Below are 144,179 nucleotides of genomic sequence, written 5' to 3'. Positions count from 1 at the left end.
TGGATTTTGAACCTCTGTACCTTTGGCACTCTGGCACTTTAGCACTTTAGCACTTTGGAAGCAAGGAACATGCAAACTGGTGGACAGCTTAGTTTTTCCAACCTGATGCAACAATTAAGCATTTTCTGCCTTGTTTCTCCACAGAAATCCAACAAAATGAACCTGATCATCCTTTCCCTCTTCTGCTGCTGCCTGCTGATCACTATCACCCCCAGTGTGAACAGTGCAAAATTCAACCTCAGCCAAGTTTTGAAAAGAAGGTGAGTTGAGTACAATAAAAATGTCTTGGCCTTTGCCACAAATTGCAGTATATTTTTCATATTTTGCTTTGGGCTTGTTTCTAATAAGTTTTCTCTCTTCTCTTTTCTTGTTGATCAGTGTCTGGCTCCAGAGAACGAAAAGGGATCTGAGTAGCCTGTCTGCTCTGAGGGAAACACAGTCTGGACCTCAGTTTGTCAGACCAGAAGATGTCAAAGATTCCCTGCTTCCACATTCCAGGTGAGAACATTTTCCTTAAGTAACGTTACACACAGTTCTATTACAGATCACATATTGAGTTTATTCGACTTGTCAAACAAGAAGTAGTAAAGTAAACCATGTCTAGGAGTTGAGATTTGTCCAAGTGGCTCTTTTCAAAATGTTCCCACTTCTAGATGATCCCACTTGTCAAACAAAGAAGTAGAATTAGGCTTATTTTTCAGTTGTTATTATCCTACCTACGTATCTTACTAATTGATCACTACTGTAAGAGTAAGGAATGCTTGATATGTAAGGTATGCAGTTACGCGTAGTAAAGCGAACTACGCATGTCAGGATCTTAACATCAGGCTCTCAGCTAAAGTTTTGATTCCCAAGACAATTAAATCAGTGAATGAGTTTGTAAGAACACAGGAATGAATTTCTTATCGTCTACTTTCTTATCTTTACTCCATCAGTGCCAGCCACACTGGCATGAGGACGAAGCGCTCCAAGAGCTCAGTTATCAACCAGTCCAAGAGGTCCGGCTGCGCCCTGGGCACCTGCACCATGCACGATCTGGCACACCGCCTGCAACAGCTCAACAACAAGCTCAAGGTCGCACCCATCGAGAAGATCGGCGCACTGGGCTACGGGCGGAGACGCAGGTCCGTCCCGGAGAGAAGGATGACCCTGGAGAAAGGGGAGCAAGCTGGGGGTCGACTGCGGCCTGTGTGGAGACTACACAAGCTGGAGGCGCTGCTCCGGCGGACCTGAGCTGCGAGGGCATCCGCGGAACGGGACAGAGGCGGAGGAAGCCCCCCTCACTGGGCTTTACAGGCCAACTCAGAAATTCTACGCATGCCTCAGACTCCTGCCAAGAGTTTCTCTGGCGCGTACTTATCCCGAGCTGAGCGGCTGAGAGGGAAAAAGTCGGGCCTGCCCTGCGCATGGCCAAAGCTCAAGCTCAAGCAAAAACAACAGCTGTTCCATTAAGCACTGTGAAAGAAAGAGAGAGAGAGAGACAGACACAAAGAGAAAGAAAGACAGAGAGAGAGAGATCAAGAGAGGAAGTGGGAGAATTAAGCTGTGGTCAAGCACTGGAGCCGTGGCGGAGCACTGGGTGTGAGTTCAAAGATCAACGGCACTGATCCCCAGCACCATGGACTGACCACACAGGCACTGAGAACCAACAGTCAAGTCCTCGTCCTCTGGGAAAGAATACTTCAATGCCCTCTCGCTGCTCCTCAAATGGACTATTTGGCGGGATGGACTATTATGTTTATGGGACTCTCTCTCACAAGATAACACCTCTGGACTTAAAGCCATCTAAGCAAGAAAAACATCATCTGAGCAAGATATATAAACGAGATATACAAGATGATGCGATGACTCTGAGGAGATGGACTTTAAGTATTTTAAGGCAACAAAGCTGTTTTTTTTTCTCTGTTGTCTCAAACCACCAACCTTTTCGGACACTGTATGAGGGATGAATACCTTATAGGTTATAGGAAAGAATGCCATAATTCCTTAAGTCCTTAAGGATTGTACACTACTTGAACCTTATTATTGTTTTATATAGAGATACGTGCAATCTATATGTAATGTTGTTTTGTTTTTTTATATAAATATATATATATTTTTGCCAGTATATGTATATACATGCCAAAAATTGATATTGTTAGATATTGTTATTTAATAGTTTTTATATTACTTTTTACTACTTTAAAAAGAGAGCTATTTTTGTACAGGATTAAAGAAGTTTAAAGGGCATTGTATGTTGTTGTATGTTTATTATTCATGTCTTATTGTCTCAAGCTGTGGTTATAGAATAATATTGTGTTTTGTAATAATATATTTGTAAATGTGATTTATTTTGCCATGTCAGAGTAACGTTGAAATTCCAATAAACCCTGTTTTGCATAAATCAAAGTTGCAGTCGTCAGTGTCTGGTTCATATTATCTGGTTTGCTGGGAGTTATGGGTGATAAAACAGGAGTGTGCTATCTTCTCCATTTTCCATTGATTTAATTTAATCAAATGAAATAAAATCAATTCAGAGGTCAAAGTGCCACATATCTGTTTTTGGAAAATTTTCGTGCCACTTTTCACTTTCAGCATCACTTTCCAAGATCTGAATCACATTCATGAACATAGATCACATCACTTCACATGACGTCACATTTAAAGCACATGCAGGCTTGTCGCAGGTATGACAGATATGGTTCACTTACAATCACAAATATAAATGTGAAGTGAACCAAAAAGACACATGAAAGATTGGATCAGAAAATATGTCAGAACAGAACAACACAGCTTGAACATATGTAGGTGAACATGATCATCATACAGCCCTAGTTGCCTATTTAAGGCCTACTGTAGGCTGGAGTCTTTTCTTCTCTTACATAGTAAGATATGACATGATATGTGTGGAGTATCAGAGCAGGACGTCTTAAATAACAGGATGGCCAGATCGTGGCTTTGGCCCAGAGATCAAACTGAGACTAAAAAACAAGGCAGTCTGTCCAGAAGGATGCTGGCTGCTTTCTGAGGGAGGCATCGGGACGGACTGTGCAGCATTCCTCCGAGCTCTGCACTACTGAGAGAGGCTCACCGCCGTAGGACGTTCCTATTAAACACCCCATTTCCATTCCTCTCCTAATGAGATGGAACTTCAGCTATGCACTTTTACTGGGTTGCCCATGCTGTTTTAATGAAGTCCTCCACAACCAATCACTGGTTTGTGGAAGAAGAGCGAGGTAGTTTAGAAAAGCCTTGTTTTGCTGGGCTGCAAATGACTGTATAAAATCATCAATGGCATCTTTTTTAGCTTTTTTACCTGCCTTGTACAGAATGTAGGCCTTGGTCTTTTAAGATGTAAACAATATACTGTATTTACTAGTGTTCAGAATTGAGGGGCCTTGATAGCTCTTTGATAGCCTTCTATCTGTGACCATTTGTTTTATTCAGGTCACTCCAATGGACATACCAAGCAGACACAACTTCCTAGATGCCTCATTTTTAGTATTTTACCCTATTCTGCACTGCTAGTTTTTTTTTTATTATATATTTTAAAGCAGACAAAATTAAAATATTGGTCTAAATACTTCTAAAGTATTTTTTATTTAATAAATAGTATTCTAGTCAAGTTAATATTCAGGCTCTTGGTTGCTTTTGAATAATACAATCTATTTTATGGTGATTTCTCAGGCCAAACATCTTGAGCTGGAACCTTACAATCTCAGTCTTAGTCTCAGTCTTATCTCGTGTTTTCCACATTTTCCAAATCAAATGATGTATTCGATTAGACAGTGTGGTAAAATCCACCCATAAAGTCTGAAGCAGTTATTGCGGTGCAAATCTTTGCCCAGTTTTAACCATTAAAAGTCGTGCCCTGGAGGAAATCTTCAGCTTGTTCTCTATAAAGTTTCCTCATCCACAGGCAGTTTAAAAAGTAAACACACATGTCCAGCCAAGAAGCACTAAAGGCCGTCTGTGCTGGAGTTCACCCCGTCTGGCAAAGTAAAGGTCAAAAGGTCTGAGAGACATACGTTAAAGGATGTACAGAACACGGCCATTGAACTTCCTCTCTGACTCCTAACAGTGGACACTGTGGTGACCTCCCTGCAGGCCGAGGATGAGCCCTGCAGGGTCAGTTTTGTGGTAATGAACTGCATGGAGATGTCCTACAACTCACTGTCACAATGCAGACATGCCTACACGTGTTATATATAGGAAGCAGGACTGAGGATTTGTGGAATTTGTTAGATTACAGCTCCACCTAGTGGTGACTGTTGTTGGTAACAGTGGTATGTTACTGGACTAGGCTGAGAACATACTGTACAGAACTTGGCCCTATTTTAACCCACATACAGTATACTGTAACCATGGGTGTAAATCCCAGATGTGCCATTACTGTCTGACCTTTCAACACAATTTCATGTATTAATGCTTTACTGTGGATGAACATTCTTTCCACTTTCAGATGTTAGAATAGTAATATATTGACAATAAAAATAAGTCATTTATGAGACCAGAGGTACGTCTAGACCTTTTTTTTTACGGGTGCTCTAACAACATTACCACTAAATTAAGTCCTAGCAGCCCTAAAATAAAAGTTGTTTATTTTATTTTATTTTTTTTATAAACGAGAGTCTGTAATTTATTAGAACTCTGTAATTCCTAGATTTCCCAAAGTTAACACTTGGAGAAGCCCAAAAGGACACTTGGAGATGCCCAAATGGACACTTGGAGATGCAAAATGGACACTCGGAGATGCCCAAAAGTACACGTGGAGATGCCTGAAAGGACACTTGAAGATACCTAAAAGGACACTTTGAGATACCCAAAAGGTGCCCAAATGGACAGTTGGAGATGCCCAAATTAAAACTTGGAGATGCCGAAAAGGACACTTTGAGATGCCAAAATTAACACTTGGAGATACTCAAAAGGACACTTGGAGATGCCCAATAGAACCCTTGGAGATGCCCAAATAGACACTTGTAGATGCAAAAAGGACACTCGGAGATGCCCAAAAGTGCACTTGGAGATGCCGAAAAGGACACTTGGAGATGCCCAAAAGGACACTTGGAGATGCCCAATAGAACCCTTGGAGATGCCCAAGTGGACACTTGTAGATGCAAAAAGGACACTCGGAGATGCCCAAAAGTGCACTTGGAGATGCCGAAAAGGACACTTGGAGATGCCCAAATTAAAACTTGGAGATGCCGAAAAGGACACTTGGAGATGCCAAAATTAACACTTGGAGAATCCCAAAAGTACCCTTGGAGATGCTCAAATGGACACTTGGAGAAGCCCAAGAGAACACTTGGAGATGCCCAAATAGACACTTGGAGATGCCCAAAATGACACTTGGAGATGCCCAAAAGTACCCTTGGAGATGCACAAATGGACACTTGGAGAAGCCCAAGAGGAAATGCCCAAAAGCACACATCGAGATGCCCAAAAGTACACTTGGAGATGCCCAAAAGTACACTTGGAGATGCCCGAAAGGACACCTGGAGATGCCCAAATGAACACTTGGAGATGGCCAAAAGGACACTTGGAGATGCCCAAAAGGACACTTGGAGATGCACAAAAGGACACTTGGAGATGCCCAAAAGGACACTTGGAGATGCCCAAAAAGGACACTTGAGGATGCCCAAAAGGACACTTGGAGATGCCCAAATAGACATTTGGAGATGCCCAAAATGACACTTGGGGATGCCCAAAAGTACACTTTGAGATTCCCAAATGGACACTCGGAGATGCAAAAAAGGACACTTGGAGATACCAAATGGACACTTGGAGATGTCCAAAAGGACACTTGGAGATGCCAAAAGGACAATAATAGATGTCCAAAAGTACACTTGCAGATGCCTAAAATGACATTTGGAGATGCCCAAAAGGACAGTCCGAGATGCCCAAAAGTACACTTGGAGATGGCGAAAAAGACACTTGGAGATACCCAAAATGACACTTGGAGATGCACAAAAGTACACTTGAAGATGCCCGAAAACACACTTGGAGATGGCCAAAAGGACACTTGGAGATGATCAAAGGAACACTTGGAGATGCCCAAATGAAAACTTGGAGATGCCCAAATTGACACTTGGAAAAGCCCAAATAGATAATTGAAGATGACCAAGAGGACACTTGGAGATACCCAAATAGACACTTGGAGATGCCCGAAAGGAGACCTGGAGATACCCAAAAGGACACTTGGAGATGCCCAAATAGACACTTGGAGATGCCCGAAAGGAGACCTGGAGATGCCCAAAAGGACACTTGGAGATGCCCAAATAGACACTTGGAGATGCCCGAAAGGAGACCTGGAGATACCCAAAAGGACACTTGGAGATGCCCAAAAGGACACTTGGAGATGCCCAAAAGTACCCTTGGAGATGCCCAAAAAGGCACTTGGAGATGCCCAAACAGACACTTTAAGAGGCCCAAAGGGACACTTGGAGTTAGCCAAATGGACACTTGGAGATGTCCAAAAGGACACCTGGAGATGGCCAAAAGGACACTTGGAGGTGCCAAAATGGACACTTGGAGATGCCCAAATGGACACTTGGAGATGTCCAAAATGACACTTGGAGATGCCCAAAAGGACACTTGGAGATGCCCAAATAGACACTTGGAGATGCCCAAAAAGGACACTTGGAGATGCCCAAAAGGACACTTGGAGATGCCCAAAAGGACACTTGGAGATGCCCAAAAGGACACTTGGAGATGCTCAAATGGACACTTGGAGATGCCCAAAAGGACACTTGGAGATGCCCAAAAGTACACATCGAGATGCCCAAAAGTACACTTGGAGATGCCCAAAATGACACTTGGAGATGCCCAAAAGGACACTCGGAGATGCCCAAAAGGAACACTTGGAGTTAGCCAAATGGACACTTGGAGGTGCCCAAAAGTACACATCGAGATGCCCAAAAGTACACTTGGAGATGCACAAAAGTAAAGGACACTTGGAGATGGCCAAAAGGACACTTGGAGATGCCCAAATAGACACTTGGAGATGCCCGAAAGGAGACCTGGAGATGCCCAAAAGGACACTTGGAGATGCCCAAATAGACACTTGGAGATGCCCGAAAGGAGACCTGGAGATACCCAAAAGGACACTTGGAGATGCCCAAAAGGACACTTGGAGATGCCCAAAAGTACCCTTGGAGATGCCCAAAAAGGCACTTGGAGATGCCCAAACAGACACTTTAAGAGGCCCAAAGGGACACTTGGAGTTAGCCAAATGGACACTTGGAGATGTCCAAAAGGACACCTGGAGATGGCCAAAAGGACACTTGGAGGTGCCAAAATGGACACTTGGAGATGCCCAAATGGACACTTGGAGATGTCCAAAATGACACTTGGAGATGCCCAAAAGGACACTTGGAGATGCCCAAATAGACACTTGGAGATGCCCAAAAAGGACACTTGGAGATACCCAAAAGGACACTTGGAGATGCCCAAAAGGACACTTGGAGATGCCCAAAAGGACACTTGGAGATGCTCAAATGGACACTTGGAGATGCCCAAAAGGACACTTGGAGATGCCCAAAAGTACACATCGAGATGCCCAAAAGTACACTTGGAGATGCCCAAAATGACACTTGGAGATGCCCAAAAGGACACTTGGAGATGCCCAAAAGGAACACTTGGAGTTAGCCAAATGGACACTTGGAGGTGCCCAAAAGTACACATCGAGATGCCCAAAAGTACACTTGGAGATGCACAAAAGTAAAGGACACTTGGAGATGGCCAAAAGGACACTTGGAGATGCCCAAACGGACACTTGGAGATGCCCAAAGGGACACTTGGAGATGCCCAAATAGACACTTGGAGATGCCCAAAATGACACTTGGAGATGCCCAAAAGGACACTTGGAGATGTCCAAAAGGACACTTGGGGACCCAAAAAAGGACACTTGGAGATGCTCAAAAATAACACTTAGAGATGCCCATAAGTACACTTGGAGACCTAGAAAATGACACTTGGAGATACTCAAAAGGACACTTGGAGATGCCCAAAAGGACACTTGGAGATGCCCAAACGGACACTTGGAGATGCCCAAACGGACACTTGGAGATGCCCAAAGGGACACTTGGAGATGCCCAAATAGACACTTGGAGATGCCCAAAATGACACTTGGAGATGCCCAAAAGGACACTTGGAGATGTCCAAAAGGACACTTGGGGACCCAAAAAAGGACACTTGGAGATGTCCAAAAGGACACTTGGAGATGCCCAAAAGGACACTTGGAGATGCCCAAAATGACACTTGGAGATGCCCAAAAGGACACTTGGAGATGCCCAAATAGACACTTGGAGATGCCCAAAATGACACTTGGAGATGCCCAAAAGGACACTTGGAGATGTCCAAAAGGACACTTGGGGACCCAAAAAAGGACACTTGGAGATGTCCAAAAGGACACTTGGAGATGCTCAAAAATAACACTTAGAGATGCCCATAAGTACACTTGGAGACCTAGAAAATGACACTTGGAGATACCCAAAAGCACACTTGGAGACCCAAAAAAAGGACAGTTGGAGATGCTCAATTCATTACATTAGCTTCAGTGAATGACTATTGGAGAACTTAGAGATGCCCCAAGGAACAGTTGGAGCACCTTCTAACTATCAAAATTTCACACTTTAACGTAATCAGTATGTAATTATTTTATTATTTGCATACTGTTATTTTAAAATAAAAACCAAATTGTCTATTGCAATAATTCATTGAACAATATTTAGAAAAATAAACTTATCGTGACATGTAAAATTTGAAAACCTCTGGAATATAATCAAGAGAAAGATTGATGAAGATTTTTGCACTAGGAGTAGCATAAAGTTGCACAGAAGCAGTGTGTAAGACTGGTGGAGGAGAACATGCCAAGATGCTTGAAAACTGTGATATCTTTTTGTCTGAAAATAAATGCTGTAAATGATTATATTTTTATTTGGAATTTGGAAGAAATGTTGTCAGTAGTTTATAGAATAAAACAACAATATTCATTTTACTCAAACATAAACCTACAAATAGCAAAATCAGAGAAACTGATTCAGAAACTGAAGTGACTGTAGAGACTCTCCACACGGCGGCGCTTCAGCCTGTGGTGAGGGTTGGAGTTGAGAGGATCCTGCTCACATTCAGCAGACCTTCAGCTCCTGGAGATGATACCACTGTGGGCTGTGTGCACGCGCCCCGTCTGTGTTTCTAAACTGCGGCCTGGAGTCTGAGGGAGTCTGTGTGTGAAGAGAGAGGATTGGAGGAGGCGCGGAGGCTGTGATCCACTGTGAGTCCCGCTGTTAGAAATTATACCGCGGTGATGATGCTCAGCTCTGCCTACCTGAGACAGCCTGAGCGCGGCTAACGTTACTGCTAGTACCCGGGCAGAGTTCAGCACAGCCGGGGGTGGCGAAGGCGGTTAGAGGGGCTTCTGTGTGTGAATAGCTGGGTGTTTTAAGGGGCACCTGCTGGTCAGTGAGTTTCTCTCTGTTGTTATTCAGGTGGAGTGTGTGTGTGTGTGTGTGTGTGTGTGTGTGTGTGTTGGAGGGGTTGTTTGTTCCCTCTCCTCTTCTCCTTAGGGAATAACACTCAGCAGGTGAGGCTGAGCTCAGGCAGGTGCAATTGTAAGTCTAGGTGATACAAGCTAGTGTCCTAACATAGTGTTTACCAGCAAAATCTCTAATTACAAACATCAGCTATAAATCATAATATAAATAATTAACAAATATACAGCTCTACCTATGAAAACATTTAGAATAGTCATATTACCAGGGCTGCAAATCCTTAATATAATTCTTACTAGTCACATATCACCATTAATATACATGTAGACTTATATTATCTCTCATCATGTTATTAAAAACTTTGTTTAATGATAAAAAAAATATTGCTAACATGATTCATCACTCAAGATTAGGGGTGGGAGAAAATATAGATATTGCAATATATTGTATTTCTTTGTTTGTTTGTGATACAGTATTGATTTGTGATGTCAAATATCAGTATTTTTTTTAAACTCTGGCTCTCTAAACTCACTAAGACTTGCCCCTGATATCACCATATCTGCACAAGTATCGTCTCAAGGATTGTATAGAGTTGTATCGAATATTGCAATACATGATATATCACAAGTAGGGCTGGATTATAGTATTAAAAAAAAAAATCTCAATAATCTTCAAATATATGAGCAATTCTCTATTGCGATTTAGATTTTTATTTTTTTTCATAACGACAGCATCATTTAAAAGGATGTGCAAGCCATTGTTTTCTTTACTCCAATATTTTTTTCAAAATTGTTTCCAAATAGCTTAGTTTAATATAAAAGTGCAAACAGAACCTCCTTGTATTTCAGTTAAATATGGCAGAAATAATCACTGCCACATAAAAAAAAAGTTCTTTACAAGTTTCTGACAGGGACAAATGTTTACCTACCTGAGATTCACAAGGGGGAGTCCAGGAAATCTTGGCTTGCTTGGTTTTTCTTGTTTGAATATTATTTTGCTTTGAGATAAAACAAATCTCTCATTTGTTCCAATTATGTTTTCTGCAGTTCTGACAGATCACAGAATGAGGAGAGCAGACAGCCGCCTGGTGAAGCAGCTATCTAGTCCCTGTTTAGGAAATGGTGAGTACATTCAAAAATGGAGAAATACTCTATATCTAAATGTTTGTGGACACCCCTTCTGATAAATCTACTGTCTTAGGTTGCACACATTACAGACACACATAAGCAAATTCACATTCATAACTTGTCTAGTGCCTATAGAGATAAACATATTTCCAGTATAATAGGACTCTCTGGAGCAGATAAATAAACATTAATCTATTGATATGATGCTTAATGCCAGGTGTGGGTTAGGTAGTGGGGTATAAATCCACAGCATTAATCTGTTGAGCAGTGGAATCAACTGTGTTTTCTGGAATAAAGGTCCATTTATTACTTTTGGATGGGATGAGTTGGGCATGAAATGAGTTGATTATCATCTAGGCTATATTCAGACTGCCAATCTGAGTTAATTTTTTGGCATATTAAGATTGCTTTCAAATTTCCAAATATTTTAATTTTTATTGTATTTTAGATACAATCATTTGTAACGTCTGTGTACTATGTATAGCTGCTACTGGATGTCCAGAATTTCCCCTTGGCTCAATAAAGTATCCATCCATCCATCCATCTATCCATTCTCTCTAACTCTCTATCTATTCATCATACATGTATCTATCTATTCATCAATACATCCATATATCAGTGTATCCATCCATCCACCTACTGTCCATCAATCCATCCATCCACTTATTCTTCCACCCATCCATCTATCTATTTATCAATCCATTCTTCTATCATTTTATCCATTTATTCATCCATCCACCCTCTCTATCTATCATCCATCCATGTATCCATTTATCTATTCATCAATCCATTCATCTCAGTTTATTCATCAATCCATCAATCCATCCACAGCCATGCACAGCCATAGAGGATAAGCTCTGTCACTTAATGACAGATCATACATACAAAAGTATATGCTATGTTTTAATTTTACATGCTGTATTTACGATATATCCACACAATTATTACAATTATTATGCACAACTATTTTACTCCAGTTATTAATAAACAGTTATTAGTATTAATATCATATGTTCAACTTACTTTTGGAAAAACCTTGTGGAGAAATCTTTCTTGTTTAATACTGATTTGATTGACCCTATTCTGGACACTCTGGACGATCAAATCTGATTCTTAGCCATGTCTTTTGCATCACTTGCAGCTCTGTCTCTGCTGCTGTCTATTTTTCTTTCTCCTTAGTGAAGGAGATGGTTGGATTGATGTAAAAGTTGCCTGAAATGCAGTCAATTAAATTAGATTGCTGCTTATTAGGTATTTGAAAGATTTCAACACCACATATGGATGTGGCTTAAATTGGAATTGAAAAAGGCATTAAAGATTGAATTTGGGCGTTTTTTAGCTGCTATGTATCCAGAGCGACATGGGTTCAAATTCCAGCTTCCCAATGTACCAAAATCTTCCTCTGGTGGTGCTGCTTTGTTGGCAGCACTGTGCTGCTCTCAGACTGAGGGTATAATTGTGCAGCTAAATGACCAACTTCTGCTGTAAGTGGATCAGTAATTAATCACTTAAATGAAGCATCCTGAGAATCAGATCAGAAAATAAGAGACTTGCCTTGTGTCTCCTAATGGGAAGAATAGAAGAACGCTCATTACATTTTAAGCACCCAATTAATTACCGTGTTTAGAGGCTCAGAAATACTGTGATGAGGATAAAATGGCCTTTGTTTGTCTGCGTCTTTAAGAAGGGTAAGTTGTGTCCATTCGGGCATTATCACAAACTGATTGCAAGCTGTTCTGCTGTTCCAGAGCTGTGGGCTTTTCTCTTCCCCCCACTGACCTGCACTATAGCTCTCAGCCTGAGCTATTAAAACCCAGCCAACAGCCCATTAATCTCTCATATAGCTCAAATCCCTCAGCCAGCCATCCGATCCACACCTCTTACTGATCAATGAGATGGAGAGAATGAGAACAACAGAGGCACTGCCTGGAGCTTAATTCATCTGATTCAAACAGAAATACATCATTCAGAAGTACTTGTTCCTGCAACAGAAAATAAAAACTTTTTGTGTGATGCACGCACCTCCTCCCGATCCACACACCTCCTTCCGATTCACACACCTCCTCCTCTCGATCCACACACCTCCTTCCGATTCACACACCTCCTCCTCCCGATCTACAAATTTTCTCTCGATCCACTCACCTCCTCCCGATCCACACACCTCTTTCCGATTCACACACCTCCTCCTCTCGATCTACGCACCTCCTCCCGATTTACAAACCTCCTCCTCCCGATCCAAACACCTCCTCCTTCCGATCCACACACCTCCTCCTTCCGATCCACACACCTCCTCCTTCCGATCCACACACCTCCTCCTCCCGATCCAAACACCTCCTCCTCTCCATCCACGCACCTCCTCCTCTTGATCCACGCACCTCCTCCTCTCCATCCATGCACCTCCTCCTCTCGATCCACGCACCTCTCCATTCACTTCCAGGAGTGGCATAAAGTTATCAGAAAGCAGTGTGTAAGACTGGTGGAGGAGATCATGCAAAGATGCATGAAAACTGTGATTAAAAAACAGGGTTATTTCAACAAATATTGATTTATTATCTCTTAAAACTTTATAATATGCCCTTGTTTTCTTTGCATTATTTGAGGTCTGAAAGCTCTGCATATTTTTTGATATTTCAGCCATTTCTCATTTTCTGCAAATAAATGCTCTAAATGACAGTATTTTTATTCTGGAATTTGAGAGAACTGTTGTTGGTAGTTTATAGATGCTCATTTTACTCAAACGTATACCTATAAATAGCAAAATTCAGAAACTGAAGTGGTAAACTTTTGCCCAGAGCTGTATATGGTTATGTTTGCATTGTGTTCAATGAAAAAAAAAACTGCTTGGTATCCTTAAAAAATAGCAGCTGCTGTGTAGGAAATTGTAATCAAGGATTGCTTGTTTATTTGAAGGAAATTATTTAACAATATTGCCCAGCCCTTACAATACTGAAACCCTACTGTTGATATGGCTCTGGTTGTTGAGGGTTTAGGGTGACAGCGGTCGGGCTGGTTGCTCTGTAGGGTTAGAGTAAGTTCGGAGCCTCTCTGAGATTACAGACAAAAACAGCTGTTCCAGCTGATCCTGCTGGCGGCGAATGGGACGCTTGTAAATAACAAAAAGCAGAGGTGGGACAAAGCCCCACGAGAGCTTGCTGAACAACAGGCGGATCAGGTAAGCCTCACCCCCTCTACCCTTTATCTCACAGGCTGTGTTCACAGCCAGCGCAGGATCATCCCGTGCTGCTTGCTGTAAACAGGCTGGTGGTCTACAGTTTCAAATTGTCTGGAGTCTACAGTGTAAAGTGACTGGAGGTGCATGGAGTGCTGTGTCATCAGCCCAGCCAGCGTCAAAGCCAGGCTTTGGAGATGAAGCGGGGTTTGGAGATTCAGGGGGGGTCTGCACAGGCCTTGTTACCTGTTCGCCGATTGACAGTTCCACTAATGACCGACAGGATTAATTATTTTGAGCTTCAGTGTCCTGATCCCACTGCAAGGTCATAGTGGGGGATTAATGATCCGTTTGGAGGTGGGGGTGGTAGCATTGCTTGGAGCTGTCAGTCAGACCACTAGTAATGTTTGGGGCTCTGCTGCAACATTTACGGAAGGGGTCAAGGGCTCTGCAGTGATCCCACCAAGAACAGTAGGGGTCTATAAGAGAAGGCGTACAGGAGATACGTGTGTTGAATGCGTGTAGGAGGGTGTGGTAGAACATGGGGCTTAGAACATAGAGCGACTGTCCATATGCAGTGGGCTCCCGCTCTGTTGACAGGCGGTTGCGACATGCTCACAGGATTAGTGGCTCAGTGGACGTGATGCCGCTGGCCTCTTAAAATAGAGAGAGAAATGGAGACGGTCAAGAAAACAAAAGCACACCGGCCACAAAGCAGCAGCAGCAGATTCAGAGCAGTACTGGACCTGGCGCACATCACAGGCTCAGACTCTCATAGGCTCAGACACACTCGCTTGGACCAGAATCAGAGCAGGAATGGCAGTTGCTGGAGCTGAAGGTAAGGTTGTGGTTGTGGAGGGAGTTTGTTTGTCGAGATTGATTTACTGTAAGAGTGAGGATCACGTTAATGTCAGGGAAGTCAGGGAAGCTTGGGTTTCTTACTGTATTGACTAGAGAGCATTATGTCCAGCTCTTGTCCAGTTAGTCCAGCAGAGTTTGTCGACTTCCTTGATCAAATTCCCTTAAAAAACTGTACAAAACTTCAGAGTGGAATCTGGTGTATCTCAGCTCTGGGAAATTTGAAATACCATGCTGGTTTAAACCAGAACATCTATACTTGACATCAAAACTGTCACTTTCATTGTTTTAGCTACATATATTATTGTTTTCGCCGCTTCAGAATTTTAAGAAACATTGTGAAATAGCAATGGTTTTGAAATAGACATTTATTGGTTCTCCCTGTCAGCATTCTGTAGCTATAGCAGAGCACTAATACACACCGCTAAACAAATGTTGATCATCTGTGGGCCTGTCACCTCTACTTAAAAGCAGAGGAAACACTGTATTTTTTTTAAAGCAACTAAACTTAAAAGGTTGGCTTCCCAGACAAAGAATAAGCCTAGTCGCAAAAATCATACTTTGGTGGATGCAAAGATAAACCTGATTATTGAGTGTCTGTGCTTTAGTTAAAATGTAGTCTACACTTTTAAGTCTGTTTTGGTCAATTTAGGTGTGGACATATGGGTGATTGGTAAAGGACTAAGACTGCACTAGTACAGCCCTGGACTACAGGCTTCTAAGAGTCCATTTGTAGAAATGTCGAAGAGCAAAGACCACTGTTGTTTGGGAAACCAATATGTAACAGACGAAAAATGGCAGGGTTTGGTGGACACAAAGAGTAGCGTTATTAACTGGCAACTGTGTTTTGGTCAGAATGTAGAGCATAGTTTGGCCAGTTTAAGTGTGGACATACATGTACTTGGGCATATGGTTCAATGGGTCCAGGACTGGAGGTAGCAACTCTGGGCTACCATTTGTATAGATGCTGAACAGCTAGGAACATTACTCTTTTTAGAGTCTTTTTAGAGCAGGGTTCTTTATTTCTAGTTCTGGAGGGAAAGTGTCCAGGTCTGTTATGTTCCTTTTAAGCCAGGGTTCTTTAGTTCTAGTTCTGGTGGGACCATGTCCAGCTCTGCTCTGGTCCTTTCAGAGCAGGGTTCTTCAGTTCTAGTCCTGGAGGGGCCGTGTCCAACTCTGCTCTGGTCCTTTTAGACCAGGGTTATTTAATTTTAGTCCTGAAGGGACAGTATTCAGCCTTGCTGTGGTCCTTTTAGAGCAGGGTTATTTAGTTCTAGTCCTGGAGGGACAGTTTCCAGCTCTGCTCTGGTTCTTTTAGACCAGGGTCCTTCAGTTCTGGCTCTGGAGGAACAGTGTCCAGCTCTGCTCTGGTCCTTTTAGAGTAATGGTCTTTAGTTCTAGTCCTGCAAGGACTGTGTCCAACCTTGCTCTGGTCCTTTTAGAGCAGGATTCAGCACTTGTATCTATGAACATTTTGCGTGAGTTGGGCATATGGGTCAATGGTTCCAGGACTGGAGGTAGCAGCTCTGGGCTACAGGCTTTTTACCATCCATTTGTAGAGATGCTGAAGAGAGTTTAGAACATTGCTCTAGTTGTTTTTGAGAGCTGGATTCTGCACTTGTAGTTCTGGAGGGACAGCACTGTTGTGGTCTTTTAAGAGCAGGGTTATTTAGTTTTAGTCCAGCATTGTGTCCAGCATTGTGTCCAGCATTGCTCTTGTCCTTTTAGACCAGTGTTCTTTAGTTCTAGTCCTGGAGGGACAGTGTCCATCTCTGCTGTGGTCATTTTAGTGCAGGGTGTTTTAGTTCGAGCCCTGAAGGGACAGTATCCAGCTCTGCTCTGGTCTTTCTAGAGCAGGGTTCTGTAGTTTTAGTACAAAAGGATCAGTGTCCAGTTCTGCTTTGGTCCTTTTAGATTGTGGTTCTGTAGTTTTAGTACAGGAGGAATAGTGTCCAGCACAGTTCTGGTCCTTTTAGAGCAGGATTTTTTAGTTCTAGTCCTAGAGGGACCATGTCCAACTCTGCTCTGGTCCTTTTAGAGCAAGGTTCTAAACTTGAGACCAAACTTTGGGTCTCAGCAGTTTTTTTGTGCTGTAATTGCTTCTGGGATTTGATTGCATTTAGCAACAAGAGCTTTAGTAAGGCAAGGATTATGGTTGATCACTTCCTCATTCCACTTCATCTCCAACTTCTCAGTTTACCTCATTTAGAAATAGACAGTAAGATGGAACTCAATCATTCAAGAGAACACTGTTCCACTCAATACTCAATACTGTCTCAATACCCCTCTAGCCCCTACCTGACCTTAGATAAAGCATTGTGCCATTGGGTTCATGTTTATTATCTGCTCCAGAGAATCCTATTCTATTGGCTGTCTATTGACTCTAACTCTACTGCCACTACACAAACTATCTGTGTGTGTTAATTTGCACATCAGTGGTGTCAGCAATGGGAGCAACTGATAGTAGATGAATGCATTAATTCAAAAGGTTTCCACAAACATTTAGACCCTGGAGAATTTTCAAAATGTTCAAGATGCATAGAGCCTTGTTCTGCGTTGTTTCAGCTTTGTGGAACCCTGTTGGATTCCAAAAGTGTTAGGACTGCTTTAGGTCCTCGCAGCTGTTGGGTCACAGCGAGAGAGCGAGTGCACAGACGTGTCTGGAATGTGAGCGTCTTAAAAGTCTTGAAAGGAATAGAAACCTTGACATTTCTTCCCCACAAAGGACAACCAAGTGTGTCGCCTGCTTTCAGACATAAAGCTTGGCTGAGCTCCTGTTTATTGAGCAGCAGACGTGCAGTTATTGCCAGGATTCCAACACTGGTTCTGTCCACACCGAGACACAAGCGTCTTTATAAAACAGTGTATATGCGTCCCGCTGTGCCTTGGCCCACTGACAGCTCTGTAAACAATTTGGCCTAGAAACACACCTGGTACTGTGGGGTTATTTCCAGCTATGATGATAGCGGCTATGATATATATGACAGAGGTGATTACGAGCGTGACTGTGATCTGAGCAGCTATGTTACCACGGGTTTGGAGCAGCTGATTTTATTTCACAGTAATGTTTTAAAAGCCAGAAAAATGCTCGCTTACATTGTTTAATCTGAATGAGTACAGATCTTACTTCAAAGATTTGGAGATGTAAAGTAATCTAAATCAAGAAAAATGTGCTTACACCACTGGCAATGTTTTTTTGCTTATTTTAAGCATATACAGCTCTGGACTCTCTGAAATCTCTGATTTTGCTATTTATAGGTATATGATTGAGCAAAATTAACATTATTGTTTTATTCTATAAACCACATTTCTTCCAAATTCCTAATAAAAATATTGTCATTTAGAGCATTTATTTTCAGAAAATTAGAAATGGCTGAAATAACAAAAAAGATGCAGAGCTTTCAGACTTCAAATAATGCAAAGAAAACAAATTCTTATTCACAAAGTTTTAAGAGTTTAGAAATCAATATTTGTTGGAACAACCCTGTTTTTTTCACAGTTTTTATGCATCTTGGCATGTTCTCCTCCACCAGTCTTGCACACTGCTTTTGGATTACTTTATGGCACTCCTGGTGCAATAGCAAAATATCGGCATATATATGGATCATGGTTACTGTCTCTGTCCAGAGCTGCCGCGGCAGTTCCCGAAGATCACCCTGAGTGATGTGGATGAGGAGGTGCGTCTGCTAGCGGAGAAAGTGTACGCCTCTGCGCTGAAGGAGGAGGAGAATAAAGATGCTCTCTCCATGTACACGGTACCCGAGGACTGCCCCATCGGCCTGCAGCAGGCCAAGAACCGAGAGCTGCTGCGCGAACTGGCTGAGCAGCAGTCTGAGGAAACCGCCAAGAGGTTAGTTTGGGAACTCAGCACTGGTGCTGAAACACACCACTGTCCATCAAAAAGAAATGTTTCTACTTCAGCTATAATCATGAGATAATGACTAATCTAATAAAAACTTTCTTTAGTTTAGCATGTCCTGTTTGAAGCTTAAAAAAAGCGTGCATTTAAAAATCTAAAAGTACATCCAGTGATCCTAACAATAGAACAATAATCAATTATACCTTGATTACATTTCACAATCACAATTACATTTGTAACAGAATTCAAGACTTCAAGATCCAGAATGTCATGATACCAATAATACACCTCAAATATCTCCATATATCCAGGATTAAAGTGAAATAAATGATACTGGACAGATAAAATCTGTCTCTAGTAGATATATAATGGGAAATGAGAATAGTGTTTTTTTTTTTTTTTTTTACTAAAAACAGTAAAAAGTAGTACCTTGATGTGATAATTAGGGGTGGGTGATACGGCACAATATTTCAGGGTATAAAATTGCTCACAATATAAAAAAATGTTGGCGATATTATTGAGTGCGATACGATATGGCACACCCCTAGTCTCAACTAATGATTAATTGACACTAGTTAAAATAATATTAAATAACTCCTAAAACTTTTCAGATTTAGAAATGTTGTAAATAAAAATTAATTGAGACGTTACTTAAAAGAATTATGAATAATGTCTTAAATAGTGTCAGTTAATTAGTTAAGACATTCTGTCGTAAGTACAGTCATGTACTCTTATTTTAAAGTGTTAACCATGTTTGTGTGCAGAGACCGATTTAATGAGACTTATTAATATGATTTATGACTGTAAATCATATAAATTATACCAGATGACTCTCACTTAGACAATCAACACAGCTGCTTTTAGTGTAATTTAGTACATTAATAAGCATGTCTGTGAACAACCTGTATTTTGTATATATTGAGTGTATCATTTTGTATGCTTATGTTTGTAAATATTCAGGAAGAAGAGTTTTAAGATGATCCGGTCTCAGTCTATGTCCCTTCAGATCCCAGTGGTTGTGGACTGGGCTCGGACCGCAGCCACTCCACTCATGTCCCCCGCCTCCACCTGCCCCTCTGTTCCAGACAACTTCCCCGAGTACCAGAGAGTCACCATCAGTGGAGATTACTGTGCTGGGGTAACCACACCATTATCTATCTATTATATAAGGGCTTATTTGAAAAGGGAACATATTTTTTTCAGAATTAAATTATTATAGGTGATCAATAATTTAATCATCTTTACAGAGGATTTAAAATACATTGAAAAATGACATATTAAATCATTACTAGGCCAAAAAAACAAACTGCCACAGGTTGCCAATAGATATTGATCAATTCATTGTAAATGTCACTTTTAATGTGTGATTAAATTATTTACACATCTATTTAATAAGGGCTTATTTAAAAAGGCAACATATTTTTTTTTTATTAAATTATTTTAGGTGATCAATAATTTAATCATCTTTACAGAGGATTTTATTATTTTATTAAAACATTACTAGGCCAAAAAAAAACTGCCACAGGTTGCCAATAGATATTGATCAATTCATTGTAAATGTCAGTTTTAATGTGTAATTAAATTATTTTTTAAGTAAAACTTTTATAATTAATATAATGTTTATGTGACTTTGTATTTTTGTATTATTTTCTAAATATTTTGTTTACTAAATAACTCTATATATTTTTCTTCATAATTTGGATGATTTTACTATTAATTTACAATGCAGAACATTTTAAAACAATGAATAAACACTGAATTTAAGGTGTGTCCAAACTTTTGACTGTAAAAGCTTTCTTATATATAAAATCCCAAAAAGTTTAAATGGGTTGGGTTGGGTAGTCAAGTTTAACGCCACATCAGCTCGTCGGCTATTTCGCGGCAGGAAAGGTACTGTCTAATCACAAGGTTCTACGATCTAAGCCATCGCAAGGCAGACAGACACAGACAGACACACAGACACATTCACTCACACACTCACACCTAAGGGGCAATTTCAATCAAGTTCCAATTAGCCTGAACGTGCCGTCTTTGGACTGTGGGAGGAAACCGGAGAACCCGGAGGAAACCCACGCAGACACGGGGAGAACGTGCAAACTCCACACAGAAAGACCCGGGTCGCCCCAGCCGGGAATCGAACCCAGGCCGTCTTGCTGTGAGGCGGAAGTGCTACCCACCGCGCCACCGTGCCGCCCGGCAAAAAGTTTAAATAGAAATGAAAAATATACACTTTAATATATGCTAATGTAATAAAAAAATATATATAAATATTTTTTGTGTTGGTGACTTTAAAATATATAATATTAAAATAATTGTAAATGTCAGTAAAGCTGATATATAGGGTATACAGTGTCTACAGTGACATTTAAATTGCAATGTATGTAAAGAAGACACAGCGTAATCTTTTTTACAGACACAACATATAAGTAAAATACTGACAAATAAAAAGTGCAATAACATATTAATCTTACCTTTAGCCAGTCAGAGACATGACAGAGTGATAAGAGAGACCCTGGCCTGTGAGAAAGTAGTTCTCTTTTGTGTAAACAGTCTAGTTTACCTATTCCTTGAGAGGGTTTCCACAGCATCCTCTGAAAAGCATTGGAACATCTTGATAATGTTGAGAGAAGTGTGGCTGTCATCTGTGATGATAAATAATACAATAAAAATATGAGCAATTATAATTTCATCAAGTTTAACTTTTTACAAAGTGAAGTATAGAATACACATTTTACTCTGCCGCATATTTAGTGTATTATTTAACATAGTATTTTTACTTTTTACACTTGACCTATGCATAACAATTACCACCGGATAGCTTCTATGATTTAGCTGGTTCCAAATAATAATGTTAAACTGTTTATTTTACAATAACACCCAATATTACTCCAGAGAATCCTGATTTTTCCATGTACTTTGAATGTACTTAAGCCTTTAACTCTTAGGCCTTTAAAGGAGTTGATCCCAAAAAATAAAACTGCCAAAGGTTGACAGCTAGTCCTGCTCAGTTCATTGTAAATAAATAATCTGTGATTAAATCAATCTTTTAAGCAACGTTTTACAATTAAAATAAGGATACATAAATAGTTCATGTGACTATTCATACTAACCACAATTTATCCTGTAATTTAGTTTTTTTTTTTTTTTATAATATTCTATATACGTTTTGCTTATTAATAAAACACAATGTCGTCCACTTCTACCTAATTTACTGTTGTTTCACTTAGAAATGTGATGTGGTATGAAAGATTAACATTAATGTGTTAACTCATACGATTCATTTTTTAAAATTATTTTTATCCCGATTTTCACCTCTAATTGTAGCTATGTCAGTTATCTCTCCCAATAAGCTGTATAGGAATGATTGCCAGTTCCAGTTGTCATAAATATCAATTATTTGAACGTGCAGTCAACTATTTATTTAAAATAAAAAGTTTCTTGAGATAAAATTAAAGGAATTAGTGGACTTGATTTTAAACATGCTTTGTAAATGTCACATGAGTTTTGTAACCATGTTCAGCCTCAGAAACATTGTAAAAAAATAAGTAAAGCTTCCTGAGTTTGATCAGTAACGTTACATGTTTGAATAGTTAAATACATGTGTTATTAGATTCAGAGTTGATAAAAAAAAATGAAAAATATGTTTAATTTGGAAGAATTGCAACAAGCAAATGGCACCCTTTTGGTGGAATGGCCCAATTAGCTAGCATTAGCTAATTTACCTCAGGTTAGCTTTACTCCGCTTACTAAAGAAACAGCAGCTGGAGGAACTCGACACAAACTCAAACTGCTTTTACTGAAACTCTAAAGCAATAACTTTAAATAACTTTAAATAACTGTAAATAACTACTGTTTAAATAAGTACTGTTAAATAACTAAATAATTATCAAACGCAATCAAACAATTAAACCGTCAACAATTGCAATATTCCCACTGTTAAATACATCGTTAGCATTTATATTAGCTACAATATGTGCTTGTCTCAAAAATATGACATTACTAGGTTTCATAAAAGGATGGTTTAATTGTTTGGTTATGTTTGGAGATTATTTAGTTATTCAACTAAATTTTGTTAGCTGAGTAAAGCTAAGCTGAGGTAATAAAGTAGCTAATGCTAGCTAGTACTGAGCTACTGGAAGCTCCAGAGAGCAGAACACTAACTAGCATATTAGCTTCACTGCTCTTTACTAAAGCAGGTGGAATTAAATTAAATTAAATTCAGAAGTGGGAAAGGATTAAAAAATGTTTAATTTGGAAGAATTACAACAAGCAAATGGCACCCATTCAGTGGAATGGCCCAATTAGCTAGCATTAGCTCATTTACCTCAGGTTATAACTATAGCTATAGCTTTACTCAGCTAACTAAAGAAATGGCAGCTGGAGGAACTCGACACAAACTCACTGATTGTACTGAAACTCTAAAGCAATAACTTATCTGTGTTAATTATCAAATTATCAAATAATTATCAAACGCAATCAAACAATTAAACCGTCAACAATTGCAATGTCCCCACTATTAAATAATCAGAAAGCAGAACACTAACTAGCATATTAGCTTCACTGCTCTTTACTAAAGCAGTGAGATGGATTTACTCACTAATCTGCTGAAGCTGAGGAGGGTTCAGGTCTGTGTCTTTTAGCTCTGTGTAGAAAAGGTTTTGGGGTTATTGTGTTTCTGGACTGAAGTCTTTTAAGTTTTAACTGCTTTACTGCCTAACCAGCTACATGGACAGAAGCTTTAACAGCTCCACAGCAGCAAAATTCAAATTGCTGCCCAGAGCAGTGCCCGAACTCATTTGTTAAATATCGGCCTTGTGTGTGCAGATATTTTTATAGCAATTTTCTTAAAAAAAATATATATATATAATAATGAAAAGCCTTTAATCTGCCCAATTAATTGCCCAATCACTAAGTAAAAACACTAATTGGCAAGAAAAATATAGAAATGGGCTGAAATTGACCGAGAAGTACCGTTACAGAGAAAAGCCTGTCTAAAGATAAACCTTTACCAATGTAAAGGTTGTGGGACATATATATATATATATATATATATATATATATCGGCTACGATCATGACAAGTTTCTCATGTGGCGCAAAGTTGTGAGTGTCTGTTGTAAGTGTGTTTGTGGCTTTTTGCACTGTCACACTTTGGCGTTTTTCCTAATATCCTAATTTCATCCATGCTTAATTTTTCTCTTAACTTTTACATGTTTTAAATTTAAATTTGACTTCTCTTTGTTTTAATCATGTTTGAATAATTCATGCTTTATTCTTATTTTATTTTTATTTCCATTTTTATTGTTATTCTTTTACATGCTTTTTAATTTGACTTATTTTTGTATTTTCAAATTTGTAAAGCACTTTGAATAACCATTGTGTATGAAAGGTGCTATATAAATAAACTTGCCTCGCCTTGTCTTGTGCAGCAGAAATAAAAGTTACTAGCCTACTACTAATTTTCCAATACTTTTTGAAGTACTTTAGAAGTGTTTGATACTACACAAAATCACAGAATATTAATAATATAATATAATTTGTGAATGGAATTGCTTTGTTGTTAGCGTTTCCCTTTCATTTGAATGAGCACATAATAAATCTACTGTCTCTCTGCTTTCAGATCACAGTTGAAGATTATGAACAAGCAGCTAAAAGTCTACTGAAAGCTTTATTTATTCGGGAGAAATATTCAAAACTAGCCTACCACTGCTTCCCTCGGACCACCGCCCTGTTTCTGCGCAGTGCTGAGAACACTCAGTGGAGGGAGGAAGATGAAGTCTTGCCAGGTACTGCAAACTAGTATGTGTACACACTCAATTCAATTCAGCTTTATTGTCATTATACTGATACTGAGCACAGTATAACAAAACACTGTTAGGCTACATCTCTGGTGCAGAAACAGGATATTAGAAGGACATTATTGCATCCAAACTTTTGACTGGTACTGTTCATTGCAGAACAATGCAGAAAATTGCGATGATAGTTTTGTTCAACAGATATAATTAATTTTTTTCTATTTTGTTCCACTTCCTTGCTGGAAATTTGGGATTTAAGTTGTTGAAATTGTGCAGAGTGAATTTAGCCCACTGTCTAACATTCTTTTGGCTCAATCGTCCACTCTGCAGATCTCTGCCCTTGTCCTGAAGAGGGGCAGGACCCCTACAGCATGGAGAACATTCCAGAGAACCTGAGCTACGAACTGAAAATGAGGGATGGGATTATATATGTTTATGACAATGCTGAGGCTCTCCGTCTGAACCGCCCCCGCTGCCTACCTTACCCAGACCTGGAGACATTCGCCCTGGACATGAGCCACGTGCTGGCCATGATTGCTGATGGTCCTACGTGAGTGTTTGTGGTAGCATTACAACAAACTTGTGCATCTCCAAAAATTAGAATATTATCAAAAGGGTTCTTTATTTTTAGTAATTCAGTTCAAAATGTGAAACTCATTTATTGTATAGATGTATTAAACACAGAGTGATCTATTTTAAGTGTTTATTTCTTTTATAGTTGATGCTTATGGCTTACAGCCAATAAAAAACTAAAAATCAGTGTCTCAGAAAATTAGAATATTCTATAAGAACAATTGGTACTTTTGTTAGTGTGGGCAGTGTGCCAAGTCCTGCTGGAAAATGAAATCTGCATCTCCATAAAAGTTGTCAGTAGCAGAGGGAAGCATGAAGTGCTGTAAAATTTTGTGGGAAAACAAAACTGCACTGACTTTAGACTTGATAATAAAACACAGTGGACCAACACCAGCAGATGACATGTCTCTCCAAACCATCACTGATCATCAGTAAATTTTACATTTCATTTGTAAATCAAGGGAGCAGAGTCTGGAGGAAGAGTGGAGAGACACACAGTCCAAACTTCTTGAGATCTAGTGTAAAGCAAAACTACAATCAGTGATGGTTAGAGAAAATCTTACAGCACTTCATGCTTCCCTCTGCTGACATCTTTTATGGAGATGTGGATTTCATTTTCCAGCAGGACTTGGCATGGGCGTGGTAGTGGGGGGAAAAGTGGACCTGACTACCCAGGGCCCGAGTAGGGAGAGGGGCCCATGAAAATCCAGATTTTTATTTTTTCGCTCACGTTCCTTGTGTACTGGCATGGATAGAGGCCCACTGACTTTGAGAGTGTAGCGGGCCCTGAATTTGTTGCTACACCCCTGGGACTTGGCACACTGCCCACACTGACAAAAGCACCAATTGGTCTTATATAATATTCTAATTTTCTGAGAAACTGTTTTAGGGTTTTATTGGCTGTAAGCCATAATCATTAAAATCAAAGAAATAAACGCTTAAAATAGATCACTCTGTGTGTAATACATATATATAATATGAGTTTCACATTTTGAACTGAAATACTTTAATAAAGTAACTTTACGATCCCTTTTGAATGTGTCTGTTTTTTTTAGATGCATTAGTATAAGACTTGAATGTGCATCATAAATCACCTTCACATGTTCAGACCTGGATCTTTTTTGTACGTAGAAAAACATACTGCCACAGACGACTGAACTTCCTCGGGTCGAAGTTCTACCTGCATGAGATGCTCAATGAAATGGCTGAACTTAAAGAGCTCAAGGGCGTCCCACACAGAGATTTCTATAACGTGAGGAAGGTATGACTCTGGTAGTGTGTTTAAATCCCACACATCTAAAACCCAAATGATAAATCATTTAATTGTCTGTATAATCAGGTTTAGGTCTATATATTTTTATGTTCCGTAACTATCACATTTAGACCCGTCACAATTACCATTTTTGAGCAATGTACTGTATTGTCCCACAAGTAACTGTGACATATAATAATAATGTAATTTAAAACCATTGCCATTGATTAAAAATAATAAAAAATAATAATAATGCAATTATACCCTTAAAAGAGCAGATAATTATTTAGTTTAATTATTCAGAATATGTAGAAATGGGAATTGAGAAATACAGTTATTTAAATAACTTAAATAACTTATAAACATTTTAAACATACTAGCTCATTCAAGATATTGGGCTCTTCTTGTGAAGTAAATGCAACAGACATCAATGGGGGCTGCAAAAATTGCCATTGGATTTGAGATTTTGATTCGATAAAGGAATTATTGTGACAAGCTTAATCGTATTTTATAGGAAACACAGATATTGTTGACTTATAATGCTTATTAAAGTTTTTATATAATATTTTTGTTGTTGTTGGTTGTGGACAGGTAGATACGCACATCCATGCAGCCGCCTGCATGAACCAGAAACATCTGCTCAACTTCATCCAGACCACCTATAAAACAGATGCAGAGCGTGTGGTGCTGGAGAAGACTGGACAGAGACTGACCCTCAAACAGGTTTTTAATAACCTCAGTATGGACCCGTATGACCTCACCGTGGACTCACTGGATGTCCATGCTGTAAGAAAATGTTGATTTATCAAAGTATTCCGATGTTTTGTTTTGCAGTAATGTATCGATTTTCAAAAACAGGATATCTGTGTTTAATTATTACATTTTTTTTACATTTTAAAGATTGGTGTCAGACAGTGGTTCATCTAGATTGCAGTGTCATTAGATGTTAGGATTACATGAAAAAGTAAAAAGCAATAGTTTTTTTATGTTATGACATTTTTAGATTATCTTGGACACATCTTAATTTCTGTGTTTTTCATTATTAAAAAATAAATCTGCAGTGTAGATTAATACTAAAGTCATCCTAACTATGACAAAAAAACGTATGGAATTATTTATTTTAACAAAAAAGTGTTAAACAAACCAGAATATGATTTATATTTTACATTCCTCAAAGTAGCACATCTTGGCTGGATTTTCTCAGTCAGCTTTATGAGGTAGAGGAACCTGGAATTCAGGCTTTCAGTTAACAGCTGAGCTGAACTCTTCTCTTCTTTCTTTTCTTCTTCTTCTTCTTCTTCTGTTAAGAGGTAGAGTTGGTATACAGTGAATAGCTCTATTTGAGTTATGTTGTAATCCTTATTATGGCAAGAACTACTTAACTAAGTAAAGACAAAAATACTTTAAAAAAGGAAGGTCAGTCAATCAGAAACATTTCAAGAACTTTGAAAGTATCCTCAAGTGCAGTCACAAAGACCATTAAAACATTATGATGAAACTGGCTCTCATCAGGACCGCCCCAGGAAAGGAAAAGCAAGAGTTGCCTCTGTTGCACAGGATAAGTTCATAAGAGTTACTAGTAGGGGTGGGCAATATTATATCGTATAAAATATATCGTGACAGAAATAGCATGATATTAAAAATCCATATCGTTATAGAGATGTTCTGTCTTAAAAGTAGTCTATTATTTACTGTGAAGCTTTAAGTGTATTTATTGTATAATTGTTTTAGTTTGCAGTTTATATGCATGCACTAAATATTCTGCAATATTATTTGCTGCATTATATTATTTTATGCTATATTATTTATTTATTTTGCCACATTATGATTATACTGTTATACTATTATACTATATTCCTGAAATTAATTAATTATTTTTCTGTTTTCCTATATCTCCAAGTATATCGTTATCGCAAAAATACCCTGAAATATTGTGAAATTATTTTTGAGCCATATCGCACACCCCTAGTTACCAGCCTCAGAAATCACAAGTCATCAGCTCCCCAGATAAGAGCAGCTTAATGCTTCTTCACAGAGTATTTTGTTTTGTTTAAACACTTTTAAGTCTGGATCGCTTTAGTATTCATTTACAATGTAGGAAAAAGTAAATATCAACATTGAATGAGAAGGTGTGTCCAAATGTTTTGGTACTATATATTGTGATCAGAGAGTTCTTGCCAATACAGTGTTTCTTCTAATACTTTTGCGTAAACATTGCATCATGTTGCAAAGTTCTTTTGAAGTGCAAAATCTGTCCAACTTAACACTAGCTGGTGTAATGTACCTTATTGATATTTAATACAATTCTGAAGAAGATACACTGATTAATTTTGCAGTGGTGGGTTTCTACTGCAAAATGAATGTAGTGGAAACACTGTAGTAGGTTTTTCTCTTACTTATTTGTTTTTTACATTGATTTGGTTTGACTCATCCTCTCGTAGGGCAGGCAAACCTTTCACCGCTTCGACAAATTCAACTCCAAATACAATCCAGTGGGAGCCAGCGAGTTACGGGAAATCTACCTGAAAACTGATAACCACATCAAAGGGGAATACTTTGCTCGTCTTATCAAGGTACAAAATGATTTATGCTTACTATCTATACATAGTGTTCATATATTTTATACAGCTCTGGAAAAAAATAAGAGACCACTTCCGTTTCTGAATCAGTTTCTCTGATTTTGCTATTTATAGGTTTATGTTTGAGTAAAATGAACATTGTTGTTTTATTCTATAAACTACAGACATTTCTCCCAATTTCCAAATAAAAATATAGTAATTTAGAGCATTTATTTGCAGAAAATGAGAAATGGCTGAAATAACAAAAAAGATGCAGAGCTTTCAGACTTCAAATAATGCAAATAACACAAGTTCATATTCATAAAGTTTAGAGTTCAGAAATCAATGTTTGGTTGAATAACCCTGGTTTTAATCACAGTTTTCATTCATCTTGGCATGTTCTCCTCCACCAGTCTTACACACTGCTTTTGGAAAACTTTGTGCCTTTACTCCTGGAGCAAAAATTCAAGCAGTTCAGCTTGGTTTGATGGCTTGTGATAATCCATCTTTCTCTTGATTATATTCCAGAGGTTTTTAATTTGGTAAAATCAAAGAAACTCATCATTTTTAAGTGGTCTCTTATTTTTTTCCAGACCTGTATATAGTGTTCACATATTATGTTTCATATTCTCCATTACTTCACCAACACTCTTCTTCTACTGATGAATATTTTATCTGCAGGAAGTGGCTCATGATCTGGAGGAGAGTAAATACCAGCATGCTGAGCCCCGCCTTTCCATCTACGGTCGCTGCCCTGAGGAGTGGGAGAGCCTTTCTCATTGGTTTATTCAGCACAAAGTCCACTCCCCCAACATGCGTTGGGTCATCCAAGTGCCCAGAATATAGTAAGTCATGTACATCCCTCAGGTGGTCACATTTATTTGCTACAGTCACATTACATTCTTATTGATGAATTCTAAATTCATTCTCAGATCAGATTTGGTTATATTGACAGTTTACATCAATGAATGTAAGTGAGCTGAATCTGTCTGTTTAATATCGATGAATCAGTCCAAGAAGTCTCACACATATACATGTTGATACTGTACATTTAAGCAGGTCGATGCAACGATATAGATTATATAAATGCGATAGCTCAACGTCAAGTTTATATATGGATAAAGTCCCACTTCAGCTGTGATATGACTGGCCAGGGAACAGTTTCTCAAATTAGAACTGGCCTCCGTGACCAACAGCACTGAGTAAATGAAAGACTTCATCACATTCATGTTTCATGCCTACAAATTGAAATTGTCAACAGACTTTATTATAAAAAACTTTGGATTCCATCATCTAACAGCATCCAAATGCATTTAGGACCACATATAGGATTTAGGATCAGATCAGGACATAGCCTTTGAGCCTCAGGGTTTCAGCTGTTTTAACTGCATTTAACACCATTTAATGCCTTTTCTTTGCAGTGATATTTTCAAGTCACGGAAGCTGGTTCCTAACTTTGCCAAGATGCTAGAGAACATCTTCCTTCCCCTGTTTGAGGCCACGGTGAATCCTCAGAAGCACAAAGAACTTCACATCTTTCTAAAATATGTGAGTTACGTTCACAGCTCAATTTCTCCACACAAAAACAACTTGTCAAGCAATGCTTAAAATATGTGTTTATTTACCGGTTTGCTCCTCAAAAAATGTAAATGTCAAAGTAAATGTCTATAGCAACCAATATTTATTTTATGTAGCTTCTGGTGATTATTTTGCAGCACTTTATTATATCCCAAATCCACCTGTTTCCTGCATATACAGCTCTGGAACAAATTAAAAGACCACTTCAGTTTCTGAATCAGTTTCTCTGATTTTGCTGTTTATAGGTTTATGTTTGAGGAAAATGAACATTGTTTTATTCTATAAACTACGGACACCATTTCTCCCAAATTAAAAAAAAAAAAATGTCATTTAGAGCATTTATTTGCAGGAATGGCTGAAAAAAAAACAAAAAAGATGCAGAGCTTTCAGACCTCAAATAATGCCAAGACAACCAGTTCATATTCATAAAGTTTTAAGGGTTCAGAAATCAATATTTGGTGGAATAACCCTGATTTTAATTACAGTTTTCATGCAACTTGGTATGTTCTCCTCCACCAGTCTTACACACTGCTTTTGAATAACTTTATGCCACTTCTGGTGCAAACATTTAAGCAATTCAGCTTGCTTTGATGGCTTGTGGTCATCCATCTTCCTCTTGATTATATTCCAGAGGTTTTCAATTTGGTAAAATCAAGACGTAAGTGGTCTCTTATTTTTTCCAGAGCTGTAGATGCCTATGAAAACAACAGACTTTTTAAAAATGCACAAAATTACTACGACTTTAAAATGAAAAATTAAATGTTTGTTGGAACTGGAAATACACTATAGGGAAAAAAGTATTGGACACCTGCTTATTCATTGTTTCTTTCAACATCAAAGGTATTAAATAGAATTTATTCTACTTTTGGTAGATTAACTGTTCAGGAAGGCTTAATTAATACTAGATTTTAGAAAATTTGGATTTGATTGTATTTAGCGACAAGAGTAGTAGTTTTATAAGTTCATATTGCTGGATGATCTCCACTCCATCTCATCCCCAATTCCCCAACTCATCCCATCCAAAAATATTAGATGGAGCTCCATCATTCTAGAAAACCCTGCTCTACTAGACAAATGCTTTTTTTTGGACATTTTATCAGCACTGCTTCTCCTCCTTCAGGTGACCGGCTTTGACAGTGTGGATGACGAGTCCAAGCACAGCGATCACATGTTCTCTTACAAGAGCCCCAAACCTGAGCAGTGGACCACAGACGACAACCCGCCATACAGCTACTACCTCTTCCACATGTACGCCAACATCATGGTGCTCAACAACCTGAGGAAGTAAGTGGCTTGGAACCAGTCCAGACTGGAAATCTCTATTATCTATTAAATGGTACAGAAGCATCACCTGTCAGAACAGGGAACTGACTGCGCTGCTCACACCACTAATGGCCTTACTGGGTTTGCCTTAATTGTTCCAGTAAAGCGAGGTGGTTTTACTGCAGGGCTTATGGGTACTTTGAATAATCTCTGGAGGACGCACACAGAGAATGGGTTTCCAGTTTCCAGCACGGAGGAGAATGAGGCAGAGAGTCCTGCAGTGCAGCCGGCTGTCTATAAATACCCCGTATCAGTAGCACTTCTGTGTGTTGGGTTTCAGCTGGAAGTTCTTGGAAAGAATGCGGGACTGTGAGGGGGAAGAATAGGTGCTCAGTGTTCCTCTTATTGGACAAACGCAGAGGTATCAGTCACTGTCCACCACTGAACATAACATAGCACAAAAAGTAAGAAGATTTGTTAGATTTGGTGAATTATTTTTTGTTGTAACAATGCTTCTTGGTAATAAATCATTTTTAGTACTTAGCACAGTGGCCGTGTGTGATTGAATGCTCAGCGTGAACATGGTCACTGAGTTTCTGCGTGTGCTCACCAGTTGTGTGTGCCAGGGCGTCGTGGTTGTTTTTACCTCGCTGAGCGCGCTCTCTGCATTTCATGAAAAGTATCAAAAGAGACTCGTTTATCCCTCAAAGTTATGAGGTTTATCTTGTGAGTGTAGTTGTACACTTACCAGTGTGCTCATAGTAAAGTTTGCTAATATTGGCACCCACAGTGTACAGTAACTCATTGGTGGTAATGATCATGACCGGCGACGTCTGGCTAGAATTGTCCACTTGAACAGAGAAGCAACTCAGGCAGAACTCACACCATCCACATTCACAGAAGAAGACCTCATAAACATTGTGAGCGGCACGGTGGCTTAGTGGTTGGCACGTTTGCCTCCCAGCACCCAGGGTTTTGGGTTCAAGCCCCTATCTAGGTGGAGTTTCCATGTTCTCCTTGTGTCAGTGTGGGTTTCCTCCAGTGACTTCGGTTTCCACTCATAGTCCAAAAACATGGAGATCAGGTAAATTGGATACTCTAAACAGCCCATAAAAATGTAAACTCTAAATTGATTAGTATCTGTATGTATAAGTATGTGTATTGTATAGGGTTGTGCATGACTGTGCCCATATATGGAGTGGCACTCTGTCCTGGGTAAAATGCTGTAGTGCCAGATGCAGTCCTCCAGGTGGACGGTTGTTTCCGGTTGAGAGTACGCTGTGTGCTATTGGCTGCCGCTTCTCTACGTTGTGTGGATGAGTACTGAGTATGAATTGTGTGTTAAACGCGTAAATTGTAAAGCGCCCTTGGTTTTCATTCATTCATTCATATCCCACAGATCATTACGGCATTCTATAGCTTCCATGGAACATGGGACAGTACTAGTCCAGTGTCCCATGACTTATGGTATATCAGTATATAGTGTATGCCTAGAAGGCTAGCACCATGGTGCATTCTGGTCACCCTTCTTTGAGAGTGTGTTTGTATATATGTATGTATATATTTTGTCTATAGGGAACGTGGCCTGAGCACCTTCCAGTTCCGACCTCACTGCGGCGAGGCCGGCTCCATCACCCACCTGGTCTCAGCGTTCCTCACAGCAGACAACATCTCTCACGGCCTGAACCTCAAGAAGGTACAGTCGGGCACGTCGCCCGCAACTTTCAGCTTCAGCTTATCCAAAACACTTATCCTCCGCCTGGCAACCCTGCCTGTCCTTATCAGTCTGCTGCATTACTGCTGGAGTGTTACTGTGCTTTTACTGCCTCTGACTGCAGGAGTGATGAGTGCAGGATCAAAGGAGCAAGCCTCAGTGATGCAGTGCAGACACATGCTAATGCACACGCCTGCTAAAAATGGCCTGCTGTCTGCAAATGTCTGTAACCTAAATATATACCTGTGCTTAGGACTGTCACAATAATAAAATTATGATTTATCGTACAGTATAGGACATGAACTCAATAGCTATTGATGACCTCAGTATTACTTATTGTGTTCACTTAGTGTGGAGAACCCATGGCAGTGAATTAGCTGGGACGCTGAGGTTTTAAATTTTATTTATATTTTCTTTATTTAAGATAATCAGACATTTAAAAAAATAAATTCAATATGTATTTTTTAAAATAAAAATAATGTTTATTGCTCTTCAAAATGGTGCAGTTCCTTTTTTTATGTTAGTAAATTGTCAATTATTAAAGTGACAGTCTGCACATTTTGGAGAATTAGGGAGTTAGAGACCTCTCTGATCTAAAGTAGTGCTTTTATTATTTATATTTTGTTTATTTAGAATAATCAGTCATTTGTTTAAGTATCAATATGTCTAACTATTGTTTTTTTTTCCTTTTTTGTATGATATTAAATTGTCAATGGGGAGTTAGAGACCTCTCTGATCTAAAAATCGTGCTTTTATTTATTTATATTTTGTTTATTTCAGATAATCAGTCATTTTTTAAGTTCCAATATGTCTAACTATTCTTTATAATAATGTTAATTGCATTGTCATTTATTAAAGTAACAGCAAACCACTGCACTCAGATAGACTGAGGAATGTGAGATGCCAAATGTGCTTAAAACTGCAGCACCTGGAAAAATGATAATTTTTTTTACTTTTTTAAATATAAAACATCTTTTATAATTATTTTTGTATATATATATATATATATATATATTTTAATGACACAGTTTGAAGACTTGACTTAAGTACCGCCGTAAAAATGACCCTTGTGTGTCGGCACGGCGTTAAAAACCTACTCAATCAATCAATCAATATTAAAGTAACAGTCTGTAAGTTTTGGAGATTGAGGATTGAAGGATTTAGCAACCTCTCTGGTGAGAACATGTTTAAGGGTGCTTTTAATGCAGGTTAATATAAATAAATAGTTTTGTAAAATTCTACGTTTTTCAAGTATATATTTTTTGTTTGATTATGAAATACTGTCAAAACAGACCACTTTGTTTTTAAGATTAATACATGTATGTTAGGGGATGCAGGGATGGTCATGCCAGGACACTGATACTATTACTTAGTATATATTTTTTCCTTTTCATTTAAGTGCTGTAAATGGTCATATATTAATAATATTATTTTATTTGGACAATATATTGTTTCACAAATAAACAGGTTACCATAAGAGGCTTAATCTGTATCCTGTGTGTGTGTGTGTGTGTTTTATAGAGTCCTGTCCTGCAGTACCTGTATTATTTAGCCCAGGTGCCGATTGCCATGTCCCCCCTCAGCAACAACAGCCTGTTTCTGGAGTACTCCAAGAACCCGCTGAGAGAGTTCCTGCACAAGGGCCTCTGCGTCTCTCTTTCCACTGATGATCCCATGCAGTTCCACTATACAAAGGTCAGACAGAACTCCACCTCCACACAGCTCCTATTCTTTAAAAACCTTTAGAAAAATATATGAATTAAATATATATGAGGTAGGCTAAGCTTTATTGAGGATGCTGTTCCATGTGTTGTTCTTTAGGAAGCTCTGATGGAAGAGTACGCTATAGCAGCTCAGCTGTGGAAGCTCAGCACGTGTGATCTGTGTGAGATTGCCAGGAACAGTGTGCTGCAGAGCGGACTGTCCCATCAGGTAATCCTTTTTTTTTTTTTTTTACCAAAAAATTAGCTATTTTTGATTTTATAAACTCTATAGAGTGATAATTAAGATATAGCAAAGTAACAAATCCCACTGTGACAAGTTATAATGTTATAATCAATTAGCACTGGCCTACACAGTGCACATGCCAGTTATAGAATTGTAGACAAGATAAGATGAGCTCTAACTCTTCTACTTAGTAAAAAACTGTCAGGTTTAAATCAGGCTCAGGCTCATAATGACAGTTTATGTGGAACAGAAGGAATGTGGATTTTTTTGGGTGATGATCTAAGCTCTAAATATAGTCTTAGGAGTATAGAGCAGATATTATTCTAATAAATTATCCATATTTGATGACGCTTATCGATATGATATGAATGATACAATATCAGTGGTCTAGGCCTGTATTGAAGCCCTGTCCACTAGGGGTGGGCGATATGGCCCTAAAATAATATGACGATTTTTCATGATATTTTCGCGATATTTAACAAAAATATTTCAGGAATTCACTACTGCAACAACATTAAATAAAATTTTATTATTGCATATGATATGATATGGAACATTCCTATCTGAGAAATAAAAAAAATACAAGAATTTTATCAGATTTGTAACAGAAGTCAATGATCCAGAATGTCATGATACTAATAATGCACTTCAAATACATGGGTTGGACAATGAAACTGAAACACCTGTCATTTTAGTGTGGGGGGGTTTCATGGCTAAATTGGAGCAGCCTGGTGGCCAATCTTCATTAATTGCACATTACACCAGTAAGAGCAGAGTGTGAAGGTTCAATCAGCAGGGTAAGAGCACAGTTCTGCTAAAAATATTGCAATGCACACAACATTATGGGTGACATACCAGAGTTCAAAAGAGGACAAATTGTTGGTGCACGTCTTGCTGGAGCATCTGTGCCCAAGACAGCAAGTCTTTATAATGTATCAAGAGCCACGGTATCCAGGGTAATGTCAGCATACCACCAAGGAGGACGAACCACATCCAACAGGATTAACTGTGGACGCTGTAAGAGGAAGCTGTCTGAAAGGGATGTTCGGGTGCTAACCCGGATTGTATCCAAAAAACATAAAACCACGACTGATCAAATCACACAGAATTTGATATCTCCATGTATCCAGGATTAAAGTGAAATAAGTGATACTGGGCAGATATAATCTGTCTCTAGTAGATATATAATGGGAAATGAGAACAGTGTGATTTTTTTCTTTTGATAAAAACAGCAAAAAAGTAGAACCCTAATGTGATACCCCTACTGCCCACCTTTATTCTTCCTACAGGAGAAGAAGCACTTCGTGGGTGCCAACTATCTAAAAGACGGGCCTGAGGGGAACGACATCCGGAGAACCAACGTGGCTCAGATCCGCATGGCCTACAGACACGAGACACTGTGCAACGAGCTCAGCTTCCTGGTGGACGCCGTGAAGTCTGAGGTTCTGGGCTCACAACCAGAGTGACCAATCTGCACAACATCATCATCATCATCTCACAAAAGACTGTGTCCAATCATACTCGTGCTCCCCCCCGTACCCATGCATGCTCCCTTTAGATGAGACCGCATGCACCCGAGCTGCCAGCAGCGTGCTGGGAATGACCTACTGCTGCTCAGGTTAATGACACAGCACACAGCGTCTTCCAGTCTTCCGTGTTAAAGCAGGTATACGAATGTTTGTGTGTGTGTGTGTGTGTGTGTGTGTGTGTGTGTGTGTGGGCTGTTGCATGTGAGTTTTGCACTGGAAGTCACGAGAACTTGACTGGCAGTAGAAAGGAAGGGGAATGCCTCCCCCTTGTGGAAATGTGGGGAAGGGGATTTTGTGGAAAGTGAGGTAAACTGTGCCCTTTATAGTGAGCCATACATGCTGTATAAGCTGTTCAGGCTGTTGAGACTGCTTGTAATTAGGTAACACTGTGAGTTAATATTAATAAATATATTAATACAGCTCTGGAAAAGAAATGAAGAGACCACTTCCGTTTCTGAATCAGTTTCTCTGATTTTACTATTTATAGGTTTATGTTTGAGTAAAATAAACATTGTTGTTTTATTCTATAAACTACAGACAACATATATAAATATTGTCATTTAGAGCATTTATTTGAGGAAAATGAGAAATGGCTGAAAAAAATTTAATAGTTCAGAAATCAATATTTGTTGGAATAACCCTGTTTTTTAATCCCAGCTTTCATGCATCTTGGCATGTTTTCCTCCACCAGTCTTACACACTGCTTTTGGATAAATTCAAGCAGTTTAGTTTGGTTTGATGGCTTGTGATCATCCATCTTCCTCTTGATTATATTCCAGAGGTTTTCAGTTTGGTAAAATGAAAGAAACTCATTATTTTTAAGTGGTCTCTAATTTTTTTTTCCAGAGCTGTAAATCTTTGCTGTCCAATAAAAAAAATATCTAAAAAAAGGAACTTTACAAGAAAAAGATAAAACCTTCTTAAGTTTCAATGGAAGTCAGTGTAAAAGGAGTTTATTTCAGGTCATTTTGGAGAAATTTTGACACAGTTTAAGGTTTTGTTCAAATTATGTAGTAAACTAAAAATGTGCTTTATTTATTGTTTTTCATTGGACAAGAACGATATACTGTAAAGGGTGAATTAAGGGTGATTGGGACAGTTTTTTTTTTGCTATTACTAGAACAGAAAAGCCAAACAATTATCCATTTCTGTAGTACTGATAATTAGAATGTTATTTAAGACCAAATGATACATTTGGCAGTGTGGGCAGTGTGCCAAGTCCTGCTGAAAAATAAAATCTGTATCTCGATAAAAGTTGTCAGTAGCAGAGGGAAGCATGAAGTGCTGTAAGATTTTGCGGGAAAACAAAACTGCACTGACTTTAGACTTGATAATAAAACACAGTGGATCAACACCAGCAGATGACATGTCTCTACAAACCATCACTGATTGTGGAAACTTCACACTAGACCTCAAGCAGCTTCTATAACAAGAAAATAAACCTTGTATAGCTTAACTGTCTGTATTGACATTCTGCCCCAATCACCCATAATTCACTTCAGATAAATATCTGTATATATATATATATATATATATATATATATATATATATATATATATATATATATTGCTCAATGAACAGTTTGAGCTATATATGTGTCGGATATACAGTACCAAGCAAAAGTGTGGATCCACCTTTTCTTATTCATTATTTTCCTTTATTTCTTTATTTAATGTATTTTCTACATTGTAGATTAATATTAAAGACATGAAAACGATTAAGTATTAAAGAACACATAAAATTATGTAGTAAACAGTAAAAAAAGTTTGTCCTCCACATTAATCACCTGATCTAAATCTGATGAACTGAGATGGTGATTTGAGGTGATTTAGGAAAAGCAGCAGCTATTGTTCAGCACCTCCAGAAACTCCTTCCTTCAAGACGCTGAGAAAACTATTCCAGGTGACTCTCCCTCATGAAGATACTGAGATTAAAATACCAAGAGTGTGCAGATCTGTCCTCAAAATAAATGTGATACTTAGAAGAATCTAAAGTATAAAACATATTCAGTTTTTGTTTTATATTAGTTCAATATTATATTTACAATGTAAAAAAATCATAAAAAGAAAGGAAACACATTAATGAGGTGTGTCCAAACTTTTGACTGGTACTGTATGTAAAATGTTTATTGTTCATAAAGCTTGTTTAATAAATACACTGGACTCTTTAACCCAAAATCATGTAAAACATCATAGATCATATATCTGTTAACAGAAATCCTTCATGCTGTATTGTATGTATTTTGCCTGCTGCCTCCGGTGGCCTTTTCATCCCACGTGATTTAGGAGCTGGTCAAAATCATTGCACACACTGTATATAAAGATATATAATAATGTATACTCTTCAACTGTACTTAAATATATAGAAAAAGCTCTATATTGTTTCTCTATATTGTAGTAGTGAATAATAAATTGTTCTATAAGAGGATGAAAAAGGGAATTTCTTTTCAAGCCAAAGAGATTGTGAAGCCAAAATGATTTTTTTTTTTATTAAAGTTGAGCAAAAGGTCACTGGTGTTTTCTGCTGTGACAGAATGGGCTTTGTTGTGTGTAAATGGAAAATTATTAATTTATTATGTTTGCGTTCCCTCACAGCCCCTCCAAACGATTAATTTAAACACACTCTGTTCGGCTTATACAGATAGAATTGATTGAATAGAGAGGGTAAAAAATACAAAGTAATTTAAAGGATATTTTTCCTTTTCAATATTAAGACATGATGTGATATACCATTATTCTAAATCATTATTCTTTCAAAATGTTTAGCATGTTTACTAATGTTTAAAATGATAGGGGACACATTATGCAAAACAGCTCTCGCACCACCCCTCACCCTCACGCCATTTTGGTCTGCTGGTTGAGAACCTCAGACAGTACACAGCAGCAGAATTATCCAGCAGACTTCGTCTGAGGGAGGGATCTGTACCTGATGTCTGTGGCAAATCAGTAGATGGGGAAATGTAAGAACTTTAAAATAAAAAGTATGAACTAGCTGTTTGTGTTTTACCGTTTAGCACAAGCTAACACTAGCGTGTGGTAAATGCTCTGAGTAAACATGCTGTGGTCAGCAACAGTTTATTTGCATTAGGGCTGCAATTTTTTTTGGTAGTCGACTAGTCTGACGATATTGTTTTCTAACTTTAAAAATGATAAAAACAGCTGAACCTGAGGGTTATAAGGCATTTAAATGTCTGGATATTGTTTAAATGTGGGAAGTACTGATATTTAGTGATGAGAAATGTTGTGTTTGGGCACTTTGGAGACACAAACTGAGTTGAGTGTATGAGTGAGTGAGCCATTTACGTATCTCCCACTGCGCTTCTGTCCCCAGCACTTTAACGATTAATTAATTTAATCGTTAACAAATTAATGATTGGTCGACAATAAAACTTGTAGTTGACAAATTTAAATAATCGGCATTGGTCGATTGTATCGACTAATCGTTGCAGCCCGTGACAGAGCCCTTAAATGGCTCATCTGAAAGGGACTGAAACTGGAAAGAATAGCGGTGGTGAGATTTCTTTCTATGAGAGTGATTGTGTGCAAAGAACTTCATGAACATGTTTGTTTATTTATTTATTTATTTATTTTTCTAGCTCTTAGACCAGGGGTCGGCAATTAAGTTTGGCCGTGGACCAGATATTTTCCAAGCCATTATGTGGCCACAAAAAAAACATAAAAATAAAGTGTAATGGGATGGAGTGCTGCAGACTAGTAGCTCTCCAGCCCAGACGATTGTTGAACCCAATTGCAGAACAGTTGATCTCAAAGCAGGTAAACCCAAGAAAAAAGAAAAAAAGAAATAAATAAACACACCGCTCCTCACGCGGGATCAAACCCGTGTCGTCAGGGTCATGGTCCAATATACTACCTCTGCCCTGGCTAGTGAACTGGGACAGGGCCAGGGAAAAAACGCCCTTATAAGGACATAGATGGCCCAAGAGCGGGTAGAAAAACAAGAACGAGTGGAAACTAAAGTCATTCCACGCAACAGAGAGACAGGGAGGGAAATTAAACATAAGCTCACCAGAGATAGTTCATTATAGTTCCAACAACCTCATGGGCCAGATGTTTCAAGCCTATTGCCGACCCCTGCACTAGACCTATTCTAACTTGTGTAAAAAGGTGATATAATGTGTCCCCTTTAATTGTGGCAAAGATCGTGGATTATGGAAGAAAATTGTCTAAAAACATTATTTTGGATGGATATATTGAACAGAATGGTGACATTCAATCAGAAAAAGCCAGATTCATTAAAAACTTTACATTTTATTCAAAAACATTACTATACACATACACTTTATAAAAAATACAAGCATTAAACGCTAATAAAAAAGCAAAACATTGGTTTGGCATAAAAAATAAATAGCTACATTTGCTCAGACATTTTTAGCGGCTGAAAGACGGCTGAAGGTTGTGTGGGTTTATAGTGTGTGTAGAAGTTTATTCAGCTTCTCTGCTTTCTGTATCGCTCTCGTTCTCGCAGTCCACGCTCACACTGACGTCATCAGCGCTCTCAGCCTGCTGCTTTTCCTCTTCAGCTTCAGGCTGCTTTGTGTCCCACTCCTCAGTCTCTATACACTCCTGCTGCTGCTCCCCGTCGTCCCACTCGCCCGGAGGAGATCTGCCCCTACAGCAGCAAAGAGCAGCAGATTATCAGGCTTCAAGAACCAGTAATATATTTATGGGCCATTCCACTAAATACCTATAAATTCATTTGTAATTCTTCCATATTAAACTTAATTTTTTATCTTTTTTCAACTCTGAATCTAATAACACATATTTAACTTTTCAAAACATTTACTGGTCAATCTCAGGCAGCTTTACTTACTCATTTTTACAAGATATAAGTTGAAGATGGTTACAAAAATCATGTGACATTTAAAAAGCATGTTCAAAAGCAAGTCCACTAATTCCTTTGATTTTTTCTCAAGAAAAAAAAAATCACTCCTGTTAATGGCACTCCCTCCTGTTACTGGCACAAATTCATGTTACTTATACTCTAGAAGTTCTGAGTTTTTGCTTAAATTTTATTTCTAAACAATATTATGAAAATCTTTAGTGTTTATTTTGGGATTCTTTGAGCTGTGTGCTGACTGTATTACAATGAAAGCCCTGTCACGCAATGCAATCAAATCCTCACAAACATTTAACTTAATCTCAATTCATTATTATTAGCAACAATTCTTAAGCATTAAAGTAATGTTTAATAATGTCTTAACTAGTGTTAATTAATAATTATTCGAGACATTACTTAACCATTTATTAATGTTTATTACTGTCATAAGATAATATAATAATGTTAAATAATAAAGTTAAATAATACAGCGTGAACAAGCAGCTCAGTTTCCTCTGCTAAGAAGCGTTGGACACGTCCAGGAAGCTGCGCAGTTAATATAGCAATCCACCAAAGTCAGAGCTCACCTGGCTTTTAAAGGGAATTGCAGGCGATGCACTGATTGGTTTATTTCACGTTAATTAATCACATCCATGATTAATTAAGAGAATAAGTACATGCCTTTTAAGTGTTTCGAGCCGCGTAATGTGTACTTTTCCCATCTTTACGATAGCAAAGACACTGACATGCCTAAAGATTGCTAAAATGGGGCCCTTGAATGGGGACTGCACAGAATTTTAAATTGAGTTTTTCCAGTGAAGGAAAGTATAGTCTAACACTTGGTTTAATCCCTGTCTGAGAAACTTCCCCACAGTATCAGAGATGATAATGCACATTTATCTAATTCAAGTCTGATTCAAAGCTCATCACTTACGTTTTGAAGTACCAAACAGCTACGATGGCAGCCATTAGGAAGGTGAAGATGGTGGAGATGAGCAGAGCGGTCGGGACGGCTGAAACATTAAAGAGGTGAGGTAAGATGACTGTGTACAATCTGGGTGAATTCATTAATATACACTCATCATCAAAAAAAATAGTTACACCCAAAAGGAATCAACTGACAGGAGTGAAGCTTGGTAGGTAGTTTTGCTTTTGTCTTGTGTTATTTTATTAAGATTACCTTTGGTCTTTATTACGGGCACTTTAACAGCCCAATGCTACGTTAATGAGGTCCTGTAAACAGCAGCCCTATGTTTTTTACATTTTCTACACTATTCCAGCAGGACAATGCTCTTTCACATATTTCTGCTGTCTCAAAATCTTGCCTTGAAGACACAGATACTATACCATGACCAGCTGCATCTCCAGACCTATCCCTGACTGAAAATGTGTGGGATGCTATTGGACACACATCAACACTCCTAATCACCCCTACTGCAACATTTGCAGGACCTGCTTGGGAATATTCAAGCTGCATGGGATGGATTATCACAGGACCCCATTAAGAACCTCTACTGTTCCATACCTCAGAGCTCCATACCTCAGTGTCTGGCATGTTACACGTATTACACATCCTTTATTCTCTACTCCTGTAAATGTAGCTAAATGAATATGGCTAAAAACCATGGTGACTGCTAGGGGTGGGCAATATTATATTGTATACAATATATCGTGACACAGAAATATCATGATATTACAAATCCATATCGTGATAATAGGGCTGTTCTGTCTTAAAAGTAGTCCATTATTTACTGTGAAGCTTTAAGTGTGTTTATTGTATAATTGTTTTAGTTTGCAGTTTATATACTATATATATATATACAGTTGTGGTCAAAAGTTTACATACACTTGTAAAAAAACATAATGTTATGGCTGTCTTGAATTTTCAATAAGTTCTACAACTCTTATTTTTCTGTGATAGAGTGATCGGAACACATACATGTTTGTCACAAAAAAACAGTCATAAAATTTGGTTCTTTCATAAATTTATTATGGGTCTGCTGAAAATGTCACCAAATCTGCTGGGTCAAAAATATACATACAGCAACATTAGTATTTGGTTACATGTCCCTTGGCCATTTTCACGGCAACTAGGCGCTTTTGGTAGCCATCCACAAGCTCCTGGCAAGCTTCAGGTCGAATGTTTGACCACTCTTCTTGACAGAATTGGTGCAGTTCAGCTAAATGTGATGGTTTTCTTGCATGAACCCGTTTCTTTAGCACTGTCCACATGTTCTCAATGGGGTTTAAGTCAGGACTTTGGGAAGGCCATTCTAAAACCTTAATTCTAGCCTGGTTTAGCCATTCCTTTACCACTTTTGATGTGTGTTTTGGGTCATTGTCTTGTTGGAACACCCAACTGCGCCCAAGACCCAACCTTCGGGCTGATGGTTTTAAGTTTTCCTGCAGAATTTGGAGGTAATCCTCGTTCTTCATTATCCCATTTACTTTCTGCAAAGAACCAGTTCCACTGGCAGCAAAACATCCCCAGAGCATAATACTACCACCACCATGCTTGACAGTAGGCATGGTGTTCCTGGGATTAAAGGCCTCACCTTTTCTCCTCCAAACATATTGCTGGGTGTTGTGGCCAAACAGCTCAATTTTTGTTTCGTCTGACCAGAGAACTTTCCTCCAGAAGGTTTTATCTTTGTCCATGTGATCAGCAGCAAACTTCAGCCGAGTCTTAAGGTGCCTTTTCTGTAGCAAGGGCTTCTTTCTTGCACGGCAGCCTCTCAGTCCATGGCGATGTAAAACACGCTTGACTGTGGAGACTGACACCTGTGTTCCATCAGCTTCCAAATCCTTGCAGACCTGCTTCTTGGTGATTCTTGGTTGACTCTTGACCATCCTGACCAATCTCCTCTCGGCAGCATGTGATAGCTTGCGTTTTCTTCCTGATCGTGGCAGTGACACAACTGTTCCATGCACTTTATACTTGCGTATAATTGTCTGCACAGTTGCTCTTGGGACCTGTAGCTGCTTTGAAATGGCTCCAAGTGACTTCCCTGACTTGTTCAAGTCAATAATTCGCTTTTTCAGATCCACACTGAGTTCCTTTGACTTTCCCATTGTAGCTTTTGTAGCTGAGTCTAATCACTGGGTCAAATGAGCCCTATTTAAATGGGCTCATGAGAAGTCAACAGCTGTAGTCAATCAGAATCACTTACAAGAAGTGAAGAGGCCATGACATGAAGCTAATTTGATTGACACAACTCGCTACATCACCAAAATTGACAAATTTTGTTGCTGTATGTATATTTTTGACCCAGCAGATTTGGTGACATTTTCAGCAGACCCATAATAAATTTATGAAAGAACCAAATTTTATGACTGTTTTTTTTGTGACAAACATGTATGTGTTCCGATCACTCTATCACAGAAAAATAAGAGTTGTAGAACTTATTGAAAATTCAAGACAGCCATAACATTATGTTTTTTTACAAGTGTATGTAAACTTTTGACCACAACTGTATATATATATATATATATATATATATATATATATATATATATATATACTATATTCCTGAAATGAATTAATTATTTTAGTTTTCCTATATCGCCAAGTATATCGTTATCGCAAAAATAGCCTGAAATATCGTGATATTATTTTAGAGCCATATCGCCCACCCCTAGTGACTGCTATTCTTTTTTTTTAACAGCATCACAATTCAACACTTTCTTGTGGGTGAATCTATGTTTATAACCTATTGATTTCCTTATGATGAGTGTATGTACAGTATCAGTTAAACGTTTGAACACATCTTCTCATTCAATGTTTTAATTATCCAGACTATGAAGGAACACATAAGGAATCATGTAGTAACTTAAAAGTGTTAAACAAACCAAAATACTCTGTGAAGCATTTAGATGCTCTTATCTGAGGATCTGTTAATTTCTGAGGCTGGTAACTCTGATTAACTTATCCTGTGCAACAGAGGAAACTCTTGCTCTTTTTTTCTGGGAAGGTCCTGATGAGAGCCAGTTTCATCACAAAATTCTTGATGGTATTGTAATGTTTCTGATTGACTGACCTTCATTTCTTAAAGTATTTTTTTTTATCTTTACTAAGTTGAGTAGTTCTTGCTTCTCATAATATGGATTAAAACATATATTCACCATTCACAGTATACCTGTAACTCTACCTCTTTACTACTTTACAACTGATGCTCTCAAACACTAAGAGACAAGAAATTCAATTAATTAACTCTTGATGAGTTCAGCACAGCTGTTAACTGAAAGCCTGAATTCCAGGTGACTCTACCTCATAAATCTGACTGAGAAAATCCAGCCGAGATGTGCAAAACTGTCGTCTAATCTAAAATATGAAAAATATTCTAGGTTATTTAACTTTTTTTTTGTTTACTAAATAATTTCATATGTTTTTCTTCGTAGTTTGAATGACTTTAGTATTAACCCTTGTGTGGTGTTCGGGTCTGTGGGATTTTCTTTTTAACTCAAACTCATTGGCATTGGCTCATTTTTTGTGAAAAACATATATCAAAACACATTTTCGATAAACACACACTGTACATCCCCCCCCCCCCCTACACATTTATATTAACCATGTAAGCTGTTTATATTGCTTGCAATTTAGGTGAAGCGAGCATGTGTAAAGCATTTTAATGTAGAATTGCTTAATTTTGCTGAATTAAACACAAGTAACAAAGTAAACGAGTAACAAAAATATGAACACCACACAAGGGTTAAAAACACTGAATTAAAGGTGTGTCCAAATCGTTTGACTGATACTGTGCATAAGTAAGAGTGGTGTAAATAATGTACCAACCTCCAATGGTAGATTTGGTGCTGCTTAAGGCTAAGGCTTGTTCCCTGTCCTCTGGATAGTTCAGAACAGGACTATGAGCGTGAGATCTTCCAGAGAACGTAGCACGAAGATCAGGCCAAAAGTCGTCTGGCTCTGACGCAGTGGTTTTAACCAGTTTCACATCTCCACTGGTGGATGACTGGGATGTGTTTGGTGCCACTGTAACAGTTGGTGTCTTGTGTGGCTCTTTGGTTGTAGCTGCTTGGGCATGAACTTCAAAATCTGCAGGTGGAAGGAGAGATCATTGTTATATAAGACCGATACTTGGCACAGCCCATCACAGCTGGATAGTTCTGAAGTTTGGTAACATTGGGAAGCTGCCAGCGTATCCCACTTGTTTCCTTCCGTATCATTACGTCCAAACACTTCAGAGGAAATCGGGACAATTTCGTAGGCAGAGTTTCCCATTTCCTCCAGATGAACTACACCCTGTTCTGTTTCACTGCCAAGAAAGACACAAATTTGGCGAAGTGGAAGAGGAAATCTTTTGTTTTTCATTACAGCACACAATATGCAGTTTCAGCTAATTTCAGCTGCTCATATTGCTGACACAGCTTGTCTACCCTGGTGAAAACAAATATTGAGAAATGTCTAAGTATGCTGTATATATATTAACAGATTTAAGTACTTACCTAAAATTCTTAAAAGTACATTAATATTATGCTTTCATCAAATGTTTGAAAGTAAACTTTGATCATAGTTATTCAATATATATGAAGTAATTCAATATATTTCTAAAATATAATTTCCAAATATACTTTTGTAAATTTTTAGAAAAGTGTGTTAAAAACAACTGTTACAGTATTTCACTTAACATACATTGTATCATGTAACTTTATAGAAAGTAAATTAAATTACTACATTTATACATTTTAAAGTAAATTTGTAATATGCTAAAAATTGTAGAACAGTACATTAAAATATGTTTTTATACCCAACTAAGTATACTAAAAGTGTGCTACTTACAAAAGACAGGAACAAGAAGCATATTTGTACTGTAATGTAAATATATTTAATATCAATTCTTATGACATTCCTATTTTACCTGGTGTATAATAAATAGTGATACAGTTGTAATACTCATTAAATGTATTATATTTTTACTGTTAGCATATTTAAATGTTGTGGGGTTACATACATAAAGTAGTTTAAATGTTTAAATGTTACTTGAGTATATTTAAATTAGTTCCATTTTAGTACAGTTAAAAACACTTAGCCCAATTTAAGTAAGACTTTTGTACTATTTTTAAACAATTAAAGTATAATAAAGCACTCTTTAAATATACTGATTAATAATAAAGTGGCTACAAGAACACTTTAGTGCACTATAGCATAATAATGCTTAGTATACTTTAATCTACTTTTTTCACTAGGGTAGTCCATGAAGGGAAGTAATACTGCCAACAGAATAGGACCTCAACACAAACCAATTGGCACCATGCATAATGCCAGGTGTGAGCTATAGCTACAAGGATATAAAGTGGGGTGAGTTTGGGATGAGTTGAGCATTTTTGGATAAGGAGGTGTTAGGTTAAATTTATTTTTAAAAAGATCAATTTTACACTGACCCGAGATGTCTGGATAATTACATTTATGCATTACACACTACTTCAGTCAGGGTGCAACTATTTTTTGATGATGATGATGATGATGGTGATGAGTATATTGTCACTGTCCAATTAAAACAGGTATCTTCCAAGCAGCAACTTTACAGGAGAGAGATTTCACTTCATAAATATCATTAAATATCAGTGAAAGTCAGTGTAATAAGATTTTATTTTTAGGTTACTTGGAGAAATTCTATTGGTCCATTCAATAAGAAATTTGGACACAGTGTAAAGGTCAGTTTGAGTGTTCAAATTATGTAGTAAACTAAAAATCCATGTTTTTCTTTGGAAAGCAACACCACATACACATATATATATATTTGTATATATATATATATATATTAAATTTGTATCTTAAAGTAAATGACAAATTGGGTTTTGTTCATTTTTTTCATTTTTTTGTGTTACGAAAACAGAATTTCAGGAAGAAAAAAAATTAAAACTTGGTTTTCTGACAGTGTAATCAAACGTACTTTTAGATATATATAAAACAGTGGTCCTACCTGTTGAATTGAAACAGTAGACATCAAATTTTCCAGTGAGTTGAACTCGCCACACTATGACTCCCACTTTTCCTTGACCGCAGGCTGGATTGGCTTGAATTCGTGGAATAACAGCAATTTGTTCATCTATCCACCCAAACCTGAACAAGAAAAGATGGTAAATTTTCAATCGTTAAATCAATCAGTTAATCAAACAATCAGTCAATCAGTCAATCAGACCTTTATTTAAACTTAGAATACACAGTCACCCTCATCATCATTTTTCATGATCCAAAATATAGCACAAACACAAAATAAGGCTATAAAACAGTCAAAATAATACCAAATTAAATCAGCAAAATCAATAATAATTAAATCGTAAGAGTGAATACAAATATCTAAAAAGCATGCTTAAACATTAGAGAAAGTAAATGGCAATAAAAATGATGAATCATAGTAAAAATCTGAGTGGAGGTGGTCTTCAGTCTCCTCGGGCTGTACCTGCACGTTTGGAAGCCCTGTGTAGAAGCACGGATCACCTGTGCTTTATCTGCGATGGCCACGCCCAGATGTTCACACAGCTCTCTGGCGCTGGAGGCGTTGAAGGCGTAGCCGGCTGAGAGGGAGGCGTGGAACACGCCCGAGATGCTGCCATGCTTCGGGTAAACTGTTCATTACCAAAAAAGAGCAGAGTGATTTCAGAGACCAGGAGAGAAACCTCAATACCCTATACTAATAATGTCTAAAAGAACTGTAGACCACATATTCTTATTCTAATTTTAATTTAGCTACTTTATGTTGCACCAATTGATACAGATATAGATGTGAATCTGCATATACAGCTTTGGAAAAAAAAAGAGAGCACTTAAAAATGATGAATTTCTTTGATTTTACCAAATTAAAAACCTCTGGAATTTAATCAAGAGGAAGATGGATGATCACAAGCCATCAAACCAAACTGACCTGCTTGAAGTTTTGCACCAGGAGTTAAGGCATAAAGTTATCCAAAAGCAGTGTGTAAGACTGGTGGAGGAGAACATGATGCCAAGATGCATGAAAACTGTGATTAAAAAACAGGGTTATTCCACCAAATATTGATTTCTGAACTCTTAAAACTTTGCATTATTGTAGGGCTGAAAACTCCGCCCTAAAATAGCAAAATCCGATAAACTGATATAAAAACTTAATTTTGGTCTCTCAATTTTTTTTCCAGAGCTGTATATCTATTAGAACGTTTTCCCTGGTCAGTAGAGACAGTTACTCCAACAAAAGCAGGATAAACTATAATTTCAAACTTTTTGATTCAAAAGAAACAATGAGCAGTAGTTTTGTTCATATAGGGCCTTATTCAAGGTAATCATGAATGTTTAGTCACATGTTTAATTACAGCCAATCACATCAATCAGTTTACAATATTGTATAATCAGTTTCTAAAAGGTACACTACATGGACAAAAGTGTTGGGACACCTGCTTTGCTCATTGTCCAAGGTTTCTTCTAAATTTAAGAGTACTGAAATGAGTTTACTCTGATTTTGTTGTAGTAACTGTCTCTACTCTCCAGGCTAAAAGAATGTCTACCAGATTTTGGAGAATTGCTGTGAGGATTTGATTGCATTCAGCAGGAAAAAAAAGTATTAGTTATTGATGTCAGGATGTCCCCTTCTTCAATCAATCAATTAATTAAACAACCTTTACACATTGAGGGCAACCCTCATTTTCAATGTAGCCGAACATTTACAAAAACAGGGAGTGACATGACAAAGAAAATAATAGCTACATTTAATTATTTAAAAATAACAGTAAATAAAATTTAAATAATAATAACTGGTTTAATTGATAAGAAATTAAGATCAAAATAAGATAAGATTAATACAATAGCAAGTTAGTTAAAATTAAGCTAAAACTAACTTTTACATAATACAATAAAAGTACAAATAAATAAATGAACAAAAAAGTAATAATAAAAATAATAATAGTAATAATAATAATCAAAATCTAAATAAGTTAAAAAAACAAAAACACAAAACCATAGTAATAAAAATAACAATAATAATAATAAAATATGAAAGGAAAGAAAGGAAAAGAAAGGAAAGAAATAGAAAGAAATTAAAGAACTTCTTCCTAACTTATCCCATTAAAAAGTACTGAATGGAGCTCCATTATTCCTTATAATAGCTTCATAACCCAATATCTTTATGTTGAGGTTATCTGCTCTACCTAGTCCTATTTTTTGGCAGTACTTTTCTAAAGGGACTAGAAATGCTTAAAGTAACTGAATGCATTTATTCTATATCTTTAATCAATATTTCAATTAAAATTAAAATTACAATAGAAATCTAATTTTAAGTCACATGTCCATCATTCAGAATGATATTTTGTCATTTTTAATATTAAAATAGTGAATATTTAATTGATAATGATAATAGTAATCTGATAGTAATCTGATAATTTAAATGTTCATAAACTGATGCAGATGAGCTAAATTTGCCCCATAATTAAAAGGATCTTACCTTTGATCTGGCTGAGATCAGTAAGCAGAGCAGATGTGATGAGATTCACCCACAGCAGCAGCAGCAGCAGCAGCAGCAGCAGGGTCCCGCTTCTGGTCATGGTGATGATGTCCTGTCGCTCTGGGATGAAGTGATGTGAGTGTCCGAGTGCCAGGAGGAGAGGTTATAGTGAGGCTACCCCCCCAGGGGTGCAGTGAGAGTGGGGGGGGGGTTATTTCATAAATGCCCCGTGTGAGGAGTCATCACAGGGCCACGGCTCAGGGGAAGAGGAAACAGGAGGTGCGCTGGCATCTCTGGCGAGGTCAGGCGGGGAGCGGGGGCTGCAGTACTCCGGTCCAGGCAGAGGAGAGACGTCCTGATGATAATGAACGCTGGTGACGGAGGCCGTGCTGACAGCCTCTACTTTCAGAAATATGCTATCTTAGCAAAGTGTAAGTTTTTCTCAAAAAAATTAAATATCATTAAAAAAAGTTACTTTATTTCAGTAATTCAGTTCAAAAAGTGAAACTCATATTATATAGATGTATCAAACACAGAGTGATCTATTTTAAGTGTTTGATATCTTTTATTATTGTTGATGATGATTATGGCTAACAATCAATAAAAACCCCAAAATCAGTGTCTCAGAAAATTAGAATATTATATAAAACCAATTGGTACTTCTGTCAGTGTGGGCAGTTCTGCTGGTCAAGTCCTGCTGGAAAATGAAATCTGCATCTACATAAAAGTTGTCAGCAGAGTGAAGAAGCATGAAGTGCTGTAAGATTTTGTGGGAAAACAAAACTGCACTGACTTTAGACTTGATAATAAAACACAGTGGATCAACACCAGCAGATGATCAGTTTAAAGATTATTAATAACATTTTCTGACTGTTTTAGGCTAAATGCAAAAATAGAAAATTAGATGCAAAAACTCATTATTTTATTTTTTTATGTAGTGCAGTGTACAAGAAATAAGTTTTAATCAATTTTTCCAATATTTTCTTTATTTTCTGATTTTTAAATTTTTGCATTTTGCAAGTTGGATTATACTACCGGACTTGTGTCACAAGATACAAAAATGGACAAATCTGAAAATCAAGAGAAGATTCAACTTTTGATTTTTCTTAAAATACTGTTTGTGAAAGGCCGAAACGAAAGCCTAGATCACTGAAAAAAATGGATAAAAACACATTTCTTCTTCACTATACTGAAGGAAAAAAAGGTAATAATTAAGTTTTATACCCAATTTTATATTTTTGAACTTAGCTTGATACGGTCAGAAAATTAAACTGCTAAACGTTACACTGGCCGCAGATGACATGTCTCTCCAAACCATCACTGATTGGTGGTAAATTTACATTAGACCTCAAGCAGTTTGGACTGTGTGTCTCTACACTCTTTCTCCAGACTCTGCTCCCTTTATTTCCTTTAAATTAAATGTAAAATTTACTGATGATCAGTGATGGTTTTTCGAGAGACAACTTTGACAACTTTTATGGAGATGCGGATTTCATTTTCCAGCAGGACTTTGTGTTTTCATTGGCTGTAAGCCATAATCATTTACAATGAAAGAAATAAACAAAAAAAAAAATACAAACTTTCACATTTTGAACTGAATTACTGAAATAAAGTAACTTTTTTTTAGATGCACTAGTATTTTGGTTTGTTTAACACTTTTAAGTTACTACTTAAGTTACTAAGTGTTCCTTCATAGTCTAGGATGACTTCAATATTCATTTACAGTGTAGGACAAACTAAAAAAATCATTCGGTATAAGTTGATAAATAATATTGAGCGTTATTATATAATACAGACTCTGAGCAGTAGAGTGGTGACACTGTGAGGGACTCTATGGGAAAATTGGTGATAACAGGGCTGTAGATAGGACAGTTTTGGAGTGAGTGTAAACAGAGTGTCTTTGAAGTGGTTTCCAAGAGAAGATGAGCTCTGCTGGGAGACGGGCGATGAGCGGAGATCTTGTTTGTTTAGCTTTGGCACCATTGGAGAACAATTATTTCCTGTTCTCCATCGCTCAGCCATTAATGAGCCCATGTTCCTCTCACTTCCTGTGATCTTACTGACACGCGGCTCAGCCCTACTTCCAGCAAAACATCTCCAGTCCATACACACACACACACACACACACACACACACTGTTCTTCACTGCAGCGCTGGGGGAAATGACGCAGGAGCACAGGAAAAATGAGCCAGTCATTTCTCTGCCAACATCAGCCGGTCAGCAGCTCCTCCATCACAGCGGCTTTAGCTGGTTTACCCCCTGCTGATGTTTGCATAATATTACCTCACACTGACATCACCTGAGTCACTCTGCTGCTGCACACTACAATATGTAGAGCAAGTCTCAATTATTAAACCAAATATACGACATAAGCCTGGATAAGCTGAATTTACTTCAATAATTTGAGTATTGTTTATCGAAAACTTGATTTTTTTTTACTTACAATTTAGGCAATAATAACCAGGAGCGATTTCTAGGATCTGAGGTTTAGGAGTGCTGGACACCCAACAAACCCAACCACACTGTCCTCCTTTAAAAACAAAAACGCTGTAAATCTCATATCAAAAGAACTAGGATCATTTTGGCTACGTTCACATTACAAGCCACATAGCTCAAATCCGATTTTTTGCTCAGATCATATTTGTCTGTCTTGATGGTTCACATTCACAAATGTAAATGATGTGTACCTTTGTGTAAGGTGCAGTGTTGGGCACGTTACTTTGAAAAAGTAATTAGTTATAGTTACCAGAGTTACTAACTGAGTTACTCCGCTATAAAAGTAACTAGTTACCAGTTAAAGTAACGACTGCATTACTTTTGTGTTACTTGCCCCCGTAACCCCCCGTAACATCCGCCCACCTATTTTTTCTGATTGGCTGAAGGCATCGTCTTACTATACCTTAGCCAATCATTTCTTAGGCGGTTATCTCATCCTCCCCTCTCTTGTGACTCACACACACAACTCACACACACACACACACTTTGTCTGTATGCGCGAAGTAAAAAAAAAATAATAATTGAGCGGCTAAAGTAACGTGCAGTAACAGGGTGTCAGAAATGGTAACGGTGTTGTAGTTACAGTCAGAGTAATTAGTTAGATTACTCCTTATTGAAAAAGTAACAGTGTTAGTAATGCCGTTTATTTCAGCGCCTTTACTCCCATCACTGGTAATGTGAACGAATCTGCCTCTGAAACGCCGCACATGCTGCACATTGATACATGTCTAAACATCACCTTCTTCACCAAAAACAAACCACCTTTTTTGAGGTGAGAGACGACTCGTATGTGGAGCATCTTTTGCTGGAGTGGAGAGTAAACAGCTGCTCTGAAGTTCATGTTCAGGTCGAGGAGGTGAAAAAAGGACAGGTGGTTTGCTTTTGCTGTTTTTGCAGCAACAGCTGCACAGCTGCACCAAGAGATGCAGTGTGGGTACGAGAGAAAAGCAGACCAGCTGTTTGCTCTCCACTTATATGTGGAGCAATGGTGCTCCACATATAAGCTGCTAACACATTAATTTCCCTTTATAAAGCTACGTGTCGTCTCTCAAATATGACGTTTTTATTTGTTGGTGAATGATTAATGTTAAGGTTATGATTAGTTACAGACCTCTCTCATCTTTCTAAGTGGAGCACAAGCATTGGCTGACTAAATACTTTTTTGCACCACTGTACCTCCCACAGCTGCATGCTCCATTATCTAGTCTAATTTAAATAGCTATGAGCTGAAAGCTACTCAAAACTCAGAATGGATAACATTAATTATCTGATACACATATAGAAATTACTAGTCTTTGAACTGCTGCTGATGCAGAATTGTCGAGTAACATCACGGCGCACTCGAAGGAAAGAGCAGCGACTCGGTTCTGATACATCAGCTCACAGACGCAGCCTTGTGCTGATCAACATCACACTTTGGAGTGATGAGGGGATAGAGCACCATCTATCCACCCAGACAGAGCAAAGCCAAATGTGCTCTCTCAGGGCTCCGGCAGCTGATGGCAAGCTGCATGACCGGGATTCAAAGCAGCAATTCCCTGATCATAGTGGCAGCGCTGACCACTTGGTGCCCCTAGCACCTCACATTTAATATACAGTGGCTTATCAGAGACAAACTTATTTTTAAAAAGCAACAAAAACACCACTTTTTGCTTTCACTTTTAGCTGTGCTGGGACTACTTTTAGGGAAGTTTGAGCCGCCCTAAAAGCGACTATAAATGCCCTGATAATAACAAAAATTTAGAGTTACATTAATTGTTGTTTTTGTGTTATATCAATGTGTTTTGCACAATAGTTCTACTTTGAATTGTATGGTCAGATGAATAAAATAGATTTGAATTTAGTCTTCTTTTAGATTTAATTTATGTAAAATATAGAGTTGAAATTCTAAAGAAAATTAAATGGAGAGAACATTATAGGAAAACACAGTGAACACAGAGCTAGTAGCTCAGTCAACAATGCTTGCTCTTACAGCCTACAACATAGAGGCCAAGCAGTTAATCATACTGCATGATCTACAAGGTTTTCTGGGGGAACAACTACACACTGATGGTGATTGTCAGAAACTGAGAGGCACATAGATTGTGCCAAAAGCCAATAGAAAAAAGCTGACACTGGCAACAAACTAAACTCTGCTCTATACAGTTATTTTAAGTTGATTCAACTGATACATGTGATGCTTTTAAGTTCTGCCAATTGGTTTGCACAATAATTATACTTAAGTAAAATACAGAATTTAAATTATACAGAAAATTAAATAGAGAAAAAAATGCTATAGAGAAAACAGTACAGAAAACACGGCCGGCACAGAGTTAGTGACTCAGAAAATGATGCTTGCTCTTACAGCCTACAATATAATGCATGCCACATGCCAAGTCATGGGACATGATACTAGTTCTTATATTATTAAAATGTGGCATGTTGGTGCATCTGAAACAGTAGTAACAGTATAACAACTTTCAGTACTGTATAGTGCATTGTGAACACCACTGTTCAAAAATGATGAGCATGTTTTTTTAAGGCACCTTTATTAAAAGGTGAAGTGGCACAACCATTAACACACATGTGCAAATATCTAAAAGGAAATCTCTCATGCTAATTAAAAAGTGCTCTCTAAAAAATGTCTGGGAAATTGTTCACACCCTTGTGCTGTAAAGACACCATCCAACACATCAAATCAAATCTCAAAAAAAATCCAAAAATCATGTGTTGCAGGAATATTGCACTTCAGGAGCTACCTTGGAATGTCAAATAAAACTATGCATACATTATCAAAGATTTTAAAAACCATACCAAAGTCTACAGGTCTTTTAAATATTGTACTAAATTTCATCTCATAAAAACCTGAGAAGTAGAATAGTAAAGTTTGACTAATAAGAAATACAGTTTGTCAAATGTCAGATGGTGCTTATTTCAAGGTTAGCTTAGAAAAATGTTGGTAGTTAATGATAGTTGAAAAGGAAAAAATCAAACAAAACTAATAAATCTACAATCACTGACAAAAAATAACGCACCCTGGGTTGCTGCAGAACTCTGTATGCAGTTACAGTATGTTTACCTAATGTAAAACCTCTGGAATATAATCAAGAGGAAGATGGATGATCACAAGCCATCAAACCAAACTGAACTGCTTGAATTTTTGCACCAGGAGTGGCATCATAAAGATATCCAAAAGCAGTGTGTAAGACTGGTGGAGGAGAACATGATGCCAAGATGCATGAAAACTGTGATAAAAAAGCAGGGTTATTCCACCAAATATTGATTTCTGAACTCTTAAAACTTTATGAACTTTATTATTTGAGGTCTGAAAGCTCTGCATCTTTTTTTATTTCAGCCATTTCTCATTTTCTGCAAATCATTTATTTGGAATTAAATGGAAGAAATGTTGTCCGTAGTTTATAGAATAAAACAACAATGTATATTATACTCAAACATAAACCTATAAATAGCTAAATCAGAGAAACTGATTCAGAAACTGAAGTGGTCTGCATTCACACATATAAAAAATAAACTATAAAAAAAATCCATTCCAACAGCTCCAGCTTGGTGCGTTGTTTTTTGCCAATAAGTGTATATTTAATATTTTACTGTACACTATAAGCTTTATTGGTCCCTAAAGAAGAATGAATGGTGATTTAGTCCATTACAAATCAAAGGCTTCTCTAAAACAGTTCTGAACTGAATTAATCAGTGATCTGAAGATCCTCATCAGCAGTGAGTTGTAAGTAAGTCCTCGGACTGTATCTGGAAGGTGGGCGTGTGTAGGATCGGATCTACTCGGGCGTGGGACTCTTAGATCCTACGTGCAGTCCTAAAAACTTCTTCTTGCCTGGAATAGCAGACTTCTCCGCCGATGTGTCTCCTTGGACGCTGTAATGGTAGCTGAAGAGGTTTACGAGATTCACCAGCAGGAACGTAACTAAGAATAAAGTTAAGATAATCCACAGAGTCCGATTCCGTTTGAATATTTTTGGGCAAATCCGGTCCAGGACTTCCAGTGCCTCCTCATACCTGCTGGAATGTAAAATATATAAAAATAATTATCACAGGTAATATATAATGCAAAAAGTTAAATACACTGTGTGCACTTCATAATCTGATTTCTGCTGTTTGTCTGTAATCTGATCAACATCTTCACATTAACTTAAGGTAAGGTAATCAGATAATAGAAAAGATCCAGTCAATAGATCATTTTTTTCAATTTCTTCTTTGCAATCAGCCAATAATTATGTAAAAACCTGAACTTCATACTGCAGCTTTTTTTAACACATTAAGCTCATTTAATATGATCATGCATCAGATGGAAATTTAAGAATATCTAAATTCTTCACAAATCTGTAGCAGCTCCCAGAACACGGCTCAGGTGTGCTGCCTGGAACCTATAAAAAGGGCAAAAGTGGGCGTGCAGAGTGGTGCAGCAGTCTAAAGGGCTGCCACTATGATTGGAAGATCACTGGTTCGAATCCCAGTCATGCAGCTTGCCATCAGCTGCCAAATGGCCTTGCTCTCTCTGGGTGGGTACAGTAGATGGCGCTCTTTCCCCTCATCACTCCTAGGGTGATGTCGATCAGCACAAGGTGTCTGTGAGCTGATGTAGCAGAACCGAGTCTCTGTGCTTTCCTCCGAGTGTTAGCTCTGTGATGCTACTCAACAAGGTGGCATGTGCTAGTCTTCACTCTCCTGGTGTTGTGGAATCACTAGTGATAGTGGATATACAGCTAAGTAGCAGCTGAACTGATGGGACAATGAGCCTAACTAAATTGGAAGAACATTTTGAAAAAAAGAGAAATAAATAAAAAAGGGCAAAAGTGGCTGACAAACACTGAGTGCATTTGCTTGTACTCAATAATCCAATCATAATCGGATTTTCACAGTTGATTTTACAAGGGGTTAAGTACACAGCATTCTCCAATTTCATAGACTGAATTAAGGCCTAGCAATTTCATTAAGAAATCCAAGTTGGTTTTTAGTTTAGTAATCAGATTTCTCAGCACATATATTATATACTTACTTTGATTATTTTAGTTTTTTTCAGTCTGTAATTGGAAGAAACAATGGCGAAGAAAGAATGTTGTAAGAACATGAGTGTTTTTTGTACTATTTGAAGATTTGTATTTGCTGCTGGAGCAGATCCATTTTTACAAGTGTCACGTCTGGTGCTGAAAACGCTCCTGTCTCTCCCTCAGCTCTCAGCTCTGCCTGCGATCTTCAGTCTACGGACCACAATGCACGGAATGCACCACATACTGACATCACACCCCTTTACGATCACATGACACTGCACACAGCACTACCTGGAAGCCAATCACCTGAATATTGATTACACCTGTTCGTGTATGACTCTTGGGAAGTTTCTCGTGCATGGTATGTGTACGCTCTCTTGCTGGTGTTTACCGGTGTTGACCTTGCCTGTTTTTACTACCCAATTATCTAGTACTTTATTAAATAAAGTATATTTTAATTTGCATTTGTGCAAATTACAATATGACACAAGAGGCCAAAGAAGGTTGAAGACAAATGCCTCTGTGAGATTATTTCCTGACTTATGTAAGCCTGGAGTTTACTCCACCAATTATCTGATAAATAATAATAAATTGTCTCATAAACAGCATACTCTGATTTCACATTTATGCCTAGAGTCCTAAATCCAGATCAGTATTTGCTAGTAAAGTGGACCAATGGTTTAAAAAGCTGCAGCAGGAACATTGGAATTTACATCACATGCTTCTGCAAGATTATTGGCAGGCTGCAAAGTAGAAATCTGATTATTGTAGAGTATTCCCATTATCTTATTATCCAAACACATTGATTACATTACTAACAACATCTGATTTTCTGCAGTTATTGGATTATTAAATTCAATTCAATTCACCTGTTTGGCTTCTTTTCTTTTTCAAAATCTTCTCCAGTTATCTCCTCAGACTCAATCAGCTTTTCTTCTGCTTTCTCTTCCTCCTCCTTCACTTCCTGAAGCTCTTTGAGTCTCTTCAGTCCTTCCTGATACCTACAGATATAAATACACACTGTTCAAGAATACTGTTCGACTGTATGTGACTAGATTGTAAATATATTAATGAAGGCCAGGGCCGTTTTAGGGCATTTTTGGGGACCCAAGCAAAATGGACCCAGAGCTTTAGCCGTTCTAGTGTTAAACAGCTGGTGTGCATAAATACTGCTGAAAATGTTCCAGTCTGGTTATATGCTACTGTCAGAAACAAGTGTGAATCCTTGAGAGAGATTCTGATAATAGTGTTGTCATAGCATTCAATTCATGTCCAGTCATCTCTAAGACATCTCTAACCCCTCCTTTTTCTCCACCATTAGAGAGCTATTGTTCAACGTTTGTCGTAAAGTAAATGCAGAACTCTGTTACTGGTGCTTTTGGCTGTGATGTAAAATTGACAAAGGCATTCTAATAGGGGTGTGTCTACCAAAAGAGTAGACACATGAGTCTGCGCTTCTACTTAAAAGGCTCTGGTTGCAATTCAACAACTCAGTGGACATCAATGGCTTAATTTCTATTAAAGGGAATGGAACCACAGCATGCATGCCTAATGCAAAAACACAACCAAATCCTCACAGCAATGCCCCAAAATCTAGTAGCTCAAAAAGCCATTTTTTTTTTTACTTTCACAAAAGCAGAATAAACTCTTTTTTAAATAGCAGAGAATTTATGTTTTTATAAGATGTACTCATTAGTGCATTAGGTCTTGCTCTACATGCCTTTATATCAGCCAATATAATAAATTAGTTCAGCTTTCAATGAAAATAATACTAACAGATGCAGCTTAATTGTATGGTAGTATCTTGTGCAATGTTTGTCCAAAGCAGCCACATGATGGATGCAGCTTCAGATCAGATGTTTCTAGGTGTTTGTTTGTGTGTGTGTGTGTGTGTGTGTGTGTTTGGGATGAGTGGAAACGATGGTATTGAGGTGTCACCCTTTATTGTAGGCTTCCTCTTCAATCTTGGCCTTGATCTCTGCTCTGATCTCCTCCAGGCTGCAGGAAGCTTTGGCCGGTGCGGCTGCCTCGCCTTCCTGCTCAGGCTGAACTTTTCCACTGCATTGTTTGGGAAGAGCAGAAGAGGAGTTAGCGCTGGAGCTATAAACCCATGCCATTACGCAGACCACTGCGCACAGTGACGCTAAACCGTTCTGGCCCTCGCTTTAATGAATTGGCTGGATGCTCCTTAAAGTGGCACCCACTTGAGAGGCTTCATGCCCTGCCCGAATAACAATGTTAAAGTCGTAATAAGCTGAATGCTGGGAGTATTTAACCCTTGTGTGGTGTTCGGGTCTGTGGGACCCGTTTTCATTTTTCATCAAATGATACTAAAAAAAGATATTTTTTAACTCAAACTCATTGGCATAGGCTCATATCAAAACACGTTTTCGATAAACACACACTGTACACCCATCCCCCCCCACACCCTACACATTTGTATTACATACAGTATGTTTGGTCAAGGGCTAATAAACATTGCTTTATTTGTAAATTTGAATCTAAACAAATTTTCTACTCATATCTTTTCTTTTACATTTTATTAAAAAACTAATAGAAAAAGAGTAGCACTTTTTGAAAGAAATGTAACATAAGAAAGGTAAAGAGCAAATATTAACCATGTAAGCTGTTTATATTGCTTGCAATTTAGGTGAAGCGAGCATGTGTAAAGCATTTTAATGTAAAATTGCTTAATTTTGCTGAATTAAACACAAGTAACAAAGTAAACGAGTAACAAAAATATGAACACCACACAAGGGTTAAAATACGTCCCGTCTCTAAGAAGACACGCGAAGTGAAGTGGTTGTTATTCTTTCACTTATAACTGCAGGCTGGCAGTTGAAGCTGTGGGCATGAGAGAGAGAGAGAGAGCACATGGCATAAGAGTCCTTTTAGTCTCACCTTATTAACAAGAGCCAGCGCCAAGCCCCAAGCCTGGTCTTCGTCAAGCGTTCTAACCCAAATGTTTGGATTAAGCCTCAGAATAGCAAGCAAAAGCAGCCGCAGCCGGGGCTTTCACCGAATGCTCCAGCACTATTTTCAACCTGCTGGAAGTTTCTAGAACACTAAAAGTTTCAGGCCGTTTCAAGACCCACGCTTCCTGTTCTCAATGATTTACTGACCTACTCCTTCAGATAAGCTTCCTGAGGGCCAGACAAACAAACAAAATGTCTTGCAGCAGAGCAAGATGTCTCGATAACAGGACTCCATGTACAAGCTGACCAAGATTTCAGCTCATCCATTGTTGTTTTAAAAGAACAGTACATGACCTTGGTCGTGTCATGAAAAGCACTACTGCAGAGCTAGAGCTTGAGAATTCTCTATAATAAAACCAATTCTCTATACAACACCAAATCTAAAATGCAGTTTCTGATATAATATTTGACATTTTATTTGATTACAGTGTATGACAGTATGATCTATTTTTCATCTGGTCATCTTTATTTTGTTTGTTAACCCTTGTGTGGTGTTCATATTTTTGTTACTCGTTTACTTTGTTACTTGTATTTAATTCAGCAAAATTAAGCAATTCTACATTAAAATGCTTTACACATGCTTGCTTCACCTAAATTGCAAGCAATATAAACAGCTTACATGGTTAATATTTGCCCTTTACCTTTCTTATGTTACATTTCTTTCAAAAAGTGCTACTCTTTTTTTTATTAGTTTTTTAATAAAATGTAAAATAAAATGAATTTAACTCAAGATATGAGTAGAAAATTTGTTTAGTTTCAAATTTACAAATGAAGCAATGTTTATTAGCCCTTGGCCAAACATACTGTATGTAATATAAATGTGTAGGGGGGGGGGGGATGGGTGTACAGTGTGTGTTTATCGAAAATGTGTTTTGATATATGTTTCTCACTAAAAATGAGCCAATGCCAATGAGTTTGAGTTAGAAAAAATATTTTTTTAGTATCATTTGATGAAAAATGAAAACGGGTCCCACAGACCCGAACACCACACAAGGGTTAATATACATCCACTCCTGGAATTCAGCCATTCTACACATTCCAGAAAAAAAGTTGGTAGCCGTACCCTCTTCTTCTGCAACCTTTGTAACTGTTTTGTTTAAAAGATCATGGACATCCTTGGAAAAAGACATCTTGGGCCCTATCTTAGACCCTGGGCGAGATGCATTGTGATGCTCATCGCTATCTAACACGGCGCAAACAGTCTATTTTCACGCCTTGCACCTGCGTCATTTACATAGCAACAGTGCTTCTGAATATATCTGTTTAGATAAATTTCTGGCTTGCTATAAATTGCTATCTTGGCAACAGAAAACACAGGTGTGCCACTGACTGAATACAACCTAGACAGATGCCAAAATTCAGACATTCATTGCTACCTTTACATCAACAATAAACAGAATACTACATAAAACTACAAAAGTGCATTTCCTAAATGAAACACAGGAGGTTGCGCAGCTAAAATTGCTCCCACTGTTCGTTATGGTGGTTTCTATGGTGTTGCTAAGTGGCTGTTAGGTGGTTGCTAAGGTGTCTGTGGTGGTTGCTAAGCTGTTGCAAAGCGGTTGTTGGTGGGTTGCTAAGGTGTTGCTATGGTGTCCGTGGTGGTTGCTATGGTACTGCAAAGCAGTTGCTAGGTGGTTGCTAAGGGGTTGCTATGGTGTCCGTGGTGGTTGCTATGGTGTTGCAAAGCAGTTGTTAGGTGGTTGCTAAGGTGTTGCTGGGTGGTTGCTAAGTTGTTGCTATAGTGTTTTTGTACTTCTGGTCCATTCTATTCTGGTCTGTTCTCATAATGGTCTGATATGGCAGTGATGGTACATGAACTTAATTAATTTACTCACTTTTCTCCCGTAGCTGGTTGCGCTGGATCTGAAGGTGTTTCGATCTTCACACTGTTTGCCTCACACTAGTGAAGGGATATCAGAAAAATCAACAAAAACAGAATATGTAAAAGATTCTGAAATAACAGCTTAAAAAATTCATTTATTTAAAAAAATATATAGTTGTGGTCTTAATATGAACGAATGCCATGTGAGCAGTTTTTTGTAAAAAAGTGCTCTGGTGTTTCTGTATAATCCTGCTTTAGTTCACTGGATTAGTGGTCTGTTCTCTGAAGAATGACAGGTTTTAGGCTCTTACTCGTGAATATTCATACATGCAAACATATCGCCTCTGATTGGCTAACAGCACTGCAGCACCCCACATTTTGTTTTGACCACACAGTCAAAACCAATTTTTTTCAGATATTCAGCCTTAGTTATAAAGATATAGCAAGTGCTACATAAAGTTAACCCTTAAACTTCACTTAACGCTAGACTCTCAGCGTCGCCCGGCAGCTGCTCTCTCCGCAGCATTGATAAAATGTATTTCAGCTAATCTAACGCTACTAAACTCTTACCACAGACTTGGTGATTCAGTGCTTGGGCAGTGTCACCATGTTGAAGCTCCAGAGTCGCTCTATATCATAAAATCTTTTTATTTATTTATTTATTTATTTTTATAATTTTATTTCTGATTTTTCCCCATTTTCTCCCAATTTGGATATCCAATTGTCCCCCCCCTTTGTGCGTCCCCATCACCGGTGGCGCCTGTGACCTTCGGAGGATGCGGACGAGCACACGCCTCCTCCGACACGTGTGAAGTCAATCACCTCTTTTTTCGAGTTGCTGCTGATGAATCATTGCCTGAGCAGCTAGCGCGCTCGGAGGAAAGCACAGCGGCCAGGTTCCGATTCATCCGCTCACAGACGCCTCGTGCCGCCCAGCGCCACCTTAAGTGTGATGGGGAAAGAGCGCCATCTACCCACCCCAGAGGGAGCAGAGCCAATTTTGCTCCCTCTGAGCACCGGCAGCTTGATGGCAAAGCTGCATGAGCGGGGGTTCGAACCTGCGACCTCCCGCTCATAGTGGCAGCGCATTAGACCGCTGGACCACTCGGCGCCCCACTATATCATAAAATCCGACGTGAACGCCACCCACTTTGACTGGTGTTCTGTCGAAGTGTGCTAACTTGTCAAAACGTGCTTCCCTAGTGTATATGTAAGGTCTCGGTAAAAAGCAGAATCAACTGGAGATCCGATTTATACCTACAGTTACTACTTACACAAGATGAGTAATGATGAATACTAATTCACAAATTGACGTAGACACGGGTGCTTTTCTGGATCGACTCATTTTTCTGAACATTTCCTTTTACTAGCTACTGCAGACAATGGAGGTTTAAAGAACAGTTTCATATACAACTCAGAGAGACCTATTGTATATTTCAAAAACAACAGGAAAAAGTGAATTTTAGCGGAAGGAGACCTTTAAGCTGCCAGGTCTTGACAAATGACTAGAGCTGCTAATCGTCATGCTGACGAATTTAGTGAGAGCAACTTCGATAAGGCATCATCAATCACCTGATAAGGACAGGAAGAAGCACTAGAAAATTGAGCTCACCAGTACAGGAAGGGCACCTGGGCCAGTGCTGGAGCCACCAGAGGCAAGGCCAGGGCCGGGGGCAGCTCCGGGGAGAGCTCCGGGGCCGGCACCTGCAGTGGCTGGAGTTTGGCCAGGGATGTTCAGGAGGTTAAACTTTGGAACTACAGCCACACTGACCCTCCGTCTGGGTAAAGCCTGGATGGATAAAGTTCAGGTTTTGGTTATTAGAATGTACAGATACCATATAACCACTGTAGATACTTAAATAGCAAAAGTCATGGGACAGCAGTTTGTAAATTGATCATTAAGTGTATTCTAAGGGGACAACTTGAGAACACCCACACCTGTGTACGTTGTGAGGTCTTATCTTGTGAGTGAGGTTAAATCCTGTCCAGTGTTCATTTGCTAAAGAATCTGAGTATATCTTAGCCCTGGACAAAATTGAGAGACCACTTCAGTTTCTGAATCAGTTTCTCTGATTTTGCTATTTATATTTATATGTTTGAATAAAATGAACATTGTTGTTTTATTGTATAAACTAAGGACAAAATTTCTTCCAAATTTCAAATAAAAATATTGTAATTTACAGCATTCATTTGCTCTACATGAAATGAGAAACGGCTGAAATAACAAAAAGAAGCAGAGCTTTCAGACCTTAAATAATGCAAAGAAAACAAGTTCATATTCATAAAGTTTTAAGAATTCAGAAATCAGTATTTGGTGGAATAACATTTTTTTAAATCTCGGTTTTCATGCATCTTGTTGTTACACCTTAGCCCATGTCTGTCTTCTGTTTCTCCCTCGTTTGGTCTCTTGTGCTCCTGCCCCTCTGTTTTCCTGTCAAGTGTTCCCAGCCATGTGCTTGTGTTGTTGTTTTTGTACCTGTCTCCACCATAGCTCCGCCCCAGCCCTGCCCTAGCTATTAGTGTTCTCACCTGTGTCCTGTCTGTAACCCCGCCCCCTCGTCATCCAAGCCCAGGTGTTTCTCACTCTCCTCATGTATTTAAGCCCCTCTGTTTGAATGTTCAGTGTCGAGTCTTTTGTATCCTTTGTATCTTTGTATCCTTTGTATCCGTTGTATCTTTGTATCCTTGCCGATCGTTGTATCCTTGCCGTTCGTTTGAATCCTCGTCTTCCGTGCACTCTGGTTTTGTGTTCCTAGTTCTAGTTTATCCTTGCCTTGTTTTCTTTGTAGTTTTGTGCGTTACCCGAGTTTTGTTTACTGTTTTATTTTATCTTGTTTGTTTAATAAATAATATATATTGCACTTACGTCCATCCCTCCACTTTTGTAACACTTGTCATGTTCTCCTCCACCAGTCTTACACACTGCTTTTGGATAACTTTATGCTGCTTTACTCCTGGTTCAAAAATGTAAGCAGTTCAGCTTGGTTTGATGGCTTGTGATCATCCATCTTCCTCTTGATTATATTCCAGAGATTTTCAATTTGGTAAAATCAAAGAAATTCATTATTTTTAAGTGGTCTTTCATTTTTTCCCAGAGCTGTATTTCCAGACCTAAACACTATTGAGTATCTGTGGGGCATCCTCAAACAAAAGGTGCAGGAGCACAAGGTTTCTAACATTCACCAGCTCTGTGATATTATCATGGAGGAGTGGAAGAGGATTCCAGTAGCAACCTGTGAAATTCTAATGAACTCCATGCCCAATAGAGTTTAGGCAGTGCTGGTAAATAATGGTGGCCACACAAATGTTTGGACAGTTCGGGCACAATTTGGCTATTTTCAATTTCGTTGGCAGCAGTTACACATTAATATGTTATAAGTTTGACTTACACTGTTATACAAGCTGTCCACTGACTACTTTACACTGTATCAAAGTGTAAAAAAGGATGCTGAACTCTCTTCCTGCTCTACCCCCCCATCCCAATCTTGCCCCCAGCACACACTCACTCAGCATCCTGACACCCCACTAATACAGTACTGAAACTCTGCACTACAATGCACAATGTACTGGTCCCTTCCAAACGGACTTGCACTACACACCCAACACCTGCACTACTGCTATACTTGCACTGTCAATACGCACTTTAATTCCACTTTAATTAAACTGTGAACTTTAAGAACTTACGCACCCATTCACTTTACCAGCCTTAAGCTATATACCATATACCCTATCTGCACTACTGTTATATACTATTTATCCTGTCATTCCATCTCAATCACCATCAATATTGCACTATTGTCTTACGTATGTTTATTGTGTCTTGTTGTTTTGTACATACAGTGTCTCCCACTCCTTTATATTATATATCTATTTCTTTTTACTTATATTTATATATCTATTTCTCCCCCACCACTACTGCACCTTGTTTTTGTCTCATGTATGTCTATTTGTGTCCCTGCTGTATTGTACACATAGTGTCTCCCATTCTCCTTTATTATATCTATTATCTGTACCTGCTGTAAAATTGGGAAGGAGAGTAACGTAATTTAAATTCTCTGTATGTCCTGTACATATGCAGTATTGACAATAAAACTACTTGACTTGACTACTTGACTTGACTAAAATCTTCAGTGTTTTCCCATGAAAAGGAATAAACTATTTACAAAAACATAGCGGGGAGAACACATCTAAACAGAGCTGATTACCTTTCCCATAGTCAGAGACATGGACCTTGATGCACGTGGAACTCCATCATCTAGACCACAAAAGGAAAAAATAACATTTTTGATACTCAGCGTAGCTTAGAACAGCATCTTGGCTATTTTCATTTTCTAAAAACAAGTTAAAGCCAAGAAGATGTACGTGCGTGCTCCCGAGAGGGGGTGCTTTTCCTGGCAGGGGTGTTGAATTCGGCACAACACCGAGAGTAGCTGAATGGACACTGTGGACACTCACCTCCAGTTTCTATGGAGCTGCAGCGGTTGGAGTTCTGATTGGCCAGCTTTTTAAACTCCATCAGTTCTGCATGATCCTTCTCATAGGTTCTCTTCAGGTTCTCCACGTACTGCAGCATCACCTCTGTAGCCTTGTTCATTCGTTTCTCCTGAAACAACAAAGCAATGGATCAGAAACTGTAGGTATAACATTACTAGTCTCACTGATGACTATTGAAGGACTGGAATCTTGTCACATGACAGACAAATGGTCACAAGTAAGAATCTGGGCCACAATGACCAGAAACAGTGAATAAACTGTGATTGCAGATACCATAGAACACTTATCAGATGTCCCGTGGAGTTCATGCCTTAAATGCTCAGATTAGATCTGGTGGCACAAGGTGGACCTACGTAATGTTAGACAGGTGGTGTTAATGTTATGGCTGAGTCTTAATTGTTACATTATTTCCTAGCTTTTTGTAGGAAAAGGTCATAAAGTTCTCATTGCATCATTTTTTTACTCATTTTAAAATGTCTAGGTGTGGTTTCAAGTATGAATAAATGCCATGTGAGCTGTTTTTTTGTGAGAAAAAATGCTCCAGTTATCCATTATAACACTACCTTAGTCCTGTGGAGGAGTGGGTGAGGAAAAACTATAGGATTTAGGCTATTGCTTATTAATATTCATACATGAAAACATATCGCCTCTAATTGGCTAACAGCACTGCGAGGCAGTGGGACGGACAACAGTTAGAAAAGTTTTAAAATAAAGACATTTTACACTAAGATCACTAATAAGTCTTTGTAATGTCATGTGTTACTTTACAACATATGTAACATCCTAGTCTTAGATGACCTTAATTTCTTAGAGTCTCTGTAAAACGTCAAATAACCATTTGTTCCTTAGGTCTAAATTACTGGGCAAAGCATATAAACACTGATGTGTTATTTGCACAAATAACACAGGAACAAACTGCTATGCTGTTCCTAGCTTTGTTTGCTCCTATCTGACGAAAAGGCGTCGCTGCCTGTCTTCAGTGCTACCTGTGGGTGATCGTGAATCAAGGTGGGCGGGTCCATGAATACTAATTCACAGGTTGACGTAGACACCGTGCTTTTTCTGATCGATTCGTTTTTCTAAATATTTTCTTTTACTAACTACTGCAGACAATGCATGTTGGGGAACGGTTTCATGTGCAGCATAAATATACAACTCAGAGAGACCTACTGTATTTCACAAAGAACAAGAAAAATGGATTTTAGCGGAAGAGAACCTTTAAGGAAAGGTCATGTTGCTTTATCAGACATCAGGTTACACTGTTAACCTGCTGTTCTCAGTGAGGATTTCCTGATTCCTGTTGTTTTACATTATTGACAATGATGAATGATTACTTTGTATAGAAGGGAGTCTCTAAAATAAGTAACTTTACAGTAGAAAGATAAAAAAAAATCTTTTGGGGCATTTCTATTGGTCCATTCATCATGAAACTATGATATAATGTTGATATAAGAACAGCTGTCAGATTGAAAATATGCAGAAACTGTTAAAAATGGCAAACATGCAGATACAGTACAAGCTTCCTGCACGACAGCACTAATAACTTACTATAACGTGAGATAATGGAGGTAAAGACTCTCCAAGCCAGGCCTTAAGGTATTCAGAGTCTAACATTAAGAGCGTTGCCCCTGGCGACAGACATACCACGGAGGGTTCCTCCATTCACATGGTTTACTTTGGCCTTCACATTAACCTAATGACAAGCATAACACTGAGCCCAATCTCTCACAAACAGACCTGCTGGAGATCGACGCGTTCCTGTGCCCCTTAAACCCCTCGCCTTCCCTCAGTCAAAACAAATCCAGGAACACTCAGAGACTCAGAGACCAGTTCCTCACTGAGGTTTACAGTAGAGTCCAGCAACCAGCCCACCCATCCCTCAGCACAGGGCCCGTCTCACCTGCCGCACTGCCCCCACCATCTCCGCCCGGCTGGACAGGCGGTTGGCGAGGCGGTGCAGAACTGCCAGGGTCTCGATGAGCCGCTGGTAGGACTCCCTCTGCTCTGCATTCTGCCACAGTGACACAATGCCCTGCGATAGAAAAACAAGACATATAGAGGGATATTTTTTAATCCTGAAAAAAAAGCCCAGTCATACAAAAAGTGCAAGAATACACACATATACCTCAAAAAATAGAACATCATTAAAAAGTTACTTTATTTCAGTGATTCAGTTAAAAATGTAAAACTCATATATTAAATATATGTAGTACACACAGAATGATCTATTTTAAGCATTTATTGGTACCACTTTAAAAAACTACCTTTATAAATGGTTTGTAAATGGTTTATAAACTAGATATTTAAGTGTTATTGATTAGGTTGTAAATGCCTTAAAAACATTGATAAGCAGTTACAACACATCAACTAAAAAGCAACAGTGATCTGTTGTTTGCTTAGTCATTTAATTCAACTGATTCATTTAATTCAACTGAGTCATTTAATTTATAGTTAAGATTTAAACATTCTTACAAATATATTTATATGACAAGTTTAATGCTGATTGAATTGATGGAAAACAAAAAGTAAGATCAGTATCTAGAAAGATCTAAGTGTGGAATCACTACTTTGCCATTCTTTTAACTCACTGTTGTCATTTCTTTCCATGTTGTTATTTATTTAATAACTGCTTATTAATGAGTTTTAAAGTATTTGCAGCCTAATCAATAATCATTAATAATCCCCTTTATAGACCATTCATAAATCCCTTTATAAAGGTAGGCTTATTTTAAAGTGGTACCCATTTATTTCTTTTATTGTTGATGATGATTATGGCTTACAGCAAATAAAACCCCAAAAATCAGTATCTCAGAAAATTTGAATATATAAATATAAGACCAATTGGTACTTTTGGCAGTACTGTGGGCAGTGTGCCAAGTCCTGCTGGAAAATGAAATCCGCATCTCCATAAAGGTTGTCAGCAGAGGGAAGCATGAAGTGCTGTAAGATTTTACAGGAAATTAAAACTGCACTGACTTTCGACTTGATAATAAAACACAGTGGATCAACACCAGCAGATGACATGTCTCTCCAAACCATCACTGATCATCAGTAAATTTTACATTTCATTTGTAAATCGAGGGAGCAGAGTCTGGAGGAAGAGTAGAGAGACACACAGTCCAAACTGCTTGAGGTCTAGAGTGAAATTTCTACAATCAGTGGTTTCAATCTGGGTGGTTTTCTCACAATGTTCTATAAAGCGAAGTACTCCTAAACTCCTGACCTTCAGCGAGTTCTTAAACTCTTCCAGTTCCTTCTCCGTGTTGTCCTCTGTGAGGTTGCGTTCCCTCTCGGCCTGCTTCAGCCGGGTCTCCAGCGTGTAGTTATCATTACGGAACGCCAGAGACAACTGAACAAAGGCGTTCTGCAGAGGAAAATAAACACAGGGCAGTTTTTATGCTTTTTTGATAAAGGCATTATAAAGCCAAAGACATATACAGCTCTGGAAAAAAATAAGAGACGGAAGATTTATTTTTTTTATTTTACCAAATTGAAATCCTCTGGAATATACGTAATCAAGAGGAAGAAAGATGATCACAAGCCATCAAACCAAACTGAACTGCTTGAATTTGTGCACCTGGAGTGAAGGCATAAAGTTATCCAAAAGCAGTGTGTAAGACTGGTGGAGGAGAACATGCCAAGATTATTGGTTATTCCACCAAATATTGATTTCTGAACTCTAAAACTAAAAATGTATTAAAATAAACTTGTTTTCTTTGAATTATTTAAGGTCTGAAAGCTCTGCTTTTTTTTTTTTTGTTATTTCAGCCATTTCTCATTTTCTGCAAATTAATGCTCTAAATGACAATATTTTTATTTGGAATTTGGGAGAAATGTTGTCTGTAGTTTATAGAATAAAACAACAATGTTCATTTTACTCAAACATAAACCTACAAATAGCAAAATCAGAGAAACTGATTCGGAAACTGAAGTGCTCTCTTCATTTTTTTTCCAGAGCTGTATATGCATATAAGGTTTATTATAAATAGTATAAAAAAAGGAACAAAATTCACAATTATTAAGCAGTTCCTATTTTTACATTAAGTTTTACATTTACTTTTATATGTGTTTCAGGTATTTAATTAGATTTAATTTCTAATAGATATTTGTCCATTTACTTCAATATTTACATTTTAAATAATTTATTTTATTTACTGGGCAAGTAAAAAGGAGAAGCTTAAGCCAAAGATACACTAAATGGACCAAAAGATTTCTTTAAATACCTTGAGGAGTTTCTCCACAGTTCTGAAAACTGAAATACCTTGAATATTTCCTCAAGAAACTTATCGTTTCAATAGATTTCATTGACAAAACTTCTATCTATGCCACCAACTAATCTAATTTGATGCATTCATTATAAGGTATGTTCACATACATTCTACACATGCAAGCATCACTGCAAGCTCACGATGCTTCAAAACAACTGGAAAGCAACATAAACCCATAAACAAGGTCAATCCTACTGACACGTCTGAAATGCCCATGTGAGGAAGCCAAGATAAAATATGCTTTTTTTGCAAACCTCCCAACCCGTCCAGCATTACAGCAACATCAGTGAATTCCACTGCTCACAGCTCAATGCTAGGGGGCTTTATAATCCTTGCATTACTTTATAAAACTGGAATTAAGCATGTTGCAAATAGGTTCATATTTATCTGTTCCAGAGATTCCAGAGACTTTTAAAGTCCTACATACACTGTTTCTTTAGTTTGGAACTGTGGAAAAAACCCTTTAAGAAAGCTTAAGACCCTTCAAGGAACATTTTCCTCTAAAAAAATCTTAAGCGGTTTCTCCACAGTTCTGAAAAAAAACTGAACTACACTCAAAATTTCGTCAAGGAACTTATACTTTTAGTGGATTTCATTGGAAATATTTCTATTTATGCTGAATGCATACATTATAAGGTGTTTTCACAAACATTTGGACATACAGTACAGCCCAAAAGTTTGGACACACCTTCTCTTTTTCAATGCGTTTTCTTTATTTTCATGACTATTTACATTGTAGATTCTCACTGAAGCATCAACACTATGAATGAACACATGTGGAGTTTTATGTACTTAACAAAAAATGAGCTGAACCTCCACAGTCACTGGACCTGAACCCAATCCAGATGGTTTGGGGTGAGCTGGAGCACAGAGTGAAGAAGGCAAAGGAGCAACAAGTGCTAATAAACACCTCTGGGAACTCCTTCCTTCTAGACTGTTGGAAAACGTTTCATTTCAGGTGGCCACCTCTTAAAGCTCATTGAGAGAATGATGCCAAGAGTGTGCAAAGCAGTAATCAGAGCAAAGGGTGGTTATTTTGAGAAACTAGTACTTTTTAGTTATTTCACTTTTTTTTGTTAAGTAAATAAAACTCCACATGTGTTCATTCATAGTTTTGATGCTTCAGTGAGAATCTACAATGTAAATAGTCATGACAATAAAGGAAACGCATTAAAAAGAGAAGGTGTGTCCACAAACCTTTGCACCTATACTGTACCTCATGCAAGCTCTACTGGAAGCTTACAATCCTTGAAAACAACTGGAAAGCAATATAAACTCATAAACAAGGTCAATCCCATTGACACGTTTGGAATGCCCATATGAGGAAGCCAAGACAAAAGATGTTTTGCATCCGATAAACCCTGTACCCTCCATAAACCCCACACAAACTGTCCAGGATTACAGCAACGCCTGTCTTTTATGCCCTCGCTGTAGAGTATTCTGCCCATTAGGAACAAGATCAAAGCAGGGCTGGAGATGGAGAGGAATCCAGAGGTGACCTGTAAGCCCCTGGTGCTCCACTGTGACGTTCAGAGCCCAGGCTGGAGAACAGAGGGGAAGACACAGAGAGCAGAAGGCCGGGCCTTGACCCTGTCCAGCTCGCTAGCGTCATCCTGGGAGCAGATCATATCCACAGAGGCATGTTTGCGCTTCCTCACAGGGGACAGGAAACCACTAAGGCCCAGAGAAATTGCCTGGTCCTAAGCCGGGCTTGGGAGCGCAGACGGAATGCCATGGACTTTCCATACATCAGTGCCTTCAAAACAGCCTCAGTCAGGGACACGGCGTACCGCCCGCTCGCTCGCCCGCCCGCCCGCTGCAGCTGCTGGTTACGCAGCACACAGTAACTGGCAGCCAGTTCTGCTGAGGTCTCTGTGACTCAGGGCTGTCTAATAAAGTATTATCCTCCTGATCATCCTCATAATCCTCTCTCTATCAGAGAATGTGTAATGAACTCCCCTGCTCTCTCCCTGGTGGGTCGACATGTTCACCCCTGCTGCTCTGATCTGCTGCTGCAGAGAGGCTGAACAGAGAACACACACTGATAGAACAGCTAGAATGTGTTAAAAGTGTTTGAAATAAACGAATTAAACATAAAACGTACCTCCACTTCTTTCTCTGTGAGAGGAGGCGCACTGAAATGAAGGAAAAACAAAAGAAAAAGGATCAGTCACTGCAGTTTCATAATTCACTTTCATTTTATATTAAAGTAACAAGCAAACATTTGCAGCCACCGGTACCACTTTAAAATAAGACTACCTTTATAAAGGGTTTATAAATAGTTTACGATTAGTTTATTAATGGTTACTAATTAGGTTGTAAAGGCCTTAAAAATCATTATATCAGTTATAACATACGTCGAAAGGGCAACAATATAGATGGCTGTGGGTTCACCATTTAACAAACAACAGGTCATTGTAGCCCTTTCTAAGTATGTGTTATAACTGATTAATAATGATTTTTAAGGCATTTACAACCTAATTAGTAACCATTAATAAACTAATTGTAAACCATTTATAAACCCTTTATAAAGGTAGTCTTATTTTAAAGTGGAACCCAGCCACCTCTTCTCATACAACTCATTATTATCTTTACTGTAGATTTGAAGACATAAAACTATAAAGGAACACCGAAAAGTGTTAAACAAACTAAAAAGTATGTACAGTATCATGAAAAAAAGCTTGAACACTCCTTAAATTCAGTGTTATTTCATTATTTAAAAATGTGCTGGATTGTAGATTAATACTTAACTTATTCAAACTATGAAGAAAAACATAACACAAAAAACAAATTAGTATATGTTTCATTTTTTTGATTCTTCAAAGCAGCACCTCTTGCTTAGATTAGACAGTTTTGCACATCTTGGATGGATTTTCTCAGTCAGCTTTAAATAGAATAGAGTCACCTTGAATTCAGGCTTTCAGTTAACAGCTGTGCTGAGCTAGCTGTCAAGAGTTAATTTCTTGAATTTCTTGTCTCTTAATGTGTTTGAGAGCATCAGTTGTAAAGTAGTGAAGAGGTAGAGTTACAGGTATACAGTGAATAGTGAATATTTGAGTAATGTTCTAATCCAGACTATGAAAAGCAATAATTACTCAACTAAGATAAGAAAGAAATATTTTAAGAAATGAAGGTCAGTCAATGCGAAACATTTCAACAACTATAACAAAAACATTATGATGGAACTGGCTCTCATCAGGACCGCCCAAGGAAAGGAAGAGCGAAAGTTACCTCTGTTGTACAGGATAAGTTTATCAGAGTTACCAGCTTTAGAAACCGCAAGTCTATATATATAACTGTTAACACTTCACAGGTCAAAAGACTTTAGAATTAATCTACAATGCAGGCAATTTTTAAATAATAAGAAAAAACACTGAATTTAAGGTCACTAGTCAGTTTCTGGCACTAATACAGTGATTTCAGCATGGGGGTGCAATGTGTGCTGACCAGCCAGGTAAGCCTCTGTGTAGTTTGAGTTTGCGCAGCATGACGTCTGATATGTTGGGCATGGCATCTGCTTTCTCCTTCGACTCCTCATCTGTTGACAAGACCGCTGTAGGAGAGGCAGGACCTGCGAGTGACAGATCAAGGTGTGACATTAGTCTTCCGTAGTATTCTATAGTACTTTTTTCTAGACAGAACTACAGTCTGTAGTTATTATAGAACTACAAAATGTCCTATGTGATCAGTGGAGCTAAAGAAAAGAGGGAAAAATGAAGAGAGTCAGTTTCTGAATCAGTTTCTCTGATTTTGCTATTTATAGGTATATATTTGAGTAAAAGGAACATTGCTGTTTTATTCTATAAACTATGACCAACCATTCTCCCAAATTCCAAATAAAAATATTGTCATTTAGAGCATTTATTGCATAAATAGATTCAGAGCTTTCAGACCTCAAATAATGCAAAGAAAACAAGTTCATATTCATAAAGTTTTAAGAATTCAGAAATCTATATTTGGTGGAATAACCCTGTTATTAATCAAAGTTTTCTTGCATCTTGACATGTTTCTCCTCCACGTCCTCTCCTCTCCGTCTTACACACTGCTTTTGGATAACTTTATGCTGCATTACTCCTGGTGCAAGAATCCAAGCAGTTCAGTTTGGTTTGATGGCTTGTGATCATCCATCTTCCTCTTGATTATATTCTAGAGGTTTTCAATTTGGCAAAATCAAAGAAACTCATCATTTTTAAGTGGTCTCTTATTTTTTTTCCAGGGCTGTGTATATATATGTATATACACACCCTTCCTGACATTCTCTGATGTGATGTATAACAGTATAATGGTTGGTCTGTGTACTAATAATCACATGTTCATTGCCATCTTCTGGTGTCTGTGTGCAACAGCATGTTTGGACAGTTCCCTTGGATTAGGAGGTCATCAGGTTCAGGTACTGACTGCGTGCTACTCTATATAATAACAGGCTAATGTTTTGAGTCAAAATACTGGGCCGTACCTCGCTCCTGTTCGGCCATCTCGCTCAGATCCGGCAGCTTTGACCCTGAGATGCTCTGGTTTCTTATCAGTTTATGTTCCTAAAAGAGGAGAGAAAATGTAGGTCAGATTCCTGTCTGTAATAATCAGATTGTATTGCATCATCACAGGAAAAAAGGCCTAAAAATCATCACAGTCCTAAAATCATACTTTGCTGTAAGGTCTCTAAAAGCTTTAAGAAAGCTAATAAAAGTCATGCCAGCTGTAAAGTGAAATTACACTGACATGCCACAAGTCATTGGCAGTTTGTGAAGTAAGGTAATTATTAAGTGTACTAGACAGTGTGCTCATACAGCAGGGGTGTCCAAACTATGTCCCGCGGGCCATTTGCGGCCTGTTTCCTTTTTTTGGAGGTATTTTAGAAATAGAATGAAAGTTGGCCCGCTGTTACGGGCCAAAGAGCCTAAAAGCGGCGAGAGTGAAGGTGTAGCGCAGAAAAGCGGGCCAAAGAGTCTAAAAGCAGAGAGAGTGCGCAGTTCTAGGGCAGAAAACGGGCCAAAGAGTCTAAAAGCGGCGAGACTGAAGTTTTAGCACAGTAAAAAGGGGCAAAAAGTCTAAAAGCTGAGAGGGTGCGCATTTCTAGCGCAGAAAAAACGGCCAAAAAGTCTAAAGCGGAGAGAGTGCGCATTTCTAGCACAAAAAAACAGGCCAAAGAGTCTAAAAGCAGAGAGAGTGCGCGTTTCTAGCGCAGAAAACGGGCCAAAGAGTCTAAAAGTTGCCGTAATTAAGGAGTTTAATATTAAGAGACATCATGAAATGAAACATCAATTTGAAAAATCTTAGTTTACACAACACTGTCAAAGACAAAGATAGTAAGTCAAGTAAAATGGTGTGTAAATGAAAGTAATCAGGAAAATTTATTATTTAAAAGGTATATATTTTATTATTTGTTTTTTTACAGAGTCGTTGGCCTGTGACTTCAAATATATTTCTCCTTCTGGCCCCCAACAAAAACGTTTGGACACCCCTGTTATACAGTGTGCTCATGGCAAGGTGACATGAATTATGGGATGATGGGTGCCAGATTTTGGATTATACATTACATCTAGGAATGTATTGTGAGTTCATTTAACATTCATTGACCCACAGTGTCGTGTATACCAGGAATAAAATATAGAAAGACAGTGTCCATGTGACTGGCAGAAATCTCACCCGTTCTCACCTGAAATATTCCACCATGAACCCCCCCCCCCCCCCCCCCCCCAATTCCCCCCACCCCCCGGGTTGTCTTTGAGCACCTGCCCCTCTGTATGTCTCTGCACGGCCCTGCTGTACAGGACATAATACTTGCTGCTGTCCCATCACACGTAACATCAATATAATTACAGCATCTTCCTGGGATTCCAGGAGTTCTTGATTACCATAATCATACTATAGACAAAACCATTTAGAACAGTCTTTTTGATAGATCTCTACCGTGAGACATTAGATTTGTTGAAACACAAAAGCTTGAAAAGTTTAATAACTACTAAAAGTTCTTTTCACATGTAAGCCATATGTTCATTTGTTCACATAACTTAGACTTATCTTGTTTTATTTTTGCCTTAACCTCTTAAAACCATGCGTCCTCATATGGATGAACTACATTTCTGCTTATCTGCACCAAGATACTTCTTTTTTTTTTTTCTTTGGCCTCATATGGAAACACAACCTGTACCATCTAGTGGCCACATAACAACGTTAATGACTTAGCAACCTTGGACTCATCAGGGTACTAGATGGGACATGAACTGATCTGAAGTGATTACCTCTCTCAGTTTGGAGAGTTTCTGGATGGGCGGTGCAGGGAAGTCCTTGTAGCCAGTAGACTTCAGCTTGTCTGTGAAGGAGAGATCTTCGTCTCCTTTGGGTGCACCGTTCCTCATGTTCATGGAGCCCACTGTGTCCCAGGAGACCGCCCTCATGAGGGGCGGGAAGGCTCCAATGGTTTTGATCTCGGCGGTGCACGGTGCTTGCTGAGTAGGTGGGCGTGGTACAGGTTTGGCCACTCCGGTTGCTGGGGTCTGGTTGTCCGGTTTTTGGGCCGTTGCACTCGAGCCCGGCATCTTCCCCCTGTCCACGGGTCCAAACGGCTCTGTACTGTCCTTCTGAGCTACAGACGGCTCTCTGACGGTGGCAGCAGCGGCGTGGCGAGGAGTCAGAGTGCCAGAGGAAACCTTACGCTTCTCTGGAGGCTTCCAGTCCACCAGCCGCTTCAGACTCTGGAAAAAGAGACAGAGGTCAAGGAGAGAGCATGAGTTAAACTTACATAATAATAGTTTCATATACATTATATCAGTGGTTGCCATATATTTGTGGTTGGGAAAATGTATAAAAAATATATATGTCTGGAAAAAAAGTAAGAGAACACTTAAAAATTATGAGTTTTTTTGATTTTACCTAATCGAAAACCTCTGGAATATAATAAGGAGGAAGATGGATGATCACAAGCCATCAAACCAAGCTGAACTGCTTGAATTTTTGCACCAGGAGTAAAGCAGCATAAAGTTATCAAAAAGCAGTGTGTAAGACTGGTGGAGGAGAACATGATGCCAAGATGCATAAAAACTGTGATTAAAAACCAGGGTTATTCCACCATTTCTCATTTTCTGGAAATAAATGCTTTTTATTGACAATATTTGTAATTGTAATTTGTGAGAAATGTTGTTAGTAGTTTATTGAATAAAACAACAATGTTTATTTTACTCAAACAAACCAATAAATAGCAAAATCAGACAAACTGATTCAGAAACGGAAGTGGTCTCTCAATTTTCTTTCCAGAGTTGTATATAATAATCATTTACATCACAAACCCTGGAGTATGTATCCTGCAGAAGGGTTGCTATGTGATCACTAGACTAAGTGGTTGTAGTGGTGCTATTATGTAATTCACATGGCTGTTCAACAGTACAGTACACTGTAAAAAAACAAAAGTTAAAATAATTCTCCTTAATGTAATTTTTAAGTCAGCTGAATAGGAAATATTGAATTACACCATAAACTATATGAAATTAGTTGCCTCTACTACCTTTCTTAAGTTTCTTGTTAAAAGTTGGTCTAATTAAATCATTTGTTTTGGCAAAATTTACAAACTCTAGTTGAACCCTAGTTGAGGCCAAGCCAACTAATCTGCACTACTAACTGCACATGCTCAGTTTGACTCTTTAGTTAAACAGGGTCAACTGAGCAATTCTGCAGGGGTTTTCACCTGATGTTGGTCATGCTATTTGCATATTGGGCGTGTCCTGCCATCTTTCACTCACCATCAGAGTGTAGTCATTCTCCACAGGCTGCTGCTGCTGCGTCTCATTAAACTATTAATCCTTATAATAACGTTTTTATACATATGAAAAATGAATTATCTGAACTAAAGATTTCTAGTTTTCTTAACTTTTTTTCATTTTTACAGTGTAGTCTTACTGTTGTTTCTATGTAATATGTAATCATACTGATAAATAAAAGAGTGTGAGAGATTATGAACAGGTGATTGACAGCTGGACTGACCTCCTGCTCCGGTTTACTCGTTTCTCCGTGATCACGCACAGCCGGCACCTCCAGTCTCTGACCACACAAAAATAAACACAGAACAGTTGGAACAGCATCATAACAGGTCTATAGAGCAGCTTCTATTATATTTAGAATTATAATCACTAATAATGAAAAACATTACAATCACAGATAACTCACCTGACTGATGGGTTGGCTTATAGGGGGGATTATTGTGACCTCTGTAGATAAAGGGGATAAAGGGGAAGCAAAAATTATTAGGAAAATATAATTCTCTACAGTAGATCATATCATAAGCTATAACTTGCATGATGAACTGAAAGACCCCTCTGTTTTGTGCAATCAGGCTTAGTGGCAGGCTCTCCTGATTCTTATAGGAATAGAAAGGTAGGGTGAAGTATGAGAAATCACCTACAAGGCTCCAAAGAAAACCACATTTTTTTTATTTTCTTTGTTAAAGATGATGCTAACCATTGCATTACCTTTGTTTAATGACAAACAATCAACCTTTACTTTTACTCGGAAAAACATTGAGTGTAACCCTCAGTTTAAATGCAGCCGAGCATTTACAACTGAAAGTAACAAAAAAATAAACAATTGAAATTAAAATCAAGTATTTAATCAGGTAAAGCTAAAATAAACAATAAAATTAGAGATTAATTATTAGAATACAAAAAAATTAACACAATGAAAAAAATATAGAAGGCTATAAATTGGGTAGCTACATTAAGACGATAAAGAAAGTAAATGGTACAAATAAAATCAAAAGGTAAAACATAAAATAAAATAAATAAAAGGACACAATAAATCAAAAGTTAACACAGAAAATGAAATAAATAAAAGAAAGAAAAAATCAAAAGGTAAAAAAAAAGGAAATAAAATGAATTAAAGAATAAAATAAATCAAAAGGTATAACAGAAAATAAAATGAATAAAATGACAAAATAAATCGTCCCAGTAGCTAACTAGCAAAATTTCCCATTCCACCTTAAATGGTGCAGAAGTTACATTCTGGCACAGAGACTGCTGTACTATTTAAGGTGGAACAAGAACATTCAAACCAGAAACTCTAAAAGCTAATTTCAGCTACCTATCACAGAGGAATGAGGCTCGGCAGTGAGGCTGAACCTCGAAGACAAGGGGTAGGGCTACAAATGAGAAATGGGATTAGTACTACTAAGTACGAAATGCTTATTAATGGCATGTACTGTACTGTGATACCTGTTTGTGGGGGTGCGGAGAGGGAGCTGCTGCGTGAGGGTACAGGAGACGAGCCAGGCGTTGGGTTGGGTGAGAGAGCTGGAACAGAAGAACAACCATGTTAACCAATGCTTGGATCTGTATCAGAGGTAAAATGAGCATTTCCTGAATGTTTACATTAACCATTCTCTGCTGTTTCTACAGACTTATCTGTTCAGTTCGCTACTGATAGTCCTGTACAGTAACACACTCTGATCTTATCTGCTCTTCAGTTTAACACACAGAGGAAGTCTGCACTTAACGCTAGTGTTTATGGTTTGCTTTGCGGAGAAAAATGCACTTCACTGCACTTATCTACTAACTGTAGCAGATTGCATCAGGTAAGCTGTGGTGAGGCTGATGTCCTTCACGTCATGAATCCTTGCAGATACTCTGGGGATTTTCAATCACATTTTAAATGGATTCTACTGAACGTTACTTTGGATAAAAGACACAAAAAAAGTATTTCAGACTTTATTTGCAAGGTGTTAAGAAGCGTTCACTTCAGTTTCTGAGTAAGTGTATCTAATTTCACTAATTATAGGTATATGTTTAAGTAAAATGAACATTGTTGTTTTATTCTTTAAAATATTGTCATTTAGAACATTTTCTTTGCAGAAAATGAGAAATGGCTGAAATAACAAAAAAGATGCAGAGCTTTCAGACCTCAAATAATGCAAAGAAAACAAGTTCATATTCATATATAAGCTTTAAGAGTTCAGAAATAATCAATATTTGTTGGAATAACCCTGGTTTTTAATCACAGTTTTCATGCATCTTGGCATCATGTTCTCCTCCACCAGTCTTACACACTGCTTTTGGATAAATTTATGCCTTCAGTCCTGGTGCAAAAATCCATGCATCCCTCTTGCTCTTGATTATTTTCCAGAGGTTTTCAATTTGGTCAAATCAAAGAAACTTATTATTTTAATTGGAACTTATTATTTTCTTCCAGAGCTGTACTTCCAGTGTATTAAAAGGGATTTAAAATCTTGCATATGTTGTAAGAAAAAAGCACTTAAAAGCACAATTTAATGCTTTTTGTTGTGCTTAAACATTAATCACAATTGAAATATACTTAAGTTGTTTCAAAATAGCACATTTAGTATGTATTTAAGTACTGTACGTATTAATTCTAATGTTAAAAAGAATGTACTTTTCTTTGTTAGGTATACTTAAATGCAATTTTCTTTTACAAGGGTGACTATGCTGTTCTACATCAATAAGAGTCCTTGAGCAAGACTCCTAACACTACATTGGCACAACTCTGTAATAGGAATAACCTTGTAAATCGCTCTGAATATGAGTGTCAGCTAAATGCCGTAAATCTAAATGAAATACCCCAAAAGCCATTCAAACAAATACAGTGTCTGAAATAACAGAGCTACATCCAATACACAGTTTTGAATGGGATGAGTTGAGCTCCATAACTAACACATTTGTTGCTTGCTGAATGCAATCAGATCCTCACAGCAATTCTTGAGGATCTAGTATAGGGGTGTCCAAAACGTTTCCTTTTTTGGAGCGGCCCGCGAGGTATTTTAGAAATAGAATGAAAGTTGGCCCGCTGTTAAGCAGGATTTTATAATGTGAGTTTCAAAGTTTGAATGCTAGGTGTCAGAAACAGGCCAAAGAGTCTAAAAGTGGAGAGGGTGCGCATTTCTAGCGCAGAAAAACGGGCAAAAGAGTCTAAAAGTGGAGAGTGTGCGCATTTCTAGCGCAGAAAAACGGGCCAGAGAGTCTAAAAGCGGAGAGGGTGCGCAGTTGTACCGCAGAAAAACAGGCCAAAGAGTCTAAAAGTGGAGAGGGTGCACAGTTCTAGCGCAGAAAAACGGGCCAAAGAGTCTAAAAGCGGCGAGAGCATTCAGTTGTAGCACAGAAAAACAGGCCCTAGTGTCCAAAAGTTGCTGTAATTAAGGAGTTTAATATTACGACATCATGAAATGAAACATCAATTTGAAAAATCTTAAGTTTACACAACAAGTCAGGTAAAATGGTGTGTAAATGAAAATAATCAGAAAAATTGATTATTTAAAGTGGTATATTTCATTATTTGTTTTATTACAGAGTCTGTGGCCCTTGACTTCAAATGTATGTCTCCTTCTGGTGCCCAACAAAAAAAGTTTGGACACCCCTGATCTAGTAGAAAGCCTCCCCTGGATGATAGATACAGCAATTTAACAAATGTAGGATTTGAATTGTATCAACAGCAATGAATAAGGATGATTTCTAATGATGTATCGTGCCACCTGCTGCTTATCTCAGGTAATACACAATAAGTGTATACATATTTTAACAACAGACGTCAATGAGAGGAGATCACTCAGTCAGGCAGTCAGTGAGAGACTGCAACTCTTGTAGTCTGGATGCTGGGTGGTCCAACTAAAGCTTTTACTGCCCCCTTAAATATCTTGTGTAGAGCCCTTTTAGAGTGGAGGCCCATAAGTTTATAGCTGTGCAGACATTAGAAAAATGCTGGGTTTAGAGTTTGAGCCCAGTTACCAGAATTCTGAAAGCTTCAGCAGGGTAAAGGTCTTGTCTTATAAAGCACCTAACTCTGGACTAACCCTCCAGATAATGTTCAGCACACATTCAGACACATCTTAATCTAATTATAAGCCAAAACCTCACTTTTTTAGATTAGTATTTGTTAATTAATGGTTTTCTCTAGAAAAATGCTGCAGATCCAGGTTTTCTTCTGTGTTTTAGGATGCAGTCATGTCTATGTTACCTTCTGGCTCTCTCCTTTAAGATCTATACTCCCATACATCCAATCAGAACGTATTTAGCCTCTTTACCTGTCCTACCTGAAACAATGAAAAGATGAAAGAATAAGATTCTATTGTCATTCTCAACAGACGAGATGCCCACCATCCAACTTCTTCCATTGCTCCAGAATCCAATCTTTATGCTCCCTAGCAAATTGTAGCTGTTTTTTTCCAAGTTAGCCTCACTGATAAGTGGTTTTCTTAAGAATACACATCTGTTTAATCCCAATCCCCTAAGTTCCTTTTACGTTGTGAAAAGTGTGGCAAAGCTCTTACTTTCACTATTAAACATATCCCTGAGTTCTAGTGCTGATCTTCTAACATAACTTCTCCAAAAGTTTAGATGATCTGTCACCCCGAGCTGACTACGATACCCAGAATGCACCACACACTGATGTCACTTCTTTACACAATGCAATGTGACTGCACACGTCACTACCCGGAAGTCAATCACCGGAATATTGATTACACCTGTTCACACCCATATATATATATATATATACACTATATATACTACTCTCTTGCCATCTGCTTTATTAAATAAAGTGTTTTTATTGCACCTGCATGTTTCTGAGTTCTGTCCAGGAATGGCATGATCACTGATCATGATCATTCAAGATTTTTTTGATGCAACAGTGTACCATATATTAGGCCTGTGTGGCTGTATAGTGATCTTTTATTAATCATTTATAAGCTGCTTTGAAAAAAATTAGGAGCATGAGTCCACTTTTTGAGAGAACTGGTGCCTCCCTAAGCTTCTTCCTCCAGCTTTGATAAAGTTTTCCTTGCCTCTATGTTCTATATTTTGTGTTTTCTGTTTTTGACTAAGGTAAAAGAGCTGGCATTACCTGTAGGAGACTCAGTGAGGCTGCAGGTGGACCGGCGCCCCCTGCGGGTCAGGAAGCGGTCACTCACTTTCTTCGCCTCCTCCAGCAGCTCCAAGTTCTTCTGCCGGTCCTGTTCAGAGAGCTGCATCTCTGGGAGCTGATCCTTCACCAGGTCTATCACATGGCCATCATTATCTAAGAAGCATGGAGAAAGAAACATACACACACACACACACACACACACACACACGTCATCTGTATCCCCTGTTCTTATTTTAGCACAGGCCTCCTGCCAAAATAAACCATAATCAAAGCAAATCGTCCCAGTCCCTCAAATTTAGCTTTCCAAAATAGCCTCACCAGTAGACCCCCATGCTTCCTCGCTCCAGAATGACCAAATTTAGACATTTACCAGAACCCAGTATAAATGAGCGTGCGCTGGAGTCATTAATCAAAGAGGATTTCATTGACAAACCTACAAAGCCTCTACACGGTCTATCAGATTCTGAAATTACTGGACTAAACTGGTTATAAATTACAATAAAGTACACAAAACTATTTATTCTGAGTGTCAGTGCAAGGAGCTGACTCTGGAACTGAGTTTGAGGATCATACCTACTGTAGTGATGGGCCCTGAGGAACCAGAGGTTCGTGATAGCCGTGGTCTGGGACTGTGCGGCCTGAGAGAAGAAGTGCATACATAAATCAGATTTCAGGAGAAGACACGTCTGCACATTGCTTAAGTAGGAGTTCTACTGATTCCACTGAGATTTTACATGAAGGTTTATTGGAATTAAGCTATAATTGGAAGACAGAAGGCAATCAGACCTGGCTTTCTCCAGAGGGAGGGGCTCCTGCTTGCTGTCTTGCTGTTGTCTCGGCAGGACGATTGCAGGGGGAGCTATGCTCACATTCATTAGCTTGGTTTCAACAGGCACGTACTGAAAAAAAAGCAGACTTTATTGTAGTTTACCAAATTATACAGTATTTACATGGTTCTAAACTTTGACAATTTGCTAAGCCAGTGGGCTACCATGTGGGAGACTGCGGTTCAATTCCCGGTCTGTGTGCCTGAATACTGCGCTACACCAATAAGAGTCCTTGGGCTAGACTCCTAACACTACATTGGCCCACCTCTGTAATAGGAATAACCTTGCAAGTCACTATAAATAAGAGCGTCAGCTAAATGCTGTAAATGTAAATGTAATATAATGTACAATACACTATATGAACAAATAGATATAGTGATACTATATACACTATATGTGAATGTATCCTGCTTTTGTGAAAGTCTCTACTGTACTGTGCAGGGAAGACTTTCTACTAGAGTACTGATGTGAAGAGAATTGGTGTGAAAAATTAATGCATTTAGCAACAAGAACCATCAATTGTGCACCATGTTGCTTAATTTAGCGCGGTACCACTTTCAAATAAGACTACCTTTATAAAGGGTTTATAAATGGTTTACAATTAGTTTATTAATGTCTACTAATTAGGTTATAAATGCCTTAAAAACCATTAATAATTAGTTATAACACATACGTAGAAAGGGCAACAATGGCCTGTTGTTTGCCAAATAGTGAACCTACAGCCATCTATATTGTTGCCCTTTCTACGTATGTGTTATAACTGATTATCAATGATTTTAAGGCATTTATAACCTAATTAGTAACCATTAATAAACTAATTGTAAACCATTTATAAACCCTTTTTAAAGGTAGTCTTATTTTAAAGTGGTACCATTTAGGGCATATCAGTTTGTCTTTGAAATTGCAAGGACACAAATAGTACGTCTTGTATGGCTTTAATCATGGCATGTACTTATTTAATTCTCTTAATTATTCATGGGTGTGTTTTGGGCGTAAAGTGAAATAAACAAATCAACGTTTCCCTGCTATTCCCTTTAAGAGCCAGGTGCACTTTGACTTTGGCGGATTGCTATTTTAACGGTGCAGCTACCTGGACGCGTCCAACGATTCTCAGCAGAGGAAACTGACCTGTTTTTTTACATTGTGAAGGTGCACAAGCAGGTCACTTAAAGTAATATAACAATGTAATATAACCTTTAAATCTATAAGTTTTCATTGCTGGCAATTAGAACATGCTTGAAATGTATGCATGAAAACCAGGGATATTCCACCAAATATTGATTTCTGAACTCTTTTTATTTGGTATTTAGTTTATTTTACACAATCATATACCTATAAATATTAAAATCGCAGAAACTAAAGTGTTCTTATATTTTTTTCCAGAGCTGTATGTTGGGGTCACGCCTGTGTTGACAATTCACTGCCAAGATAGCCATGAACGTCTGACTGCTGACATCTGACTAGGTTGTATTCAGTCAGTGGTGCACCTGTGTTTTCAGTTGGCAAGATATCAAAACACTAGAAATATACCTGAACACACCCATTAGCATAGATATATTCACAAGCAGCTCTGCTATAAAAAGGAAATAGACTTTTGACAGGGTGTAAGGTAACAATGAGCATTGCAATGTGCCTTGAGCAGGGTGCAAGAGTAATCAGCCAGCACTGGAAGTGCACGAAAAACAAACATAAAGAGAAACACCTGGGAGAATTAAAATAAACATTAAAATGCCAAAAGTCACGGGACAGGAAATAGCATTATTGTGCACCCACTGCCATGGTATTTATGGCATATCCCCAGAACACATATGACACTGCGGAATCAACATTTGGAGATAAGATAAAGAACAACAGTCATAAATGTATCAATGTGTAAAAAAATGGAACTGATTAATGAGGCTTGTAATATAAACACAGCCATATTTATGATTTCCCAGGAGATACTCCAAGCAAACTATACTGTTCTACCAAGAGAACAGCACTGCCCATCTCACTCTCATCTATCTGATGTGGTTTGTGTGGCCGGCACATCATGCAAAAGCCTCCTGATTACACGATGTGCAGCTGAAAGGAGGAAAATGAGCTACTCATCTGTGTTTTTTAACAGAAAACCCCAGCACTGAGAACATTAACCCTATACGCTCTCCACAGCAGCAGCTGAATGGTGGTGGTGCTTTCAACAAATGTCTAAAAAATGAAAAGAATAGATGGAAAAAAAACAGAAATATAGAGTTTATTTCAGGAAACAGTAGAGCATGGCTCAGTCTGGTTCAGCGGGCGGTCTGAAAGCTGTAGGAGAGATTTTCCATTTGCATCATGTTCAGTTCTAACATCTCCAGAACTTCCACAGAATAGCCGAAAACGTGGTCCCCTGAGAGCCACACACACACACACACACACACACACACACAAATAATTCCTCATCCCACGGGAAAACAGCAGGCCTGCTGGTAAACACATCCTGCCTCCATTAAAAGATTAGTAGTCTCATGTCCACACTGGTTTTCTTCTTCATGATCTTCAGAAAGCTTCATAAAACATCAAAATGCCAAGTCATGAGATGGGAATTAGTATCATGTCCCATGACTTTTGTCCCATGTAATTTATTCACGCTGCCTTGCCATGAGTCAGTGTTCAACCTACTCACAAGATAACACATCACAACTTCAAATATATGTGAATGTTTGTAACACCTCACCTGAAGTAACACTTGATCACATGATCAGTTTACATACTGCTGTTCCATGACTATTGGCATTCACATACAGATGCACAATTTAGTATTTTAGAATCAATATCACAATGTACAATGCACATGCAATGGCTTGTGCAATGTTAATATGTATTTTTAGTTTGTATGCCGATTAATACAAAAAAAAAAAAATTATTAATAATAACTACATATGACCATTTATTTTACTCCCACCATCAATGCACAAATTGCCATATTAATAAATTAGATGATGATTCATGGATTTCTGGTGGACTTTGGTAAAATGTATGTATTTTGTACATGAAACAGAAGCCATCAAACCAAGCTGAACTGCTTGAATTTTTGCACCAGGAGCAGCAAAAAGTTATCCAAAAGCAGTGTGTAAGACTGGTGGAGGAGAACATGATGCCAAGATGCATGAAAACTGTGATTAAAAACCAGGGTTATCCTACCAAATATTGATTTCTGAACTCTTAAAACTTAAATATGAATATGAACTTGTTTTCTTTGCATTATTTGAGGTCTGAAAGCTCTGCTTTTTTTTTTGTTATTTCAGCCATTTCTCATTTTCTGCAAATAAATGTTCTAAATGACAATATTTTTATTTTGGAATTTGGGAGAAATGTTGTGTGTAGTTTATAGAATAAAACAACAATGTTCATTTCACTCAAACACATACCTATAAATAGCAAAATCAGAGAAAATGGTTCAGAAACTGAAGGTCTCTTCATTACATTCACAGTATATATAGTATAATGCAATGTCCTTTTTTCTTTCTAATATCGTGCAGCCCTTTTTTTAAACAATAAGTTACAACAAAGAAAATAGTAGAAAGTGGTCGTTGTGCAACAACAGGGATGGCTTTTATTTGTTTGGCCTGAAGTCTGAGATTAGATGTCTTAGATTTGTAGAGTTTAATGTGGTCCTGAGGCGGAATCTGATCTGCGTCTTAAACTTTATGAGGGTCTGTGTGGGATGTCTCTGTGTCTCTGCCCTCTTTAGAGAAATGCTGAAGCTGCTTTAGTGGAACTGCAGACCAGAGCAGACTTTGATATCCGAATCTGATCTTCTGTCCCAGAAAAGAAACAGAACAGTCAATCCTGTGCTTATTCTGAGCCTCACTTCACTGTGGTTTTGGTCACTGAGAGAATATGACAGAACATGAGATACATACAGAAAATAATGCATTAAGATGGTCAAGCTCGCTGAATAACTTTTTACTTTTTTATTTGATTTGTTGATCAGCATTAGTGCTGCAACTGATGCCTATATTATAGTAGTTGACTAGGGGGGGTCCATGTGATGGAGGGATACTGAACGCAGGTTAGGCTCCTGCTGCATCATCCATTGAATTATTTTATTTGTACGAGCAAAATCTGTTTAATCAGCCTTGTTATTAGCAGGTTACTAAAATATTATGTATTTGGAAAACTTTCTGGGGTGATTTTTTGGTGAAAATGCGGAAAAATGCTAAGGAAATAGACCAAGAAGGTGTCACAACATGGGGTATTTGGGGGCGATTGCACAAACTTGAAAAAAGCTGAATTGATGAGGCTGAGAGGAGAACTGTGGCAGTTGAGTCATCTGTGGATGATAGTACACTGTAAACCCCTAAGCTATTCGAACTCAATTAATTACAGTACTTTTCGCACTATAATGCGCACTTAAAATCCTTTAATTTTCCCCAAAATTGTCAGTGCGCCTTATAATCCAGTGCGCCTTATGTATGAATTCTACCAGTCAGGTTGTAAAAAGCTGTAAAACCACTCCGCTGAATTGCAGCATTATAGTTTAGTTCTCCAGCACAGAGACTCAAAATTGGAGCAATGTTAGCATTAGCTGCTAACCTTGCTAAGCGCTAGCTCCTTTGCCGTTAAGAAGTGACTATTATAGGCCTATTATGTAGCCTGCGGCTAACCCTGCAACTGCATCTCCAGACCTAGCCCTGTTTGAAAATGTGCGGGATGTTATTTTACATATAAGTCCATGTTAAGACTTGTTGCCTTGTTACACATGTGTTACACACTCCGTCTGCATCTGTAGCTCAATAAATAAGACCAAGAGTTATACACCATATCAGTCTAATCGGTCAATTGCGCATCGCTCAGTTGGATTTAGGGCGTGTCACTGTGTGTTTGGTATCATGAGGGGAGAAAAAATACATCCTATGCATCTCGAAACGTGCAAAAGGCATCTACTAATTCTCTAAATTAATCATGAGTGTACTTTGGGCGTCATGTGAAATAAACCAATCAATGTGCCAGTTATCATTCCCTTTAAGAGGCAGGTGAGCTCTGACTTTGGCACATTCATATCTTAACAGTGCAGCGTTTTGTGGGTCTCAGCAGAGGATACAGATCTGCATGTTCACACTGTGAAGATACACCAGCGGCTCATTTAAGGAAACAGCAATGTTATTTTATTCTTTATTCTGTTTATTGTTGAGTTAAAAGTCGTATTATAGATACATAGGGTGTATGATAGAGCCCTAAACATTTAAACATTTATTGTTTCTGGTAACTTTTTATTTTTGCAACTATGATAATGAACGTTTTATTGGCTCACAGTATCAGTCAAAAGTTTGGACACACCTCTTTTCATTCAGTGTGTTTCATTTCTTTTTAGGATTTTTTTTACATTGTAAGTGTAAATATTTAAGACTATATTAAAGTTATATAGGAACACATGCAGAATTATTCTGTAAACAAACCAGAATATATGTTTTATATTTTAGATTCTTCTAAGTAGCACATTTATCTTTAAGGACAGATCTGCAGACTCTTGGTGAGATTTTAATCTCAGTGTCTTCATGAGGGAGATTCACCTGGAATAGTTTTCTCAGAGTCTTAAAGGAGGGAGTTCCTGGAGGTGCTGAACAATAGTTGCTGCTTTTCCTTTACGCTGTGAAGCTCCAGCTCATCCCAATTAAATCACCTCAAATCACCATCTCAGTTCATCAGGTTTAGATCAGGGGATTGGTCAGGTGGAGGATAAACATTTTTTACTGTTTACTATGTAATTCTATATGTGTCCCTTAAATTTTTTTTTTATGTCTTTAATATTAACATACAATATATAAAAAGACTGAATGAGAAGGTGTGTCCAATCTTTTGACTGTACTGTATATTAGTATTATTATTATAAGTTGTCAGAGAGAGAGAGAGGGTCACTCACACTGGAGGGAGAGCTGGAGGAGCTGTCGACCTCCTCTGGAGAATCCTCTTCCTCCTCAGGCAGGGTGGGCATGGTGGGGGTGGCTGGAGGACGAGAGCGAGTGTGAGGGAAGATAAATGGTGTGTCGGACTCCGGGACCACGAGCTGAGGAACCCTGGGAGAAGCCTGCTTAACTGCAGAGCCGGACCCACCACATACAGCAGAGATATCCTGTGCACGCTGCAAGACAACACACACACACACAGATTTATACACAAACGTTATGTTTGTCTTTGGCAGGGGGTATTCTGTGAGTTGTAAGAAACATCTGTCTGACATTAAGTGTCAGAGTTTACATGCACTTAATAATCTGATTTTTTTTATCTGGTCAATGCATTTATTTGCACTTGTGCAATTAGTGCAGAAAAAAGGTTTAAATTAATCAGGCAATAATAAGACGTTTTTTTGCTAAATTACTTATTATTTTTATGTTACATTAGAGTTTGTCAGACTGTATAATACTAGGGGTATTGGACCTAAAATAATATCACAGTATTTTCGCGATAAAAACTTCAATTCAATTAATTAAAAAAAAAAATTCAAGAATAATCTACAACAAAATGAAAATTAAAATATGTTTTTGCATACAATATGATATGATAGGACACACCCCTAACTGAGATATTAAAAAATACAAGAATTTTATCAGATTTGTAAAAGAAGTCAATGATCCAGAATGTCATGATACAAATAATAATGCACTGCATATATCTCCATGTATCCAGGATTAAAGTAAAATAGTAGATATATAATGGGAAATGAGAACAGTGTGAATTTTTTTCTTTTGAAAAAAAGAAAAAGTACAAAAGTAGAACCCTGATGTGATAATTAGGGGTGGGTGATATGGCACAATATTTAAGGGTATAATATCATTCACGATATTCAAAAATGTTGGCGATATTACTGCATACGATACGATATGCCACACCCCTATATAACACACACTCCTCTTAGTGCAGTAACTAAATTCATCATGTGTAGCATAATCTCTTTACCAACAATATGCACAATATCATCACTTATTTACTTTTTTACTAGAGTAATTATTATTTTTTACTTCTACATTTTCACACAATTATCTAAAATTTCTACTCCTTATATTTTAAAAATAGCCTCATTAATTTATTTGAGCTTATTTTCATTCCGGCATCTCATCGTTCAATGAAACCCCTATCCAGATAAATCTCTCCATCCAGATAGAGTGAATCTGATTGTGACTGGATGTAGAAAAGTATAAACATATACCATTCTGACTCCCTATTGGTTTATACTGTTATCCATCACACCTGCACACGTCACGGTATTGGGGTAGTGCACTATAGCTTTTGTCCTTACATTACTTTAACTTTTATACTTTAAGTAGTTTTAAATCCAGTACTTTTACACTTTTACTTAGGTAAAAAGCTTGAGTTGATACTTCAACTTCTACAGTAGTTATAGTTCTACAGTACTTTTAAAGTATTTTTAACCCTAGTATGTATACTTCTACCTGAGTAATTAATCTGAATACATTTCACACTTTGGGGGCAGGAAATCATTCAGCAAAGTGAAGCCTAATCTACATATTGTGTGGTATCAGATTTGCCTAAAGATAAGATGGTAGCTGTGGGCACTGTATATCTACTGAACATCATGGGACTTGCCAGCTGCCACCTTTTTGCATTTTTACTTCTTATCACTAAAATACATCTTCTACATCTACAGTATCAGAGGGGCTGAGAGAAAACAGGACTAAAAGTTTGTTTACTCTTGGTTTGGTTTGTTTTTACACAGACAAAAATCTAAATGCGTCAAAATGTAGATTTATGCAGTGTGAAGCTGCATTGTTTTCAATGAGATGCATGGCGTGGCTGTCCATGCAGTCACGTGGTCATATGATAAGTGAAATTAACCAATCCAAGGGCTCTAATGTACATCTTGTACAAGGCGCATCACGATGCTCCTTGATGATCTTACACCCCATCAGCAGTCTTTTTTTTTTACATTTTGCATCCACGCCGTTAAAATAGTGTTGGAGTTTAGGAATAAATTAACACTAATAGGCGTGGTAGTCTGGAAAGAAGGTGTGCTCAGATAAATTTCTGGTGTGTTTCTATCTTGGTGGCAGAAAACACAGATGCGCCACTGACCGATTTAAACCCTGACAATAGTCAACAGTCAATAGTCAACAGTCAATAGTCACCCATCCATACCTATCTTAGCCATGCAGGTGCACCATGTGCAAGATGCACATTCAGCTCGTGTACATCCCTGCTTATTAAACACACACACGGATGAGCTGCAGTGCGCAAATCCAGCTTTTATGTCAACAATAAACAGAGTAAAGAATAAAATAACATTGCTGTTGCCTTAAATTATCTGCTGGCGTACCTTCACAGCGTGAATGCACAGGTCAGTATCTGTCTCTGCTGAGACGCACAAAAGCTCTGCGCTGTTAAAGTACAAACCCCAGTATAGCCAAAGTACAACCCCAAATCAGCAAAAGTTTGGAATAATAAAAGTCAAATAAAATACACTTGGGCACCGGGTGGTCCAGCAGACTAAGGTGCTGCTACTATTAACAGGAGATTGCCAGTTGAATCCTGTTCATGCAGCTTGCCATCGGCTACCGGAGCCCTGAGAGAGCACAATTGGCTAATCTGCTCCCTCTGTATGGGAGACAAGGCGTCTGTGAGCTGCTGTATCTGAACCGAGTCGCTGCGCTTTCCTCCGAGCACACTGTGATGCTACTCGGTAATGCTGCATCAGCAGCAGTTGGAAAAGGGGCGGAGTCTGACTTCACATGTATCGGAGGAGGCATGTTCTATTCTTCACCCTCCTGGTGTTGGGCATCAATAGTGATAGGGGGAGTCTTTATGAGTGGCTTGGGTAACAGGCTGTGTAAATTGGGGAGAAAACGGGATAAAAATTAAAAATTAAACTAAGAAATGTATAAATGTATAAAAAGATATTTTATGGTTGTCTGCTTCTCTGCAACACTCCAACTAATTGTTGGGACGATAAAGAATTTCACACTTTGTAATGTAGCTATTTCTTCTCACAACACTAAATGGACAATGTGGCACAGAGGCAGTGTTGTGCCAGATCACAGCTTTTCTGAACTGGTTCAAGTTCAGTTCATTTGACTTTTTTGGTGAGATATTCAAATAAATACTTTTTTTCACACTACAAGCTAGAAATCACTATACATTCTTTGAAACTGCTCATTGTAGACATTTACTCATGACACTGTAATTGTGGGTTTCTTACCAGGTGATGAAAATGTTCATAAGGAGAATCGGTGTCTGTCTCCGTGCGTCACTTCCACTAGCCATTTTTTTAATTGCAGCGTTTTCTCTCTCTCTGAATCTCTCTCTCTCTCTCTCTCTCTCTCTCTCTCTCTCTCTCTGTATCTCTCTCTCTCTCTGTATCTCTCTCTCTCTCTAATGCAGGTACACCAATAAATTAAATGAGGTTGAACAGATAAAACCTTACATTTCATGCATTCATACTGTCTGAAACCAGATAAAACACAAGGTAAATATATATATATATAATAAATATAACTCGTTTTTATTTGCATTACCAGCCTTTTCTGATATTCATAAAACAGTCCTCAAAAACCAAACTGCCTTTAAAGCACAGCTTTTTTGGAGTTGGGTGGGAGTACAAAAAATAAGACCAAGTGAGCAGACTGCTTCATGCTCCCTACGGAATGCATTCCTAATTCCATTAAATCTATTCTCAATTTATCCAAATGCTACCAGCAGCTATCTTTAGACTCTCTGTTACCCAAACAAAACGAAAGACACTGTTTCTATGTTCCTAGGGATGGAAATAGATTGACAGACAGATAAATACACAGACAGAGAGAGACAGAGGGGGTAGGAACCTCCATCACGGACATTTACAACACCCGCAGCATCCGCAAAGCAACCAGCATTGTGAATGACCCCACCCATCCCTCACACAAACTGTTCTCCCTCCTGCCTTCGGGAAGAAGGTACCGCAGCATCTGGTCCAGCACGACCAGATTCTGCAACAGCTTCTACCCCCAAGCCATCAGACTCCTCAACTGCAGAGACTGAACTGATGGTTTTTCTGTACATGCACACACTCTTACCCCACGTACCCCAGAAAATGGAAAGCACTAAAAACCCTACTACCTCACTGGACTCTATTGCACACTGTGTAATAGAGGTAATTACTACCTCACTGGTCTTTTTTGCACACTGCATAATTTGCACACTGTCTTGTTATTTATTATTCTTTGTCTGTATTGTGTTGTATTGTCTGTCTGCACTTTTGTACTGTTGCACTATTGTTCTGTCTACACTGTGTTTATGTGCACCATGGTCCCTGGAGGAACGTTGTTTCGTTTCACTGTGTACTCTGTATATAGCTGAAATGACAATAAAAACCACTTTGACTTTTTGACTTTGAGAAAGAGAAAGAGAGAGAAAAGAGAAAGTGTGGCAAAGAGAGAGAGAGAGTCAGTGCGTCACCACCTGAGAGACAGTGGTTAACACCTACCTCACTATACCTCACTATTTGCTTAAACAGTAATTATTACACTTACAGTGAAATGTACTGCTGTTCTGTTTCTTTTCAGTTTCTTTTCAGCTTCTCAGTAAAATATACAATCTTCATTTTAATTACTGATATTTTCTCACTACTTTCATCACATATTTTGTACTAATTGTTAATTATAGTGTTGTTGTAATTGTTGCAATACTTTGGCTATACTGTTGTCATTACAGTCATCCTGATAAAGCTTCTTTACATCTTAAATCTAGAGAGACAGAGACAGAGAGAGTAAGAGAAAGAGTAGAGAGAGATAGTGATAGAGAGAGAGTGTGCAAAAAAGGGAGAGAGATATAGAGATAATAGGAGAAAGAGAATGTAGGATAGAGAGAGAGGGGCTAGAAAAGATAGAGAAAGAGATGGGAGAAAGATATAGCGGAGAGAGAGAATGTAGGATAGAGAAAGAAAAGAGAGATAATGTAGAATAGAGAGAGATAGAGAGAGAGTAAAAGAAAGAGTAGAGAGAGATAGTGATAGAGAGAGAGGGTGCAGAAAAGGGAGAGAGATATAGAGATAATAGGAGAAAGAGAATGTAGGATAGAGAGAGAGCGGATAGAAAAGATAGAGAAAGAGATTGGAGAAAGATATAGAGAGAGTAGGAGAGAGAGAATGTAGGATAGAGAAAGAAAAGAGATGCAATGTAGAATAGGGAGAGATAGAGAGAGCATAAAAGAAAGAGTAGAGAGAGATAGATAGTGAGAGAGAGAGAGAGAGAGCGGGAGAGCGAGTGAGAGTAAGATAAAGAGTAGAGAAAGCAAGTGAGACTAGGAAAGAGAGAGAGAGTGTGAGAAAGAAAGAGTAGAGAGAGTGAGATAGTGAAAGACAGACAGAGAGGGAGAGTAGGAGGAAAAGGAGAGAGAAAGACTAGGAGAGAGAGATAGAGAGAGAGTCAAAGAAAGAGTAGAGAGAGATAGATAGTGAGAGAGAGAGACAGACAGAGAGACTAGGAGAGCGAGTGAGAGTAGAAGAAAAAGAGTAGAGAGAGAGACTAGATAAGAGAGAGAGAGTGTGAGAAAGAAAGAGTAGAGAGAGTGAGATAGTGAGAGACAGACAGAGAGGGAGAGTAGGAGGAAAAGGCGAGAGAAAGACTAGGAGAGAGAGAGAGACAGACAGACAGAGAGGGAGATAGTAAGAGTAAGAGAGATTGTAGTATATAGAGAGAGAAAGAGAAGAATGAGAGGGAAAGTATGTGAAATAAACAGAGAGACAGAAAGAAAGGGTAGAAGAAAGAGAGAGAACGAGTAGATAGAGGGACAGAGAGACAGACAAAGAGAACGAAATAAAGAGACAGTCAGACAATGTGGGATAGAGAAAGAATATGAAAGAGAGAGAGAGGATTAGAGGAAGAGAGTGTAGGACAGAGAAAAAGAGAGAGAAAGAGAGAGAGTGTAGGAGAGAGAAAGAGAGAGAGTGTAGGAGAGAGAAAGAGAGAGAGTGTAGGAGAGAGAAAGAGAGAGAGGGTATGAGAGAGTGTAGGAGAGAGATAGGGAAAAAGAGATAGAGAGAGAGTTTAGGAGAGAGAGAGGGAAAGAGAGATAGAGAGAGAGAATAAGAAAGAGAGAGAGAGAGTGTGTAGGAGAGCATTGGCATTTAAATGAATTGCCTGTAGCAGTGAAAACATCCGGTGGATGTTTTACTGGAGAGCTGAGTTTCTATATCTTTAGAGCAGAAGTGATGTTTCACAGCTCAGAGCATGACTGCACAGTTTTATTAACAGAGGAAAGGTCAGCAGTGACTCATCGTACCACCAGGAAATCAAAACCTACAGTTCTTAAACGTCTAAAACGTCTGGGAAGCAACTTACATCCATATTTACCTCCAATCTAAATCAACAAAACATGATGGACTGGCAAAACACCACCGAGGTGATCTGAGTCTGAGCCAAACACAATACAGTCAGACAGTCCGTCAGCTAGAGCCCAGTCTCTCAGGCCTGATGCCGTTATTGATATTTACACAGTGCCTGACTCTCTTTACTTCCTGCCAGACTGACCCTTTCCTAATCCGAACCGAACCTCTGACCCTCTGTGCTCTTCTCCATCCATCATCCATCATTCTGCAGGGCTCATACTCCTTCACATTCCTCAACCAGGCTTCTATCAAAACCCTCATCCCTTATAAGGAAGACGGTACAGATGTGTACAGATGGCACACAGTAGGGGTGGGACAATATATTGGTATTGTGATATATCATATAATTTCAAAAAAGTTGATACAAATTGTATCATGTTGACATGTGGCATTACATATTAAATATTTTTATTAAAATATAGACACTCTAAATTCCCTAAAACTCGCCCCTAATTAGACTTACTAAAGTTTCTGCTTAATTACTCCACATGGTGGGGCTACAATCAAATCAATAGCGTAAACCTGCGGTGAAGAATATTGGATGTTAAATGCACAGATAAATCCATAATTCCTGGTATTTGATTATTTAGGAGTATTTTATCCTCTTCAGTAACACAGATACAGTGAAGTATCATACAGGATTGTCGTATGATATACAGCTCTGGAAAAAAAATAAGAAACCACTTCAGTTTCTGATGTAAAAGCTGGATTTGCTTTTTTCCCGTGTGTGTACGAGCAGGGGGTGTACCCCTGCATGGCTAAGATAGGATTGTGCGGCTGACTGTTGACTGTTGTCAGGGATTTAATCAGTCAGTGGCGCACCTGTATTTTCTTGCACCAAGATAGAAACATGCCAGAAATGTACCTGAACACACCTCGCTTCCAGACCATCACACTCATCAGTGTAGATTTATTCCTAAACACTGATGCTATTTTAACAGCGTGGGCGCAAGGCATAAAAGCAGACTGTTGACAAGGTCTAAGATAGCAACGAGCATCGCAACACACCTTGCGCAGGGTGTAAGATAGGACCCAAAGTGTTAGCCAAAAACACAATAAAAGAGACAAATGCTTATTTTTAGCTTAGTTAGCTTAGTTAAATTGCCATTAACTTGTAACCCTATTATTCAGTCATTAAGTTATTTTGGAAACATTTTTCCTAAAAAATACAAGTACTGACTTTTAGTGCTCCAGCAGAATCTGCGGTCTGACTTTGACGGGTTGATATTTTTAACAGTGCAACATTTTTACGTTCACGCTGTAAAGGTGCCCTCGCAGGTTATTTACGGGAACAGCAATGTTATTTTATTCTGTTTATTGTTCATTTAAAAGCAGGATTTACGCATTGTAGGACGTCCGTGTGTTTAGAATATGATTGTGCGGCTGACTGCTGACTGTTGTCAGGGTTTTAATCAGTCAGTGGCGCACCTGTATTTCCCTCCACCAAAATAGAAACATGCCAGAAATTAACCTGATCACACCTCACTTTCAGACAACCACACCAATCTATGTAGATTTATTCCTAAACTATGATGCTATACTAATAGCACAGGCGCAGGTTAAACCTATTATTCAGTAATTAAGTTATTTTGAAAACATTTTTCCTAAAAAAAATCCAAGTACTGACTTTTAGTGATCCAGCAGAATCTGCGGTCTGACTTTGACGTCAAGTCAGATATTTTCCAACGCTATTTTAATGGCGCATCGCAAGGCGTGAAAATAGACTTTTGACGGGGTGTAAGATAGCAAAGAGCATCACAATGCACCTTGCACAGGGTGTACGGTAGGATACGATTTTCCATTAACTTGTAATCCTATTATTTAGTCATTAAGTTCTTTTAGAAACATTAAAAAAAAAAAAGTACTGACCTTTAGTGCTCCAACAGAATCTGCAGTCTGTAGCTGAGAGTCTTGAACACTGTCGACCTGAGATGCTTCAAATTCTTCTTTGGTATGGCACGTCGAGATTATCTGCGGTTCCTTTAAGACGCTGTTGCTTCCTGTTTCCTCTTGGTTTCTTTCACTGTTTACTGGCTCTTCTTCACTGCTCCCGCTGGTTTTCGCACCTTCATTTGCCTGTAGATCAGCTGTACTGAGAGCCTGGAGACTCTCCTGGTTGTTTGTTTTTGTAGCTTGTCCTTTTTCAATAAGCTTAGAGTCTGTCTTCCCTCCACCAGGGTCTAATTCTGAACGTCCACAACTTGCCGCCTCGTCTTGGCTTCTTCTTCTTTCGCTGTCCTCCTGCTTACTTTTAGGGCGTTTGTTCGGTTCAGGGCTGGCAGTTTGTCTGCTATCACCTTCTTCTAATATAAATCTGCTGCTCTCGCTTTCTTCAAGCTTTGATGGAGAGCCTTCAGCGCGGTCTGGTTCCTCCGACCTGCAGCAGAACAAAGTAAGAGTAGCGATTTCCAGATCAGACACTTTTGGAAAGTAGCTGTGTACGTAAGCACTAAACATCTAGGCCACGCTAGATGTAATTTGTCATCACGCGTGATCAACACGACCGTCAGCGGAGCCGTATCCTGTTGCATTACCTGAGAAATATGTGTCTTTGTTCAAAGTGACAGATGGGCCTTTCATTCCAAGCTAAAAGCACTCTGTGGATTTTTGCAGGAACTAGTAAAGAGCAACAGTAATTAATTGGAGCTTTGGTGGGTGACAATGTAAACTCTGCTGTTTCTGCACAGTCTCACCTAGCCTGGGCCCTCATGGGCTGAGGATTTTACATAAACACACGCGCGACTCGTCCTGTAAGAACTGGAAGAATGTAAACACTGACCCGGCTACATTCTCCCATGTGGGACCGTGCGCGAGCTCCTCGCAGGCTGGGCCCGGCGGAGGGGAGGTTTCCGGTAACGGGCTGTGAGCAGCAGCAGACGCTCTCTCGCAGGTGTTCTGCTCTGGAGGACTTCCTTCGCAAACCAGTCCCACGGGAAGTAAATCTGACAGAGAGGAACCAGCATGGTAATAAAGAAGAAGCTCATGCATTAAAGGTCTGCCATATTGTATAGTTGTAACATCGAGGAGGAGGCCGGATGCAAATGCAAGTCACTTTTATTAGATAAGAAACTAACAAAGAACAAAACACTATGGAATAATATAACAAAAAGGTAACTAAAACAAAACGCTATGAACCAGAAGATAAACTAAAATACTGAAACAAACAAGCAAAAATAACAAATAAAGAAATAAACTACATAAAGCAGGGGTGTCCAAACTTTTTTTGTTGGGGGCCAGAAGGAGAAATATATTTGAAGTCACGGGCCACAGACTCTGTAATAAAACACATAATGAAATATACCCCTTTAAATAATACTTTTTCCTGATTATTTCATTTACACACCATTTTACTTGACTTACTATCTTTATCTTTGACAGTGTTGTATAAACTAAGATTTTTCAAATTGATGTTTAATTTCATGATGTCTCTTAATATTAAACTCCTTAATTAAGGCAACTTTTAGACTCTTTGGCCCGATTTTCTGTGCTAAAACTGCACACTCTCTCCGCTTTTAGACTCTTTGGCCCGTTTTTCTGTGCAAGAAATGCGCACTCTCTCCGCTTTTAGACTCTTTGGCTCGTTTTTCTGCGCTAGAAATGCGCACTCTCTCCGCTTTTAGACTCCTTTGCCCCGTTTTCTGCGCTAGAAATGTGCGCCCTCTCCACATTTAGACTCTTTGCCCCGTTTTTCTGCGCTAGAAATGCGCACTCTCTCCGCTTTTAGACTCTTTGGCCCGTTTTTCTGCACTAGAAATGCGCACCCTCTCCATTTTTAGAATCTTTTACCCGTTTTTCTGCGCTAGAAATGTGCGCCCTCTCCGCATTTAGACTCTTTGCCCCGTTTTTCTGCGCTAGAAATGTGCACTCTCTCCGCTTTTAGACTCTTTGGCCCGTTTCTGACACCTAGTGTTCAAACTTTGAATCTCACATTATAAAAACCTGCTTAACAGTGGGCCAACTTTCATTCTATTTCTAAAATACCTCGCGGGCCGCTCCAAGAAAGGAAACGGGCCGCAAATGGCCCGTGGGCTGTAGTTTGGACACCCCTGACATAAAGCAAACATTGAAAACTGAAGAAAAAAAACACAGCAGGTCTGAGGCTAAACAAAACATATAAACACAATCTAAACAGAGTAACAGCATAAGGTCAAACAAAAAGCGCGATAGATAACAAAGGAGCACATGGGGTATTTATACACAGGCAAACATAAGGGACACCTGTGGGGGCTGGGGTGGAGACAGAAGGATAACCAAAACAAGGGACACAAGACAGGAAAACAGATCACATATTGATAAAAAAAAACTCCACATCATCATAATAGTGTTATTCTTGAAAGCATATTATTGTCTTAATACACTGCCTGGCCATAAAGAAGTCTTCACCTGGATTTAACTAAGCACACTCAGACACACTTTGAGAAGCTTCTACAGATGTGCAAAGAAACATTTCCTCAGATAACAATTTTAGATTAGTTCCTTTTTATTTAATGTTTTTAAATATTTAGTGTTTTTATAACGTTTGTGTTCATCTAGCAAGAAACTCTGTTCTATTTATGATGCAAATCATAATTATGGCACACAGTTTAAGAACTTTCCTGTAATATTATTTCTGTAATATGCTGTAAAAGGATAATCTTCCTATAAAAAAAATAAAAGAATGTTACCAAATTTGGTTCTGAATGTCATGATACTAATAATACTAATAATGCACTCCAAATATCTCCATATATTCAGGATTAAAGTCAAATAAATGATACTGGACAGATATAATCTGTATCTAGTAGATATATAATGGGAAATGAGAGCAGTGTGAATTTTTCTTTAGCTAAAAACAGTAAAAAAAAAAAAAGTAGAACCCTGATGTGATAATTAGAGGTGGGTGATTTGGCACGATATTTCAGGGTATAATACCTGTTCACAATATTCAAAAATGTTGGCGATATTGTTGCTTACGATATAATATGGCCCACATCTACTCAACACTAAAGCCTTTTTACTGTCTGACACTTGTAGAGGTGAGTCTATGTAAATAGTTAATGTCCAGTGGGTTTTAATGTAAGGATAATGCCGTTAAGTAAAAACAAGTGAAAACATGAATGCTATCTCACTAAGAGAAGAATCATCATCATTAAATAACCTTTACTGAAGTGTGCTACCCAAGACTGTGGCCAAAGAGTGGAAAGGATCCATGGTGTGTCCAGTTTCACTATAGTGTGAGGTAAGGCCATGCTTCTGGCCACACCAGTTATGCAAAGTGAGCAGCCTATTATCTGTGAAGAGCTGTGACCCACATAAAGTTATCTTTGGCAGAACTGTGTAAATTATTAGGTTAGATTTTACATACATACATAGCATCTTTAAATTAGTAAGGGCAATAAAATAGTTTTAATTTTATGTTTAGAAGTTTGAAGTGAAGTAAAATCCAGTATTACAGCAGTTTACACTGACCCAGTGGAAATACACACGATTATTACACTTCAAAGTAATCTACATTGAAATGCGATATAAAAGTTATTAATGTCTTATTCCAACTACTTGCAATTGAAATCATCTCAGTAATCTGGAAATATTTATACTTGTTCCGAAGGTGAATATAATTTGTAATCATATTTGATGAAGTGGTGTTGCTTTCTGACAGCAGAAAATGCTATATTTAGGGTCCAATTCAACTTTCATCCCTGCTAAAAGGGATAAAAGCAAGACCATGATCTAAAGGAACATGCATGACCAAATAAATGAAGATCAGTCAATATGAAAAATTAGAAAAAGCTTAGAAAATATCTTCAAGTGCAGTCGCAAAGACCATCATAAAATGTTATGATGAAACTGGCTCTCATCAGGACTGCACCAGGAAAGAAAGACCAAGAGTTCCTTCTACTGCACAAGATAAGTTCAGAGTTCTGAGTTACCAGCCTCAGAAACTGTAAAATAACTTGATGCTTCACAGAATATTTTGGTTTGTTTAACACTTTTAAGTTTAGTGTTAATTCACAATGTAGGAAATAAAGTAAAATATTGAATAAGAAGGTGAGTCTAAACTTCGCTTTGGACAAAAGCGTCTGCCACATGAAATGTAATGTAATGTAATGTAAACAAAATGTAATTTTATTGTATTGTACTTAAATGACAAAATACCACTAATTTAGTGCAATAAAGCAGGGCTAAAATAGAACAACCTGAGCACTTTTTTTTTTTTTTTTTTTTACAAAAAACGGCTCACATGGCATTCATTCATGACATTTTAAAATAAATGAAAAAACAATGGAATGAGACCTTTAAAATGTATATTTTTTTCTGAATATAAATCAACAAGTTTGTGTCCTCCAAATCTTTTGTTTTATTATGTTATGTCTATTTTCAAGCATGCAGAATTTGGGTTGATTCCAGTTACTGATTTGAAGTTATTTAGTGGAGTAGAGAGAAAACAGCTTCTCTAAGTTTCCTGTAGTAGATTTCAAAGCCCTCAGGATGTAAATAAATTATTTTACTGCAAAAGAGTTTTGTATCACCTACACCTGTAGCCTGTATATGAGACAAGGCATGTTAAGGGGTTAAGTTGATTATAAACGCTGTGGCTGTTTAGACTTTATGATGCTTCCAACTTAGAAGAAGCTCTGAACCAAGTGACCTTCAGAGGCTAAATATAGAACATACAGTATAACATGAGTAATAGCAGTACCTGCAGGAGAAGATAACTGTGAGATAACAGTGCTGAGACGGTTCACCCACGGGTCGGATGAGTCAGGAGAGTCCTCAGTGTCCTGGGATGCTTCCTCGCTGTCACAGCCCTGAAATGGAGATGCAGTATATCCATGGTGACGCTGAAAACAGTCGGGGCCATAAAGCACTGTTTATTGCTGCTCTTCTGTTTGGCCTGCTGCTAAAGGTTCGCTAATCTGCTACTGGACCAGATCTGCTCTGACATTCAAAAAGCCATGAAACACAGCGCGGGTTTGTGTATTTTAATAATTCTCGGCAGAAAGCCATGAGAACTCCTCAGAAGAGAATGGATAAGTGATGATTATGAATATACCGTCCCTGAGGAACAACTGAAGATACAGTATCAAGATAAAAACTGTTCTTTCAGCTTTTTAAAACACTCTCTAAAGGAGATAATGGTTTCAAAGGAAGAAAGAGTCTTCCTTACGCTTCATAAAACGTCCTCAAAAGAAAAATAATCCAGATTAAAACAGCGTTGAGAACATTATGCACTAAGACACGTTATCACTTTTCACTTTTCCTGTTACTGATATGCACGCATGATCATCTTAACTATTTTATTGTGGTGTTTTTATTCTATTCTATTTGATTCTTCCCTCTTATGAATATTCATAAAACGCATGTAAAACAGAGAGGGTTCTGAATGGGCCTGTCCTCTGCAAAGAATCTGTGAGTCAGCCAAACCAGTTTTTAGTGTGGACGGGCACTGTTTTTTCCCCTCCTGGATGGGATGCATTCAGGAGCATCATGGATCCCATCAAAACTCGTTTCACCTATGACTACTCTAAAGTATATCCATGTCTGGTTAAAAGAAAAAAAAAACAGTCTTGCCATCTGTACAGTAGTGATTTCAGTGTTGCCAAAGTGGGACTAAATTATTGATTGTCTTTTTCTGGATTAAAGCCCTGCTGTGCCATCTTAAGCTGGCGGACATGTTTAAGCTGGTTAGCTGGTCTACAAGCATGTCAGTCAAGCTGGTTACGGGCTGGTAAACCATGTGCTTCCTGGAATAGGGCATGTTTTAGCCTGGAAGACCAGCTTATACCACGCAATAAGTTAGTCTTAAGCTTGGGTCTTTAACAACAAGAACTTATTATATGGCAATCAATAAATTTGATAGCATACGTTGTTTGTTTTGCTGTACATCATGCAGTTGTGTAATTGGGCCAGAAGGTTGGGAACCCCAGACCTGAATCATTCACACCTCAAGCAAAACTGCCCATTTGCAGTGTCACCAATAAATACGGCAGCTTAGTGGTATTAGAATGGGCACGGTCTTCTCAGATAGGCTTCACTGGTTGTGGACAGTCCAGCCAGCAGCATGTTCCCCTGCTGAGCCTGACCCACAGATGAATATTGCAGTGTAATCGAATCAGCCTGATTATTTCCTGCTGCATCTGTGAGCTCTCCCTCTGATTCCTCCTCTGGTCTGTATGGTCTTCTCATTGACCAGAGCTATTTTTAGCAGGCCCTTGCAATCCACGGCCTGAGAGGAAAATAAATCTGGCGAGAACACGTAGGGTGAAGCCCAAGGGACCCCGCAGCCTCAGGGTCGCTCTGCGGCGAAACCCTTGTCAAGACAGCATGAGAAAGTGAGCACTTGGCCGTCTCTCTCTTTCTCTCTTTCGGCTCGCTCTCTCTGTCTCAGTCCCGATTGGTTATGTAAGACAGTCCCAGCTCGTCAGATTTGTTTAACATTTGGTTGGGCGAAGCACAGCCAGTTCTGATCCTAACGAGGAAGCGAGTGAAGATAACAGTAATGTGAGAGGATCCCTACGTGTTGGAAGGTGAGGATGAGCTGGGGTAGCAAAGCTTAGGCAGGGATAAATTAAATTAAATAAATTCTAATCTACTGAGTAAGTTTATTAGGGTGGGGAAACCATGCAATTGATCAAAGCGTCTAGTTACCAGTTGAGCACCACTAGCTTGGGTACAAGGCGTGATGATGTACAGTTGTGCATAAAAGCATACAAGTTCTGTATGGCATCCTGAAGCACATTTGCCCACAAATATTGTAGTTAGGCCTTTAGATCCTGCACGCTTATAGATCAGGCATTTTAGGAGCAAACACGAGATAACCACATGGCTCCATCCACATGGTTGGGCACGTGCTTGTAAATGCATGTGTCGAAAGCTGTTCAGCTCAGTCCAGCACAGTTTTGCACAGATATTTCCAGTTACAGCTGAATTCACGCTTTTAATCCCAGAAAAAAAACTTTTATTTACCTTTTAAAAAGCCATTTTAATGCCTGACTAAAGGGACGATTAGTGTTGTTTTGCTGTTTTCCTTGGGTATTGAGTGCTCGCCGCTGACTCATCTCTTGATCGGTCCAGATGCAAGATTGGTGACGTGAGACTGAGACTGGGACTGGGGATGCCATGGGCCCTGCATTGTTTAATATCGCGATATATACTGTCGAAAAAGAACATTTGCAATATAATTTTTCTTCCAATATCGTGCAGCCCTACTCAGTTGATCCCATAAATGTCTCAATTGGCGACAAATCTTCAGACCAGGTAAAGGGAGTGTTGCAATTTGGCAGAAACTTTCCTAGGAAACCATTGCTGTGTGTAGGGCAAGCATTATTCTACTAAAAAATGCCAAAAAGTCCCGCCAAAAGAGAGGCAACACATGTGGACACAGATTGCCCTGCACATATCACTGACCTGCTATTGTCTTTAATATTACTACTAGGGGTGACTGACTGTTCTATGCAGCAGGTGGTGCAGTGTGTTGCTCCACAGTATAGTCGGGATTGAAGCGCTCACCAAAAGGTCTCCATACTTAAGATCAAATCTCATTGGATCTCAAACAGAACCAGAACCTGGATTAGATGCTAAACAAGATACAGTTCCTTTCCACAGATATCCAGGTATTTCGTTTACAATACCTGTACAAACGAGGTGATGGTGGCTGGCTGATAGATGGCCTTGATGGGGCTATTTGTCAGAACAAGCACACTGCAAAAAGTCTTAATGTCATACAATTAAAGTCTGTCAACTGGGCAAAATGTTAAGGCATGTCTAGCATGTCAATGATCTCTCACCAGGAGGTACATTACCCAAAAGTAGCCTTTGCAAGTACCCAATGCAAACGAAGGCGAGGGTGACTGGCTGATAGATAACCTAGATGAGGCAATTTGTCAGAGCAAGCAAACTGTTATACTCAATCCAATGATGCATAAACACAAAATGTTCAGGAATGTTTAGGCATCTCTAGCATGTCAACGATCTCTCACCAGGAGGTACACTACCCAAAAGTAGCCTTTTACTCAATGTAAACAAAGGTGATGGTGGCTGTCTGGCAATTTGTTAGAACAAGCACACTGCTAAACTCCATCCAATGATGCACTTCCCCTAAAGTCTGTCAACAGGGCAAAATGTTTAAGAATGTTTAGGCATGTCTTGCATGTCAACGATCTCTCACCAGGAGGTACGCTACCCAAAACTAGCCTTTATGCCGATTCGTGGCATCAATTATCCAAGATAACCCAGTGTCCAATTAAAGCACATATGTAATCACTTATATATCTGCCTGAGAGAGTTCAGCAGCATCATAAATGCTTTATTTATTAACCACTAAACATAAGCTGATCAAACAAAGCACTGTCCTCCTGACCTCCCATATAAATACAGTACATTTACATGTAATCTGCTGCATGACACGAACCGGCAAACTTTACAGCTTGATGCCCAAGCGTCTTCTTACAGTCGTACCTTAATACAATGAAACTGTCCATGCACATTAAGACTTCCATACCTTCATGAGAAGCCAACAAACACATAAAAAACATCACGTATCACTTGCAACCATCAAGCGGAACTATTAAGCGGAACACTAAGACTGATCTGAAGTTCTGCTCCAGTTCCAAACACCAGTTCCAAGTTTCCAGAACTTCCCTCATCAGTCACCAAAAACATGGAAAAATGTGTTAACCTATAGCCCTACCTGAAGGTCCTCCAATAAGGATCACTGATGCCGGGTCCACACTTCTGTCACAACTTTCCTACAACTTTCTCCTCAGTCCAGCTCTTGTTCAATCCTGCAGTTTGTTTTTTCTGGTCTGTTAGCAGCTCCCCGGTCCTCAGCGCTCCTCTCTCTCTCTCTCTCTCTTTTCCTTTCCCTGCCTTTTTTTCTCCCAGCACCATCCTCTCTTTGACTCCTGGGAGCTTTGACCATTTAAGGAGAAGGCTTCTCGTGCCTCTCTCTGGGCTGCTGCTGCTGCCGCTGAGCTGCGTTCTCTCGCCTGACGCTCCAGAGAACCCCAGCTGAAATATGGCTGTGTTCTATCTCTACCAAAACATCTAGTAGTGCCCTGCCGGCCGGGTTTCACCCTGATTATTCAAAGAACGTTCATTTCTCTCTCTCTCAAGCACAAAGGAATTACAGACGAATGGCTTCCAGATATTTACCCCATCCATCCCTCAACATCTTATAAACGTGCACCATCCCTCAAACTTACAAACTAACCACCATCACACCAGCAGTAGAGGAAGTGAAGAAGGATCTTCGGTAAATAACAATGCCTGACTAACCATGCAAAAAAACATGCTTCTGCAGATGTCCAAAGAAGCATCTCCTCAGATGACAATTTTAGATTAGTTTGATTAAACTTTTCCTGAAAGTTACAGTAAACATCCTTAAAATGTTCAATCTGTCTTTTTATTTAATGTTTTTTTAATGTTGTGGTAACATTGTTTCAATATCATTTGTATCTGTTTTCATCTAGCAGGAAACTTTGTTCTATTTGTAAAGCAAATCGTTATTACGTCTCACATTTTCACAACTTTCCTGTAATATTATTTCTGTAACTTGCTTACAGGCTAATCTTCCTGGAACCTTTTATTAAACTGGGTCCTTTCATGAGGGCAATCCATGTTAACATTTCATTACAATATTTTGGGCGCACACAACCAGTGCACTGAGTTTGTGATTGGGATCAAGTTAAAATACACAGAATAATGCTTACATAGATACATTAGGTTACTCTCAGTTCTTCACTTATGTAACAACATAACATTATACACAAGTAAATGATGTGGGGTCATGAGAATGAGGTCAGCTGACTACCTGAATATACTGAATATAGACCAGGTTATTCCATCAATGGATTTTTTATTCCCTGATGAACACGGCCATATTCCAAGATGACAATATCAGGATTCATGGGGCTGGAATTGTGAAAGAGTTTCAGGTTCAGGAAGCATGAGATCATCATTTTCACACATGGATTGAGAGAGAGTTCACCACAGAGTCCAGATCTTAACCTCATTGAGAATCTTTGGGATGTGCTGGATGGAGAAGAGCTGCTTTGTGCAGTGGTTGGTCAGACTCCATCATACCATCATCAATACTGCTGGAAGATCTTGGTGAAAAATTAATGCAACACTGGATTGAACTAAATCTTATGACCTTGCAGAAGCTTATTGAAACAATGCCACAGTGAATGCATCAAAGCAATAAAAACTAAATCAAAGCTTTTTTTGGTGGAAACTTTTTTTTGGCCAGGCAGTGTATTTCCAAATGATTGTGGACACTGCTTTTAACCCTGCATTTACACTGGAAGGCGACAAAGCGTAGGAATGGTCAGGGACCGGTAAGGTCAGCAAAAAAGGGCAGCAGAGAAAAACAACATACCAGAATGGGCAGGCAAAGAGGTCATACACGAGTTATCCAAAAATAAGGAAGGCAAGGCAAAAGGGGTAGTCAAAATACTAAAATAGGGTCAGCACCTAGAAAACTACAAAGGGCTAGGCAAAAGAGAGGTAAAAAAATCCTAAAAATGTGTTGATAACAAAGAGACAAACACAAAGGAAAAGCTGGGTAGAAGAGCTAGGAAAATAGATTCAATACTGGCTGAGGAATAAGGAGAACACAGGGGGTATTTATACAGGGGACACCAGGTGAGAGCAATCTCAGTAGCTAGGTGAGCCGGAACACTGTAGTGTGAATTCTGGGAAATGGAGTCTTTGGTTTGTGACCTAGAGTTTGTGGCAGGAAGACAAACAACGTCAGGACTGACACAAGGTCTGGTTAATACCCCTGATTTCACAAGAAGTAATGAATAAGTAGGTGAACAATTGTGTGTCCAATCCAAAAAACATACAGAAACCTTTATTTTTAGATGCCTCTGATGTGCTTCAAATTATTTTTGGAGCAAATGCCACAAACAAACTCACACAGTATAATAAATTACCATATTTGTAATCTGAAGTCCAAAGGTTCTTGACACACACACACATCTCTAATGCAAATATGTTCCTTTACAGAACCAACATGGCACGACATCCCTCAAAGCTTCATCTGAACAACCTCCAAACTGGGATACAGTATTATCTAGTGTAAATATCCAGCCCAGCAGTTTTCCCAGTTATGGGCTGGCAGGTCAGTCTGGGGCAGAAGGATAATTGTTCACTCTGCTCCAGGGCACTGGATGCCCAGATAGGATTACTGGAAACCAGAACCGTCTGTGGACAAAAAAAAAATCCAGTTCTCCTGGAATTCATCCACAATGATCAAACAGAGATAACTGGATTTAACATGCAGGTCTCTGTGTTGATTGTGCCTCATAGCTCACATATCTCAAGAGTTGCTTTCAGTAAGAGTCAGCCATATTGGACACACTTGAAACAGAACTGGATTCTACAGTACAGCACCACAGAGACAAAACCCAAGCTCTGACTGACCAACGTCTTGTCCATACTCTTGATCTTAGAGGAAAAATACATGATAAGCCTTGTCATAACTAACAAATCACATTTAGATTACGTTATGAGAACATTACGAGATAAATGTTCTATTACACTGAGATGCAAACTAATATTATGTCACCAGTTTTTAGACATAATATATTTTATTATCGTTTTATAATATCTAATACCAAACTTTTCAAAAGATTGCTGAATGTTCTTGTAATGTTCTCTGTTAGCTGGGATGCACTTTTCACTGGGTGGTTATGACTAACAGTGTGTCAAATCCAGAAACAATATTCAACTTTACTTTACCTTAAAGACTAAAGTTGCTTCAAACGTTTTTCTGGAGTGATTCAACAGAAGAACCACTTTGGTTCAGTAAAGTTTGGATACAACGGTTTGAATTATGAGGTCTAAAGAACCTTCACTTGATGATAAAGTTCTGTACCAGTGTAAAGGTTCTCTAATACTGTTACTTTAGGTCATCACTCAAGAGTTGCTTTCAGTGAGAGTCGGCCATATTGGACACACCTAAAACAGCACTGGATTCTACACTACAGTACAGCATCGCAGAGCCAGAAACCCATCACACTTATATCTCTACAATCACCTACCAGATTCGTTAAAGGACAAAAAGTGGTTATTTTATATTTAAGAGAGTACATCTTCCAAACTGAGATATTTATGTGAAGTTTCTTCATATACCTCTTAGAACTATCAAAATACTCTATTTCTTATATTTCTATGAGTATGAAATCTCTCTAAAAGTTATTGGTTCTGTAAAGAAACACCAGGTGATGGATCCTTCAAACTTTTAAACATTCATCACTCTCACTGGTCTAAAAACGTAGTTCTTTGTGGAACCAAAAGTGGTTCTTCTAGAGCATCACTCCAGAAATCATCACTCTTCTATATATTTAAGAGTGTGTACGGCTGTAAGAAACCAGTTGTCCCTGAAAGTAGGATTACTGGAAACAAAAACTGGAAAAAAAAATCTAGTGCTACTTCTTTTTAATGGTTAAACAGAGATGACTGGATTCAACATGTAGGTCATCACTCAAGAGTTGCTTCCAGTGAGAGTCGGCCATATTGGACACACCTGAAACAGCACTGGATTCTACAGTACAGCATTGCAGAGCCAGAAACCCATCACACTTATATCTCTACAAACACCTACCAGATTCTTTACAGAACAAAAAGTGGTTCTTGTATGATATCAGTAAAAAAAAAAAAACATCTGAAGCACCTTTAGATTTAAGAGAGAGCACATACTCCAAACTGAGATATCTAGTGTGAAAATCCAACCCTGCAGTTTGCCCATTTTTCTAGTCCACAAAAGCTCTGTAAAAGTTCTTCACATCGCTCTTAGAACCATTGAAAGATTCTTTTTATATTTTTATGAGTATGTAATCTATCAAACTTTTAAACATTCGTCTCTCACTGGTCTACAAACATAGTTTTTCATGGAACCAAAAGTGTTTTTTCTATGGCATCACTCAAGAAATCATTGTGTATTCGAATGTAAGAAGCCACATTTTCCCCAGTAACAGGAAGTAGGATTACTGGAAACAAACCAATTATTTGGAAAAAAAATGCCAGTTCCCAGAAGTTCTGTAAAGGTTCTTCATATTGCTCTTAGAACCATTAAAATATTTTAATTGTTCAGAAGTTTATTGGTGATTGGTAGAACTTTTCTGAACGTTGGAATTACGCTATAGAAACGTTACGAGATAAATATTCTATTAACATCGTGATGCAAACCATTATTGAAGAACCACTTTGGTTCAGTAAAGTTTGGATACAATGGTTTGAATTCTATGGTCTAAAGAAACTTCATTTGATGTAAAAGAGTAAGGAGTAAAACACTTCTGTAAAGAGACATCAAGTGATGGTTCTTTTAAACTTTTAAACATTCATCACTTTCACTGGTCTACAAACATAGTTTTTTATGGAACCAAAAGTAGTTCTTCTATGGCATCACTCAAGGAATCATCTGATCTACTTCTATATATTTAAGAGTGTGTACGGCTGTAAGAAGCCAATTATGATTACTGGAAATAAATCAATTCTTTGGAAAAAAAAATTCAGTACTTCTTTTTAACGGTCAAACAGAGATGACTGGATTCAACATGTAGGTCATCACTCAAGAGTTGCTTCCAGTGAAAGTCGGCCATATTGGACACACCTGAAGCAGCACTGGATTCTACACAACTGCAGCATCGCAGAGCCAGAAACTCAAAGCTCTGACTGACCAAAGATTTGTCCATCCCTGGTGAAAACAGAGCGAAAGAAGAGAAGAGAGCTCTTACCGTGTGGCTGTTATCCTCGGCTGCGGCGGGCAGAAGCGTGCCACCTGTTTGAAGAGAAGCAGTTACAAAGAGGCACAGGGGGCATTTGCATCTCACTAGCCTGTCATGCAAATGACCAAGTGTTAAAAAGCACCAAAATAGCCGGCCTGCTCTACAGCGTGACGCACTGCAGGAGGTGCAGGCAACTGATTGCCAGGTCAGTTCACCAGTCTCTGTATCTCTCTCTCTCTCTCTCTCTCTCTCTCTCTGTAGTCCTGTCTCCATATCTATGGGCAACAATAACCTGGCAACCATTTACATGAAGCTCTTGATCCTGTGTCTGAGAGCGAGTGTGTGGCCCACACTGGCCTCATTGTGTTACTTCCTTTAGACCTGAGCAGGAACGTGATCTCCACTCTGCCACCACAGTGTCCACACTATTATACTATAGGAACAAAAGTATTAGGACACCTGCTTATTGTTCAGGATTTCTTCCGCAACCATAAGTTGTATGATAAAAAAAAAATAAAATAAAAAGAGAATTTATCCTGCTTTTTTTGGAGTAACTATATCTACTGTACAAAGAAGACTTTATACTAGATTTTGGCTTCATTGTTGAAAGGCTTTGATTGCATTCTGCAAGCAACAAAAGCATTAGACTTCATTGATGAATATAAAAAACAGTAATTATCTGACTCGCTCTAGTGATTGGTTCCAAGAGTTTTTAGTGAACTGGGAAAATCTGCTTTTAGCTACAGAGCAGCACCAGTGAGCTGGAATTCACTACAGGAAACACTAAAACTCAGCTCACTGGTGTCACTAAATCATTTTAAATATTTAATATCTAAACACCTTCAGGCAGCCTGTACCTGTTGTACTTAATCCTAGTTATTCTTAACCTTTATTTTTTATTTTAATTCTTCTTTTAGTTTTTTTTGTATTTCCTTTTTTTTATTTGTTTCCTTATTTTATTTTATTATTATTATTATTATTATTATTATTATTATTATTATTATTTATTTTTATTTTTTAAAACAGTTTTGTATTATTGCTTTTTAACTTATTTAGATTTTCTTTATTATTTTTGGTTTTATTTTTTTTAATTCATTTATTTATTTGTATTTTTATTGTATTATGTAAATGTTAGTTTTAGCTCATTTTAACTTGCTTTAGTTGTATTAGTCTTATTTTCTTTTGATCTTAATTTTTTATCAATTAAACCATACTTTATTACAATCGTTAATTTTATTTTTTTCTATTTTATTCTAATTATATTTTTATTTTTTTATCTATTTTTATATTTTATTTACTGCAATTTTACAATTATTAAATGTAGCTATTATTTTTCTCTGTCATGTCGATCCCTGTTTTTGTAAATGCTCGGCTACATTGAAAACTCAAAGAGTGATTGATTGATTGATTGATTGATTAGTGAGTGAGGTCCAGAGGTGTCAAGTAATGTCAAAGTGCAAATACTCCTTTACTTCACCTAACCCTCCTGTTATGTTCATTTGTCAGGAACAGCAATGGTGTTTCCGGGTCAATTTGATCCTCTGCATGTTTAATTATCCAAAAGATGTCTGGAACCCCAAAAAATCCTAACAAGCTATGTAAATATTTTTTTACTAACTCCATTGCTAATTATTCTCTTAATATTTAGTGCAATGCTGTTCCTTACCTCTAACAGGTAGTGCTTCAATTAGGATAATTCACTCTTTTTTTTTTAAATACATGTTCAAACTTTTTTAATGTTTCACTAGCTTATTACTTTTGAAAGACCAACATATAAAACACAATAGTTTTACATAACATTAAAATATAACATTGCAATTTAGTTTTAGATTTAGTTTTTGCAGGGGGTGGTTGAAAATGTGGGAGATGAACCATTTTCATATTATATGTTGATTACACTAATTAAGGCAAGCAAAAGAAGTTTCATACTGAAAAATACTTTTAACTATTTTTCCCGGAACATAACAGGAGGGTTGAAGTGTCAGTCTGTATTATTTAGTTTCTAATCTGAAAGCAGAAGTATTTCTGGGTGGAGATTGAACAAACTACTGTGTTTAATGGTACCAGTGTGCTGGAAAGACCATCTATGCTTAGCCTAATATATACTCATTATAAAAACTGGGGTGTCGGGTCGCTTTTTTTTATGCGGGAGTCTTTATCTACTTTCGTCACACGTACAGACTCTAAAAGAGGATCCGGCTCAGTTTTACTGAATGCGAGAGGCTGGTGGAGCAATGGAGACTTCAGAAGAGGAAACTCAGAGCTCAGTAGCTCCTCCGTTCACTCATAGTAAAACCAAAGAAACGAAGGAGTGAAGCAAGCTCCAAAGCCTAAAAGGAATGTATCGGAGGAGGCTTGTGCTAGACTTCATCCTCCTGGTGTTATGGGTGGGTTGGGTAACTGGTCGTGTAAAATGGGTAGAAAATGGGAAAATTTTGAATAAAAAAAAGCTATTCATTACATTACATTACATTATATCACATTACATTTGGCAGACACTTTTGTCCAAAGCGACTTACAATAGTGAAGTACAAAAGTAATAGAAGGTAAAAACATCTTTAGACAGGGCCTAAAGGAGGTCAAAGAGAGATAATGGGATAGAGGAGTGAAGGAGGGGAAGAAGGAAATGAGCAATGGGCATACATTTATCTAATTTTTTATTAATGTATTTAGTGAATCTTGCTTTTAAGTGCATTACAGAGAGAAAACAGAATTCTCATATTGTTCTCACCACTGGAACATAATCCAGATCTGAAAGAGTTAAGTATGCTCTGGTAGCAACAATAAAGCAGTGGTTGGATATGTGAGAAAAGCAGCCAGCAGTGTGTCATTTGTCGGTGAGATCACAGACCAGCATCCTTTTGTGCTTCAGAAGAGACAAACACTGCAGAACGACACGGAGAGATGTGCTGTTTGTTTGAAGTGGGATGAGGAGAGCTCTTCAGTTTGACAAACAGCGAATCGCTGACACTTTGCTAGCTGTCAGTGCTGTAAATGTGTGGCTTAATTTCATAACCAAGTTCTGAAAATCAGTGAAGAAGAAGAAGTATAGTATTATAGTCCTTTACTGAGGGCCCTATTTTAGTGATCTATATAGCATTGGTCAATTATGTATTGCGCAGCAGGTTTTGGCATTGTAAGGGCGCAAAAATACGCTTTGCACATCTCGTAACATCCCATTTCACCCCTTGGCCCTACTCCTAACCCCTACCCCTCTGTTTTGTGTGTGCACGCAAAGGGGTAGGGGTGACCCGATTCTTATTAGGGCTTGTTAGCCCTTCAAACAGAGATTTTTCAGATGCACACTTTAAACTGAAGAGTATGAGAATTAGAGCTTAGATTCTCTGCCCGAACCCGACCTGACCCAAGGCCCGACCTGAAATCGGGTCGGTTCGGGCCGAGATTTACCACCACATTCCTCGGGCCGGGTCGGGTCGGGCTCCAGAAAATAGTCTGAGATGTAGGCATCTGTTTTTTATTTATATATTTTTTTTTAAATAAAATAACGAAAACTGAAAGTGAAACTAAACCACTTTATTTATAAGCGCTGTTTTCACTCCCGCAGTTGTACAGCGGGGGGTGTTGTGCCGATTCTGTCCGCGAAGCGGGAGTCGGATTCAGTAGCGGATTCGGCACAAGCGCGGCGGCACCTCGCGGTCCGCGGTGTTAGTTGTAAGCGCTCGCGCTAGCTGCAAAATATGACAGAAAACACTGAGGGAGCTGCAGAATTATGTATGGGACTAGAATATGAGCACGAGGAAATAAAAGAGAACCTTTACCTGTGAGTAGCTCACATCAGAACACGCAAATCTCTCTCTCTCTCTCTCTCTCTGTCTCTCTCTCTCTTGCTCTCTCTCTCGCACGTGAACTCCTCCGCGTTTGACTTGCAGCACTGTGTTTAGCTGTTCTTAAAAATCATTGTAATTAAATAATAGTTCTATGCTTCTATGTTTCAGTGTTATTTAACATAATTCTGATCATATTTCGCTCATTCAAACAGCCCGAAAACAGCCAGTTTATGGGTCGGGTCGGGTTGGGCTCGGGCTCATAATGACAGTTTATGGTTCGGGTTGGGTCGGGCTCGGGCAGAATGTGCACGGGCTCGGGCTGGGTCGGGTTGGATTTTTTGGGCCCGATCTAACCTCTAATGAGAATCACTGGTAAGCTGACGGAAAAAGCAACCAAAAAAAAACACAAATGTAAATATTTTCCTGTTAAAAATGACGATAAGCACTATATTGCCGTAGTTTAATGTGTAGTTTCAATGTTCTATGTCCAAATTATTTATAACAAGCATAAAAAGATCGCTAGTAGTTTGTTTCAGTAGTTAGCCACCTAGCTGACTTTCACGTTCCACCTTAAATGGTGCAACAGACAGCAGGGGCTGCAGTATTTAAGGCGGAAGAGAAAAATAAAGTAAAACAAAAGCTAATTACAGCTAATTTCAGCTCCCTATCACAGAGGAATTAACCCTTGTGTGGTGTTCGGGTCTGTGGGATCCGTTTTCATTTTTCATCAAATGATAATAAAAAAATATTTTTTCTAACTCAAACTCATTGGCATTGGCTCATTTTTTGTGAAAAACATCCCCCCCCCTCCAACCATTTATATTACATACAGTATGTTTGGCCAAGGGCCAATAAACATTGCTTCATTTGTAAATTTGAAACGAAACAAATTTTCTACTCATATCTTGAGTTAAATTCATTTTATTTTACATTTTATTAAAAAACTGATAAAAAAAGAGTAGCACTTTTTGAAAGAAATGTAACATAAGAAAGGTAAAGGGCAAATATTAACCATGTAAGCTGTTTATATTGCTTGCAATTTAGGTGAAGCGAGCATGTGTAAAGCATTTTAATGTAGAATTGCTTAATTTTGCTGAATTAAATACAAGTAACAAAGTAAACGAGTAACAAAAATATGAACACCACACAAGATTTAAGAAATGAACAATAATAATTAATTTCTGCAACATCTCCCCCCTTTCTAAAGACATAAGATAAAGTCCTAAAGGTAACTAGTTAACCAGTAGCAGCAGCAGCTAGATTACTGAACTTTAGCACTTCTGATGACGTTTCGGGTGCTTGAAGGGTTGTCTTAATTCTTAGGGGGAGGATTTTACTCAAAAAAAAGGTTATGGGTAAGTGGTAGGGCCAAGGGATGACCAATCAGTGTGCCAGCTGTCATTCCCTTTAAGAGGCAGATACACTCTGACTTTGGTGTGTTCGTATCTTAACAGTGCAGCGCTTTGTAGGTCTCAGAGTTTAAGGGAACAGCAATGTTACTTTTTTTGTTTAAAGTCAGGTAGAAGGGTATACATGGGCATGCCAAAAGTCATGGGACAGCAGTTGACCATGAACCGTTAACTCGGTGGATGGCTTGGGAACACAGAGACTCCTGTATAGTTGTGAGGTGTTATCTTGTGAATGGTATTGAACACTGGCCTGCATGCTCATGGCAAAATGATGTAAATTATCAGAGTTTCTTCCATCCTAGTTTGTTTCATGGTGCATATTGCCATTTACAGTAGATGTGTGCATGCTTTTAAATCATCGTTCCTTTGTTTCCATTTGTGTGTGGAAGCTCTGATGAGGGTTGACTGACCTTTGTACCATTTTGCATCTTTGTTTAAGCAGAGCTTATTTAATGACGGATGCGTGACATCATATTTTTTATTTGACCATATTGCTTAAATACAGCCAGGTGGACGTGCAGTAAATGCAAATAGGATTCAAACTGAACTATGAACTATGACTAAACTGGATCTTTACGGTAATTACACTCCAGAATAAACATTAAATGTTGAATTTCTTGCCACTTAATGTGTTTTAGAGCATCAGTTGTAAAGTTGTGAAGATGTAGAGTTACAGGTATACAGTGAATAGTGAATATTTGAGTAATGTTCTAATCCAGGTTATGGAAAAAAACTACTCAACTAAGTAAAGAAAAAAATTATGTTAAGGAATGAAGGTCAATCAATCTGAAAAAAATTGAATACCATTAAAGACCATTAAGAATTTTATGATAAAACTGGCTCTCATCAGGACCACACCAAAATAGGAAGAGCAAGAGTTTCCTCTGTTGCACGAGATAAGTTCATCAGAGTTACCAGTCTCAGAAACTGTAAATTAACAGCACCACAGATAAGAACACCTAAATGCTTCATTACTGGATGGCTGTCTACCCTTCTAGCCTATGCTTGGCATTAGCTTACCATAATCACGGTGCCAACAGGTTCATGTGTATCTGAGAGAGAATCTAAAGAGACCTATTTGAGTACTTATCTACAAGAACATTATGTGCACATTATGTGATACTTTAAAGAGCCACTAAACTCTAAACCATATTTTATTCCATTTATAGCTGAAATGTGTTGCTTTAAAGTAATAAAACATACCAGTCTTGCTTAACAATATTATAAACATTTCCTAACCTTTAAAAATCGCTTTTATTGTGGTAATTTCTGCCTCTGTAGCGCCCTCTCAGGTTCTACTGTGCTATAGGCGAGGATGAAGTGTTTGTGTATTTTGGTAAGCAGACAAATCACAATATGCAGATCCGTTATTCAATAATACCATTAATACCGCCCCGTGCTGACGTCCAACCATCTGCATCTCACCGCTATCAGAGGCACACTGCTGCTGCTGCTGCAGCTCAGCCAATCAGCTCTCTTTCCTACTCTGCCTCTAAACCCATACATCACCCGGTGCCTTTTTCAAATTTGGGCTGTGGGTGGAGTCAGGTAAAATCAGAGGGTTTAGTGCCCCTTTAATGTCATATTGGGAGTCATTGGGCTACTTTGTGCTTGGACCCTGAAAATTGCCACTAGCAGCTTATATGCTTAATGCTTATAATTTATATAAAAGAGTAAAAATATTGCATGTAGCTTATTTTATCTGTCTGGAAAATTGTCATTTAATAAATATAATCTTTTAAAAAGTGTTTTTTTCTGCTTTGTTTGCTGGTTCTCTAGCAACAGCACTGAACACAAGTCAATAAACTGAATTCCCGTAGGAACTGAAAGTCCTGAAGCTATTTCTGTGAAATGCAAAAGTTACTGAATGGAATTGTGCAGTGAGCCAAATCAAACAGGCCATCGGAAGCTCAAGCAGCCCTCGCGTCACACGAGCTCCACGCCTTCCTCATTTACCTGCTGATTTGCCAGGCAAATATGACCCTGTTCTACACTGCATACTGAAGAAGGAAAACAAGTGCGCATGATAAGAGGCCAGAAGATGAGCCATGACACAAAAAAAAGATCATATCTCTGCTGCTGCTGCTGCTATTTTTTTACACGTACAAACAAACTGACTGAATACAGGACCACTAATGTGGTATTTTTGTCATAATAAACATATCTGAAACCAGTAGCAATACTTTGAGTGAAATTGTGCTTCAGTGATAATACAATTAGATGTATATTTGGAATACACAAATATGAAAGGTCAGATTTCTAAAATAAACAGCAAAAACTACACAGCATTAATTAGCAATAAATAATAAATTAAATACATAAATAATCTACTACTGGTAAGATTACATTTTTGTTTTTCAAGTTCACATCCTCTACAGAGAACACATTCTGCACATTTTAATGCGCACTGTCTACTTGCTTAATCTAAAATATTGGGAGAATTTGCAATTGCACAAGTGTCTTACATATAGTTGTATACTTAGAACCAGTCAAAAGTAATTATTATTTTTATTATTATGAATTTATTTAAATTTTATATTTAGGATTACTCAAAGTAGCACCTCTTACTTAGATAGAGACAGTTTTGCACATCTTAGCTGGATTTTCTCAGTCAGCTTTATGAGGTAGAGTCACCTGGAATTCAGGCTTTCAGTTAACAGCTGTGCTGAACTCATCAAGAGTTAATTACTTGAATTTCTTGCCTTTTAATAAAGTGTTTGAGAGCATCAGTAGTAAAGAGGTAGAGTTGGTATACAGTGAATAGCCCTATTTGAGTAATGCTCTAATCCAGATTATGAGAAGCAAGAACTACTCAACTAAGTAAAGAAAAGAAAAAAAGCTCTCATCAGGGCCGACCCAGGAAAGGAAGAGCAGGAGTTTTCTCTGTTGCACAGGATACGTTTATCAGAGTTACCAGCCTCAGAAACCACAAGTTTTTTGTTTAACACTTTTAAGTTACTACATGATTCCTTATGTTTTCCTTCATAATCTGGATCACTTTAGTAGACAAAAAGAAAAACATTGAATGAAAAGGTGTGCCCAAACTTTTGACTGGTACTGTTGCAACATAAGAATGAGGGATTTTATGTCTTTACTGTATATAAAAGTGCTTATATTGTATAAGCAATATCATTGCATATCAGTACTTCATGTGAACTAAGCTGGGCACACCCATATATAGCTCACAGTGCTCTGATACTGTATATGCTTATGGTCTTTTCTCAGTCTAACCGTGTGAACTGATTGCAGATCTTACAGCAACATCAGCTCACACCATATGTGTGGGGTTTCCTAAGCAGAGCATTTCCTCCAGAGCCGAAACCACAAGTAGGCCCTGTGGGGGTCCAGCAGGAAGAAGATGACAAACAGAGACTACTTCACACAGCACACTAAGACAAAGTTTAAATTAAGACAGTGAGAGACATACCAGATTTGTTTTAAAGTACTGTATGCTGTATGAACTGTATTGGGCCCTGTTTTAGCGACCTATAGCAGACTGGTTATTTGGGCTTTGGGCAGTTTTATTTAGGGGCATGTTCTGTGTCTTTGGTATCATGAGTGTCAGTAGTCATTCCCTTTAAGAGTCAGATGCGCTCTGACTTTGGCGCGTTCGTATCTTAACCCTTGTGTGGTGTTCATATTTTTGTTACTTGTATTTAATTCAGCAAAATTAAGCAATTCTACATTAAAATGCTTTACACATGCTCGCTTCACCTAAATTGCAAGCAATATAAACAGCTTACATGGTTAATATTTGCCCTTTACCTTTCTTATGTTACATTTCTTTCAAAAAGTGCTACTCTTTATTTTTTTTAGTTTTCTAATAAAATGTAAAAGAAAATGAATTTACCTCAAGATATGAGTAGAAAATTTGTTTAGTTTCAAATTTACAAATGAAGCAATGTTTATTAGTGTACAGTGGATTGAAAATGTGTTTTGAATGTGTTTTTCACAAAAAATGAGCCAATGCCAATGAGTTTGAGTTTAAACAAAAAATTTTTAGTTTAAATTTGATGAAAAATGAAAACGGGTCCCACAGTCCCGTACACCACACAAGGGTTAACAGTGTGGTGCTTTTGTGCGTCTCAGCACGCTGTGAAGAAACACCAACAGCTCATTTAAGAGAACAACAACATTATTTTATTCTTTATTCTGTTTATTGTTGATGTAAAAGCTGGATTTGCAACACTGAATAACTGACATTAGTTTCAGTTACAAATAATGAAAACATGAACGTGACCTGGTGATAAGAAACACTAAACTAAACACTAAAATATAGCTTTATAGATATGTGTATTTCACTTTCATTTTTGAGTGTTGAATAATTGACGGGCAGCACGAGACAAGAGAGAGTGCGGTGGCAATGTGTCAAATATAAAAAATATACAAGCGAATTTCAGTTAAATAATTGCGAAGTGAAATAAAATAAATGTTTTGTTCAATGTGTTTCTCTTTAAATTTTTTATTTCCAAAACTGCAGGACGTGAGAGAGAATGAGTGAGAATGAGCATCTGTCAAATTTTCAAGCAGCAGAAATGCCTATATTTTATATATTAAGCTACAGATATTAAGTCTGTGTATTCTTGTCTTTTTTAATATCTCAGTTAGGGGTGTGCCATATCATATTGTATGAAATAATCAAATGTAATTTTTTTTTTTTTTTACAGTCGTGTGTTCGTGAAATTATTTTTTAATTCAGTGCATTGTCATATTGCCAAGAGTATCGTTATCGCAAAAATACCATGAAATTACGTTATATCATTTTTGGGCCATATCGCCCACCTTTTTTTATATTGACTATTTTATTAAGATGAGTGTATATTGTATGTAAATAAGTCAATCAGTACCTGTGTTTGGTGATGTCGGTCTGGGGCTGCTGCTGTGCTGAGATTCAGACGAGACAGACTCCAGATCAGGGTCAGCGACGATGCCTCTGCTACCAACTGCTGAACTGCCAGAATCCTCTGGGATTGCATTATATTGCATGGAAATATCTGAGGACTGAGGAAAACAAAGACCCAAATTAACAACTGAAGATCAAGGGTATAAGAAAATATAAATATTTCAATGTATTGTGATATAGTGCCCTATTTTACACTCTGCACAAGGTGCGTTGTGAGGCTCATTGCTATCTTAAACCCTGCAAACAGTCTATTTCCACAGCTTCCGCCTGCGTTGTTTAAATCCCCTTAACATGCCTCGTCCTGTATACGGGCTACAGAAACAAAACCTATTTGTTCTGCAGTAAAATAAATTATTTACATTCTGAAAATGTCAGGGCTCTGAAATCTCCTACAGGACCTTTGAAGAAGCTGCCTGTTCATTCTCTACTCCACTTAATAATTCCAGATCAGAAACAGGAATCATACCCAAATGTTTGAAAATAGACATAAAAACTAGACAAAATAATGAAAAAATGTTTGGAGGACATGAATTGTTTGATTTGTATTCAGGAAAATACTGACTTTGAAATTAATCCTGGAAACAGCCAATTTTATGATTTTATTCATTATATTTTGACATTAGCAGATTTACTATTTTAGATACTTTCTATTACAATTACAATTATACTTTTCACTAATGTTCCTTATTAAACGTAAAAGTTTTTTTTAATGTAATGCTTGAGTAGAAATCCTCAAGATTTAGTGGTGTAATGTCAGGAAGACAATTGGTAAAAATATTGGCCTGTTAAGCAGTTAAATAGCAAATGTGCTTGGTAAAATATCAAGGCTGTGGTTGTCTCCAAACTAGGTGTTTAGGTACATTTCTGGCATATTGCTTTCTTGGCAACGGAATACACAAGTGCTCCACTGACTGAATACAACCTAGACAGATGTCAACAGTCAGACATTAATAGCTATCTTGGTAGTTAAATGTTAATAGGCACATCCCAAACACATTTACATGTGTATGTGTACCTTATTATTAAAGACTTTTTAAGGAGATCAAAATAGATCAGTAACATCTGTAGATAATCTTTAAGGGGCTTTCTGCGAAAAGCAGTTGTAAAAGCCTACCAATGTGCTGTTGGACATTCGGGTCTCCAGAGCCCCGAGCTGGTTCTGGGTGTGGGTGGCTCTGCTCACAGCTTCCTCCACTCTGCGGTTGATGGCCTCCAGCCTCTTCTTCACCTTGCTCTGCTCCTCAGTGAGAAGCTGGGCGACCTGCAGTGCTCTGCCCACCACGGACTCCACCCTGCTGAGAGACTCCAGCAGCTCCTTTGCTGCTTCATCTCTGCCGGGGTCACCTGACGCCTCCGTCTCCACCCCCCTGTCCTGCTTTTCAGCCCCAGCCTGACTCTGAGCATCTCTGAGCTCCACCTTCTGCTGCTCCTTCTAAGAAAATACAGGAAAAGTCAGAACATAAGACACGCCAAAACTTACGGGACAGCAGTGCGTAAATACATCACAAAGGGTTACCTCAGGGGATGGCTTTTATAAGTTGTTATCTTGTAAGCGAGGTTGAATAATGAGAGTTATGAAGTGGACAGTGGACAGTGCAGTGGACACATATCCCTCAGGTAAGTACAGCATTCCTTAGATTCCTTAGATTGCAAAAGTCACGGGATATTAAAGTTGTTCCTGTTACATGACATTTGGCTCATCATTGTAAAATATAGCAGTTTCAAAAAGTCATAATGAACTGAAATATTGTCCTTTTTACAGTATTTCCAAAAGTCATATCATTCTTCTTTAAAGTTTGGAAGTCCATTTCGAACAAACAGTATTGTCTTGCCGTATTTCTGTGGCAATTCAATGGTAAAAAAAATGCTAAATGCTAAATAAAGTGAAATATAGAATTAAATGAGATTATACATTTTTCTACACTATAAATGCATAGTGAAGTGATCTAGACTATGAATGAATACATAGGGCATCATGTAGTAACTTAAAGGTGTTGGACAAACCAAAATACCCTGTGGGGAGCTGTTAACTTGTGGTTTCTGAGGCTGGTAAATCTGATAAACTTATCCTTTGCAACAGAAGGAACTCTTGCTCTTCCTTTCCTGAGTCTGTCCTGATGAGAGCCAGTTTCATCCTTACATTCTTGATGGTCAATGATGGCACTCGAATTTAATGACTTTTATTTTTTTAAGTAATGTTTTCTTTACTTACCATAATGTGGATTAGAATATTACTCAAATAGAGTATTAACTGTATATCAACTCTACCTCTTCACTACTTTACCACTGAAGCTCTCAAACACTTTAAGAGGCAAATATATTTTGGTTTGTTTAACACATTTTTTTGTAAATTAATTCATTCCATACATTTTGAAAAAACACTGTTAAGGTGTGTCCAAATATTTCACTGGTACTGTATATCAAGGAATGTAATATAATTATTATTATTAAATTATTTGTCTATTCATTGTGAAATTAAGACATTTTTTTAAATGAACCTATGTGCACCATGTCTAATGCATGACATGAGAGAGGCTAGAGGCGTATAAAGCCCCAAGTAATGGGCTGTGGAGCAGTGATTCTAGGTTCTCTGGAATGATGGAGCTCCATCCATTTACTTTTGGATGAGATAGATTAGGGAGCTTGGTGATCAAGTATTGCTGTTGTAATACTTGCTGAATGCAATCAAATCCTCACAGGATAAACTCTTTTTAAAATGCTTGATTTCAGAAGAAGAAACAGTGAAATGTCAGAAATTCCAAAGAGAAACAGAGACATGGGAATAAACTAAATTGCTGTGATTGCTGTATTTAAATCACCTCCAGTTGGACCGCCCTCAGCTGGGCCTCCAGGGTGAGGATCCGCTCCTGCATGAGTCCAGTGGCCTCCTGAGCGTCCCTCGCCGCCCGACTCCTCTCGCCCTCCAGCCGCAGAGCTCTCCACCAGGTGATAGCCGCTGCCCTGCGAGCCTCCTGTGCCTGCTGCTTGGCTTCAGCCAGCCGGCGCTCCTGCTCCTCCCACGGAGCTCGCAGCACCTCCAGCTCCTTAACCCTGAACCACCAACCAGAACCAGAACAGGAGTACAGACAGTACAGTACACTGCAGTCACAGCAACATTAAAGTTCAAGTGGTGAGAACTAAACACAGCACAACAATTTGTTTTGCATAAACAGTTATATGAATAAAATCTTGTACTTTGGGCTCACTTCACAAGAGAAGAGAAAATGATAAGAGTATTAAATATTTTCAACTTCCATTTGACATGTCAGAAGTAATGGGACAACAGTATATAAATTGATTTAAGGGGTTTCCACAGATGCCAGTATTTAACATTCCTCCATCCACAGTGTCACATGTTTACCAGGAATATGCTGAAGACCCAATCCCATTTCACCTTTTGGCACTACCACTTAACCCTACCTACCCCTTCTTTTCGAGTATAAACCTTCCCCTTGGAACAGAGTGAGAAGTTGAAGGGGTGAAATCCTCCCCCTAAGAATTGGGACAACCCTTCAAGCACAGATACGTCATCAGAAGCGCTAAAGTTCAGTAACCTAGCTGCTGCTGCTACTGGTTAACTAGTTAACTTTACGGCATCGTATGTCTTCAGATAAGTGAGCAGATGGTGCAGAAATTCATTATTATTGCCCGTTCCTTAATTCCTCTGTGAAGTATTAGTGATTTTTTTTATATTTATAATGAAACTACACAACTATGGTAATATAGTGCTAATAGTCCCTTTTTGATACAGGGTTCTAGATATTAGATTCAGATACTAGATATTAGGTTCAGATACATCAGCTCACAGACGCCATGTGCTGATCAACATCACCCTAGGAGTGATGGGGGGAAAGAGCGTCATCTACCAACCCAGAGAGAGAGAGCAAGGACAATTGGATGGATGTTTAGATTTTAAGAGTTACAAATGCTGAATGGCAACCCATTTACGGACTCATGGACCGACACAGATACAGGATAAAAACGCAGAAATTAATTATTATTGTCTGTTTCTTAATTCCTCTGTGAAGTATTAGTGATTTTTTTATATTTATAATGAAACTACACATTTAACTATGGTAATATTGTGCTAATCGTCACTTTTAGATATAGGGTTCTAGAAATTAGGTTCAGATACATCAGCTCACAGATGCCATGTGCTGATCAACATCACCCTAGGAGTGATGAGAGGAAAGAGCTGCATCTACCAACCCAGAGAGAGAGCAAGAACGATTGTGCTCTCTCGGGGCTCTGACAGTAGATGTCAAGCTTCATGACCAGGATTCAAACCAGTGATCTCCTGATCACTTAGCCTTTGGACCACTAGGTGCCCACCATGGCTATTTTTGAAAAAATACTGTTTTTAAATGATTGAATAATGCATGGATGTTTAGATTTTAAGAGTTACAAATGCTAAATGGCAACCCATTTACGGACTCATGGACCGACACAGATACAGGATAAAAACGCAGAAATTAATTATTATTGCCCGTTCCTTAATTCCTTTGTAAGGAAGTACTAGTGATTTTTATATTTATAAAGAAACCACACATTAAACTATGGTAACATAGTGTTAATCGTCACTTTTAGATACAGGGTTCTAGATATTAGGTTCAGATACAGCAGCTCACAGATGCCTTGTGCTGATCAACATCACCCTAGGAGTGATGAGGGGAACGAGCGGCATCTACCAACCCAGAGAGTGAGCAAGGCCAATTGTGCTCTCTCTGGGCTCTGACAGGAGATGTCAAGCTGCATGACCAGGATTCAAACCAGCGATCTCTTGATCATAGTGGCAGCACTTAGCCCTTGGACCACTAGGTGCCCTCCATGGCTATTTTTGAAAAAATCCAGTTTTTTCAATGATTGAATAATGCATGGATGTTTAGATTTTAAGAGTTAAAAATGCTGAATGGCAACCCATTCACGGACTCATGGACCCACACAGATACAGGATAAAAACACAGAAATTGATTATTATTGTCCGTTTTTTAATTTCTCTGTCAAGTACTAGTGATTTTTTTTTATATTTATAATGAAACTACACATTAAACTATGGTAATATACTGCTAATCGTTACTTTTAATAAAGAAAATATTTACATTTGTGGGAATTCTCATATCCAAAATCTCTGTATGAAGGGCTAACAAGCCCTATCCCTTCCCCCTAACCTACCCCTCCAACCTAACAAGAATCGGGACACCCCTACCTAAAATGGGATTACCCAAATGTTCAACGGCCAATGATAATTTTATTGGCATATTTATTTATTATCTCACTTTTAAAAAGTGCAATATAAATAAACATTTACTTACTTACTGTCCCATGACTACTATGTAGTGGCTAAAAATAATAAAAACTAGTAATTTAAGACTGCATGTTTCTTACATTGTTATGAGGTGTTGTTTGGAGTTTGCCTGCTGTTGTTGCTCCTGTGAGAAAGATCTCTCTAAAGGTTCAGCTGTGTGTAAAGATTTGATCTTGTGGATGATGTTCTGGATATCTCCTCTCGGAGAAGGAGGAGGCAGGATCTCAGGCATGGGGCCAGACGTCTCCTCCATAATTGTCCTCGGCTAAAACAGAAAATTACTTTAAAGTTAAACATTCAGTATGATGCAATATTCATGCATTCTAAAAGCACCATGCAAAATTTGGTATTTCTGACTCTTGGGCTCCCCCTAGAGTTGTGTGGTGTCACTTGCACTTTGAGGCACAGCTAAACGACACATTTTACACATGCATTTCTGGACAAGCTGAGAGATGCAGAACTGACATTAAATGTAAAAAAAAGAATCAAGGAGCTGAGATAAGTGGTAGAGTAAAATTCCAGAGTTTTACACAAATATAACTTGGGTTATGCAGTTTTACACAGTTATCAGGTAATTTTTTACCCTGAAGTTCACTAAAGTTAGATAGTAGAGTGCTGGCATTCCAGGCCAAGGTAATAATGAAGAAGCTGTTGCAGCCAGTGGAGCATTACAGTGATTTTCAGGCTGCTATTATATGTTAAAAATGCCACATAATGTTGCATTAAGTTGGGGTGTGCCATATTGTATCATACGCAATAATATTTTTGAATATTGTGAACGATATTATACTCTGAAATATTACCCACCCCTAATTATCACAACTTTTTTTTGCTGTTTTTAGCAAAAGAAAAAATTAGACTGTTCTCATTTCCCATTATATATCTACTAGAGGCAGAATATATCTGTCCAGTATCATTTATTTTACTTTAATCCTGGATATATGGAGATATATGGAGTGCATTATTCGTATCATGACATTCTGGATCATTGACCTCTGTTACAAATCTGATAAAATTCTTGTTTTTTCTTAATATCTCAGTTAGGGGTGTGCCATATCATATTGTATGCAATAATACAATTTAATTTTTATTTTGTTGCATACTATGAAAATATCATGATATTATTTTAGGGCCATATTGACCACCCCTAGCTTTAACCACTTAAAACGCCTTGTCCCGTATATATACAGGTGTAGGTGATAAAAAACCATTTTTCTCTGCAGCAAAATAGGTTATTCACCTTCTGAAAACTTTGTGGGCTTTGGAGACTCCTAAAGGACACTTGGAGAAGCTGCCATCATTCTAGTTCAGTAACTGGAATTAACCCAAAATTCTGCATGTTTGAAAATAGATGTAAAATCTAAACCCCCATAATAAAACTAAAGGTTTGAAGGAAACGAAATGTCTGATTTGTATGCAGTAAAATACTGATTTTAAAATGAAAATGATACATTTATCCCCTATCACTAGTGATGCCACATCACAAGGAGGGTGAAGACTAGCACATGCCTCCTCTGATACATGTGAAGTCAGACTCTGCCTTATTTTGAACTGCTGCTGATGCAGCATTCTCAAGTAGCATCATAGAGAACTCGGAGGAAAGCGCAGCGACTGGGTTCTGATACATCAGCTCACAGACGCCTTGTGCTGATCCACATCACCCTAGGAGTGATGAGGAGAAAGAGCACCATCTACCCATCCAGAGAAAGCAAGGAAAATTGTGCTCTCTCGGGGCTCTGGCAGTTGATGGCAAGCTGCATGACCAGGATTCGAACAAGCATCTCCCAATCATAGTGGCACCACTTAGCCCTTGGAACACTAGATGCCTACCATGGATGTCATTTGATTATATATTTTTAAGTGCTAAAAGAACAACAAACGATTCACCTTACAAATGCTAAATGGCACTCAACCTGTTCATGGACTCATGGAACCTCACAGATACAGATACAAGATAGAAAAAAACTGTATTACCGGCTGAGCCTCCAGGATCTCGTGGTGTAGTGAATAGTGGTTGGTGACGACGCCTCTCTTCAGACCAGGAGGACTCAAAGAACACTTATCAAACCTGCCATATAAATACAACCGTCTGAATTACATCCCACAGGATTCAGATTTAACCTGGAGAACTTATTAAAGCTGCACTCGGCTCATACTTACCTCAGCAGCGCTTGCTGTGAGTGATCCTGTAGCCTCATCAGGTCAGACTGCAGGCTCTTCATACAACAGAGAGAGAGAAAGAGAGAGAGAGAGAGAGAGAGAAAATAAGGAAGATGGATTATCACAAGCCATCAAACCAAGCTGAACTGCTTGATTTTTTTTTTTCCAAAAGCAGTCTGCAAGACTGGTGGAGGAGAACATGATGCCAAGATGCATGTTTAAAACTGTGATTAAAACCAGGGTTATTCCACCAAATATTGATTTCTGAACTCTTAAAACTTTATGAATATGTACTTGTTTTCTTTGCATTATTTGAGGTCTGAAAGCTCTGCATCTTTTTTGTTATTTCAGACATTTCTCACTTTCTGCAAATAAATGCTCTAAATGACTATTTTTATTTGGAATTTGGGAGAAAAGTTGTCCGTAGTTTATAGAATAAAACAACAATGTTAATTTTACTTAAACATAATACATACCTCGATAAGTTTGTGATGCTCAAGGTACGTGTCCCTCAGCTTCTGCAGCTTGATGTTTTTCTGCAAAATTAAAAAAAAAGTCATATTTTTTTGGTCTTTCTTTCTATATCTTTTTCTATCTTTCTATATAAGTTAAAATGTTAGGAGAAATAAATGCCACAGTTTAAGTCAAATGTAAAGATGAAAAAAAGGTATTATTTTGATATACTAAGTCAAGACTTAGAGGAATTGTATTATTTCAAGACACAAATTATTTTGAGATACTAGAATTTCACTGAACAAAGTTATTTCAAGGATACTAGGTTAAACTTTTGAGAAATTATGCAATTTAAAATATAAAAATTATGTCTGTTTCAAAAAATAAATGTCATTTTAATATGCTAGGTCAAAATATTGAGAAAAATATCATAAATTATCATAAAATACCAAGTCATTTTAGATACTTTGTCAGAACTTTGAGAAATATCATTGTTTCAAGACACAACGTAAATATTTCAATAAATAAATATTATTTTAAGGCAAAATATCAATAAATAAATCATTATTTTGATATGTTAAATCAATCTTCAGAAAATAAAATGTATTTTTTTAAATAGTCTTATATATAGATTTTATATAGACTTTGGAGAAATAATTAAAAATATCTCAATATTGTAAGAAATACTCTAAGACATTATTATTTTAAGTCAAATATAATATTTTTCTTTGTCTCATGTACAGTATCTAACATAATTTATATATTTTTCTCTTAAAATGTATTTCACTGATGTTTAAACACTTCCCATATTTAAATCAGGAATGTGTTAATGTAATGTATTAATGTAAGTGTATAATTTTATGAATGGATGCAGTAAAGGCTTTTGCATGCGGCTCTGATAACGTCATGCACGTCACCTTAGTAATTTCCCTGTCCCTCACTGCCAGTAACACCCGCGTCTCCTCCAGTTCCTCCTGCACACAGTAAACCAGCGTGAGGAACAGATTCACATCCACACACAGTAACAGTGTTCCTCTCTCAGAGGCATTCTCTCACTCTCAGCTCTGCGTTCCCTCGCTTCAGTTTATTCAGACGCTCCTCAGAACAGCTCCTCTCAAACATCAGCTTCTCATTCTGTTAAACAAAAAACGGCATCAGTGGGGAAAAATACTGCACAGAAATCTTTAAAATGTTCATTTAGTAAGTACTCTCATACCTTTTCTTCTATTACTTTGATATGGGCCTTTAAATGTTCACTCTCCTCCATCTGAAATATTGAAGATGGTATCATATGAGCACACTATCATCTACAGATGCGTCAAAGTATATGAAAGTAGTGCCACAATATTTTTGCTATTTTTCCCAGGTTTTGCTTTAACAAGTGTTATCTAAGAGTGAAAAAATATATAAAAAATGTATTTTGTTTTTTATTTCCAGAACAAAAAATCTGAATTTTAAGAAACTAAGGTAAAATTTTTAAATCATAATTTTGGAAAATGCTATTTTTCAAGATTAAATGTCAAATTTTCAAGAAATAAATGTCAATTTAAAACAAAACATCAGAATTTTAGAAAATTACATTATTTCAAAATGTATTGATAACAGTTTTAAAAGAAAATTGTCTTTTCAAGATAAAAATGGTTTATTGCTCACACTTCACAATTAAAAAAAAATATTATAAGATAAGATAAAATAAAACAATCCCTTATTGATCCCACAATGGGAAAATTTGCAATGCTACAGCAGCACAGAGGAAATGACAGAGAAACAGGTCAGGTCAAAATATATAAACAAATAATAATCTATATATATACAAAATATAGAAATATAAAAAATATATATATTTATAAAAATACATATGTATATGCATGTATTGCAGCTCAGAGTTATGATTACGGTAGGTTGTGACCAGAATTATTGCACATAGACTTACAGTGAATTAATATCAAATAAATAGTGGAATTGAGATATGTGACATATATTGAACAATATACATATTGCACAAATGGTGATGAAGAGATCACGGTTTACATAGTGAATTTGCAAGATACCATATTCAAATTTTAAAATATATAATGGCGTTTACAGATACTAAGTCTAAATTTAAAGAAAAAAAGGGATTATTACCAAGATTAATACAATAAATACATTTTGAAATAAAAGTTTGACCTGGTATGTAGTTAATGCTAGTATCAGCTGTTCACTTCCCGGTCAATATATTACACATCCAAGCCTGGTTTGCATTAATGTCACAGAAAGCACTGTCAGTCATGGCTAAAAAATCCTTAAAATGTTTTTCTTCCATAACATGATTGCAATTATTGCATTTTTCTAAAGGGTGTGCAACCAAATATCAGCGCGTTTTTTGAGTTTTATGTGAAATAAAACCTCAAACCCGTTAAATAAAGCTATAAGAATAGTACAGATGTGTAACTGACCAGTGCACGGCTGTTGGCCAGAGCTTTGGTGGCTTTCTCCTGGCTGTCTCTCAGAGCTCTCCTGGCTTCATCCAGCTCCTCAGACAGAGAGCGCGCTCGCACTGCACACAGCTGAGCACTGAGGAGAAGATATGAGTACTGTAGTGCATGTATCAGTAACTGCTGTTACTGTGATAGTTATAGATTAGTAGATCTAAAAAAAAAAGCCCCACAATTAAAGACTAATTATATTATTTTCTCATGTTGTGATCATGATTTCTCATGATCACAAGCCATCAGACCAAGCTGAACTGCTTTAATTTCTTCACCAGGAGTAAAGGCATAAAGTTATCCAAAAGCAGTGTGTAAGACTGGTGGAGGAGAACATGATGCCAAGATGCATAAAAACTTGAACTTGAAATTGGACTAATTCCTCACTTCCACACACGCATTCTAGATATCTGCACGTCTATATAACATTGTATATTTATAGATTCAATCATAATTAACATATTTCCATGCAAGACCATGTCAATATGTGTATAGTGTAAGTTATTGTGTGTCATTTGACAATAAAAAATCTTGAAACTGTGATTAAAAACCAGGGTTATTCCACCAAATATTGATTTCTGAACTCTTAAAACTTCATGAATATGAATTAGTTGTCTTTGTGTTATTTAGGGTCAGTAAGCTCTAATAAATTCTCTAAATGACAATGTTTTTATTTGGAATTTGGGAGAAATGTTGTCTGTAGTTTATAGAATAAAACAGCAATGTTCATTTTACTCAAACGTAAACCTATAAATAGCAAAATCAGAGAAACTGATTCAGAAACTGAAGTGGTCTCAAATTTTTCCTACTTCAGCATAATTTAAGAATACTTTTTTCACAAGGGTAGCAATAATGTTCTCCTAGTTTCACTTTAAAAGCTGTTGCTGTACTCACAGTCACATTAGTTCCACCCAAATAGCTGTTTCTATGCTCTCATAATTATACTAATTTCACCTTAAAGCTCCCACTGTATATCTACAGTATATCAGCTGTCAGAATTGTCACAATTTGGTTCACCAGGTTCAGTAGGAGGTCCCCTTATCAGAATTTTGGTCAGGGCCCGCAGAGAAGTCTGGGACGGCTCTGACAGAATCCGGTACCTTGCAAGTTTGCTGCGCAGTTCCGACACCTCCAGAGTGAGCTGAAGGTTGGTTTCCTCACACTGAGAGACAGTCTTCAGCAGGCTGCTGTTCTGCCCACTCAGCCTGTGCTGGGCATGCTTCAGCTGTGCCACCAGGCCCAGCAAATCACTCGACTCACTGGAGCAAGACCACAAAAACAATTTCAGATGGGAAGAGGTGATATTAATCATAATTAACAATGACAGCATGAGAAATTGGAAAGACTGGAGAAGTAAGATGGATCTACTAACCAGTGACATTCAGCCTGGTCTGTGAACACGGTTTCAGCCAGTGAGGAGGAGTATTCAGTCCCTGTGAATGAACAGCATTTACATTAATTTGGTCTAAAACTATGTGGCTATGTGTTAAGATGATCTGATGCTCACCACTGCCAGCTGCTTTACACAGGTCTGATCCCGATGCCTGATAGCTGTCTTCAGATAATCTACAAGAAAAAAAGTTTTAGTTTTCTTTTCTTTTATTTCCTTCTAATTTTCTTCTAATTTTAGCTGGGCTGATTGTCCCACCCATTCAGCTGCTAATTAGCTGTATATTTTCCATCACTAGTGATGCCACAACACAAGGAGGGTAAAGTCTAGCATAGAACTGCACGATATTGGAAAAAATTTACATTGCAAATGTTCTTTTTTCAACTATATATATTGCGATATTAAACACTGCAGGGCGCATGACGTCACCAGCTCCACCCCCACCCGCACGCTGTCTCACGTACGGACCGTTCAAGAGATGAGTCAGCGGGGAGCACTTAAAACTTCAAAACAACAATAATCGCCCCTTTAATCAGGCCCTTTAAAATGGTAAATAAGAGCGTTTTTCTGGTATTAAAAGTGTAAATTCAGCTGTAAATGGAAATATCTGCACTGCAAAACTGTGCTGGTCTGAGGTGCACAGCTTTCAACACGTGCGTTTACAAGCTTGTGCCCAACCATATGGATGAAGGCCATGCGGTTACCTTGTGTTTACTCCTGTACCACCCCCCCAGCGCTTTAGTCTGCTGGATCACTCGGTGCCCCTTGGTTTTATTTTCATTAATATCTAAGTCATGTTAGCTTGTTCTTGTTCTGTTAATTTTAAATGACCTGCCAAGGCACCGTCACAGTGTAAATGAGCAGGACAGTTTTCTCTGCTAAAAAAACTTTAAACACATCCTGGCAGCTGCACAGTTAAAATAGCAATTTGCGGGGCTTATTTTATTCCATTTTTAAATGAAAGAAGATCATTTATTGCTTCAAAACAGTTAAACTGACTTTCCCTGTGCCTAAATTCAACATGCCGAAACCAAAGCGCAATGTTCTCAACTCAGGTAAAACAGAGGATGCTAGCACTGTCGTGGCCAGCACTGAGCTAACTCTGACACTGCTGAAAAAAATGCTATCTCTGTTCCTAGGTCAGAATAGAGCTCTGTGCTGAAATCTGTTCGTCTACTTCCACTCATCATACTACAATCTCAGCACATGGCACTTAAATTCAATTCAGATGTAAACCACTGCAGGCAGACAATGAGGTACTAGGGTAGATAGATTTTTTTCATAGGAAGCTATTAGTAAAGAGGCCCAATGTTTCCATCTCTTACCCGTCTTGGCTACACCGAGCGATCCACTTCCTCATGGTGGTGTGGAAGGTGTCTCTGCTGACAAGGTGGTCCTGGTCCTCTGGGTCCAGCATCCTCTGCAGGACGGTGAGCTTGTCCTGGCCGGGGCTGTGTCCCGTCATGGCCCTCAGATACTGCATCACAGTGGAGGCCAGGACCTCTCCTGCAGGCGAGAGATAGTGTATCTTTGAGCTCTAAACCCCAACAGCTAACAGCATACTGCTTTCAACACTGAAACAGGAGACTCTACCTCGGCCTGCGGTGTCACAGGCCTCGAAAGTGATGTTCAGAAGCTCTTCCTCAGAGAAGCCGTTCATCTCAAGCTGCTCACATAAATCTCTGTTGTCAGACCTGAAGGCTGAACCAATGAAAAGATTGAGCTAGAGTTTTATGGAGCAAAAAAATCACATAAAGATTTGCATCTGATTATATAATAGCTTACCTAACGTTAAACCTTAAAAAACTGAATAGCATTATTCAGAAATTTGAAATTTAAAGGGGACATGTTATAGTTCTTTGCACGAAATCACTCTCACATAAAGAGAGCTCATAAAGCATAAAGCACCATAAAGCACCACTCTTGCCAGTTTCAGTACATTTCAGAATAAGCCGTTTAAGGGCTCTGTTACTTTTATGTAGATAAGCTGTTGCTGGCCATGCCATGTTTACGAAGAGTTTTGTTTTTTACCACATATGAATGTTAATTTGTCCTAAATCGCAAAACATGATCAAGCTAGTTTATGATTAACTGCAATAGAAGTACAAAACTCATTATTTGAAAGCATTTACATCTCCCTCATCTGCTGACTTGCCACAGCATATGATTCCTGATACCAAACTCTTTCAGCTGATTCACAGAAAACGGATGGGTATTTTTTTTAATCATGGAGGCAGTCGAGACCAAAGTGGAATTACGTAAGCAAACAAAAGTGAGTTTTGCATAAATCCCCTTTGACAAAGGCTGCATCACAATTGCATATTACACATTAACACTATAAGTTATATACTATGCAAATGTACATATATGTAACTTAACTGCAGATGCCTATTCAATACGTCATAATAGTATTAGTTTTAGTAATTATTGGGATGCACCCAATATATTTTTGTATTTTTAAACCCCCAGATCAACAAATTTAAATCTATTTGATCCAAAACTTAGAAACACAAATTTTCTGAGCTTTGATCAGTTAAATGGTGATGCTCACAAAGTTTATTTTTCCTGGAAAGCATGGATGTTTCATCTTTCGATTAAATTTGTGTTAAATATGTCTTTTGAATCAGTAAGATTTTTTAAAATCTGAATTAATCTTAATTATTAATTAAGTTAAATAATAGTGCTGTTAAACGTCTATTTTATTTATTAGGACATTAAATAGAGTTTAATTAAGGTATATATAAAATTCAGATTCAAATGTCAGCTTTTAAACTCTAAACTGGTTGTAAATGCTTTAGAAAATACAGAAAGCCTTACTTTCACTGCAGTCGAATACCTGGGAAGGCTCAATGCAGTAGGTTCCAGAGTCGACGGACAGGCTTGTTGGAACACTAAAGCCATGCTGGTTACTGTGCTGTGGTTTGGGTTGGTGAGATGGAGGTGTGGGATCGCTGCCCTCAGTGGGATCCTCAGCACAACTCAGGCCCCCATTCAGGTTCAGCGAGGCCATAGCCACTGAGAAACCCAGAGAGTCATATTTATGAGATAAAGTCATCTCATAATTATGACTTTCTATCTCATAATTATGACTTTTTATCTCATAATTATGACTTAGTATCTCATAATTATGACTTTCTATCTCATAATTATGACTTAGTATCTCATAATTATGACTTTTTATCTCATAAATATGACTTACTATCTCATAATTATGACTTTTTTATCTCATAATTATGACTTACTATCTCATAATTATGACTTAGTATCTCATAATTATGACTTACTATCTCATAATTATGACTTACTATCCCATAATTATGACTTTTCTATCTCATAATTATGACTTAGTTGAGGACGTTTTTTTTCTTCAGGTGGCGGAAATGGGCTTCCATACTGTAGGGCTGGGGGATATGGCGCTAAAATAATATCACAATATTTCATGGTATTTTCGCAATAACAATACTCTTGTGGATATGACTAAACACTATATGGCGCGATATTTCAGGGTATAATATTGTTCACCATATTTAAAAATGTTGGCGATATAACCTTGTGAAAATTTAAGTATACTCACCTTTAAACACTTTAAACTACCCAACAATCTTCATATTTAAACACTACTGTTAGTTTTAGCATTTAGCTAGCTAGTATGCAATTGAGAGGCAGAACCATTAATCAACTATTTAAAATCTGAACAAATAGGGCACAACAATTAATGTAGGATATCAAATATTATAATTACTTAGGCATGAATTACTTCTCACTCTTTTATTGTAAAAAAAACCCTGTCTTTAACCATTTGTTTATTATAGGTAAACCTTCTTCAGTAACTTACAATGTTTCCCTCAGACTAGTTCTAATATTGACGTAGCTATGTTACTAACCAGCTTGCTAATCAACCAGCTAGCTGTGCCAGTCCTGTGACTGTAGAGTATCAGTCCAATCAGCAAGCTTGACCTAAATGTAATATACAGTACCAGCCAAAAGTGTTTTTCAATATTTAAAACAAAATCGTTATAGATCAATAATAAACTATGAAAGGATGAAACGTTATTTAGTGTTAAACAAACCAGAATATGCTTTATATTTTTATATACTTTTTTAATTCTTTAAAGTAGCACCTCTCAGTCAGCTTTATTAGGTAGTCACCTGGAATTCAGGCTTTCATTTAACAGCTGTGCTGAACTCATCAGGAGTTAATTACTTGAATTTCTTGCCTCTTAATGTGTTTGAGAGCATCAGTTGTAAAGTTGTGAAGATGTAGAGTTACAGGTATACAGTGAATAGTGAATATTTACAAAAAAAAATACTTTAAGTTACTTTAATATGTAAAAATACTTTAATACATTAATTTCAAGAACTTTGAAAGTATCCCCAAGTGCAGACACAAAGACAATCAAAAACATGATGAAACTGGCTCTCATTAGGGCCGCCCCAGGAAAGGAAGAGCAAGAGCCATCTCTGTCATTCAGGATTAGTTCATCAGTTTTCAGCCTTAGAAACCAACAAGCAAGTTAACAGCTCCCCAGATAAGAACACCTAAATGCTTCTTCCCAGACTATTTTGGTTTGTTTAACACTTTTAAGTTAATAAATGATTCCTTATGTGTTCCTTCATAGTCTGTATAACTTAAGTAAAAAATAAATAAAACACTGAATAAGCAGGTGTGTCTATACATTTGACTGGTAGTGTATTTAATGTATAAGTATAATACAATACTGCAGAATAGTATCTATTTAGTTGAATAAGAGCAAAGGTTTGGGTGAACAGCCTCCTGTAGGTACCACTGTGGCCCACTAGTTAAATTGTAGTTGTAAGCCATATCCATCTTTGTAATAAATACTGTAAGTGTAGATGTTAAGACACTTTAAACAGGTATAAAGTATTTTCATCAGATGTATGTTTCTTAAGAGCTATGAAAGGTTGTTTACTGTCACATATCTCTATCATACAGCTCTGGAAAAAAAAATAAGAGATCACTTCAGTTTCTGAATCAGTTTCTCTGATTTTGCTATTTATAGGTTTATATTTCAGTAAAATTAACATTGTTGTTTCATTCTATAAACTACGGACAACATTTCTCCTAAATTATAAATAAAAATATTGTCATTTAGAGCATTTATTTGCAGAAAATTAGAAATTGATCAAATAATGCAAAGAAAACCAGTTCAGATTCATAAAGTTCAGAAATCAATATTTGGTAGAATAACCCTGGTTTTTAATCACAGTTTTCATGCATCTTGGCATGTTCTCCTCCACCAGTCTTACACACTGCTTTTGGATAACTTTATGCCTTTACTCCTGGTGCAAAAATTCAAGCAGTTCAGTTTGGTTTGATGGCTTGTGATCATCCATCTTCCTCTTGATTATATTCCATATGTTTTCAATTTGGTAAAATCAGGGAAAACCATTGTCATTAGGTGGTTTCTTATTTTTTTCAGAGCTGTATACATGGTTCTTTAGCTAAGAAACAACTGAACAACTGCAATAGTTCTAATGTATTAAAAATGGAAATGGAGAAAAAGAATAATAATACAAAAACAATTCAAACCTACCTTTCCAATGACTGTTATCCTTCAGAAAGCCCCATTCTGCTCAACTTTGCTGCCCCGTGCTCACACTGCATCCTTCAGAATAAGAAGCCTGTTCTAGAAGCTTGATGATGGCTGCACTGTACTGGTGTAAACATAAGCAGCGTCCTGTTGTCCAGAGCTGACTGTGCTGTTCAAATAGAGACCCTTCAAAGCTGATCTTGAGAAAAAGGCTTTGTCTGTTTTCATCTCAGTACACACACTGCCACACATCAAATCCAGCTGACATGTCTCCCCCACCCCCTAACCCACTCATTCTGCAGCCTGTGTGCTCCAAGCAGGACATGAGGTTGTAATGGACCATTTTAATTAACATTCTGCCGCTTTACATATCAAATGATTCGGCTAGGCCGATGCTCCACGCTAATCGAGACTCCCACTTTCTGCTCTTCTCGCTGAAAGGCATAACCAAAGTCACAAGAATTTCCCTCAGGCTGGTCAGAAATTTACAATTTACTAGTTGTACTATTGATTTTGTTGTTCTTAGGGATGCATTGATATGATTTTTATGGCTGAAACCAATCAAAAGCATGAAACATTTGCCCAAAGACTGAAGTTACTGAAGAAAAATACAATATAAATAGTTAAACACAGTTAAACAACAATGAACACCAGTTGTTGTGCATATTGAACAATGTCAGCCATACAGATACAGTGAAAGTACATAGATATTAGGGGTGGGCGATATGGCCATAAAATAATATCACGATATTTCATGGTATTATGACGATAACGATACTTTAGATGATATAACAAAAAAAAATACACTACTGCAACAAAACAAAACTTACATTTTATCATGTATACGATATGATATTGCACACCTCTAACTAAGATATGAAAAAACAAGAATTTTAGCAGATTTGTAACAGAAGTCAATGATTCAGAATGTCATGATACTACTAATAACAATGCACTCCAAATATCTCCATATATCCAGGATTAAAGTAAAATAAATGATACTAAACATATATAATCTGTCTCTAGTAGATATTTAATAGGAAATGAGAACAGCTTAAAACAGCCAAAAAAAGTAGTACCCTAATGTGTTATGGCACGATATTTCAGGGTACAATATCGTTCACGATACTCAAAAATGTAGGCAATATTATCGCGTACGATACAATATGGCACACCTCTAATAGATATATAATAATTTAGCAGTGCAATTTTTTTAAGATTTAAAGAATGGACAATAAATAACCATAGAACACTAACGTCAAAATTAGTAACACCATCACTAAGGTTGGGTATACACTGTATGACAAGCTTTGGAACCCTTCTTTAATTTTACAACATACAGCATCGCATAAAATTAAAAAAGGTACCACAGAAAAAATATTGGAAAATCAGGTAATCCTTAACAGGTAATGTCCTAACAAAATATTAATAATAATAATGCTACTGGGAACTTGGTCTTTGGTCCACCCATTCCTGGGACATGTGAGCAGCTGATTTAAACACACAAACACTAACATCAGGTAAATTACACCCATAAAATATGTTACTCCTCTTTATCAACCATTACATTAATCACATCAATGATCTCCCAGAAGTCCCATGCATCTCAGACAGCAGCAACACAAAGAAAATCACATGAAAATATTGTGTGGATGAAAATCACCCAGCATTAGTGTTCTAGGGATAAACTAGTGCTGATGTGCTGCTCGAATAAATCCACTTTTCCCTACCGACTATTACTACTTCCACTGACTTACTGTTTACTGCTTACTGATCCCTATAGACTCCTACTGACTCCCACCAATCCATAATGTGCCTTACTAACTGAACACTACTGACACTTACTGACCCCTACTGGCTCCTACTAACCCCTAATTACTGCCTCCAATGCTTACTACTGCCTGTTGATTCTTACTGACTCCTACTGAACTACAGTGAGGGAAATTATTTATTTGATTCCTTGTTGATTTTGCAAGTTTGCCCAATGACAAAGACATGACTAATCAATAATTTAAGGAGATACAATATTAAAAATAAAATCTAGAAAATCACATTGTATAAATGATATACATTTATTTGCAATTTAGCAGAGATAAATAAATATTTGATTTCTCTGGGAAACATGACTTAATAGTTGGTGGCAAACCCCTTGTTGACAAGCACAGCTGTCGGCCTTTTTTCTTCGTGTGGATGATGAGGTTTGTGACATGTCAGGAGGAATTTTGGACCACTGCCCTTTGCAGATCATCTCGTCGCTTGGCAACTTGAAGCTTCATCTCCCTCTATAAGTTTTCTATGGGATTAAGGTCGGGAGACTGGCTAGGTCTCTCCATGACCTTAATGTGCTTCTATTTGCACCACTCCCCTTGTTATGTTTTGGGTCATTGTCGTGCTGGAAGACCCAGCCGTGACCCATTTTTAATGTCCTGGTCAAGGAAAGAAGGTTTTCACTCAGAATTTTATGGTACATGGCTCCATCCATTCTCCTACTAATGCAGTGAAGTTGTTCTGTGCCCTTGGTAGAAAAACACCCCCAAAACATAATGTTCCCACCTCCATTATTGACAGTGGGGACTGTTTTTTTTGGTCATAGTCAGCATTTCTCATCCTTCAAACATTGAGTTGAGTTAATGCCAAAAAGCAAAATTGACTAATTTGTCTCATCTGACCACAGCACCTTTTCCCAATCACTCTCAGAAACATTCTGGTGTTTATTGGCATTCAGTACTACAATATACACTTGACACTAAAATATGCATCCGATATTAAAATATGCATCTGACACTAAAATATGCATCTGATACTAAAGTATGCATCCGATAATAGAATATACACTTGACACTAAAATATGCATCCGATACTAGAATATGCATCCAATATTAAAATATGAATCTGATACTAAAATATGCATCCAATATTAAAATATGCCCTCAACACTAAGACATGCATCCAATAATAATATAAACATTTGATATTAAAATATGCACCCGATATTA

General features: G+C 38.0%; 4 protein-coding genes across 5 annotated transcripts in view; 2 read left to right on the top strand and 2 right to left on the bottom strand.

Annotated features, from left to right (window-relative positions):
* Positions 1-2,388, top strand: part of adma (adrenomedullin a) — a 2,972-nt gene extending 584 nt beyond the window's left edge. The window contains exons 2-4 of the mRNA XM_007234219.4: positions 145-260; positions 379-498; positions 936-2,388. Of these exons, the coding sequence (XP_007234281.1) occupies positions 157-260; positions 379-498; positions 936-1,233 (522 nt within the window). The 5' untranslated portion in view covers positions 145-156 and the 3' untranslated portion in view covers positions 1,234-2,388. The remainder of the gene's footprint in view (positions 1-144; positions 261-378; positions 499-935) is intronic.
* Positions 2,389-9,099: 6,711 nt separating this feature from the next.
* On the top strand, positions 9,100-39,026 carry ampd3a (adenosine monophosphate deaminase 3a). Of its 2 annotated transcripts, XM_022670061.2 has the most exons (16): positions 9,100-9,253; positions 10,517-10,591; positions 18,252-18,474; positions 19,444-19,621; positions 24,102-24,267; positions 24,607-24,826; positions 25,981-26,110; positions 26,693-26,887; positions 28,543-28,674; positions 29,341-29,504; positions 30,081-30,207; positions 31,358-31,521; positions 33,076-33,196; positions 34,736-34,909; positions 35,036-35,146; positions 36,451-39,026. In XM_022670061.2, exons 2-16 carry the CDS (start codon positions 10,534-10,536, stop codon positions 36,625-36,627), a joined length of 2,340 nt encoding a protein of 779 aa, XP_022525782.2. In that variant the 5' UTR covers positions 9,100-9,253; positions 10,517-10,533; the 3' UTR covers positions 36,628-39,026. The 2 variants fall into 2 exon arrangements, with proteins under 2 accessions (XP_022525782.2, XP_022525783.2); XM_022670062.2 differs by lacking the exons at positions 9,100-9,253; positions 10,517-10,591 and adding an exon at positions 14,148-14,604.
* Positions 39,027-40,939: 1,913 nt separating this feature from the next.
* Positions 40,940-51,140, bottom strand: lyve1a (lymphatic vessel endothelial hyaluronic receptor 1a). Its single transcript, XM_022670063.2, has 6 exons — positions 50,959-51,140; positions 48,949-49,114; positions 48,469-48,608; positions 46,320-46,580; positions 42,462-42,540; positions 40,940-41,320 (listed from the first exon to the last, which is right to left on the bottom strand). The coding sequence occupies exons 1-6, from the start codon at positions 51,056-51,058 to the stop codon at positions 41,134-41,136; spliced, it is 933 nt and encodes a 310-aa protein (XP_022525784.2). The 5' UTR covers positions 51,059-51,140; the 3' UTR covers positions 40,940-41,133.
* A 4,203-nt stretch (positions 51,141-55,343) lies between these two features.
* Positions 55,344-126,900, bottom strand: mrvi1 (murine retrovirus integration site 1 homolog). The gene is made up of 27 exons (XM_022670060.2): positions 126,675-126,900; positions 124,970-125,287; positions 123,800-123,953; positions 113,765-113,808; positions 104,722-104,830; positions 100,822-100,984; positions 99,912-100,419; positions 91,590-91,808; positions 85,662-85,774; positions 85,449-85,513; positions 84,855-85,028; positions 81,221-81,298; positions 80,181-80,221; positions 79,998-80,054; positions 78,263-78,715; positions 76,477-76,555; positions 75,468-75,591; positions 74,125-74,155; positions 70,976-71,116; positions 69,653-69,784; positions 67,714-67,861; positions 67,464-67,513; positions 64,871-65,047; positions 63,272-63,336; positions 60,397-60,516; positions 59,328-59,459; positions 55,344-57,469 (listed from the first exon to the last, which is right to left on the bottom strand). Exons 1-27 carry the CDS (start codon positions 126,726-126,728, stop codon positions 57,229-57,231), a joined length of 3,990 nt encoding a protein of 1,329 aa, XP_022525781.2. The 5' UTR covers positions 126,729-126,900; the 3' UTR covers positions 55,344-57,228.
* Positions 126,901-144,179: the final 17,279 nt, after the last annotated feature.

This window comes from Astyanax mexicanus, chromosome 16 (assembly GCF_023375975.1).
Source record: "Astyanax mexicanus isolate ESR-SI-001 chromosome 16, AstMex3_surface, whole genome shotgun sequence".
Taxonomy (NCBI): domain Eukaryota; kingdom Metazoa; phylum Chordata; class Actinopteri; order Characiformes; family Acestrorhamphidae; genus Astyanax; species Astyanax mexicanus.
This window is presented reverse-complemented; position numbering and strand designations above follow the sequence as displayed.

Excerpts from the sequence above, each read along its gene's own strand:
- ampd3a (XM_022670061.2), top strand. The coding sequence starts at position 10,534 with ATGAGGAGAGCAGACAGCCGCCTGGTGAAGCAGCTATCTAGTCCCTGT. Across the intron at positions 18,475-19,443 it reads TCTGAGGAAACCGCCAAGAG|GAAGAAGAGTTTTAAGATGA; the intron begins GTTAGTTTGGGA and ends GTAAATATTCAG. Across the intron at positions 35,147-36,450 it reads AGAGCGGACTGTCCCATCAG|GAGAAGAAGCACTTCGTGGG; the intron begins GTAATCCTTTTT and ends TTCTTCCTACAG.
- mrvi1 (XM_022670060.2), bottom strand. The coding sequence starts at position 126,728 with ATGCAGGAGCGGATCCTCACCCTGGAGGCCCAGCTGAGGGCGGTCCAA. Across the intron at positions 85,029-85,448 it reads AGGGCCCATCACTACAGTAG|ATAATGATGGCCATGTGATA; the intron begins GTATGATCCTCA and ends CATGCTTCTTAG. Across the intron at positions 65,048-67,463 it reads TGTCTCTGACTATGGGAAAG|GCTTTACCCAGACGGAGGGT; the intron begins GTAATCAGCTCT and ends TTATCCATCCAG.
- lyve1a (XM_022670063.2), bottom strand. The coding sequence starts at position 51,058 with ATGACCAGAAGCGGGACCCTGCTGCTGCTGCTGCTGCTGCTGCTGCTG. Across the intron at positions 48,609-48,948 it reads CAGGGCTTCCAAACGTGCAG|GTTTGGGTGGATAGATGAAC; the intron begins GTACAGCCCGAG and ends TTTCTTGTTCAG. Across the intron at positions 46,581-48,468 it reads CTACTGTTTCAATTCAACAG|ATTTTGAAGTTCATGCCCAA; the intron begins GTAGGACCACTG and ends TTCCACCTGCAG.